The sequence below is a fragment of the Bacillus rossius genome, chromosome 6 (genome assembly GCF_032445375.1).
Source record: "Bacillus rossius redtenbacheri isolate Brsri chromosome 6, Brsri_v3, whole genome shotgun sequence".
NCBI classification, from domain to species: domain Eukaryota; kingdom Metazoa; phylum Arthropoda; class Insecta; order Phasmatodea; family Bacillidae; genus Bacillus; species Bacillus rossius.
This window is the reverse complement of record NC_086334.1, coordinates 69856617-70000795: the sequence shown is the minus strand read 5'-3', so window position 1 is coordinate 70000795 and position 144179 is coordinate 69856617. Positions and strand designations below refer to the sequence as shown.

Genomic DNA, 144179 nt, shown 5'->3' with positions numbered 1-144179 from the left:
TGTCGCATAGACCGCTATGCCTTATCAACATCTCGCAAAGGCGTGTGCACCGAACGCGCTCGTGCGCGCAGCAAAGTGTACTTCGTGTGACGAGGCGAACGCCAGCCAACGAATGCTACGCCGGCGGAAGTATACGGCCGGGTGTGGCATATCCCTCCGCCGCACTACAACAAATTAATTTATTTATATTTTTCCACAGGTTTTTTTAAACATTATTTTTCATCAATTAATATTTCAGTCCTTTCAAAATCATGTTTTACTGTGCGCTTTGTCCCGAACCTGGCCGGTTCAGTTTCCCGCGAAATTCACACGTTTCCGCGGGAGGGCTGACGGGGGAGGGGGGTCGCACGCAGCGATACTGGCAGTGTCCTTCAGAAGCTCCGAGAGGCCGGCAGCCTGCGCGCAACGTGGAACCATCAACCTTTGCTTTCACCGACATGTAGTTTGAATAGTATAATATCTTCTTAATCTCTTACGTACAGTTCCGCGGTCGGCCTCAATCTACCATGAGGTATTTCACTTAATTAAATCAGTGCTCCAAGATGAGTGTTCTACATAATACGTGAGTACTGTGGGGAGTCTACGAGACTTTTCGTCGGCGCTTCACGGCTTCAACTTAGCTTACCGGCTACTTAGTTTTGGCCCGCACGGGGCAGCCAGAAGGCGACACGTGCCACCGAACGTACTAACGAATCAGTCCCTGGGACACATCTAGGTATCACATAGAGTCACCGGAGACACGGGCCTACGTGCCACCAGTGGCATAGCCAGGATTTGTGTATGGGGGGTGTTAAGAAGCATGGCCCTCCCCCCCGTATTAAACTGGGTGGTCCGGGGGTCCTCCCCCGAGAAAATTTGGATTTTAAGGTGTAAAATAGTGCTATTTTAGCAGTTTTCGGTACTTAAATTTAAATATTGTAATGGTAAAAATTTTATTAATTTTAATATGAAATTTTTTTGAGTGATGAATAAGAAATTAATTAAGGATTTGTGTTAAGAGGGGGGGGTTTGAACCCCTAACCCCACCCCCCTGGCTACTCCCCTGCGTGCCACTAGCCCAGTATAAGAAGTGTTATTTAGTAGTGAAATGTTTGCTCATCAAAGTGTAATCTGTCATGTTAGAGTTTAGGTATCACCGCTGCACGGTATCGTGCCACCAAATGTACTAACGTATCAGTCCCTGGGACACATCTAGGTATCACGTAGAGTCGCCGGAGACACGGGCCTACGTGCCACTAGCCCAGTATATTAAGTGTTAGGTAATAGTGAAGTGTTTTGTTCATCAAGATATAATTCGTCATGTTAGAGTGTATTTTGTAACCGCCGCATCACGTGTACAAGTCCGCCCCTCACGCACATTAAAATTGTGAGCCGCCACTGAGGAAGTGAGCTGCGCGTGTGACTAGTTGCGTCGGGAAAACCGTTACGGCCAGAACGGGCAGCACTATTATTATTATTATTATTATTATTATTATTATTATTATTATGTATAGGGCTGTGCCGTAATAAATTCATCAAATATCCTCCAGAAACTTTGTGTTATTCTTCAGGCGTCCCGAGTGGCCATAACAGCTCGGGGGGCCCTACTGCGTTAACCCCTACCTCTAGCCACAAGGCCGAACCTTCCCTGAGATCTCGAACCCAAGCAAAAATCACGTAAAAATCATAGGAGGTAGCATGGAGTTAAGAAGTTAGGGAGTAGGTGTGTGTAATCTCTGCTGTGTTAACAGTTGAAGTCAAAACAAAAAACGACCACGCCCCCTTGTGAGAGCAAAACATCACTGGTTGCAATGCATTTAAATGCAGAATACTGTATTTTGTTAATCCGATTTTAGCTACCAACGGCGTATATGTGCAAGTTTATCTTGTTAAGTGTATGAAATGAAATATAATGTTGTGTTGCAAGACTGTAACGTGTGATTTTTTAGTAGAAATAAGGCAATAAATCCCGATATATGTAATGACGAAATGGGTTATAAAATTAATTTATTGCTTACTTAACAGCATTCAGGTAGGGTGCATTGATGTTATTTAGGCAGTATGTTGTGTCAATAACATTATAGTACCCTTGTTTACATTATTTGTGCTTAAAGAAGGTTTTTTTTCGTCATTTCATTTATCGGACTATTAAAATGTTAAAGATATTAACTTATTACCTACATGTTACTGTAAACGAAATGAACAAATTAACTGATATTTAAATTCTCGTCATAATTATTAGGCCTATGTGTATGGATGGATTAGCTGTCACGAGCCCACTTGCCTATATTAACATGTAAATGCTACAACTTTTGCATTTTATTTATATATTTATTTATTTATTCATTGCAGTGGCCACGCAATAGTAAACATACCAGTAGTTTCTTCAGAGCTAAATTAGTCCTTTGCACGAATATTTCACTTTAGGAGCCAGTACTGTAAAGTAACAGTAATAACAGAGGGCACACATGCCTACCTGCAGCAATGTTGCAGTGATTACATTTGCAACTTTTTTTTTTACTATAGCGATTCCAAGTGTTATATATTTATACTGTCTACGTTTTAATTATTTTTCATCCCACAATTTTAGCCTTGAATGTGTGCCTTAAGCTTCTTTGAGATCAGTGAGGATTATAAAATGCTAGTGAAGATATATTTAACTTGAAAATTATATTTTTGTATTTTTTGTTCTCATAGGGGGCAATATTTACCCACAATTTCCCTAATATTCATATCCATTCAACTATAGATTTGCAAAAATTAGTTCATAGAAATTTTTTCTAGGAAACCTAATTATTTTTGTCAAGATTTTTTCTTGGTTTCCCTTGACTGCAAAAATTCTCATTGACCCTTAAACAAAATTGTCTTCGTAAACATCTTTTAACATAATCACTAGTTTAAATTATATTCTTAGCAAAATAATTGAACCTTATACAAACATACTTATCAGAAACTGCTTTTGTCAAATAAACAATATGATTATTCAATGGGGACATGTCATGCATATGCTGATTCAAAGAGGAAAAAAATGTCTTTTCGTCTTACAAATACTTTGCACGTCCTTAGACGGGTATGTTAGTCCACCTCTATCTTTCTGTGCAATTAATGAATTTTCAGCATTTCCCTCTGACAACTGGTACATCTTAAATTGACAATTCCTGAAAAACACTAAAAATATTTTACAGCATTTTTAACGTAGCTATACTAACCTAACCTACAATCTAGTGTTGTTACTAACCTAGCCTAATCAAACACTATCCACATTTGACTACTTCGAAAGAAATATTTTCGAAATTGATTTTTATTACTTTAATCACGGAAAAGTTACGCCGAGGGAATTTTAGAACAAAATGATACTAAACCACACTGCATAAAACTAAAAGTGAAATGTTTTACAGATTAAATCACTTCTCCTCATCCATTTCCTCACCATATTTTTTTAAGTTAAGTCTTATAATCGTCGACGATAAAATTGGTACATTATTGGGCTTTGGTAAAAGCAATCTGGTAGCACAGTGTTGCAAATTTAAAATAGGGTGAAATTATGCGAAATCAACTACAAAACAAGACGTACTGAAGTAAAAACTATAATTTATTAACAAATAACAAGACATTACATAAATGTATATAATTTGGACAACAAAAATCAATGGAAAATATATTATGGTTTCATGCAGATAACACAATCTATTTTATTTCATTTTTTTTTTCAATCCACCTGCAGATCCCTACATGAGCCAACAGCTCAAGGGATATTGACCTTGTCACATTATAAACAAAAATTAAACATAGTTGAAATTGCAATAAAATAATCAAGTTTACAATTATAATGAATTTTGCTAATCTACACTTTCAACAAATAATCACAAATTTTATAATTTTCACAATTTACACAACACAACAAACAGTACATATTTTTCATTTAATATACTCTGAATATTTGTAGGGTGTCCTATTAATTATATAGCAAATTACATATTATTTATATTGTCATTACAAGGTGTTATTTCACCAGCTAAATAAATATTTTTTTCCTTTGATGTATTCTCTAACAACTTTTTTGAATTCATTAAAATTTTGTAGTAATATAATTTCTTTAGGTAGTTTATTAAATAGTGTTATACCTTGACGCCGACCGCCAATGCTCCTCTGTCGCATAGACCGCTATGCCTCATCAACGTCTCGTAAAAATGTGTGCACCGAACGCGCTCGTGCGCACAGCAAAGTGCAGTGCGTGCGACGAGGCGAACACCATGCAACGAGTGCTGCGCCGGCGGAAGGATCCGGCCGGGTGTGGCATGTCCCTCCGCTGCACTACAACAAATTATTTTAATTATGTTTTCCACAGGTTTTATTAAACATTATTTTCCATTAATTAATAATTAAGTCTTTGCAAAATCATGTTTCACTGTGCGATTTGTCCCGAACCTGGCCGGTTCAGTTTCCCGCGAAATTCACACGTTTCCGCGGGAGGGCTGGCGGGGGAGGGGGGTCGCGCGCGGCGACACAGCCAGTGTCCTTCGAGAGCTCACCCAGGCCGGCAGCCTGCGCGCAACGCGGAACCTTCAACCTTTGCATTCACCGACATGTAGTTTTCAATAGTGTAATTTATTTTCAACCTTTTTGTACAGTTCCGCGGTCGGCCTAAATTTACCATGAGGTACTTAACTTAATTCAATCAGTGCTCCGAGATGAGTGTTCTACGTCATACGTAAGTACTGTGGGGAGATTATGTGGTTTTACGTCGGCGCTTCATGCCCAACCTAGCCTACCGGCTACTTAGTTTTGGCCCGCACGGGGCAGCCAGCAGGCGACACGTGCCATCAAACTTAATAACGATTCAGTCCCTGGGACACACCTAGACACCACGTAGAGTCGCCGGAGACACGGGCCTACGTGCGGCTAGCCCAGTTTATGTAGAGTTAGGGAATAGTGTAGTGTATTGTACGTCAAGAAATCATGTGCCATACCAGAGTGTGTTTTGTAATTATCGCATCACGTGTACGAGTCTGCCCCCCACGTGCATAAAAGTCGTGAGCCGCCACTGAGGAAGTGAGCTGCGCGTGTGACTAGTCGCGTCGGGCAAACCGTTACGGCCAGAACGGGCAGCACCATGTATTGGGCTGTGCTATATTAAATTCACCAACTATCTTCAGAAACTTTGTGTTATTATTCAGGCGTCCCGAGTGGCCATAACAACTCGGGGGGCCCTACTGCGTTGACCCCTACCTCTAGCCACAAGGCCGAACCTTCCCTGAGAACACGAACCGAACAAAAATTACGTCTAAATAATCAGAGGTAGCGGGGACGGCGTCAAATTGGCGCCCGACTAGTGTGGCTTTCATTTTCTAAAAATTAACTTCCAAATTTTGTTTCAAATTTTTCAAATTTTTTCTAAAATTTTTCAAATTTTGTGCTTCAAATTAGTGTACCAGTAAGGGCTCGCGTAGGAAGTCAGGAATCGCGCGGAAACGGACGCGACGCGCAGACAGCCAAAGGAGCGGGCACCTGGCGATAGGCGCGCGTCAAGTTACACGCCAGATGCGCATCAAGTTACGCGCCAGGCGCGATAACGGCTGTGGGAGCGGAAGTCCGCGTGCCTCACACCGGGATCAGGTGGCGCAGCTGCGCAGCTGCTACACGCACGAACATGAGCCGTGACGTAGTGGTAAGCATAGACATGGAAGGGGTATGCCACGCATGCCTTCTGCCAGGGTTGCCAATAAATCATGCCGCGGCAGGGATTTTCGCCACCTGTACCTGCGACACAGAGAGGAAACACAAAACAGACTTTGACGACATAAAACCAGGGCCGACGTCGACAATTAAGTGCGGCGCGAGGGGATGTCATCGGCGGCCCGATGAGGTGGCGTTCTGCCACCAGTGCGGCACCGTGAGGCACCGCGCGTGCACCGAGGCCCGGGAGTTCCTCAACTTCAGGAATGGGCTGTTCATGTGCCGCGCGTGCGAGCTCGCGCTGGACAGACCGTCAGCGATGCCGGCGGCCCCTATTGCACCGCGCCCCGGCGGCACCCTCAAACTGCCGGAGTTGGGAGGGCAGGAGCACGAGGACCCCGCAAAGTTCCTACGGACATGCCGAGACAGGCTGGCACGATACGCGGTTCCTACGGATGAGTGGACGGAGAAGGCGTGCGATCAGCTGAGGGGGTGTGCCCTTGACTGGTGGACCACAGCCGGAGAATACGGCATGGAGTGGGGCGACTTCGCCAACGGACTGGAGGAGCGTTTCAACGACGCCCGTGCCCGGGCCCGGTGTCAACAGTCACTGTTCTGCCGGCCTCAGGAGGCGGGGGAGAGCGCGGAGGCCTTCATCAGGTCTAAGGCGCGGCTCCACCGACGGCTGGCGGAAGGAGAGGACGACAGCAGCATGCTAGGGGTAGTCGTCCAGCTGATGCTGCCCGAACTGCGGCCATTCCTTTGGGGCCGCCACCGACAAGGGACTGGAGACGTTCGTGCGGTTGGCGAACGAGGTGGAGCGCGACGTGCAAGTTGTCCGCCGCAGCCGCGAGCCGTCCACCCGACGGCCAGGAGCGTCGCCACCGATGTTAGCGGCCCCCGGGGACTCCATGGCTCTGGTACCGTACGTGGAGCCAGTGCCGAGGCATAAGGGGGAGCAGCCGTCCCGACGTGCCGCACCCAGGGAAAACACCGGGGCACCAAACCAGGGGGCTCCGCGCTGCAAGTACTGCCGCGAGGAGCGGTACCACTGGCACGACGTCTGTCCCACGCGGGCAGCTGTCTGGCAAGCCCGTGGGGCGGGCGGTCCCACGTCGGGAAACGCCCGCTAGGGGGTAGTGCCATGGCTGGCCACTGTCCCTGGAACCCTAGCCCGGCCTCCACTGACACACCGGCAAGCCCCGTCAGGAAAGACGGGCGCCGCGCACCCGACTCGTCAGCGGCCTGCACCGGGTCGTCGGCGAGCCGCACCGGACACCAGGTGGCCCCGGCGGGTACACGTCGTTTGTCCTAAAATCGTTTGTCCTAAAGCGTTTATCCTAATTTCGTCTGTCCTAAAAATTAGGACAAACGACGTTAGGACAAACGACTTTAGGACAAACGACTTTTAGGACAAACGACGGTTCCAGTATCGATAAATCCTTACTCTGAGTTTTAGGACAAACGACTTTAGGACAAACGACATTAGGACAAACGACTTTAGGACAAACGACATTAGGATAAACGACTTTAGGACAAACGACATTAGGACAAACGACTTTAGGACAAACGACATTAGGACAAACGACTTTAGGACAAACGACTTTAGGACAAACGACTTTTAGGACAAATGATTTTAGGACAAACGACATTATGAAAAACCAAGTTAGGACAAATGACTTTAGGACAAAAAACTTTGAGTCAAACTATTTTATTTAAAAACCACAGAGCATGTGAGAACTTACAGTAAAAGAAAACGTTTGAAAAAATAATGTTATATACTGGGGAAATACTTTACATTCTATGTAAAAAAAATTCAGTGTTTACGATCGTTACAATTTTTAGACATCTAGGAATAAACGACTATGGTTTCAACGACCTAAATCTGTTTTTTTTTTTGCCATATTGGATCCGCCATATTTAAATAGAGTGCCCCACTCATTATGATGAAGTTTTCGTCATGACCGCCATATTGAATTTTTCTGTTCCACTGGAGGCCGCTATCTTGGATGCCGTCGACTTTGTTTCAGTTCTTTGTTCCTAGATAGCGCCAGCAACGCTCTTGATTTTTTTTGTTCTTCTGGAGGCCGCCATCTTGGATACCGTTGACTTTGTTTCTGCTGTTTGTTCCTAGAGAGCGCCAGCCTAGTTCTTTATTTTTTATTTTTTTTGTTCTTCTGGAGGTCACCATCTTGGATACCAAGGACTTTATTACTGCTGTTTGTTCATAGAGAGCGCCTGCGTCGCTCTGATTCATCACATAAGGTCGATGTTCCATTACCTACCATAGCTATTATGGTCCTTATAGACATATTAAATTTAAATTTTTTAACAAAATACATTGGAAGCGCTGTGATTCGAACCATTGCAGCTCTGATATCTAGGTTGGAAAACATACGCCTTTAACCGCACGGCCATCGAGACATTTACCAATCTGAGAATAAAATAAGGCATATATAAAAATAACATGCATATTCGGACTTGTAATTTTTTTGATTTTAAGTAATAATAGCACCACCTGTTCGAGACAGAACCACCATCATGTTTTAAGACGTAACTGTAACAATTATCGTTACGATCACAATCTTGAATATTCGTAATTGTTTTGTTAGAAAATCGGGAAAAAATTTAAAAATAATTAAATAATTAATCAATCGAATTAAATAATAAAAATCTTAAAAAACACCGTTGCACTTTTCGTTACGTCCGCCATCTTGAAAATACAAAATTTTAATGCTAGAGATTCGAGAAAAAAAATTACTTATTAGAATACTGATTAATTAGTTCGATTCCTGTCCTTGCTTCGAAACTATTAGAGCAAAAAAAAAACAAAACAGATCCTTCCTCCACAGAAACCACCTACAGATTGATTTCCGCCACCAATAGCAAGGTATATATATCGTCAGCAAGTATGACGACATGTCCGCCATCTTGTCTTCATCAGCTGGAGAAAACCATCTTGTTTTCGTCTGCTAGAGTGTGCTGATACCATGTTAGTATAATATTATGTTCACCATAAATTTGTCCTCAACTGTTGACATTGAACATTGACCTTGACCTTGAAATTAGACCTTAACCTTGAACTTTGACCTTGACCTTGATATTTGACCTTGAACGTTGAAATTTTGATTTTACCTTAACGACCATCATGGCTCCGCCATTTTGCGTTCAGTACATGCTACCAGGAGCTACCACCAAATATTGTAATAGGATAATATGGGAAACAGACAAAAAAAATGCGAGACATGTTGTTCAGCGAACCTGGCGGCGTGGACTGAACCTACGCTTTGGAAACGGCGGTAAAAGGCATTGAAGTGTGTTTGGTGCAATAAGATGATGGTTCTATTTGCGAATAAATAAACACATTATTATGTGAACAGTAATTCAGAATGGCCGGAAATATTTGTGCGGTGTTTGGCTGCAAAAATTACAACGTTACTAACTGCTCAAAGTCTTTTTTCAGATTTCCAGCGGACCCAACGCAGTAAGTGTTTCGCGTTTCGCGCATTCACAATTTTAACCCCTTTGTTTTAAATTTCTGTCTCTTATTATAAAGTAATTATTTATTATAATTCCTTACCATTCTTGTAACATGATTTGTTTGCAGCAGTTTCTTTCGGTTTAATTAAGGATTTTTTATTTAAAATGCAGTCACATTTTCAGGTGAGAAATTAATTTCATACATACAATTTACTTCCGTTACTAAAACTAGTTGTTCTTGTTTTCTTAAAAATAAAACAGCTGGAAAACCAATTAGATACTACATACTACTTGTTCAGTTATTTTGATAGATTATATTTTGCACATAATTACATATCTATCTTTGACACATACCTTTAAATAAAGCCTGAGAACAGTTCTGTATGAATAATAGCATTAAATTTGTTTGAATTTCTAGTTTTGGTAAAAACAGCACTTAATTGTGTAAACATGTTGCCTTTAATATGCACGTAAAATTGAATTACGCGGGGCTTTCTTCAGTCCACGCCGCTAGAATGCGCTGCAGTCTGGTGTCTCGCGCTTCGCCAATGCTAATTGGCCGGAGTTTCCCATATTATCCTATTACAATATTTGCTACCACCTGCTAGAGGTCATTGCCACCATCTTGTTTTCGTCTGCTGGAGGACACCATCTTGTGCATGTACTCGTCTTATAGAGTACATTACCATCAAACTTGTCTAAGTTTTACCCGCTAGAGTGCAGTAATCATTTATTATTACTGAAGTGCCTGCCATATTGAAATTTGGGCGCCATCTTGGAATCGTGTAATTATTTAGCTAGAAATTCTGGAAAAAATTCCAAAATTCAACAAAAAATTCACTTATTAAAGTAATGATTGATTATATCAATTCCTGTTCTTGGTTCGATCCTTGGATGATGCAAAAAAAAATTGTATGGAAAAAATATTTATTATAATAAATTATTATCAAAGTCCTAAAAAAAATTAATAAAATTAAACAAAAATTACAAAACATACAAAAACTGATTCTGGCTTGGACTTGAACTCTATCTTTGCTCAATAATGAGAATTTCATAAGCTAGCAGAATCAGTTTTTTTATATTTTGTAATTTTTGTTTAATTTTTTTTTTTTTTTTGTAATTTATCAAAGAAAATGTGTGGTGGTTTTCTCAGTGTGCTCCCGATTATCCATGTCAATATTATGATGGTTTTCTCCATGTGCTCCTAATTATTCTTGTCAATATTTTGATGGTTTTTTCCCGTGTGCTTGCGATCATTCCTATGGTTTCTCCAAGTGCTTCTGGTTATTTCTGAGAAACCGATCTCTCCATGAAGGAGTTTTACTTTTAAAAAGACATGTCATTATATTCAAGGTTAAAATTAATTAGTGAATTTCTGCTACTAAATCACCACTTGCAATATTTTTATCAGGTGGAATTTAAAAAAAAAAAATCATTATTCAGTCAAATAATAATATGCCCTGAGAAATCTGAGAAACACTAACTGGATGAACAAACTTCCTTCTCCTTGGAGTCTAGCAAAGCCATCCTTCTTTTGCGATCGTTAGTGAACATCCGCATCCCGCATAAAAGAAATAAATATTATTTACCTGCAGCAACACGTGGCATCATCTGTTGTTGAAAAGCATAACTACTTACAACCAGAACTTTTGCATGAGATAATTTAACTCTCGCTGACGAAATATTTAAAAAATTCTATTTAAATAATGGTTTTAATTTAAAACTCTTAGTTTGCATCTGCCATTAGTCGCAGAATCTAACATGTACCCTGATTCGTTGCCTGTAGCTGTATCAAAACGACATCACTGTAGATATTGCAGCAAAATGTTTACCTTGAGAAAGAATGCTAAACGACATGAGAGAAGGAGTATAATTTGGGTCCTTGTCAAAAACCATATAATTGCAGTCAGTGTCATAAATCCTTTGGTTGAAGATATTACTTGGATAGACATTGCAAGAACTGTATAACTAAGATGAATAAAGATAACGAAGACTGTGCTTCAACATCGTGGAAGAGGAACGAAGGCAGAATATTAGAGGACAATAATGATTATGAAGAATGTAAAAAAGCTAATGCTAAAAATACTGATATATATCAAGACAATAATTTTAAAAAAAAACGAAGACAGTAGAAACCTCATTAGAAATGAAAATATATTTACATTAATATCTAGTCATCTCCATGAAAATGTGAAAGATGGAGAACCACCTGAAGCTGACAAGACCGAAGACTGTGATGAAACATCTGAAGCTGACATTATTGAAGATTGTGGTGACACATCTGAGGCTGACATGATCGATGACTGTGTTGACAAATCTAAGGCTGACATGATTGAGTACTGTGCTGAAGCACCTAAAGCGGTCAAGAGCGAAGACTGTGATGGTGGCCTGAGACAAAAACGATGGAAACGTCGTAATAAAATAAATTATCCTGATCAAGCTTGTGATGCTGACATGAATGAGTACTGTGCTGAAGCACCTAAATCATGCAAGAGCGAAGACTGTGATGGTGGCCTGAGACCAAAACGATGGAAACGACGTAATAAAATTAATTTCCTGATCAAGCTTGTGATGCTGACATAATTGAGTACTGTGCTGAAGCACCTAAAGCGGTCAAGAGCGAAGACAATGATGGTGGCTTGAGATCAAAACGATGGAAATGACGTAATAAAATTGTAACGCCCCTCGTGCCCAAAAAATATATTATTTTAAATTAATTAAAAACACCTTGGAAACTGCTGGGCAAAATATTAAGAAAATTAAAGTTAATTACCAGAGGGGACACGAGGCGGTGAACAAGACAAAATTTACACTCCCTGCACTCTAGTAACTTGGGAGTTCGTGGATCGTTATGTAGAAGAAGGTATATGATAAATAAATACACTATACAAATAATTTGGTCTATAGGTTTTCCTGGTTTATCATTAAAAGGTTTTGTTTTAGCATTATTTCGACATGATAATAAAGATCTTAGTAATTAACAAAGTTAAGGGGGAGCCCCTACATTATTTAAAACAATACATATTACACCTTAACAAACAAATGATTACATTAACAAAATTTCAAGTATAGCACCAAAATTTGATTCTCCCAACGATTACATATATATTAGTTTCCTTGATTTTACATTTTCTTGAGGATAACGTTCTTAAAGCACTGCTCGCTGGTATCTTTTTAATGAATTTAGTTCCTACCATGCAAGCGTAAAATATATATAGCTCATATCACCCGGGTCTTCCCAGGATGACGTCGGACCGAGAGGAAAACTCTTCTAAAGGGGGAAATCAGCTGGGAGTCCCGAAGATCATGCGGGGAGCAATTTAACACAAGTCAAATTCAAATAAATTAGACCTGCTTCCAGACAGTCATACACATTCGGCGCGAAAGGCCAACAAATGGGAATATGGGGAGGGGGAAAAAACGGATTACTCACCAAACAGGGTGTGGAAACAGGGCCTCCGAGGTGTCTCGCGCCGACATCAGGATGACGCGCACCGAGAAATCGCGGATGCGCGTTAGGAAAACAAATTTTTAAAGAATAAAAAAAATAAAAATTTTAATTACACATGACTTTTTCTAAAAACTACATCTGCCTGGCTACTGTACAAATGGGATCACATCCCTTAAGCAACTGACTACATCTTTTATGCAACCGAAAATCGCCGTTCCCGCGAAAAGCCTCTTAGCGCAGAGGACGCCGAGAAGATGTGGTCAGCAGCCGAGGTCAGAATACTGAGTCCTGACGATGACGGTCAAAGCTACTAATTAAATCAGGTGGTCGGCCTTAGGAAAAAAGAAGGGGAAGGTTCGGCTCATGGCCGAAAACATGCGAAGGAGTCCGAGGCGGTCGTGACAAGAACACAGACATGCGCACTCTCTACTGGCAAGTACAGAAGGCAACAAACAATCGACTTCTACTGGCCGCGAGAAGAAACATAGTGCCTTATGGCGCTGCGGTGCTGCTTTCTAGAGGCGTAAAGGGGAACTAATTTAGGCGGTGAGCTGACTTGCCACCAGGTGTCACGAGGGTGAGCTCTGTACGCTGGCGACCAGGCCCGCGGTTACTTTTTCTGCCGCTAGATGTCGTGGACGTCTCTGTAAGACCAGGGAGAAAGTCCTTGAATTAACCCATCGTATTGGCTAAGTTCACATCAGGTCACTGCTCCCGACTTGATTTCTCAGAACAAATGTGAAGTGGAGTGAGAGGAAGGGGGGACAGAAATAGCCACTAAGGTGGGAACACAGGTCCACTGGATACCCATTCGTGACGAGACTTGCTATTCTCAGCAGGCCTCTAAGAAGTAGCAGTTTGCAGCCCAGAAGCCACTCTATGCAATTTTGGTCATGAAGAGAAATAAAATTACAAACTCGGGACGTGACTGCAGGCGAGAGAAATTTCAACTGGGCTGCCCACGTCCACATTTGACAGCAAAATATCAGATAGGCCCCCTGGGAAAGGGGTCTTCGGTCCACTGGCACAAAGTTTAAACACGTGGCGTACAGCGGCCTAACAAAGAGTAAATCACCCCCTTAACAACCAGATAAATTAAAAAAAAAATAAGATTTCCAAAAAAAAATTTAAAATTATAGAAAAATAAAAAAAAAGGTGACGAAATGCCTAATTTCCGGCACAAAATAAATTATCCTAATCAAGCTTGTGATAATCACTGGTCGATGAAGTAAGTGACCTTGTGGTTGGTGTTGAAACAGAAGACACCAGGGATAATCATTTTTATTATAAACATACACAGAAGATGAACGTAGCAGAGAGATTGATTATACCTCATGGGAGGATCCTAACATATTGGTTGACAGGCTAAGACTTCTACATGGTTCGCTTTGTGCAGGAAACTATTCGAGCATCAAAGAAATATCCTTCATACTTAAAGAACTGAAGGAAGCTGGCTACATAAAATAATGGTTTCCATTAATTGCATGTGTACTTGAAGAAAAATTAAGATTTTTTAAAAATGTACTTTATTATTTCTCGAAAGCTCATATCTAAATAAATTTATAACTAGAAGGTGTAAAAAAGTCACCACTGACATCCAAAATGTATATTAATAGAAGTCATGCATGTAATTATGTCAAGTGCGATAAAAAAAAGTAATTGAAATCAGTTGGAGCATTTGGAGCTGTTGGAGCAGATGGAGCATTTGTAGCATTTGGAGAATTTGTAGAATTTGGAGCATTTGGAGCTGTTGGAGCATTTGGAGCATTTGGTGCATTTGGAGCCTTTGTAGCATTTGAAGCTGTTGGAGCATTTGGAGCATTTGGAACCTCTGGAGCTGTTGGAGCTGTTAGAGCATTTGGAGCAGTTGGAGCTGTTGGAGCTAAGAATTAGTTGTTTCACGTCTATGCAGGGCTAAATGTTTAAAAGATTGCTGGCTTTCGCAAGTGATCCTTTAGTAGGATAGAAATAATGTAATAAATATTATGTTTGTAAAAGAACTTGCGGTGTTTTTTTTCTCGAAGCTGACATTTTTCTGGTATTTAAATTAAATTTATTTTCAGCTTCGTTCCTAGATCGAAGAAAGTTTCGATTCAGTATGTAAAATAATGTGTGATTTTTTCGGTGAATTTTGGAATTTTTCCCGAACTAATAAGTCAATAAATACAAATATCTAAAATGGCGGTCTTAATGGTTTAAAGGATGATGGTAATAGATGATTTTAAGTCTCTTTTTTAGGACTTTGATAATAATATATTATAAAAATTATTTTTTCCATAAAATTATTTTTTGCATCATCCAAGGATCAAATCCAAGAACAGGAATTTATATAATCAATCATTACTTTAATGAGTGAATTTTTTGATGAATTTTGTAATTTTATCAAGAATTTCTAGCTAAATAATTACACGATTCCAAGATGGCGCCCAAATTTCAATATGGCAGGCACTTCAGTAATAATAAATGATTACTGCACTCTAGCGGGTAAAAGACAAGTATGATGGTAATGTACTCTATAAGACGAGTACACGCACAAGATGGTGTCCTCCAGCAGACGAAAACAAGATGGTGGCAATGACCTCTGGCATATTGTAGCTCCTGGTAGCATGTACTGAACGAGAAATGGCGGATCCATGATGGTCGTCAAGGTAAAATAATAATTCAAGGTCAAAGTAAAATTTCACTGTCAAGGTCAAATTTCAAGGTCAAAGTCAAAGTTCAATGCCAACAGTTGAGGACAAAGTTATGGTGAACAGAATGGTATCAGCACACTCTAGCAGACGAAAACAAGATGGTGGACTCCAGCGGATGAAGACAAGATGGCGGACATGTCGTCATACCAGATGACGATATATATACCTTGCTATTGGTGGCGGAGATCAGTCTGTAGGTGGCTTCGTGGAGGAAGGATCTGTTTTTTTTTTTGCTCTAATAGTTTCGAAGCAAGGACAGGAATCGAACTAATTAATCAGTATTCTAATAAGTAATTTTTTTTTTCGAATCTCTAGCATTAAAATATGTATTTTCAAGATAGCGATCGTAACGAAAAGTGCAACGGTGTTTTTTAATATTTTTATTATTTAATTCTATTGATTAATTTTTTAATGATTTTTAAATTTTTTCCCGATTTTCTAACAAAACAATTACGGATACTCAAGATTGTGACCGTAACGATAGTTGTTACAGTTACGTCTTAATACATGATGGTGGTTCTGTCTCGAACAGGTGGTGCTATTATTACTTAAAATCAAAAAAATTACAAGTCCGAATATGCATGTTATTTTTATATATACCTTATTTTATTCTCAGATTGGTAAATGTCTCGATGGCCGTGCGGTTAAAGGCGTATGTTTTCCAACCTAGAGATCAGAGCTGCAATGGTTCGAATCACAGCGCTTCCAATGTATTTTGTTAAAAAATTTAAATTTAATATGTCGATAAGGACCATAATAGCTATGGTAGGTAATGGAACATCGACCTTATGTGATGAATCAGAGCGACGCAGGCGCTCTCTATGAACAAACAGCAGTAATAAAGTCCTTGGTATCCAAGATGGTGACCTCCAGAAGAACAAAAAAAATAAAAAATAAAGAACTAGGCTGGTGCTCTCTAGGAACAAACAGCAGAAACAAAGTCAACGGTATCCAAGATGGCGGCCTCCAGAAGAACAAAAAAAATCAAGAGCGTTGCTGGCGCTATCTAGGAACAAAGAACTGAAACAAAGTCGACGGCATCCAAGATGGCGGCCTCCAGTGGAACAGAAAAATTCAATATGGCGGTCATGACGAAAATTTCATCATAATGAGTGGGGCGCTCTATTTAAATATGGCGGATCCAATATGGCAAAAAAAAAAACAGATTTAGGTCATTGAAACCATAGTCGTTTATTCCTAGATGTCTAAAAATTGTAACGATCGTAAACGCTGAATTTTTTTTACATAGAATGTAAAGTATTTCCCCAGTATATAACATTATTTTTTCAAACGTTTTCTTTTACTGTAAGTTCTCACATGCTCTGTGGTTTTTAAATAAAATAGTTTGACTCAAAGTTTTTGTCCTAAAGTCATTTGTCCTAACTTGGTTTTTCATAATGCCGTTTGTCCTAAAATCATTTGTCCTAAAAGTCGTTTGTCCTAAAGTCGTTTGTCCTAAAGTCGTTTGTCCTAATGTCGTTTGTCCTAAAGTCGTTTGTCCTAATGTCGTTTGTCCTAAAGTCGTTTATCCTAATGTCGTTTGTCCTAAAGTCGTTTGTCCTAATGTCATTTGTCCTAAAGTCGTTTGTCCTAAAACTCATAGTAAGGATTTATCGATACTGGAACCGTCGTTTGTCCTAAAAGTCGTTTGTACTAAAGTCGTTTGTCCTAAAGTCGTTTGTCCTAATGTCGTTTGTCCTAAAGTCGTTTGTCCTAAAACTCAGAGTAAAAATATTTTTAAGCTGTTCCATCGTTTGTCCTAAAATTCGTTTGTCCTAAAGTCGTTTGTCCTAACGTCGTTTGTTCTAAAGTCGTTTGTCCTAATTTTTAGGACAAACGAAATTAGGATAAACGCTTTAGGACAAACGATTTTAGGACAAACGCCGCACCCCTGCCCCGGCGACACCGGCAGCACCTGCGGTGTCCGCTGACACATCGACACACCCCGTCAGGACGGACGGGCGCGGCGCACCCGACTCGTCAGCGGCCTGCACCGGGTCGTCGGCGAGCCGCACCGGACACCAGGTGGCCCCGGCGACACCAGCAGCACCTGCCGTGTCCGCTGACACATCGGCACGCCCCGTCAGGACGGACGGGCGCGGCGCACCCGACTCGTCAGCGGCCTCACCGGGTCGTCGGCGAGCCGCACCGGACACCAGGTGGCCCCGGCGACACCGGCAGCACCTGCCTGCAGTGTCCGCTGACACACCGGCACGCCCCGTCAGGACGGACGGGCGCGGCGCACCCGACTCGTCAGCGGCCTGCACCGGGTCGTCGGCGAGCCGCACCGGACACCAGGTGGCCCCGGCGACACCGGCAGCACCTGCGGTGTCCGCTGACACACCGGCACGCCCCGTCAGGACGGACGGGCGCGGCGCACCCGACTCGTCAGCGGCCTGCACCGGGTCGTCGGCGAGCCGCACCGGACACCAGGTGGCCCCGGCGACACCGGCAGCACCCGCGGTGTCCGCTGACACACCGGCACGCCCCGTCAGGATGGACGGGCGCGGCGCACCCGACTCGTCAACGGCCTGCACCGGGTCGTCGGTGAGCCACACCGGACACCAGGTGGCCCCGGCGACACCGGCAGCACCTGCGGTGTCCGCTGACACACCGGCACACCCCGTCAGGACGGACGGGCGCGGCGCACCCGACTCGTCAGCGGCCTGCACCGGGTCGTCGGCGAGCCGCACCGGACACCAGGTTGGCCCATCGACACCGGCAGCACCTGCGATGTCCGCTGACACACCGGCACGTCCCGTCAGGATGGACGGGCGCGGCGCACCCGACTCGTCAGCGGCCTGCACCGGGTCGTCGGCGAGCCGCACCGGACACCAGGTGGCCCCGGCGACACCCGCAGCACCTGCGGTGTCCGCTGACACACCGGCACGCCCCGTCAGGACGGACAGGCGCGGCGCACCCGACTCGTCAGCGGCCCGCACCGGGTCGTCGGCGAGCAGTAACGGACACCAGGTGGCCCCGGCGACACCGGCAGCACCTGCGGACCGCCTGACGGCAGCGGCAGCGCCCCGGGAGCAGTGTGGTGAGTCGTTCCAATTAGGGCATTTGGGACCTGGGGCGGGGCATTTACTCCGGATTCCCGTCAGGATGGATGGACAGCCGGTGCATGCCCTTGTCGACACGGCAGCCAGCCACACGTATGTGTCGGCTCAGTGCTCGAGCGTACGGGACATTGACTCAGGTGCGGAGGAGGTACAGTTAGCGACGCAGGGGGCGACAGCGCGTATTGTCGGTCGCACGAACATCACCCTCTCCATCAGGGACAATGTTAGTCACACAACAGCACTAGTAGTAGAGGGATTATGGGAGACGCTGATTCTAGGACTGCCTTGGCTGGCGCAGGAGGACGCCACTGTGGAGGTCAGGGAGGGGAGATTGCACGTTGGCCACCACGAGCGGCACACAGTTTACAGCCTGGGATATCGGCCACCTGCCGAGCAGGGGACACCCATCACGCTCGCGGACTTGAGGAATGGTGTGCCCGCTGCCCATATAGAGCTCATAAACAATGTCTTGTCTCAACAGCCACAGGTGTTTGCGGCCACAGATATGCTCCGCCGTACCACAACCACGGAACACACCATCCCCACATGACCTCACCAATCCCAGTTCGTAAAACCATACGGGTTCGGACCCACTGAAAGGCACGTCATCCAGACCCAGATCACGGAAATGTTACGCGATGGAGTCATCGAACCCAGTGAGTCGCCATACAACTGCCAGATTGTCATGGCGAACAAGAAAGATGGCTCCATGCATTTTTGTGTGAATTTCAAACCAGTCAATTCAGTAACCATACCCGCCCCACCACCGCTCATCAACATAACAGACGCTTTGGCAGGGCTGGGCGACGCCCGCATCTTCACGTCCCTGGACCTCAAGTCCGGGTACTGGCAGGTGCCCGTACGTCCAGAGGACCGCCCAAAGACCGCGTTCACTGCCCCTGATGGCCGACGTTTCCAGTTCTGTGCCATGCCGTTCGGGCTGATGGACGCCCCCGCGACCTTCCAGGCCATGATGGTGCGTGTGTTAGACGGGTACGCGGGCGAGTTCGCCGCCGCGTACTTGGATGACGTAATTATCTGGTCACGGTCGTGGGAGGACCACGCCCGGCACCTCGGCCTGGTCCTTGAGCGGCTGGCCAGACACGGCCTCACGTGCGCCCCCCAGAAATGCCATGTAGGCGCGGCTGAACTGGAGTACCTAGGGCACATGGTGGACGCGGAGGGTTGCCGCCCTCTGCCAAAGCACCTGAACCTTATTGAGTCCAAACCCGCCCCACTAACCCGCAAGCAGCTGCAGAAGTTGATGGGCCTTCTCAACTGGCTGCGCTCGTTCATTCCGCATTTTGCCAGCGTCACGGCCCCAATGAAGGACTTGCTGTCACCCAAGCTCCGGTTTCAGTGGACCAGCGAAGCGGACGCCGCCCTGGATGCGGTGAAACGGCAGTTCCGCGAGTGCCACCAGCTCGCCCGTCTGCAGCATGACCTTCCCCTGTTCCTTCAGACAGACGCCAGTCAGGAGGGGATGGGGGCCGTCCTATACCAGGTGGGGGACAAAGGCGTGCGCCGGGTGGTGGAGAACGCCAGCGCCAAGTTCGGCCAGCCCGAACGGCGGTACCATGTGAATGAGCAGTAGTGCATGGCCGTCGTTTGGGCTATGCGCCGCTACCGCCACCATCTGGAGGGCCGCCGGTTCACGCTGCGGACGGACAGCCAGTGTCTCCGCTGGCTGGACTCCGCCCAGGGCCGCAAGTCGAAGTTCACGAGGTGGGCGCTGATGCTCCAGAACTTCGACTTCGCGGTCGAGCACATCCCTGGACTGGACAACCAGTTCGCTGACGAGTTGTCGCGCCATCCCGACCCACACAACACGTTTCAGGATGACCAGGACTGGGAGGGGCTGTTGCCGCCAGAGGGAGTCGCGCCGCCGGTCACTCCGGGGGAGGCGGCGGCATTTTTATTTCACATCCCAAGGGCCCCCGATCATCCCGCCGTCTTGCCTGTGGAGATCCTGAGCGAATTAGTGGAATTCGTGAAACAGGCCCAGCAGACAGACGACCCCACACAGGCCGAGGTGCGGTCATGTGGGGAGCAGGTTCACCCCTACCACAGGTGCGTAGACGGGGTGTTGGAGACCCGGGTACCAGGGTGTAACGCCCCTCGTGCCTCAAAATTAGATTATTTTAAATTAATTAAAAGGAGCCTTGGAAACTGCTGGGCAAAAAAAAAAAGAAAAATTAAGTTATTGACCAGAGGTGGCACGAGGTGGAGAACAAGATAATTTGGATCTCCCTGACACAAGCAACTGGGGAGCTGGTGGATCTTTTAAGGGAACAAGGTATATCATAAATAAATTAACACTACACAAGTAGCTTGGTCTATAGGTTCCCTGTTTTATTATGAAGGAATTTTGTTTTCTTATTATTTAAACCTGACAATAAAAATCTTAGTAAATAACAAAGTTAAAGGGGGCGCCCCAGGAGTAATTAAAACAGTACATGTTACACCTTAGCAAAAATTATTACATAATTAAAATTTAAAAATTGCACCAAATTTGAATGTCCCAACAATTACATCGCTGATTAGTTTTATTGATTCTACATATTCTTGAGGAAAGCACTGTTCGCTGGTAGGCTATTCATTCGATTAATGTAGTTCGTAGCTAGAAAGTGGGGGGGGGGGGGGTGGGATGTTGATTTCACATTACCACCCGGGTCTTCAAAAAATAACGTCGGGTCGCGGAAACCTCTCTTCTAACGTGACCCGCAGTGGAGGTGCAGGACCACGAGCTGGGAGCGATTTGTCTCTCCAGCCCTTCGACCCTGTCAACCAGGGTGTAGAGTTCGGAGCTCACTAGGTGTCTCACGCCGACATCAGGATGCCGCGGACCGAGAGTTCAGGATGCGCGGACGAAACCGGAAATTTTAGAATTAAATAAGAAGAAATAAAAATTTAACTACGCTTGACTTTTCTAAAAACTACCTCTGCCTGGCTACTGTACAAACGGGATCACATCCCTTAAGCAAACTGACTACATTCTCGTGCACGCGAAAATCACCGTTCCCGCAAAAAGCCTCTTAGCGCAGAGGACGTAGATGAGACGAGGTCAGTAGCCGAGGTCAGAGGGCTAAGTCCCCGCAATCGGCCAAAACCCCTAATTAAATCGGGCGGTAAGGCCCCGGGTCAAAGGAGGGGGTAGGTTCGGTTCTAAGCCGAAAATTTCCGAAGGAGTCCGAGGCGGTCGTGGCAACAACACGACATGCGCGCTCTCTACCGGACCGAAACGAAAACAAAGAACAATCGACTTCTCCGGGCCGCGAGAGGAAAGCATAGTGCCTTATGGCACTGCGACGCTGCCTTCTAGCGGCGTAAGGGGGAACTACTTGAGGTGGTGAGCAGACTTGCCACCAGGTGTCATGAGGGTAAGCTCTGCACGCTGGCGACCAGGCCCGCGGTTACTTTTTTTTGCCGCTAGATGTCAGGGATGTGTCTGTCGGACCCGGGAGAAGGTTTTTGCATCAGGTCATCGTCCCGTCCGGTCACTGCTCTTAGCTTAATTTCTCAGAACTAAAGTGAGGAGGAGAGAGAGGAAGGGGGGGCAGAAATAGCCACTAAGGTGGGAACGCAGCTCCACTGGAGACTGCTTCGTGACGAGACATGCTTTTCTCAGCAGGCCTCTACAAGGTAGCAGCTTGCAGCCCAGGAGCTGCTCAAAGCAGTTTTGGTCATGCAGGGAATTAAAATTACAAACTCGGGGCGTGACTGCAGGCGAAAGAAATTTCAACCGGGCTGACCATGTCCACATTAGACAGCAAAATATCAGATTGGCCCCCTGGGAAGGGGCTTCGGTCCACTGGCACAAAGTTTAAATCCGTGGCGTATACCGGCCTAACAAAAAGTAAATCACCCCCATTAACAACCAGATAAATTTTAAAAAAATAGAAACCCTGAAAAATTTTAAAATTATAGAAAAAATTAAAAAAAAGTGACGTAATGCCTAATTTCCGGCACAAGGGGACATGGACGCCTGGCGTCTTCATGTGCCGCTCGGTGCCCGCGAGCAGGTCATGGGCTTCCACCACACGCACGAGCTGGCGGGACACCCAGGTGCGCACCAAACCCAGTTAGACATCCGTAAGACCTTCCATTGGCTGGGGGTGACGCGGGACGTACGGGACCTGGTGCGGCGCTGCCAGCAGTGCCAGCAGAGGAAGACGAGGCGGTCTGACGGGGTGGAGCAGCAGCGCCCCCGACGGCCCCGCGACCCGTTTCACACCCTGGTCCTGGACATAATGGGGCCCTACCCGCGGACCACCCGGGGAAAGAGGTTCTTGGTCGTCATCACCGACATTTTCACCCGGTGGGTCGAGGCCTTCCCGGTGTCCAACGTGCTTGCCGGAACCATAGTCGCCCTGCTGGACCACGAGATATTCCCGCGGTATGGTTTCGCGCGCGTGCTGTTGACGGACAACGGCTGTCAGTTCAGCGGGAGGCGCTGGAGAGCTGACTGTCGCCGATGGGGTCTCGACCACCACACCACCCCCATTTACCATCCCCAGGCCAACCCCACTGAGAGGCGGAACCAGAAGGTCAAGGCGCAGCTGCGGCTGAGGTTGGGGGACGACCACTCCAAGTGGGACGTCCACCTGCCGAAGCTGTTGTATTGCCTCCGGCGCCGCACCAACGCAGTCACCGGTCATTCCCCTGCCGAGCTCCTGTACGGGAAGAACTTGGCGTTGCCCGGGGAAAGCAGGGTGGCCGATGTCGCCATGGGCACGGTGGCGCGCCCCAATCATGAGGAGGGGAGAGAGCACGCCAGACAACGGCAGGCCCAATTCCTGGCGGCCCACAGGCCCTAGAGTAGTCACCCCCCACCCCCCATCCAGCCAGGTCAGCTGGTATATGTCAGGCAGCACCACTTGTCTTCCGGGGCGCATAACTTTTGTACGGGGTTGGCGATCCGATGGAAGGAGCCATTGGAGGTCCTGTGGAGGACGGGCCCCTCATCCTATGCGGTCCGGACGCCAAGGGGGCGGCCCGCTAAAGTGCACCGGGACGACCTGCGCGTAGTCGCGCACGGGGTTAGATTGGCCCAACGACCCCCTCTTCACCATCCCCCACACTCCAGGAAGCCACAGATACGCCGCGGGAAGGAGCAGCACCTGAACCCACCACCCGGGGGGACATGCACACGGGCGACACAGACGTGGGTAGCCCCGATCAGGCACATGAGTGCACCCAACCCGACCTCCGGGACACCCCAAGCAGGTCCCCGGTGCCGCTGGCCACAGTTCCGCACGTCCCCGAGGAGGTCTGGTTTCCTGACGAGGAGGGGGAGGAGGTCTGTGAGGAGGAGGACGACGAGCCACTGTGGCCGCTGGACCTCAGCCTGGCGGACGCCACGTTCCGGGTGTCCGTGGACGAGCCCGAGGATGGGGAGGAGGAGCCAGACCCTAGGGATAGGCGCCCCACCTGCAGACGTCGGGCCCCGGTCAGGACGTGCTGCGCGGACGACAGCGAGCCGGTGGAGTTCGCTCCTGTCCCCGCCGTGGAGGCGAGTTGCCCGACCACCCAACCGGACACGGGGGAACCTACCACACTCTGCCCAGTGGAGACCCCTACCAGCAGAGTCCCCACCACACGACCACAGAGGGCCTGCCGAACCCCGGCCTACCTGGCGGAGTACGAGTGGTCTAGGTCCCCGTCGAGATACTCCACCCGGGCGCGGCCCGTAAGGGGCGATCCAGGGGTGCCAACACTCGTGGCCGGACCCCTATCATTCCCCCCGCCCCCGTCATCCATTCCACCACCCTGCCACACCCCGAAAACACTGACCCCCCCACCCACTTGTCACCATATTGAGTTAGAAGAGGCGCACGTCACTGCCCAGTCCCAGGGGGGGAAAGGACACGGGTCAGGGCGTAACCCCTTAGCATTCATTGAGTGGGAGAGGTATTCAGGGCAGAATATTTGCATCACAACACACCACCACTCCACCACGTAGTGTAGGGCTCGCAGTGCGGCGAACGTCAGTGAAGTGCTCAGCGTGTGAAGCGAGGCGTTGATGTACATAGCGGTCTCAGAGAAGGGGGGGCATTTGATGCCGACCGCCAATGCTCCTCTGTCGCATAGACCGCTATGCCTCATCAACGTCTTGTAAAAACGTGTGCACCGAACGCGCTCGTGCGCGCAGCAAAGTGCAGTGCGTGTGACGAGGCGAACACCATGCAACGAGTGCTGCGCCGGCGGAAGGATCCGGCCGGGTGTGGCATGTCCCTCCGCCGCACTACAACAAATTATTTTAATTATGTTTTCCACAGGTTTTATTAAACATTATTTTCCATTAATTAATAATTAAGTCTTTGCAAAATCATGTTTCACTGTGCGATTTGTCCCGAACCTGGCCGGTTCAGTTTCCCGCGAAATTCACACGTTTCCGCGGGAGGGCTGGCGGGGGAGGGGGGTCGCGCGCGGCGACACAGCCAGTGTCCTTCGAGAGCTCACCCAGGCCGGCAGCCTGCGCGCAACGCGGAACCTTCAACCTTTGCATTCACCGACATGTAGTTTTCAATAGTGTAATTTATTTTCAACCTTTTTGTACAGTTCCGCGGTCGGCCTAAATTTACCATGAGGTACTTAACTTAATTCAATCAGTGCTCCGAGATGAGTGTTCTACGTCATACGTAAGTACTGTGGGGAGATTATGTGGTTTTACGTCGGCGCTTCATGCCCAACCTAGCCTACCGGCTACTTAGTTTTGGCCCGCACGGGGCAGCCAGCAGGCGACACGTGCCATCAAACTTAATAACGATTCAGTCCCTGGGACACACCTAGACACCACGTAGAGTCGCCGGAGACACGGGCCTACGTGCGGCTAGCCCAGTTTATGTAGAGTTAGGGAATAGTGTAGTGTATTGTACGTCAAGAAATCATGTGCCATACCAGAGTGTGTTTTGTAATTATCGCATCACGTGTACGAGTCTGCCCCCCACGTGCATAAAAGTCGTGAGCCGCCACTGAGGAAGTGAGCTGCGCGTGTGACTAGTCGCGTCGGGCAAACCGTTACGGCCAGAACGGGCAGCACCATGTATTGGGCTGTGCTATATTAAATTCACCAACTATCTTCAGAAACTTTGTGTTATTATTCAGGCGTCCCGAGTGGCCATAACAACTCGGGGGGCCCTACTGCGTTGACCCCTACCTCTAGCCACAAGGCCGAACCTTCCCTGAGAACACGAACCGAACAAAAATTACGTCTAAATAATCAGAGGTAGCGGGGACGGCGTCAATCTCTTAAGTGTGGAATTTTGGTTTCAGTTTATAGTTATATCTTGTGATATATGGTCCAGTATGTTCAGATTCTACAAAATTATTTACAATTTTACAAATAAGAGCAACCTATAAATATATTACGAAAAAAAAAAGGAATATATTCAACTCAGTAAATAAAGGTTTACATGAGGCTCTTGTATCAGCTAAACATATAATACATATGGCTTTTTTTTTTTTTGCAATCTAAAAATTTTAATACTATTACTACACTTACCTCATATTTCAATTACATATACCATGTGTGTGTGAAAAAGTGCAATGTATGCAGTTCGTAGAGAATTTCTGTCTATAATTTGGCTAAGAATTCTGAGGGCGTAGCAAGCTTTACTTAATTTATGAATAGTTTGATTGATATGTTCATTCCATTTTAATTTATCATCAATATGTAAGCCCAAGAATTTAGTTGATTCAGTTTGACTTACCTATCGCTTGATTCTGAAATTCAGATAATACTTGATCGAGCAGTCTTTTATTACCAAATTTAATAAATTTTGTTTTATTTATATTAAGTTTTAAATTATTTGCATCAAACCACTTATTCAAGTTAATTATTTCAAATTCAGTTTTATTTTTTAATTCCAATATTTTTCTGCAGTTATAAGGAGATTTCTGTCATCAGCAAAAGATACCTACTCGTACAAAATTGTACTTACTACAGAGTCAGAATTTTTTCATTAGTTTTCCTTATCCCTATATTTACACATGAGTTATCCATCAAGTCAAATCTGTGTGGGATTGTACATACCGCCACTTTTGTGTTACATAATGAAGGTAATACATATTTCAAACTGAGATACACAATTTTTGATTGTTTGTTTAACACGTAATTTCCACCTGCTACTTTAACTATCTCATCTTCTTTCTTGAGACATGTCTTGTCTTCTCTTATTCCTCTCACCACTTCAATTATAGAAGCTCCTGGATTGATATAAACTTACTTGTGAAATGTAATTCCCGTCTGCTTTTTCGCTAGCCTATTTGTACAACCATAAGCACAACACGAATTTTTTTATTCTTTCTTGAACACATAATTTCCACCTGCTACTATAACTATTTCATCTTTCTTGAGGCATGTCTTGTCTTTTCTTATTCATCTCACCACTTCAATAATAGAAGCTCTTGGTTTGATATAAACTTACTTGTGAAATGTAATTCCCGTCTGCTTTTTCGCTAGCCTATTCGTACAACCATAAGCACAACACGACATTGTTTTATTTCTTAAAAAACACCATTTCAAACTTGTATTCGCCGTTTGTTTTGGTCGCATTAGTGGGCTTGTCCCAAAAAGCAAAATGACTTCAGCATCCACGCCAAACAACCACTCCCTAACTTCTTACCTCCATGGGAGGTAGCGGGGACGGCATCAGTGTTTTCTATGATATATATGCTGTCCTTGTATGCTGTAAGTATTCTATCGTATTATATAGTTCTACGGTCATCGTGGCATGTTTACATTTTTAGTTTTTTTTTGTGAAAATCTTCTGTGAGGCATGTGCAAGCTGTCATTTTAGGTTAACTCTGAGTGGGAAAGTATTGGACGTAAAAGTTGTGATATTAAAGCTTATAATGGTGCTAGATTTGGATTTGTTTCGCCCCGAGAAAGGCGGTGATCCAGAGAAGATTCGCTTAAACCAACGAAAACGATTTAAAGACGAAGGTCTTGTTGATACTGTAATAGAGAAAGATGTTTTGTGGAGACAGTGTAAGAGCTTCCGTTATACTATTCATTCAAACATTTTAATTCCGAAGGATTTTATTATGGTTTCTATATGCATTTTATTTGTTTTATTTTATATTCTGAAGAAGAAGAAAAAACTTTGTATTTATGTTAGTAACTCTTCTTTGGGGCAGAGGTCTGGTAAATACAGAAAACATGGTAGAGAGAAAGAATTTTTAACTGGTCAGGGAAACGTGTAAATTTCAAGGGAAACAATCTATGTTCAATGTTGGTTGAAAATTAGAATTAAGTAAATAATTTTGTTGATAAAAAATTACCATGGGTGTCTTAATGGTTTTTTATGAGAGGATAGACACTTAACGAGTTGCAATGAGGAAGCTTAGAAGGTGAGAGAACTCTAGGAAGGTCTTTAAGGAGTGAAGAAGGATAGAAACGGGAATGAATTTTACGGTTGTGGGCTGCCCATTTGCAGCAGAAATAATAACTACAACAACAAAAATTCATACTACAGGATAGTTCAAAAAATATTTCAACCAAATTAGCTTAGAACAGCTGTATTGGTATTTTGGTGTGACTATGAGAGTGATTGCCACTGGTACAGATTACTTGTACAGTTACTGCAGGGGTAATGTTTACAGTCTTAAGATATATATTTTTTGAATTGTGGGGTTTGAAAATTGTGTTCCTACTAAGTAATGGGGAGGGGCCCAACCAAATTATTTGCCCCGGACACTTGGTTTCAACTGATGATCCTGGATGCTGCCATGAACTGGTGGTTTCCTCAGCGTACTCCCATTTCTCCCACCTGTTCATTCCATTTCATTCTATTACCATCTCATTACTGCTCATTGTTAATGACCCTGATGTTAATGACATGGTTTCAAATTAAATTCATTCCTTAACTCATTGAATGTTGTGGTGCGTATGCTATCTTTTTTTTCTCTTATAACTTATTTTAAATGATAAATGAAAGTGTTTCGAGGTGTTAATTGTGAATTTAGTGGCTTTTATAAAAAAGGACAATTATGGGAAATGTTATTTTGAGGACATGTCAGGAGTCTACACAAGGGGGGTATATATACCCTCCCCCCTTCCAAAATCTTAAAAAAAATTTGTAACTCCCTCCGACCAAATTAAAGCATTTGAAGGCAAACGGCATGCAAAGAGGTTATATTCTCCCCCCCTTCCCCCTTCCTTTGCCCCAGTAATGAAATTCTGCATATGAATTGGTCTAATGTTGCTTATCTCACAAAGGCATAATTTTGTAATCTGACTAAATTCAAATTATTTGTGGGGGGGGGGGGGGGGTGACTATGAAGACCAGGTGAATTAAGGTTTTAGGGTCATTCCATATGAAATCAACCAGAGGCCTTAACCTCTACACCTTAGATTTTCATGTTTTATTGTATATTGGTAATATCAACTAAATACATTATAAATCTATTTTTTCTAAATTTTTTTCGAGTAGTTTTTTTTTGTATCAATTTTTGAAAATTGCAAAAATAGCTTATTTTTGCAATGTTTTGGATCACTCAAATACTTGTAGGTTTCCAACCAATGGTGCTAGAAGGATGTTTGATAGCTAATTTTAAAGGTCATTGAATGGGCTTTAATTTGATATGTAACATGGCCAACTTCAGAAAAAAATATATTTTTTTATTGTTTTCAAATTTTTTAATACTGAATTTCTAAAAAAAAACACCATGGTTTATAATTTTTTTTTTTTAAAGTATGTTATTCCTACATATATTGGTTAGATTTGTGCCAAATTTCAAGTTGGAGAATCGACGGGATCATGAGTAAATAAAAATGAGAAGTTTAGTAGATGCTTAAGGGGGCATGGTAGATAAATAAATTCTTTAAGCGTCACTTGGACGTTATAGGTTTTTGGAAGACAACATTGAAAAACTGCAAAACAACAATCCTACATAATGTTATTTGCCGACTTTATTAGCAGACGTCCCAAAATGACAATTCTCGAGCGTTGTTTCTTCCGCAGCAATTAAAGGTTCGAAATTACCAAGGCAGACGTTTTGGCTTCAAGTAGGCCTAACCTTCAGTTTTTAATTAATGCATTTAGCTCTGGTTTAGATACCATGCCGCCTTAAGAAATAGTTGCAGCAAGGAAAGGGAGTATAATTTTACATCAAATTTTGACTTAAAGTATTCAAATTTTATTGTTATAGACTCAAAATTTTTTACAAATTATAAAACACGGATAACAAATCTTACCTTACATTCATCCAGTGTTCTTTGATTAAACATTTGATCAATATGATAATACAAAGCCCGTGATCTTGCTGAACAGATGTAGCCTAAGTTATAACTGACAAAACATGTTACTGTGAAATATGATAACTTTTGATGGCTTGCATGTATATTGGCAAAAAATAATGAGAATAATGAATTTAAAGTCAGTTTTTTACATCCCAAAGGACCTGCTGCTTCCTTTTTATTATCCAACACCAAGAGCCGATATACTAGACATTAGAACTGAAGATCTTCTTAAAAAGGTTGAACCTTGTACAGCAACTGGGAGAACTTATACACTCACTAAAGAAGAGATTGTAGACACATCACGCCTGCTTGAACGAAGTCTGCCACAACCGAAGTGAAAACTGTAAATAATTAAATATATACTAAACAAATTTTTTCCATGAGCAATTATATTTTTTGTCAGTTATAACTTAAGCTACATCTTTTCAGGAAGATCATGTGCTTTAACTTAGGCTACATCTGTTCAGCAAGATCACGGGCTTTGTATTATCATATTGATCAAATGTTTAATCAAAGAACACTGGATGAATGTAAGGTAAGATTTGTTATCCGTGTTTTATAATTTGTAAAAACATTTTAGTCTTTAACAATAAAATTTGAATAATTTAAGTCAAAATTTGATGTAAAATTATACTCCCTTTCCTTGCTGCAACTATTTCTTAAGGCGGCATGGTATCTAAACCAGAGCTAAATGCATTAATTAAAAACTGAAGGTTACTTGAAGCCAAAACTTCTGCCTTGGTAATTTCGAACCATTAATTGCTGCGGAAGAAACAACGCTCGAGAATTGTCATTTTGGGACGTCTGCTAATAAAGTTGGCAAATAACATTATGTAGGATTGTTGTTTTGCAGTTTTTCAATGTTGTCTTCCAAAAACCTATAACGTCCAAGTGACGCTTCCCTTAAGCATATACTAAACTTCTCATATTTATATACTCATGATCCGATCGATTCTCCAACTTGAAATTTGGCACAAATCTAACCAATATATGTAGGAATAACATACCCTTTTTTTAAAAAAAAAAAAAAAAATCGAAAATGGTGTTTTTTTTAGAAATTCAATATTAAAAATTTTGAAAACAATTAAAAATATTTTTTTTTCTGAAGTTGGTAAAGTTACATATCAAAATGAAGCCCATTCAATGACATTTAAAATGAGCTGTCTAACAGCCTTCTAGCACCATTGGTTGGAAACCTACTAGTATTTGAGTGATCCAAAACATTGCTAAAATTGGCTAGTTTGGTATTTTTTCAAAAATTTAATACAAAAAACTACTCAAGATATAAATTTTAAAAAAAATAATTGATTTATAATGTATTAAGTTCTTATTATCAAAATACAAAAAAAAATTATATAAATCTGAAACATGAAGTTTCTAAATTAATTTTTCATTGGTTGATTTGATATGGAATTACTCTTTAGTTAAGTTTATTGCAGGCATTTGATCTTTTGTGTGCGTACAAGTTTGCACAAAGATACTGGACAAGTCATTTTATGAAAACATGCAATGATACAATCTATATAAAAAATAATTTGTAAGGAAAAAAACAGATGAAAAAATTGATAAAATCACAGCCTATTTACAATGACAACCCTCTCTCTACACAGTAAAATAAGTTATGAAAGGGAAAGAATCCAAAATACCTAGGTAATCTAAATGAGATACTAAGTATGTACACTATCAGTGTATAATCTGTTCAATACTTCTTTTGAGAGTTCTAAGATAAAAAAAACATGGAGGGCACACATTTCTACCTGCAGCCTTGACACGTTTGTTTAATTATTAAAAGAGACAAACAAGATGTAAATTCGTGAAGGTGGGAAAGTGTAGAGACCGTACTAGCTCCCATTGCATCTTTGGAAGCAAAGTGACATAGATAACGTTGCAGTTATTGTACTCTTATTTCTCCTTAAAATTGTAACCTTCAAACTTATATCCCTGCTTCAGTCCTTACAGAAGGTTTTAATCATAGCAATTTTAATTGTTTTTCCACGTGTGATTGTCTGAATAAGGGTGCATGTCTCACTGACACGGAGATCGTCAGCGGCATAAGGGTGAAGCAGTGGAGGGCGTGTAGTGGGTGGACCGCGAGCAGGGTGAGAATATCCCTCATTGGGATGTAAACCCAGATACCTTGTCGGGCGGCAAGTGGTCTGGCCTCACAACTCTGTGTATCCAATAACTCGGTCTGTCTCTTCATAGCCCTGCCCATTTAGCGGGTGTTTCAGAATCCAGACTGGATTAAGAATGCACTTTCTGGAAACTGAATAATTTAATAATACTTGTAACTAATTTTTAAGTAAATATGCAGAAGCTGTTACCTGTGATTAAATGGGGGAACAGCTTAACTGAAGCCTAGTGCTCCTTGGGCTTTGCCAAGAATGACAGTGCAAGCATAGGCAATGCAAAGAAAAGGATACGTACAGAATTTAACAGGAACACAAGAAAAAGACACACGCCAAAACTTCCCTGTTTCAGAGGTGGATAAAATTCTTAAACAGTGAGAAGGAAATGATACAGATTATGGCTTCTTCGGAAACTTAACGACAATGTATGAACTAAACGAAATGTAGATTCACGCTGTAACAACTGACAAAAACCATAACCGAATGCACATCAAACTGCTCACCGAATACTTCTGCTCGTTCACAACCAAATTAAGCTTTTATTAACTATTGATTCATAAAGCTGTGTTTCATCGTACATTTGAGTTCACCCAAACAGTCCATTAACGAGAGCAACTTTGAACTAACCATTCATGTTGAATTTCCAAATTATGTTACATTGTATTGAAGAGTGGGAGGAAGGCAGTTCGTTCAGTGAGAAATAAGGAACAAGTGTGTATGAATTTCCAGGAATCTGAATTGAGTGATACCAATCATAAGAAATGTATTAAGTTACTTGTGAATTACAAAAACATTTACAGGTAAATTGAACTATCATTTATGGGCTGCAAGGAAATAACTAATTCTTATCTGTGGATACAAACAAATATTGGTTAATTTACTCTATTTCACAAAAGCCACAAATCTTCACAAATACTGTATGTATTGATAAACTGTTTATTATATTATCGTTCAAATATTGGGTTTATTTTGAATTTTCTTGTTATTTTAAAGGTCATACAATTCTTCATTTGCTTTTCTGAGCATTTTGAATTTACTTTGTCTTATCTAGTTTGACTTCACCATTACTTTATTCTCATGAGAAGTGAATCTATGGCATCACCATAATACTGTTTGAGTTAGCTTACTTAATAAAGAATGACTGGCCACTTTGGACAGTGATGCTACGCTTGGACAAGCCTCCACCACATCTGGCCGTAGCTAACCCACCATGCGACTTGTAACGTAGCCTCTAACGGTTGAATGGATCAGTTCGATCACTGCCTTGGGTCCCGTGGTCGAGGTGTGTAGTGTGACTTGTGTTTTCTTTCCAGTGCGCTTCAAAGCAGACAACTGGAACAAACTCAAAAATGTCTGCAGCAAGGCAGTTGGTGAAAAAATGAAGGTAGGCTGTGGTATTGTATGTGAAAAAAGTTTGTATTATCCTATTTCCACACGTGCACATTATATAAACTTTTTAAAGTCAGGGGTATATTCAAGGGGTGGCACATCCCAAATTGAATTAGAAATTCATGTTGGTTCCACATCAAACAGAAACAAACTAAGAATTTTTCACTTTTTTTAATTTTAAATTTTATATAAGTAACATAGTAGACAATAAAATGCAGTGAAATAAATATTTCAATGTTGAAGCAACCTTCAAAAATGAGTATCCAGGTAGTTGGATCAATAGTATTTATAGCTCAGTAAATATTGAGAAGCAAATAGTTACATGAACATTGTGCCCCACCCTGCAATGAGACTCACACATGCCCTGCCTTAAGGACTTGTTTAGAGCATGCACCATCTTGCAAACTTAATTTCAGATTGTGGGGGAATTGGGTTAGTAAGGGATAGCCCAATTAAGTTTTATTAATTACTAATATTTACATTACTAATAAATATTTTGTACTTAAAGTGTGATCCCCAATCACTTGGAGGGACAAGAACGGCTGTGATGTGTCGCCCCAAACACCCAGAGCAGCGATGCTTATTCCCGCCACTCCTCGCTGCGGTCTCTGTAAGCCTGGAATTCCCAGGCCGCTGAAGGTGACAATAGCGGTGCGCGGGGAGCGGAGGGGGTGAGTAGCGAGGACCCTCGTAAACCGGCCAGGCACGCGTGGCATGCCCTACGGCAATGGATGGCACGTGACATCAGTGGCCGTGCGGGGCTGCCAGCCAGCACCGAACCTGGCCCGCGTCACGGTCCTGATTGTATTCGTAACACTGCACCCTTCTTAAACCTGCTTGAAGCTTAGGGCACCTTCCTTTCCTTCGTTGCAGGTTGTACAGCCACACCAAATCGCCCTCCTGAAATCCGGTTTATATAGCCTTCAGGTTGTACCTCATCTTCATTTGATTCGTCGCCAATCAAAGATTTTTGTGGGCTTCTTCATGTATAAGCGCCTTTCACTACCCTGGACGATCCACATAATCAGTGGTGCTGGTCAGCTCCCTGCAAGGACGGCTGAACTGAACATCACATGGCAGCCTCAACTCCTGTCCGAACACAATATTTGCAGGGGTCTGCCCAGTGGAGTAATGGATGTCAGACCTATATGCCATCAGGAACAACTGGATGTGTTGATCTCAATTCTGTTGATTCTCCGCCACAACCTTGGCAAGGTGTTCCTCTAGAGTTCTATTGAACCTCTCCACCTGCCATCGGACTGAGGATGTAGGGCTGTAGTCATGGAGTCATGGTTTTATTTATTCCCAGCAACCGAAACACCTCCTGTAATATTGTCGACTCCATTGGTACCCTAAATCTGCAAATGAAGTTGTTGACTATTGCATCCACAATGGTAGTGGTTTCATGGTTAAAATGCATAAGCCTCTGGCCACTTACTGAAGTATCCATTGCTACCAGAATATACCGTTTACCATCTTTAGACTTGGGAAATGGTCCAGCGATGTCGATGGCTATCCTCTCAAAGGGGGCCACTACATTTTTCCACAATTCCAGTGTTTTGGTCCTTATTTAGCCGAGCATGCTTCACATTGTTTACACCAAGCCTACACACCCTGGCAACACGTCAGACAATAGTAGCATTGACGGATCTTGGCTAGAGTTTTGTTCGCCCCTAGATGACCACCAGAGATTTCTTTCAACACCTCTGCCACTAGACTCTTTGGAAGGAGTAGTTGCATGAAAGTTCTTTTCCATTTGGACTCTCCCATTCCCTCATTAGTAGCCCATTCACCATCCTCAAGGAATCCCACTGTGCCCAGTAAGCTTTCACAGCCCTTCGGTCACTGTAGATCTCATGCCATGATGGATGTCCAGTACCGTTCTCTAGCCAGCTTATAATGGATGCCAGGTCAGGATCTTGCCGCTGCACTGATTTCAAGCTGGCATTATCCCGTATACCTTCCCTGTTAGTTATCGTTGTTTGCCGAACATCTTCGATTCCCACTTTTTTTCTGCCCTATTGCAATGATTACAGTCTACCTTGCAATGTCTTCTTGAGAGGGCATCGGTATTGCTCTGAATTCGGCCTCTCTTATGTTCTATCCAAGAATCATATTGCTGTATCTGTTCAATTAGTCTAGCAAGTTGTTCCTCTGGATTCTTGAACTGTGGTAGCCACTTAAGTGCGGCATGGTTAGTGCGTAAGAGGAATTTTCTCCCATATAAATATTTGTGGGAATGTTGAAAAGACTTCACTACAGCCAAGAGTTCTTGTCTTGTGATGCAATAGTTGCGTTCAGGCGTAGACAAATCTTTGCTTAGTATGCAATTACTCTTTTATTTCAATCTTGAACCTGGAAAAGTACATCACCCACCCCATCTCCGCTGGCATCTGTGTTGAGGATATACTCTCCATGTCGACTGGGGTAGGCAAGTATGGAGCTAATGCACAAGGATTCCTTGAGATCTTGAAAGGCAGTCTCACATGCTGAAGTCCAAATAAATTGTCTCTTGTCCTTGGTCAGCTGATGCAATGTTTTTGCGACTGTCAAGAACCCAGGCACAAACCACCCATAGTAGGAACAGAGTCCCAAGAAACTCCTTACTTCATGCTTATCTTTAGGTTGAGGCCACTCCTTAACAGACCGGATCTTCTCAGGATCTGTTTGCACTCCATCCTGTGATACAAAATGTCTCAGGAATATTACCTCATGCTGGAACAAGAAGCACTTCTTAAGACTTAACTTAAGTTGGGCATGGCGAAGCCTGTTGGATAGGTTCATTAGATTTTGCAAATGTTCCTTCACTGTATACCCTACTACAATAATGTCATCCAGGTATAATAGGCATATTTTCCAAGTCAAGCTATGCAGGATAAGTTGCATCAATCTCTCAAAAGTTGCAGGAGCATTACATAACCCAATGGTAACACAGTAAACTGGAACAGCCTACTACCCGTCGTAAAACCAGTCGTCTCCTTATCATCGGGGTGCAGCTCCACTTCCCAATAACCACTCTTCAGGTCCAGTATAGAGGACCATCTGGTGCCAGAGAGTGTATCAAGTGTGTCATCAATACGTGGGAGGGAGTAGCTGTCCTTTTTTGGTGATGTCATTTAGCTTCCGGTAGTCCACACAAAACCTCAGTTGGCCATCCTTCTTCGCCACTAAAACAACTGAGGAAACCCAAGGGCTCGCTGATGGTTCTATTACACCACCCTCCATCATACCCGCAATCCACTTCTCTGTTTCTTTCTGTTTTGCTAGAGGCATCCACTGTGGTGCTTGTCGGATTAGCTCTGCATCACCTGTGTTGATGCAATGGTAGGCCAGGCTTGTTCTTCTAAGGAAAATACATCCTGGATTTCTTACCAGAAAAGGTGTGATATCTTCTATTTCATCATCTGTTAGATTATTGTGTTATCGCCTTATTGGAAGTTCTAGATTTGTGTTCAGTGGTTGCGCGTCTGGTATAATAGGTGAGGAACACTCACACTGGCCTACCCAAGAGATTGGTTTGCAGCTAGCTATTGGGTCTCCCTTTTTAAGAACCCTTTTTCGAGAATGGAGGTTGGCCACCCTGACTGGTACAACCTCGCTGAACCTTGCAATGATTCGGGCGACCAGAAGTGTCTTCAATCCTAATAACATATCTGGCTCTATCAGGTAGCTCATGTTGCCCCTAGGGTCTCCCATAATACTAGCTGCTATTATCTTCTCATGGTTTGATGAAATTGAAACAGATTATCTAACTGCCATTTGCATTACAGGAACTTCCAATTGGTCGGCGGTAAACAAGGCCACCTCTTCATCATTAATACACAGTACCTGTCCTTCCATGTCAACAAGGAATTGGTATTGATTCATGAAGTCCACTCCTAGAATTACCTGATGGGTGATATCAGCAACAAGAAAGGTCTGCAATAATGTCCAAGTTCCATTCTTTACCTCCAAATCCAGCTGTCCATGCACAAGTGAAGTATCTCCGGTGGTTTGTTTCGAGTCTATATAGGATGGGTGTTTTCTTCAGCTTTTCCCTACTTACCATCTCTGTGCGAACTATAGATGCTGATGCCCCTGTGTCAACAGTAAGTAAATACTATCTGCCATTGATCCATCCATTAAACAACAAACTGGCATGGCCTCTACGAAGTATGGATACAGGAAAAACCCTAGGGGCTACCATTTCCTGTAGAGCTGTTTCTCTTCCTGCTGCGATGTCTTCCTGCGTGTCGGACAGTCCCACTAGATGTGTCCTGGTTCATTGCAGACAAAGCACGAAGCTCTACTGATCTGATTACCTGGAGTGTCATTCAGCAGCTTCTTCATTGCCTTGAGAATATCTACTTCATTACAGGTGTTGCTGCCATTTGCTGCATTGTAGGGCTCCAGTCCAGCTTTCTTTGTGCTGATGCTTGTTTTTCTTTAGGCACTGCATGCTGTCTCAATTTCCAGGGCATAGTCCAGACCTCACAGCTCTTCTTGGGCCACGCCAAACTAAGAGTTTGCTGAACCTCCGCATCTCTGAGTCCGTCTATAAAAGCACTGGTGGTTAGCTGCTGGCAGAACTCTGGTGGTGCTTCTGGGTAGGCGAGGTGCACAAGTCGCTCGATGTCGGCTTCGAATTCTTGAAAGGTTTCTGAAGATTTCTGATGACATGTCTTGATAGCCGTTCTATACACCTCGCCCATATGTCGGTCGCCATACCTCAGCTCAAGTGCCTCTACTAATACCCCATATTCTTTCTGGTCTGGAACTGGTATGGTCTGCAGCAGCTCGAGTGGAGGTCCTCGCAGGGCCAAGACGAGTGCCGTAGCTTTTTTTCCTTCCCCCAATTGCAGCTGCCTAGAACTGTCTTCTGTACACTGTCCACAAAGACTGACCATTGGAGGTGGGTGGCTTGAATTTTCAGTTGCCGCTGGCAGTGCCATCCACCTTAACATCCTCGGTGTTACTCTTCTGGTTTGTAGCAGATGTAGCTTCCTTAATCATCCGACGGCACTCCTTTGTCACAGCATCTGCATGCCATTCAGTTGGCTATTCAAGTTGAATTAACTGTTGTTCCTGTCAGGTAAGTTGCTGTTCTTGTTGTGCAAGGTGCTGCTCCAAACTCTGCACTTTGCCTTCCAACTGTATGCTGGTTTCATTGATCTTCATTTTTTCTTGGTTCTTGATGTCCTCTTGTCTCGGTCTTCATAGCATTCTTCACCTCTTCTTGGCAGTTCTTCATTTCACTCTTCATTTCTTCTTGGCTATTATCAATTTTATTCTTCAGCTCTTCTTTACCATTCTTCATTTCATTCTTCATTTTCTCAATTTTATTATTCATTTGGGCCAAGAAAGCCATTATGATTTTAATTTAGTCACCTGCTATATTTTGGGTTCACATACATTACCAGCCTATCACACTGTATTATGGATATACTGTAATTTCCCCTACGAGCTCACTTAAACCTGTACTAAAAAAATAACACTAACTTTACTACTACTACTACTACTACTACTACTACTACTACTACTACTACTACTACTACTTCTACTTCTACTACTACTACTGCTGCTGCTACTACATTCAAAACTAACTACAGTTGTTAAACCATCTCAATTCTCCAATAACTAAATTTATAAAAATGTTTTATTTTAATTTTATTTAATAATAACTATACATTAAATCTATTAATTAGGGCAATACCACTTCTGACACCAAAATGTTACGAGTATAATGTGGGGGAACTGGGTTCGTAAGGGATGGCCCAATTAAGTTTTATTACAGTTTTATTAATTTTTAATATTTACTTTACTAATAAATAATTGTACTTAAAAAAAAATGTCTGATCACCAATCACTTTCACTTAAAAATGTTCATTTGTAAGTCACTCAATGTGTGACAAGTTCCACAGTTTACACTCCTCACTGGAGCTAGGCTCAACATTTATTGGCCCCTTACCCCGCGCCTGTCCTCACACACAGTCGCGCGCCGCTCTGTCGCTCCTCGTCGTGCCGCTCTCGAGGGAGGGTCTCTCACCCTCTTCGCCGATTTCGCACTTGCCTTCACTCGCGGAACTCTCCGAACTCTTGGAACTTCCGTGAAGGCCAGTGTCGTCGCTTATATACCCGTGGCGTCCTTCTCGAAAGGACAAGAGTGGCTGTGACGTGTCTCACGTCATCCTGGGCCGACCTGATGCCCGAAACATCAAGAATGGCGACATTTATTCACGCCATGCCACACGGCTGCTACTGTAAGCCCAGAATTCCCAGGCCACTAAAGGCGTCAATAGCCCAAGGGGGGACGGTGCGTGAGGAGCGGAGGGGGGAGGGAGGTAGCGAGGACCCTTGTAATCCGGCCAGGCACGCGTGGCCGTGCGGGGCCTGGCGCACGTCGCGGTACTGTCTGTGTTCATAACAATATATTATGTGGAAAACTTATCTAGAAAAATTTTTCCGTTTTTTATTTTGATAACTCTTGTCAAACTTTAGTTGTACTTAATTTTTATTTTTTATTTATTTTTTTTATTTTTTTAAAAATCTCGGAGGGTTTGGATGTTTAGCCGTTAAGAGGATATCACCGTATGAGAAGGGCACTCAGACCTGGCTGAGACTCCTCCCAGGGTTGATGTCGCCTGTGGAGACGAGATTCGACCTTCCTTGGGTTATAGTGGTCTGGGTGTTGACTTGGAGCCACGCTGGACGTGGGCTTGAACCATCGTCATGGCGAGCGAGGTGCCTCCGAGAGCAGCAGAAGAGGCCAGAGAGGAACTGCCCTGACCTGTGAGCTGGCCGCAGGCAATAGTCACAAATATTCTTTCACAACTCATTACGAAAATTTTTCACTATCTTCTTCCCTCCCTTTTTCTTTTGTAAACCTGAAGACAGCCGGAATGGGATTAACGTTACGGCTGTATATTAGCTACAGCATTCTTCCTACATTAAGGGGAAGATGTTTTAAATTTTAATAGATTTTTCACCAAAAGTGTCAAACAAGCTGTAGATAATTGTGAATGGCTTGTATGCTACCACACTGCAGAAATTATGGAGGTTGGTTTTCACAAAATTGATGATGATGATGATGATGATGATGAGGATGAGGATGATAAGGGACATGGTCTAAACTCGCGCTCGGGGACTGACATGTGGCGTGAAGGCTGACGTGAGAGCGAGACTCTTGTCAACCATCCCCGCCATGCTAGCCAGAGCTGGGTGGAGCGGCACTGCTTCACTACTCCCTCCTACCACACTTGGAAAACAAACATTACAACATCGCACATTTCTGCTGCTCTTGTGTAGCCGTTTGTTAGGTTTCTAGCAGTGTGTTCGTTGATGTTTGAATTGTTTGGATTCTGTTTCCTGGCTGGGTTTGCAGACTATGTACCACAGATGTGGAGAAATGTGTCAATTCTACAGCAGTATGATCAGTTCTTTGTGAAACTCATCATCTATTATCAATTGTGTTTTTTATGTGTGGTTGGTTCCAGTGTTATCACAAACACTTTTGCATAACTCTACTAAAATGTTCACATGAAATTATTTTCTTGTTCCCAAGTTATAACAATGTTCAAACAGTGAATTGATTGTGTTTGTCTCCTTGGGTGGTTTATGTCACTTTCTTTGCTACTGCACATGCATACGTCCAATATGTAGGCCTATTTAGTACTGTAAACATAGGTACACAGAACTTCCATCTCAAACACATTTCCAAGTGCCTGTTTCTTCTGTTCAGACAAAAAAAAATTATTTTCCTTGGGTTTTTTTATTTTGGTTTTTGACTCTATTTTCGTTAACACTAATTTAGTGTTATACTCTAAAAAGGCATGCGTGTTTCTGATTGGTTTGTCGGTTCAGTACTGTCCGTGCATGTTGTGACGTGTGCTTGCTTGTGGTGGAGACGCCGTGCCGGTGACTGTACTTGTAGAGGGGAGCGTGCGAGAGCGTGGCGACGGAGGAGGGTCTGCGGTCCCTGGACGAGCACCTGGCGGACAGGAGCTACGTGGAGGGCCCGCTCCCCTCGAGCGAGGACGCCCGACTGTGGCGCGCCCTGGCCTCTCGGCCGGCCCCCGTGGCCCACCCGCACGTCTCGCGCTGGCTGCGGCACGTGGGGAGCTTCGGCGAGGCCAGGACGGGGTGGGCCCAGGTGAGGGCCTGGTGCGAGCGTCTAGGGGTCTGCGAGTATTCCAATTCAAAAAATTATTTGCGAATAATTTATTATTCAATTCGAGATCTCGAATCGAATCGTTTCTGAAAAAAATCCATATACTTGTTACTTTTTATCTTGCACATTTTCGATTGTCCGATATTCGTAGGACGTAAATATTAAAATCCCGTTAATATAACAATAAGAATTTGGTTACATCTATTATGAGCCGCGTTTTTAACTTTCGACGCACGCAGCCAAAACGAAAATAAGCATAAAATTACGTATTGTTTGTTTACTTCATTCATAAGTCGATTCTGCCAATGGTCGAAAATGATTATCGAACGTGCGATTGTCACACACGAATCGACTTAAAATGACATCACGCATGCTTCACAAAATATTTAAAAACAGTGTGTAAATATTGTGTTTTATTTGGGAATTCTCCAAATTTAGCATATTTTTAGTGAGCTAAAATGGCAGACAAAGCAAAATGTAAACAAGTGGTTTGTGATTATATTTTGAGCAAGGTGATGGCGAAGCAATTTGTTTGAACTGCAACAAACAGTTAAAAACGCCGACAGGTTCATTAGGCCAGCGTATATTGGTGTTAAATAATGCGTCAATGTACTCAGGTCGTGTCCTAAATATCAGATTTTACAAACAAAATTATTATGTGATGCGAACTTGTGTACAGATTTATGTCATGCTGTGCTGTATTTATCAATTCGTACTTCCAGTTTTGTATGTAGTGGATTTTTTTTTTTTTGGGGGGGGGGAAGTAAACCACGCCATGTTGTTAACCTTCAAAAAAAACATGTACGGCGGTAAAATAAACGTGTTCAGGAGTAAACCGTTGTTTGTCTTGTTCTTAAGACTTGATAATAATTATGTGTTGTAATAACTTGTATAACATGTTGTTATTATTTTCTTAAAAATTATTGCGGTCAATGTATCATTTTCAAATGTAATGTAGACATTTTTGGATTCAGGGGTCAAATTATTATTATTATAATTAGTGCTACGAATAGTGCTGAAAAGTAGGGATGGGGAATATTTACTGTCACGGTGACTTTGTCGCGGCGACTGCACTGTCACGTGTCACGGTGGTGACTTTAGCTATTAGTAACAGGGCCACTGTCACGTCTCTTCGTGCTTCCTTGCAATGCGGTTGGCGTGTCTTGGCACGGATCGCATGTCGCTGCAGAGCGTGTCACTGGCGTGAGTCGCTGCGGTGCGAGTCGCTGCAGCGTGGGTCGCAGGTCGCTAAGAGTAACGGCGCCGGGATATTACTGGTGACTTGCCGCAGCAGCGACACGTGACACACGAGTACTTTCCCTGCGAGGTATGCGACACTGCTATGTCCAGTTACTCTGTTCAGAATCATTTGTGAATCTGAACTAAATGTTATTGTCCAAATTGAAAAAAAAAAAAGCCAAACAAAAACTGTTAATTCTGTGAAGTAGGATATTGCCCAGTTTTCGTGTGTTGAGTATTATTAAAAAATGTGATGATTAATGTTTTTTTAATAAAAATATTTTATTTAAAAATATTTATAAATAATATAGAAGATATTTATTTCATTTGTAAAAATGCATAGTTAATAATTCCATTAAACTATGAACTAATTTGGTTTATCAATGATAACATGTTGTTTGTCACATATATTTTTAATTTATTTATAAATTGTAACATGCCAACTAACAGGACAAAGCCTTTAATGGTAGGCACACAATTAGACACAAATACACTCACAAAAATAAACATAAATGAAAAACACAAAACAATACAATATAAAAACAAAACACACATAACAAAGACAATAAAACAAAATTCAAATGTTACAATTTAGACAACATAGAAATAAAACACACATGATCATTAAGAACTAAGGAAAAAAATTAAAGTCTTTATCAAATTTATTAAAGTTGGTTATTAGCCTAAAGATAAGATCATTGTTTCTGTTAACTGTACATAAAGTGGAAGTTAAACGACTATTAAAAGGAGGTACTCTTAAACCGGTGTTGTCAAGTATATATTTACAGTTCAATTTGTTAGTATAACAGTTTTAAATGAAAATAGAGTCAAGTAATATTCTCTTTGACTTGAGAGAGATATCTATTAGGTAGAGGAAGATGTTTTTAATTAATAATATTTATTACTTTATTCTGTATGTTATCGATTTTAATATTATCACACATATTGATGTTGTTCCAAATTACTGAGCAGTATTCTAGTTTTGACCTAATTAATGCTAAATAAAGATAGAGGATAGAATCAGTTTTTGTAGCATAATATGTGACATATTTAATTAAAGCTAATGTTCTTCGGGAACTAGAAATTAAATGTTCAACATGTTTGTGAAAGAACAATTTAGAATCTAGAATGATACTTAAATCTTTAAGACAAGAGGATTTCTGAATTAAGGTGTTGCCTAATTTATAATCATATTTGATAGGCAGGTATTTTCTAGTAAAGGATATAAAAATATACAATTATTAGGAGATTATGTTACACTATAATTATTAATAAAATTTCAATTATTAATTACAAATAATAATGTCAAAGTTAAACAAGTTTTAAGTTAAATTAAGGTCATGATTCTTTCAATTCCATGTCGGAACTTATACATTTGAATAAATTATTTCTAAAATCTCTACCTACTTTACAAACATTGCTTTGTTTTAATCTGCAAAACATAAAACAACACATATATTGCACCTTTAGATATACACATACATAAATTAAACTATAATATTTCAAATACTAGGTACAAATGTGCAATTAATACAATTAAACTAACAAGCAACAACAAGTAGCACTTCTAACTGTTGCTTAACACACTAATATTTGTGTTTACGAACATAATTTCGCTTACTCTTCTTGTGGAAAGGCGCGTACGACTATCTTGTAAAAGATATCCAGCTTTCAAAAACAGTCTTTCACAAGGCACACTTGTCGCTGGAATACAAAAATTTTCTTTTACGATAACTGCCAAGTTTGGGTAGACAAATTGATTTTCACGCCACCACAACAAAGAGGTACAATTTCTTGTAATAACTGGCTCTTTAAGATAGCATCGCATTTCAATAAGTGCTTTTGAAGTTGGTGTACCTGTTGGTCTCACTGCTGACACTGTTGTCAAATGACGTCCAGATGGAAAATTCATTCACCGCCCTTCACTTTGCTGAATATTTGTTGATGTATTGTCCACATTTTGTTTTTCAATCTTATTTTGTACCAGTATGTTGGTTACAATCTTCTTTGCATTTTCAACTGCCGCTTCTTGTGAAAACCCATAAATTTTTAGCCGGGGATCTAAAATAGTACAAACTGCCAGAGTATTACTATTTTCATAATTGGCGAATCTGATCTTTATGCCACTTTGAAGTTTTGACACTACATTACTTCAGCGTGGAAGTTTTGCTTTAAAAGTGTATCACAAACATCAAGTAGTCCTTTAATCATTACAATTACAAGGGAGGCTGTAACATAACTCTCACCACTCATTGTTTTCGTGGCATCCTCGAAAGGCTTGAGAGCAATGGAGATCTCGCTAACAGTTTTCCACTCTTCAATTGTCAGAGATAAAGTTCCTTGTCGAGGTTTGCCACAGTGCTCCTCAGTGCTTCTTGAAGCTCAACAAACCTCTGGAGCATGTGGAATGTTGAGTTCCATCTTGTAGGAACATCCTGGATGACATTTTTAGGCACTTGTCCTGAGTTTTCTTGGTAGGCAGTTAACTTTGATTTTGCTGCAGAACTTCGCCTGAAGTGAGCAACCACTGTTTATATTTTTTCAATAATATGGGAAACAGTTTTCAATGAATCTTCAACAATTAAATTCAATTTGTGTCTAAAGCAGGGAAAATGCTTCCAGCCTAAATCATCTTTCACTGCTTTTTAAATGTTAGCTGCATTGTCAGAAATTACCAGTAGCACCTTGCCCTCAATGTTCCATTCTCTTACGATTCTTTTAATTTCTTCTGCCAGATTTTTGCTAGTATGTGGCATGCTGAGAGCACAGCATTTCAAAAGAACAGACTTTTGGCAAAAAGTCTCATCAATAAAATGCCCTGTGATGGCAAGGAAACTGTCGTTATTAACAGAAGTCCAACAGTCGGTAGTCAAAGCGATCGCTTTAACATTTTGCATGAGTTCTTTCACCTGGAAAATACATTTCTCGTACTGTGTGGGTATTATAGTATGAGGAATGGTGTGCCTGTCAGGCAAACTGTATGAGGGATTAAACTTTTTAACAAAATCTCAGAAGCCCTTGTCTTCCACAATTGAAAATGGTTGGAAATCTAGCGTAAAAAGTTTTAGTACATTTTTGTCTATCTTTTTCTTTGATGAGACTGGAAGCTTTGATCGAATAAAGCCAGAGAGATTTCCTTGAATACTTTTTCCTGGCAAATTTTCATGTCTTGACACTGGCACAGTCAATGATTTATTTGTGGAATCAATACTAGATGTTCCAGGAAGCGAAATTTGAGTAGCTGCATGTGTTATACACGATGGCAAATACTTGTTGATTTCATAATTTTTTGGTATGCTGCTCGAGGAATGTTCCATTTGAAGCTAGGTGGAAGTGGGAGATCGATGTAACTTCAACAGGTTAAGTGGGAACCAATGGTGTACCATTCCAGTATGATACAACAGCAGTTGTAAAAATGTTGTTATATTAGAAAAAAAATGAAAGTAGACAAAAAATATATTTTATTCATTAAACAAAAATGATAATGTATTAAGGTACAAATAGATATAACAAATGTGCAGACAACACCCATTAATCGTTATGGTTTTTACAAACATGAGTATAAAACAGATGCTTGAAAAAAAGAGCATCATGAACAATTTGCGCAATGAAAATGTGCCTGACGTAACACGTATTTAAGTACTGCGCGTAAGGAAAATTCTTTTAATTAATGTACATTTAAAAGACCTTAGCAAGCAGACAAAAATCATATAAAAGTCTCACGCAGAGCAAATTCGTTATCAAGCAATTAAGTATAAATATTAAGGCTTTAAATTATGCATTAAGTTTACACGCAACATAAGTTTTCATGGCAAATTTAAATGGGAATCGCAAACCCCAGCTAAAAGACATTAAAACAAAAAAATATTACGACAGGGAGGAAGCCCAAAGCGCAAAACAAATAATCAAGCAAACACTCATGTAAATTAAGGTCGGTGATAAATGGAACATCCAACAAAATTAGGTACAAGACCCATCTAGACCACTCAATCAAGAACAGAAGGCTCGTAAGAAAGAAGTTAAACTTGAGCAAACAGACCATTAATGCCCGCGGAAATTACAAGGCAGAGATCCATAGTGGATTTAAAGCGAAGCTTCTAACATAACTAATCAACCATGAGCATAAGTAGCGCGGCCTCCTCCCAGCGGACTGCCTACGAGCGAGAGTGACTGAAGACAGTGCCGGCCTAAGCAAACTCGCGGCCTTATATACAGGCGAACTGTCTTTCGAGAACAATAGAGAAAAGCGGCGGAGGGGAAGGTTCGAGAAACGAGGAGAAGGGAAGACGGGAAGCCTCGGGAAAGGAGGGGAAGTGCGGAGGGGAAGGCTGGGGCAAGGTGGAGAGGGGGGGAAAGGATGGAGGGGAAGGGAGCGCTCTGCTAGCCCGGGAGGCGGCAACTGCTGCACATTGATACAGGGTCGTCTAATGTGGTGCTGATTTATTACAAAAAGAATTTGTTGATAGTCACAATATTTAAACTATGTTTAAATGAAATTAAAATTATGTGTTTAAATAAGAGGTTGGACCACTGTACATGCTTTAATGTTACTACAATTGGAGTTACATATATACAGTACAAATGTAGGTGTTACAAATCTGTACACAATTAATACCGCAAAAGTACTACGCCTCCAGAAAATATTATACTCGTTCGCCCATCCTCGTATTTAATAAAATAAAGATTTTTTTTATTTGAATTGCTTACCTCCAATGGCACATTTATTACAGGTTTTTTAGATGGTTTCGGATCTTTGTTGCAATCAATCGAAGGATGTCTTCTGGACATGTGTTTTTTTTCAAATTGCTGGTTGTCATTTTAAAAGAAAGTTCATGCTTACACAAGTCACATTTTGCAATAGATTTTTCATTATTTACAACAGAGAAAAATATCCACATGGGACTAAGTTTTTTTTCTCTTAGCACTCGTTTGATCCATTTACGAAATATCATTTGTCACTAATAAAGCAGAGTTATTTACGTCTATACTATTGATTGCCGTAAAAATTAAAAATAAATATCAACCATTCACACGTAACTGTCACAAGTTAAATAGATTTCTTAGTACAGTACACTCCCGATTATCCGCAAAATTAAGTGGCAGGGCCACCGCGGATAGTGAAAATCGCGGATAAACCGCAAAAGAGCCGAACATGGGAAACAAAAAAGGAAACATTAATTTCAACTTAAAAATCTAAACATTTATGTACAGTAAAAGTTATAATTAACAGTAAAAAAATTTTAATGTTGCTAAAATTTTAGTATTTTACTGAATAATTAACATACAATACATTTCAGTAATGTAAACATAAAAGTGCTCAACCATACGACTAGAAACAAAGTGCGACAGAGACAAAAATAGCAACGCATGCCAACCTACTGCGTGAGTTCCGTGAAGGCCTGTGCGTGTTACTGTATACTGCACACAATACACTCGTCAGTATAGTTCAAATTTGTTCACTTGTAATAAAATACAGATTTACATATGTGTTGTATTTTTTCGTTGCATGCGCTGATAATCGGGAGTTTATTGTACGAACTATGAAAATGACAAGCCTCTGAGATAATTACAATAGCAACTGCGACAACATATCGCAAATAGGTTATTTTATACTTTTCGGGGATCCCTGCACGCGTTTGTAAAACTCCAGGTTTACAAATAAGCAACAAGGTCACTAACAGTGACAATGTCACGGTGACTTGACCCTGTGACTTTCATGTCACTGGTCACGGCATGTCACACGAACAAAATTTGTCACTGCTCCCATCACTACTAAAAAGTGATTGTCAAAATACGTCCACATTAAAAAAAATACATAAATCCCGTGTTTTACGCATAATTGTCACACATTTTATACTAAAATCAAGTTTGTAAAGTAGAGGTGTGACTTTTGTGTGGAAAAAAAAAAGTTTGTTGGGTAAAGTTATTCATAAAACGTATTCACGTAAATTACGTTCATTTAAAAATTAGAGTATACAAACTCATGCTAAACAATTTAAATTAATAAGTTGTGCAACCAAAACATTTTGTTCAACTTTAAATAGAAAAACGAAAACCGTGAGCAGCAACGAACGCTAAACTTTTGTCGTAGTATGCACGGACCAAGAGTGTAGAATGTATTTAACTCGGCACTCAACAGAGCGCGCGCGTTGCATGCATTCGGCGAGCTATCGATATCGATCTTCGACTAGTGCGTGCACTCTATACGGGAATCAACATAACTAAACATGAATTACGCCAACTAGCGTTGACTGCATTATAAGCATGGGGGAGAAACTCTTAATTACCGAGACTAAGACCTAGTTTTTTGAAGTAGTTATGGGCCCGTCCGCTAGATAGTAGTTTTCATAATATATTCCTGACATAACTACATGAATTTATTAGGAGAAGTAATGTATAAGCTATTATCAGGCAAACAATCCAGTGAAAATTCACTCTATTTAGGTAGCCACTAATTTTGTGGTGGGTAATACAATGAGTTTTTGCACCTCCTACTACCTTATTTATTACATGACGGTTTATTACAAAACAGCATTAAGTATTTTCGCATTGATTAAATTAGTTTTGGGCCATCAAGGAGATAACTCTTAATATAACCAAAAATACGTATTAACTAAAAAAAATTTTGAATGAGAACCTCTATTCCAATTTTTTATTTGAGCATTTGAGGGTAGTTATGGGCCCGCCCAACAGATAGTGACACATGTTGCGTGAAACATAGTTTCAGTTTCCACTGTAAGAGTCGCACTTCTTTATTTCCCTCCTTGTTCTGTGATTATAAGCGGTACCCAGCTGCGAAGAAGACGGAACACACAAAGTGCATAACTTTTGAACACGTATTTTACGTTTTTAAAAGAAAATTTACACGTCAGACAACTTCGTATTTCTATTAATTCAATTAGTAAGCGGTAATATCCGAATTAATATTAAATTTAAACTTTAAAATACATGGTTTTAGACGAGAAACCTACCTACACAAAGCGCTCGGAATCTAACAGTGGGACCAAAAACATTATGCGACGTTTATGCGAGAATTTTTTTTCTCCACATTTTGATGGGCTAATATTTGTCAGCAGCTCGTTTACCGAGGACCACCAATCCATTTGAATGGCGGAAAAAAAAACAAAGATCATCCACATTTGTCTGCTGTAGCCAGATATTACTTACATATTCCAGCTACACAAGTGGCAAGTGAGAGAGTGTTTTCCACTGCAGGGAACATAGTCATATATCGTGAAATGCTTCTGCTGCAGCATGTTGAGCATATCACATTTCTCCATGATAATTTGAAATGAAATCACAAAAATTTATCTAGGGCTTGTTTCAGTTTGTTTTGTTTTAAGATATGGATGGCATAAAAATTATTATGTATTTTATGCCTATCATTTAATTACATTTTACTTTCTGTAATTTTTTTAAAATATTTTGATAGTTATGTGAATTCTTATTAACTTATCAGCAAATAACATTTGTATGGATCTGAAAATCAGTATGCTTAATGTCGTCACGGTTTCACAATTCATTGCTTCTGTACATAAATGTGTGTTGTGTTAAGCTTCAAATAAAGCTTCCTTGCACTAGTTAGGTTGTATGTATATAAGGTCATACATGTTAAATTTATTAGGTACTGACTATTTACCTAAATAAATAATGTCACATGTCTAAAAATAATTGAATTTTGCTAACAGTGTGGGATTAGTAATCCTAGGTCAAGAAAATATTTTATCTACAATATTTAATATAATATTCAATTGAATTGTTGAAATGCTGGGAGTGTGGCGACGGGGGACCTGGTGGCGAGGCTGGACGCCCTGGGGCCGGGGGACCTGCGGGGCCTGGTGGAGGGGAGCGTGCGAGAGTGTGGCGACGGGGGACCTGGTGGCGAGGCTGGACGCCCTGGGGCCGGGGGACCTGCGGGGCCTGGTGGAGGGGAGCGTGCGAGAGTGTGGCGACGGGGGACCTGGTGGCGAGGCTGGACGCCCTGGGGCCGGGGGACCTGCGGGGCCTGGTGGAGGGGAGCGTGCGAGAGTGTGGCGACGGGGGACCTGGTGGCGAGGCTGGACGCCCTGGGGCCGGGGGACCTTCGGGGCCTGGTGGAGGGGAGCCTGCGGGAGTGTGGCGACGGGGGACCTGGTGGCGAGGCTGGACGCCCTGGGGCCGGGGGACCTGCGGGGCCTGGTGGAGGGGAGCGTGCGAGAGTGTGGCGACGGGGGACCTGGTGGCGAGGCTGGACGCCCTGGGGCCGGGGGACCTGCGGGGCCTGGTGGAGGGGAGCGTGCGAGAGTGTGGCGACGGGGGACCTGGTGGCGAGGCTGGACGCCCTGGGGCCGGGGAACTTGCGGGGCCTGGTGGAGGGGAGCGTGCGAGAGTGTGGCGACGGGGGACCTGGTGGCGAGGCTGGACGCCCTGGGGCCGGGGGACCTGCGGGGCCTGGTGGAGGGGAGCGTGCGAGAGTGTGGCGACGGGGGACCTGGTGGCGAGGCTGGACGCCCTGGGGCCGGGGGACCTGCGGGGCCTGGTGGAGGGGAGCGTGCGAGAGTGTGGCGACGGGGGACCTGGTGGCGAGGCTGGACGCCCTGGGGCCGGGGGACCTGCGGGGCCTGGTGGAGGGGAGCGTGCGAGAGTGTGGCGACGGGGGACCTGGTGGCGAGGCTGGACGCCCTGGGGCCGGGGGACCTGCGGGGCCTGGTGGAGGGGAGCGTGCGAGAGTGTGGCGACGGGGGACCTGGTGGCGAGGCTGGACGCCCTGGGGCCGGGGGACCTGCGGGGCCTGGTGGAGGGGAGCGTGCGAGAGTGTGGCGACGGGGGACCTGGTGGCGAGGCTGGACGCCCTGGGGCCGGGGGACCTTCGGGGCCTGGTGGAGGGGAGCGTGCGGGAGTGTGGCGACGGGGGACCTGTGGCGAGGCTGGACGCCCTGGGGCCGGGGGACCTTCGGGGCCTGGTGGAGGGGAGCGTGCGGGAGTGTGGCGACGGGGGACCTGGTGGCGAGGCTGGACGCCCTGGGGCCGGGGAACCTGCGGGGCCTGGTGGAGGGGAGCGTGCGAGAGTGTGGCGACGGGGGACCTGGTGGCGAGGCTGGACGCCCTGGGGCCGGGGGACCTTCGGGGCCTGGTGGAGGGGAGCGTGCGAGAGTGTGGCGACGGGGGACCTGGTGGCGAGGCTGGACGCGCCTGGTGGAGGGGAGCGTGCGAGAGTGTGGTGACGGGGGACCTGGTGGCGAGGCTGGACGCCCTGGGGCCGGGGGACCTGCGGGTCCTGGTGGAGGGGAGCGTGCGAGAGTGTGGCGACGGGGGACCTGGTGGCGAGGCTGGACGCCCTGTGGCCGGGGGACCTGCGGGGCCTGGTGGAGGGGAGCGTGCGAGAGTTTGGCGACGGGGGACCTGGTGGCGAGGCTGGACGCCCTGGGGCCGGGGGACCTGCGGGGCCTGGTGGAGAATAGCGTGCGAGAGTGTGGCGACGGGGGACCTGGTGGCGAGGCTGGACGCCCTGGGGCCAGGGGACCTGCGGGGCCTGGTGGAGGGGAGCGTGCGAGAGTGTGGCGACGGGGGACCTGGTGGCGAGGCTGGACGCCCTGGGGCCAGGGGACCTGCGGGGCCTGGTGGAGGGGAGCGTGCGAGAGTGTGGCGACGGGGGACCTGGTGGCGAGGCTGGACGCCCTGGGGCCAGGGGACCTGCGGGGCCTGGTGGAGGGGAGCGTGCGAGAGTGTGGCGACGGGGGACCTGGTGGCGAGGCTGGACGCCCTGGGGCCAGGGGACCTGCGGGGCCTGGTGGAGGGGAGCGTGCGAGAGTGTGGCGACAGGGGGGCTGGTTGCAGGGGAAGGAGCCGGGCTCCGGGGAGTAGCGCGTGCCGGATGACCTGGTGGCGAGGCTGGACGCCCTGGGGCCAGGGGACCTGCGGGGCCTGGTGGAGGGGAGCGTGCGAGAGTGTGGCGACGGGGGGCTGGTTGCAGAGGAAGGAGCCGAGCTCCGGGGAGCAGCGCGTGCCGGAGGACCTGGTTGCGAGGCTGGACGCGCTGGGGCCAGGGGACCTGCGGGGCCTGGTGGATGGTAGCGTGCGAGAGTGTGGCGACGGGGGGGCTGGTTGCAGGGGAAGGAGCCGGGCTCCGGGGAGCAGCGCGTGCCGGAGGACCTGGTGGCGAGGCTGGACGCCCTGGGGCCAGGGGACCTGCGGGGCCTGGTGGAGGGGAGCGTGCGAGAGTTCGGCGACAGGGGGGCTGGTTGCAGGGGAAGGAGCCGGGCTCCGGGGAGTAGCGCGTGCCGGATGACCTGGTGGCGAGGCTGGACGCCCTGGGGCCAGGGGACCTGCGGGGCCTGGTGGAGGGGAGCGTGCGAGAGTGTGGCGACAGGGGGGCTGGTTGCAGGGGAAGGAGCCGGGCTCCGGGGAGTAGCGCGTGCCGGATGACCTGGTGGCGAGGCTGGACGCCCTGGGGCCAGGGGACCTGCGGGGCCTGGTGGAGGGGAGCGTGCGAGAGTGTGGCGACAGGGGGGCTGGTTGCAGGGGAAGGAGCCGGGCTCCGGGGAGTAGCGCGTGCCGGATGACCTGGTGGCGAGGCTGGACGCCCTGGGGCCAGGGGACCTGCGGGGCCTGGTGGAGGGTAGCGTGCGAGAGTGTGGCGACGGGGGGGCTGGTTGCAGGGGAAGGAGCCGGGCTCCGGGGAGCAGCGCGTGCCGGAGGACCTGGTGGCGAGGCTGGACGCGCTGGGGCTGGAGGACCTGCGCGGCCTGGCGGTGGGGCAGATCAAGGCTCTGCGCGGCCTGGTGGAGGAGGCCCTGCAGCGCAACGAGGCGTCCCTGAGGCGGGCGGAGCAGGAGCGCAGCAGCGCCCTCAGGGAGGTGGGCAACCTGCTGCACCCCTCCGTGCCGCTCAGCGACGACGAGGTGGGCAGCTCCATGAGCGTTGTGTCTGTCCTTGAACCAGTCAGTTGCTCCCAATTATTTATTACTCGCCAATAGATGTCAGAGAGAGTCATTTATGTTTAAGTTGATTATCCATAAAGTTGATTATTGAAAACACTGATAAAATGACATTTTCTAAAAATGAATCCTAGCTACATCGATTTATCGCCATCGTTGGAGCCATTTCCGAGATTCAGATTTTATGTGTATGTATATAAATATACATATGAGCAATTCTTGTGCGTGTTTATGTCTATATATATATACACAGTAAACCCTCGATAAGTCAGACTAAAAGGGGGGAGAAGTTGTCCGAGTTATGATTTGTCCGAGTTATCCAGTGGATTATTTTAGGTTATACCCGAAGATAACTACATACCAGTGTTATGAAATAAAAGTATACAAAGTGGTATCAGTTTAAAGACAGTTGAAATGTAATACATAATTTATTATTCAGTGTCTTTTAAGTAAAGCACGGCAAACATTCTGCAGTGAAACATAAGTCCGTAGCTGCGCATGGCCGCTAGCAAGGTCAACTGTGAGCAGCGAGCACGAGACGGCCAGGCAAGGTCGCGCGCAAGGTCACAGTAGTCTGCTGGCGCGCTGTGTGTATCTATCAACTCAGCTGTTGCTGCGTTGCCGCCGCACGTACCTCGTACACAACACCGGGCATAAAAAATTTAAAGTTTTTCCAATTTTGAAGGCTCAAAATATCGGCGCTGCTTATACATACCAATATACGGTATAAAAACTGTGAATTTTAGGCTACCACAAACTTTTGGACCTTCATTTAATAAGAGTAGCAATTTAATCATTGTCGGAATCAGAAACACTTTTCGGGATCGGAAACACTACACTTACCTTAGGCCTACTGTATGAACATGATGGAAACTCCAGACTGAAGTTTTTTTTATCAGTTTTAATTTTTCAGCAACAGTCAAAGTCACACACTTTCTTTTAGACCCCATTGTGAAATGTGAAAGTTCATAACACAAAATAATCGCGGCGTGCGAAACTGGGAAGTGTAACGAGTGTTAACAATAAGCTAGCCGCATACTGACATGTACACCTGCTGTTTAACAGCACGTGACACACAGTAGTCCGTGCACATGCCGCCAAGAGGGGAAGAGAAGGACGTGTTCTAGCTAGCGGCCGGCCGGCTATGACGCCACGTCTCCACCGGCAAGGGAGCGTTGTCAAGTCTCTGACATCTGAATTGCCACTTTTTTCCCCTTCAAAGAATTGTCCCATACCACGCTGTACATACTTTGTTTTTTTGCAAATTATTGAACACCGCCATTGCTATTGTGGTGTCTTATACGTTAAAGAAATTAATATTGTCTGTTGCAAATTTTTTAAATTTATTTATTTATTTTTAATGGTTGTCCGACTTATCCGATGTCCGGAACATTGAGGTCCGACTAATCGAGGGTTAACTCTGTGTGTGTGTGTGTGTGTGGACTTAGGATATCATCCGAGGACTTGCGCATGATATTTCAGCGTGGATCCGAGGACCTTTGGCAATCCGAGGACCTCCCCCAGGTCCTCGGATTAAAAGACCTCGGATTCACGCTGTTCTGTCAACCTAGTGTGTGAAAACATGATTTTTAAATTTTTTTTTGAGGTCCTCGGATAGACCGTAGAGAATCAAGTATGTAGTGTGTGTGTGTTACCACCACGTCGCACTAGTATCGTTGTCACTTACACTCCTTTACACACGGTGTGTATCCCATGTTTCTCAACGCTCCAAACGAGGACATTTCGCTCGAGTTTACACACATCTATTACACATCTCCGTAGTGTCTAACGCTGGTTGCGAGGACGTGGTGGACGTCTCTCATTTCACACATTACGAAGCCACAGACGCATGATCCGAGGACCTTAACTGGGTGCCATTTCAGGTGTATACATGTAAGCTGTGCTACATGAACAATTAATTCTTTATCACGCGTTACTTTACAGCCTTTATCTTACATTCAATTCATAAACTTCTTAGTAGGAATATGTAGGAATATGTATTATTAGAAATATGTATTTTTAATTTTATTTGGAAGTCATAATTACCCTAAGCCTTCGAACATGAACATTAAAACATAAAAATAATATTTTAAAAAAACCGAACGGACCTAAAAAAACACAACAAAATACTGTAGGTACTAGAAATCGAAAAATAAATAATTACAATTATAATATTTTATTAAAATTATAGGTAATATGTTTGGATACAAATTTTCACATTGTAATTGTATAAACAATAAAATTGTATAAACAATACAATAAATTTCAATGTGACAGTTCTTGTCCAAACATAATTATTACCTATAATTTTAATAAAATATTATAATTGGTAGGTGCTACCTACTAATCGGTTTAAAGTCGGTGCCAAACCAAATATTTATATATATGTATATATGTATATTTATATATGTATATATATATATATAAATATATATATATAAATATATATATATATATATGTACCCATGTGAAATGCGGACCTATAACTTCAAACACACAAAGGCATTTACACTGTAATCAGAAGACCTTGCATTTTCTGGTGTTAAACGAAGAACTTGTAAGTATAGTGTGTTAGATGATATAAATGTACCCATATGAAGAGGACCTATGGCTTCAAACACACGTTGGTATTTAAACTGCAATCAGAAGACCTTGCATATTCTGGTGTTAAACGAGGACTTGTAGGCACAGTGTGTTAATATGATATAAATATACCCATATGAAGTGCGGACCTATGGCTTCAAACACACGTTGGTATTTACACTGCAATCGGAGGACCTTGCATATTCTGGTGTTAAACGAGGACTTGTAGGCACAGTGTGTTAATATGATATAAATATACCCATATGAAGTGCGGACCTATAGCTTCACACACACGTTGGTATTTACACTGCTATCAGAGGGCCTTGCATTTTCTGGTGGTAAACGAGGACTTGTACGTTGTACGAACAGTGATTTTATATGTTATACATATATATATATATATGTGTGTGTGTGTGTGTGTGTGTGTGTGTACGTATATATACACCCAAATGGTGTGTGGACGTTTTAAGCTTGTTCAATTTAGCCTACTGGATGCGGTTAAACATAAAAGTTGCAACCATTTGAATACAAGAGCTGAAATTTGCGTTTTCCTGGAATGTATAAAACGCTGTTAAACGAATTTTGCCTTCTTAGTTGTTATTTCAGATTCGTGTAGTGCAGTCCATACACGAATATTTTCGGACATTCACTGCAACCGTCTATACACGTTTACTTTATCGCCGATGTCAGTAAGTAAAAAGTCAGGGGCATCAAATAAAGTCAATTTTTATGCTTCTGAACGCTTTGACTTAACCAATGTTTTTTTAATACTTCTGGCAATTTGCTTCCTCCCCCCCTCCTCCATCATACTGCTCATCCCTAGAAAATAAATAAAAATAATTTACGTAACCTACGTTGTTTCGTTAAACAAATATATTTTTTGGGAAAAAAGTTTATTATTGAACAACATATTTCTTAAGATTAATTTACCGCCCCGAAAATATTTTACTGTGTGTTTAATTACGTTCATGGGAATTTGATTATAAATATGTATTTTTACGAGAAAACGTACAACATTACCAGTGGCGTCTCGTCAGGGCAAGCAAGGCAAGCAGTGCTTGCCCAGGCAGTTTCCAGACATTGTATTTTTTAAATAAATATTTTATTCAGAATAGTATTTTACTTTGGCTCGTGCAGTTAGGTGTATGTATTTTTTACACTATCTTCTTGGGACCCAATACTGTGCGCTGTGCGCTATAAAAAAAAAGAACTCGTTGACACAAAAACATGCTGTTTTAGAAGCGTTGCTAGGTTTAGAAGCGCTGGTAGGATCGCTTTCAGCAGGAAGGCTGCCGCAGTAGTTTCCTTTCGGAAGGGGGGTGGCATGGTACAAAGGTTCAGGGAGGGGATTGGCTGGAAAAATACGCGGTAGAAGCTACGAAGGTAACGCTTTCTTGCCGAACTGGAGCGAACATGGCCGAAGCAGAAGGTGGAATTTTTCCGCCGACTGCTTCGGCTATGTCCGCCACAGTTCGGCAGGGCAGGTGGCGATGTCGCGTTTCAGTCGGCGGTCGTCTCTCGGGGCGCGCGCATCTCTCCCGTGGGCTGTTGGCTGGCAGTGCGTGGGGGATTTGTGGGCGTACGATGATACTACACTCCCACTTAGTATATAAGTAATGTAGAGTAGGTATTTTACTATCAGAATAATGTAAGTCAATCATTATTTTTAAAAAATAATGTATTTAAAAAAAATGTCAATTTTTCTACCTGTGGAATAGTCAATGTTCAGTTAAGAAAACTACTTAAATAGCACCATTTTGTACCTTGAAATCCATATTTTCCCGGCGGAGGGCCCCCAGACCCCCCCCCCCCCCCCCCCCAACCTCATCATGTTTAGGTGTGAACGGAGTAATTGCTTCCCCTCATGTAAACCTCACGCCTCGCCACTGAACACTACTTGCAATAGTTTTATAATGATGACAAATTATAATTTTTATGAAACTTGCAAATGGTATTTCAGTGAATATTGTTGCTATCGTTTCTCACAGTGATGTTCAAACGCAGTCTGTTTTATCACGGCTCGGGAACACCGTAAGGATCACAAAGTATTCTTCCGCCTTAGCGTTGTGTCACAAGTGGCCATACGTAGCGAAAACACAATATGGCCGCCTTTGAGATAATTAATGTATATGTAAGGATAAATAAACAGTTATTCAGATATTCTTGAGAAATTCTCACTTTCACGCCTTGGTAAAATAAACAGAATAACTTTGACATAGACAACGCTGTGTAGTTCTGCAAAATTACACCTATAGATATTTGTGTTTGTGTATCATAATAATATGAACTCAAATATTTAACTAAGTAACTTCCATGAACGTTTGTAGGACTTGAACTAAACACATTTTTGCCGGCCTCTTTACGTATTTTATAGCAAAAGACCATTCGGGAGATGGTTTGTGACGTACTTGACGTAAGTTAGATGAGATCAGTTTTTAAAACGTTCCCATTTTATGTTCCCGGCATCAAGTGGTGAAGTGATTGATATCAACAATTGTATTAACTTTGGTTTTAACAGAACAGCACGTGTATTAAAGTAGGTTATTTATTTTGAGATATGTAGTATTTAATCACATAAAGTAACTCTTTAAAGGAGATAATAATTAATGGCTTTATGGTTATTTCAACTGTCAATAATGACACCGCATGGCTAACATCATCACTGCTTTCAGCCTGTGGCTGGGTCCAGAAAACATGGATGCCAATCCTAAAATATAATGTTTAACAGCTCCCGCACTAGACGGCCAAGTTGCCGTGGCCAGTTCGCCGCGACCTGATAGTGCGTGGCAACTACTGAGAGAGCACACACTTGTCCGCGGCGGCCAGGCTCAGGCGTGTCGCTACGACTTGAAGGTGGATGCAGACCATGTCATTTGTGTGATTAGTCGCCTAGTGTGCGGGAGCTGTAAGGATGAATGACGAGAATATAAAAACAAATAACTTACCCGTGCGAATAAAACATTTTATCTTGATCAGACATCGAATGGTAATATAATAATGGGGTAGTATGTAAATGCAAGTATTTATTAATGCAAAGTATTGAAAATATAGTACCAACAGATTTTGGCCGTATCGAATATTTATTTTTACACTTCTTACAGTTAAAATCTTCTTCAATAACAATGTTAGAAGTTATAATGTGATAATCGTTTACTTTTTGGCTGTATGTGCCTGATACAAACATAAATAGGCCTACCATTGAATATACGAACTCGTGAAAAAACCATGTGGTAAAGAGGTTCTGGGAAATATAAACCTGCCCTTTAAAGCGTCTGACCTTGTGCTTTATTAATGGTCATTGTTATGCCTACTTTTCTTGGGAATTATTTCCTCATCATTTGTAAATACATTCCTCATCATTTGGAAATACAAAGTTGTATAATAAATTGTGAGTATAATGCGGAGTCTATGAGCAAAGTTGCTGTGTAAATGCAAATCATTCATTTTGATGAAGTACAATGGGAGATTTAGCGTAACGGCAAAGAAACACCCATGAGAAATAATATATAGCCTAACAGCAGACAGAATATCAGTGTTATTGGGTTTTAGATAAATATAAAGTAACATTGCAAACTCTATATAAATAAGTAATGAAAAAATTAAATAAGTTATGTTACAAATTAAGTTATAAAAGTATGTGGAACTTACTTCGGTTAATTCGCTTCAACAGCTGTCATGCATGTAAGATTATTTATATAGCTATGGCAATCTCAAAAATGGCGTAGACTTGTGACCATAATAAGGCTTTTATAAACATGTTTTTATAATAATTTAATTCAAAACATTAATTTTTGTAAATTGTCTATATACGTTATTAAATCATTAATTTTGAAGTTGTAAGGAAGGTATGGCGAACTGACCAAAAACATCTTTGAGAAACTATCTATCTATCTATCTATCTTATCTATCTACCTATCTATCTATATATATAATCTGGGCGACTAGATCTTTTCATTATGGAGACCTGGATTTCCTGAAATAATAGAGTTTATTGTTATTTTTAGTCGAATTTTTTTAAAATAAAATAATGGCTTGTGAAACCCTAGAAAAAAATACAATCTATGAAATAAACATAACTGTAAAATTATTGAAATCATAAAAGAAAAAGCAATATAATTACTAAATATTTTAACAAAATAATAATTTTAAATTATTTTCACATTAATTTAAAAATTGAAAACGAAAATAGTTATGAATTTCTTTCTTTTATTTGGTTATTGTAGAGGTTTAACTTGACTGATTTTTATAACTTTACAATCAATTTTTTTTCCATATAATTTTATTTTAAAGCCCATTTTTTATGAAGAAAGTTAAAAATTTTAAAACTAAATATTGTCTTTTTTTACTTTCTCTGTACTTCAGGTCACCATAATGAAAATATTTAGACGACATAACAAACCCCGTTGTATTCTTTGAGGTCGCTCAAATTCTATTTTTGTATTTATATTTTCGTGAGTCATGCACGTTGCTACTTTTCCTATCCTCTTAAGAAGATTTCGAAGTCGCATGGTTGAATCATTCGAATCCAGACCGGCTGCCGGACAGGTATCCATATGCAAAATAAATCTTCGCACCGTTATCACCATTGTGATTAAAAAAACTGAGAGTTTCAAGAGCTTTGTAGAGGAATGGCGTAAATATTTATTTTATATTTAAAAATGAAGAATTTCCAAATAGTATAGGTTCCAGACTAGTCATTTAATCAACTTAACAGTCAAAACACAGAATAAACACAGCAAGCACATATCTAATGGAGACATAGAGGGCCCGAGGCTCCAGCACGCGTCTGGGCGCAGTCTCAGCAGGAGAGGAGGCGTAGGCAGGCTGCGTTGCTAATTCCTTCCTGGAAGGTTACCAACCCTTTCGCAAGGTCATCCTCTCACGTCTTCTTCTCACGCGTTGCGCGCTTGGTGCATAACTAAGACTTTCCGAATAACATGCATGTTTGAGAAATGTGTTTCACTTACACATTTAAATTTTATGCTGTAGTTCTAAGGAATGTATTTTAAAATTATTATTTACCTCTCTTTAAGTTATTTTATTAATAATAATTGTTTAAAAACAAATTTTAATTCATAACATGATAATGGAATGTTGTCTATAAATTACTTATTTGTTATTATAATCGCTCTTGTTTATAGCCAGCAAAGGCACACGAAATATACCAATCGTAAATAATGTAAGAAACTTATCTACTTAAAAGCCATTAAAAAATTTAAACCACTAAACCTATTTGTTGTTGAAATTTATGTTTTTAACTTCTCACTAGATAATGTTGTGGTACACGGACGTGTTAATACGGTTAACTGTTGGAAACAAAACTTGCATAACCTTTTGGTTTTCTAAAACTAGCCCCTAAAAAATAATTTTATAATGAATAGTATTTATTACACTCGCGCTATAAAAAATTGGACTAAAACGTGTACTAGAAAATAAGTATATTACTGAAATAAATACAGTGCATTTAAATAACTTAGCAACTGTATTGATCTGTTAAGTTGCGTTGACATATTCACCCCCGCTTATCATAAAATTATTTACTTTAATTTAGTAATACTAACTTTAGGTATGTTTAATAACACTTTTATAGTAATATTTAAAAAAACGTGCTTTTAATTACTCGCATTTGTTTTATAGTTAAACTGTTAAAAAATCAGATTCGAAATACAAGAGGTACGCACAATGTACCATTCGTTACTTAACCACAGTGATTTTAATTAGGAAGGCCGGTATTTCTGTTAATTTCCACTTCGCATAAACGAAGGAAACGAGTAATTTAACCGACTGTTCCCTATAGATTTGATCATTTACAAAGGTAAGTAAAATAATATACAGGACCAAGGAAAATTTTGGAAGTAAAAAATAAAATTTTCAAAGAGAAGATAAATCAAGGATCATGATTGTGAAACGAAAGAAAATATTTATTACATGTGTTGATATTATCTATAATAGGTAATATTTTCCTAAGCCATATTAATTATTTTTATTTTTTATTTGTAATGTATGACTGTTATTATATTCTTCTTTATATGTAGGAAGCTGAGATACCATGGAGAAAATCTCATTTAGTAACCAACCTATGTAAGTGTTTTATTGTTGGAGACTATTGCTGGTGTATTCAAGGAAATTTTGCTTCGTTGACATAAGTATGTCTATTAATAGAGAAAGGATTTAAGATCATGGATATATGTGCCGTTAGTGGAATGAAGAAGAACTTATGCTATCCAGTATGAGTAAGAATTCAAAAAAACTTCGGCTGAAGGTTTATCACGAAAAAATAACCCATAAATGTACAACTGATGGTTATTAGTGCTTTCCAAATATGATATACGCCTTTAAGTTGGAGATGAACAAATCGTTAATTGCAAATGATAGATCAAGTATTAAGGATAAATGCGTTTATTGTCTGCATAAAGTTTAATTTCAAAAATTCTGCAGTCATAACAAAACTCGTCGCTGTCAACAGGACGTATTCATAAAGGTATCTTCATAACTAAATGCTGGTCTCTTATTACAGATGCCAGGTTAATTTAAAGTAGAATCCCGGCGGACTCGCAGAAAAACTAATCTAATTTCTCCGACTAAGCACCTGGGGATTGGTCATTAAATGTAAAGATCAAGGCTTGCTGCGTCCTACAGCGCAAATCAAGTGCACAGCCGAAGATTTCGTGGCGCTTCTGCCGCGTGCCGTATCTAATTGCTGTTGGTTCGGCCGGTCGCACAGTCGGGAGCGTTGTAAAACCACGGCTAGACTATGTGTGCCTATCTTGCTACTGGGTAGGTAGCTGGTGACAGCTTACAAACCTCTCCACTCGCCTCCCCCACCCAACACAATAAACTTATATTACAGAAAAACAACAGGACCCGTCTTAACTCCACAACCTGTGACCTTGAAGCCAAGCCGAGCCCGGCCTGCGTTTGTTGATGACTTCATTTTTACGACATTTCTCTACTATAAATGCTATTTCTGTAAATTTTATCTTTAGAACTCTCTTGCATTTGTAGTTCTCCTACAACAAAATTAATGTAGACAGTTGCGAAACTGCTAATAATTAACACTTACGCAACATTTTACGCCCGTTATATTACACTTTATAAATATCAGTTACACATATCTGTGACAGAACAACACACGCAAAATAAATATTATATTCAATTAGTAGTACTACCATTCAATGGTACTACCTATTAACCAATACTTATTGAGAGAAAATGAAAAATAAGCAAGGGGGGGGGGGGATGGGGAAGAATTAATATAGCGTGTAAGCCTGAGCCTGGCGATAGTGGGCTTTGAATCACTTGTGTGACTTGTGTGCCGACTCGGTGCTGTGAGGAGTGAAGTCTCTCTTAGGGGATCGGCTCGAGCATCGCAAGCCAGAACATCACCAGTGACTTGTGCAATCTGTGGTGTGTTCACCATGGAATGCAGTTGTTTTGATCCGCGGGAGGAAAAGAAGGGTGGGCATGAGAGCGACAGATTGTTTTTCTGGAAGTCCCTCGTGAAAGCCGCGTAGTGCTTGCTGTATGTAATAAATAGCGACAAAAGTTTTATTATCTTTTTAAAATATAGTTTCCTCAAGGGTTGATCAAACACGAGAGAGCCCCAAGTAAACCCACCGAGCGTCGGCTACATTCACCACATTTCTTAGTTAGGAAAATTAATAATTTTTATCCAGTCCGTGCTTCATCAAACCAAATTTTTTTTTAATACTAAAACCTGTGAAATGAAATGCAAGTACATGGGTTGGACGAATGTTAACTTTAATTTTATACTAGGTCTATAATGTACACGGACGCAAATGAATAATTTTGCTGTTAGTCTGTAATACATTGTGAGTGGGAATCGCAAACACATATTTTACCCCGTTGAAGGAAAGCCCTAGATCCGTCCTGGGCATGGGTTGGATTCCTCGTCAATAGAGTGGGATTTTGTATTATGCCTCTGTTTAAATAGGTTGGGATGAATTATGGATTATAGCTATTAATTTGTAAGGGATTGTGTGTAATCTTTGAAGCACAAAAATCAAACTTTCTTTTTCAAGTTTTTCACATAAATTTCACGACGTTATGTGACAGTGTCACATGAAAACGCTCTTATCTTTGTGTTAATATATATGAAAGTTTGCAAGTCATCTAAAAATATAATATAAGTTACATTTTAAGAATTTTTCATTATTTAAAATTTTTTTAGCGACTCTGATTTTTATGAACTTCGTAAGTAACTGTCACCAAAACTACGTAGCACACGCGTTATATGTAGGTATTTAGTTAAATTTGTAAATAAAATAAATATTATTTACGAGTTTTTATTTTACGTAACAATATAAAATAAATAAACAAATGAAAATTGTAAACTATTCATACTGTGCAGTTTAAATTGGTTGAAATAAAATGAACAAAATATTCTTGGTGTTATAAATTACTTCCAAAATCTGTTACAATAAATTGAAAGAATTCCAATACTATTCATGTTACTGTGGACGAAGTGTGCGTATGTGTGTTATGTATGTAGTGTTATGTAGTGTGTTATGTTTTGTATGTACAGACGGTTGGAAAAAGCTAAATTATTAGTCATGCAATAGACCTTTTGTAATATTTGAAGTTTAAGAATATACTTAACAAAATTATGAAACATGTATTCTATGAAAAGGCTCCATTGCTTAGCATATTATTATTTTTTCCATGTTACAATGGTAGTGTTATTCTGCAGCTGTCACTAAAATAGTTTTATTTTTATATGATAATTTAGTCCTAGTTTCAAATCTAAGTAAACTATCTGATGATAATTTATTTATTATTTAGACTTATGTTATTGTTACTGGAAAATTGTTGGATATGTTTATTATTAGATTATTTTTAAACATGACTTGGTTAAAACGTCAAACAGAATTTTTCACAGCGTGTGAATTTTACAACCAGTAACAAGTTGACTTTTATCTAAACAAATGTTTTTCATGTACAATCTTCAGGTCATAGAAAATAGGAATGAGATAAGCTCATAATAATAAAACAACACTTATTTATTTTAAAGCAGACGGAAAGCTAGTTTTGTTAAGTTAACTATCGACTGACTTCAGTCAAAAATGAAACTAAGGCCGGCTACATTTTTATCTCACGCGTAGGTATAAATTTTGTGTGACCTATTTCTCAAAGGGGCTGAAATTATTTGTAGTGAATTCTTTCAAACCCATTGTCTATACATTTAAAAAATCAAGTATTGTATAAAATATATTTTTATAAAAATGTTGAACTTTTTAATTGGCAAATATTTTTTTCTAAAGATAGCTATGAACTGTATTATCGAGCGAGCCTGCTTTTCAGTCTAAATGCCATGTATTTAATTATTAGATGCAAGCTTGGTTATGTAGCTGTGGCAGTAGGCCCTAATATATACTTAGCACTGGAAATTAGAACTTCTATGGCAATAAAGGTTAATGAAAATTTTAAATAAATACTATCCTTGCATTTACTGTAAACTAAAGAAGCTTATCTAATATGAGTAGTATCATTAAAAATGATTATTAATTTCAAAATTTTATTCTCAATGATAACTAAGAAATAATATCATATACCTGAAACTGATTTGAAACTTCACGTTTAAAGTGTTTAAGAAGGCGTTGGTGATGCTTAGGTATTTAACCATTTTTGTCAAAAAAATAATTTATATCGGCATGAAGGTTGGAAAATCTAAAGCGAAAGGTTTTAAGTTTTTTTAAAATAATTCGTTAAATAAAGGTAGAACAAAAAAAGTGTCCTGGAGCACAAGTCAGAATCGCAGAAAGTCTCCATCTAACACCGTGTGGGCCGCGCCAAGGGCGTTAGGGCCATAACTGCCCCGGCGCGGCGGAGTAACGGGAACATGGTTGGAAGTCGTGACGTCACGGGGAAGCCCAGGGGGTCGTCACAAGATAGGTCTCACGATGTGCTTATTTAACACTAACGATTCGTCTGTACTAATATCAAAATGCCATTCACATTCAGAGTTAAATTATATATATATTACACCCAAGAAAATAAAGTTTACTATTCAAGCTTTAAGGAAACCATTTAACAAATGGTTTTAAATAAAAAAAAGTAAATCAACAAATGTTACACGGTCAGGGTGAAGTCCTTGTATTTTTTTTAATCGAGCTCAAGAAAATATTGTTTTATTTGGCAAACGTCTGGCTTATGAATTAAATAAAAAATAAACAGGATGCATAGATGTTAAATAATGGGAATTGCATCAAATATAAATGAGCAGCGTTACCTCGACAAAAGTTTGTATTTCAATACAGACATGTATATTAATATTTTTGTGCCCATGTGTATATTAATGTAACAATCGAGTGTTTGAAGGCACTAATTTTAAATTCCTATTTGCATTTTTACGATATTTAAAACAACTTCTGTCAATAATGTATTTCAATATATGGGAATTTATGTAAATTAATAAAGTTATTTTAGAACCCAAAGATGTTAATGGAGTGTGAATCAAGTATTTTATAATCTAAACACATTTAATCTGTAATAAAACATTAAACAAAGACTTAACTTTTTTGACATGAATATCAAGACAAGGAAATACAACGTAAGACTTTTTTATTTAAACGTATATGTGTATTAAAATACCAAATCCTGTACTGGATGAATTCCGAAGAAAACCTAGAATTTAATATATTTTGGGTCAAAATTAAATAATTTGGTTTTATGCTGTGTTAGTAGCGTCAGAATCATTTATAGCCGATAGTAGCAGAAGGAGGAGGGGGGGGGGACAGAAATCATGTTTATTCTAAGGGTGAAATCTCTGTCTACTTTTATATTCCTTGGGCTGGTTTTTAGCAACATGCGGTCAGACAACACGTGCCTTCCTGCTAAATTACTTTTGTTTTGGAAATCTTTGAGTTTTTATAGAAGCTTTAGTAAAATAATTATTTTACCGTTAGCAGCTGCTCTCTTGAGAGATTTTGTGTTTTCAATTGCTATAGTGTCAACAAGAGAGCGCTTTACAGTTCTCTCGTTGGATGAAACAAAAGGTGATGCTAGAATGTGTTACAATCGAAAGGAAGACAAAGCAAGTAATAGGCACAATTACAAACTCCGGATTTGAAAATTTAAAGAGAATGGAAAAATCTGGGTTCCAAGTCTGATGTTGTGTTAGGGCAGTGGTTCCCAACCAGTGGTCCGCGGACCATCAGTGGTCCGCGAGAGCTAAAATATGGTCCGTGAAAGATTTCATACTTTGAATGAACGCGCGTCGGTGAACAAAAGCGAGCGCGGCGCGCAGGCGACCGGGGGAAGGGCAAGCAACTGACTAAACATTATGACGCAATCCGGTCAGTCAATCGCACGTTTTCTTTTGTTTTGCTCAGCAGTGTTGTGTTAGTGATTCTGTTTAGCTGTTTAGTGGGTCAACTACTGTAACTCCTCAATATTATTATCGATATTTTGATAAAATATGAACAGGGTAAGTAGGCTACGAATTTTTCTCTGTTAAACTTTTTTTAATAAAAACATGGAATTACAAAACAGAATGTGGACGTTAGTTTACGTATGATTCTTGTGTTTGTGTATTACAAATGTTCACAACAGTTAGGTACAGTTAGTTGAAAATGAAAACCTAATTTTATATAAAATAAAGCGATATGAAATTAAAAATTAAGATAGTAAAAGAACACTGGCTTCACAAATTAAAAAGTGGAGCCAGCTACAAAAATTCTTAAAAATATGCCATCATTAAATGGTTGAATTGTTATTATGCTGTTTTAGGTTTTTCATAACGAAATAAAAACACCGTTAACTCTTTTAATGCCACAGTCGGATAAATCGCTTTTGAGGAGGATCGAAAAATTGGCCTGAATATTTTTTTTTCTTTCAAAGACGCATTTACGACACTTGCAGCGCACTATACCGTTGTCGGTTTGACTCACCCTACTATTGAGTTGCTTTTTCTCAAAATAGAGAGCAGAGCAGTCAAATTCTGTATTCCTTCCCTGATAGAGAGCAGGGTTCTCATGCTGTTTTCGAACAGCATGTGAAACAGATAGGTACTGCATTTGTGCGCATTTCTTCGTTTTGAATTTAACTTTCCGTTGTGAGAAATTCAACTTTAAATTTAAAAAAAAATATCTTTTGATTCTTTTGTAAATATTAAGTATTAATTATTTTCTACATATGTATGTATTCCTGCTTATAAAAATTTATTTTGCAAATATTTACAAAAATTATATATTTCTGGCAAACAAATTATTAAGTTGCTTTATCAAAAAATAATAAGCATTTTCGTGGATATTATAAATTGCCAGTTATTCTTTATTGTTGTTTATTGTGCGTTGAAAATCATTTTTGTAATAGTTGTAGTGATTATATTTTCCCACGAAATTCTTAGTTCCAAGAATATTACTTTTATAACCATGCCCTACTCGCACGCCAATCCATTAAAAATAATATAACTTTTTTCACGAGAACTTTAAAATAAAATAAATAAAAAATGAATTATATGTTTTTATTTAATCTTAAAAAATGACAAAGAATTATTTATTTTTAAGATGTAAACAATTTATACTTCCATACTTAAGGGTAAAACATATTAAAGGTAAAAAAGTAATTAAAGGTAAAAGGTTATTGAAGGTAAAAAAGTTATTAATATTTAACTCCAGATATGTAATTCATTTAAAAATGACTTGGCACTTTCAGTCTAACCGTCATAGAATGAGACAATTTGAGGCTGGCACCAAGAGGGTTAAGGGAAATTTAAGGTACCTACCAAGAACCTCGTTTTTAACGATTAGACAACATTATTTTTTAAATTGTTAAGTAAAGATTTAAGTTTGTAAAAAAAATGATAGCGAGGTTAGAATTTTTTGGAAGCCAGTTTATATTTATTTATTTAATGATTTACTTTATGAATTATGAAAAAAATTAGCTATATTATTTTTTATCCTTTTACTTGGCATAAAACATAATATAAGCATAACAGTGTACATTCTATTGCATTTTGGTTTTGTTTTCAGAAAATGCCGCCTAAGAGACAATATTATAATAGTTACATTAAATTTGGATTTACTTCGATAGAAAGTAATGGAGAAATAAAACCACAATGTGTTATATGCGCAACTGTTCTCGCGAAGGAAGCCTTGAAGCCAGCGAAATTAAAACGTCACCTATAAACGATTCATCCAATGTCATGTCAAATGATATCGAGGAGCAACTTGTTTCAAGAATTAAAATGTCGCCATTCTTCGCTTTGCAGTGCGATTAATCCACTGACATTTCTAATTGTGCTCAGTTACTTGTTTTTGTCCGCTTTTTAGACGACGACAACATAATCAAAGAAGAACTGTTGTTTTCTCAGGAACTGGAAATTACATCAAGAGGTATCGACGTCATGAATATAATTGGATATTTCCAGAAATATGGCATTATGTGGGAAAAGCTAGTCGGTTTCTGTACGGATGGTGCTCCTGCGATGTTAGGATCACATTCCGGTCTAGCATTTTAATCAAACAGAGGAATCCGCCAACATTAACATCGCATTGTATCCTTCATCGCCAGGTGTTAGCTTCCAAGACTCTTCTTAAATGCCTTAATGATACAATGAAATTGGCCATAAAAGTAGTAAATGTCATTAAAAGCCGTGTGTTAAATTCACGCCTTTTTAAAAAAAAATGTGTACTGAAATGGACTCCAACCATGAGAACCTCCTCTTTCACACAGAGGTTCGTTGGTTGTCGAAAGGCAATATGCTGGAAAGATTATATGAGCTGAGAGGAGAGATTGAGTTTTTTCTAGGTGAGAAAATAATGGAAGACTTACTAGTACAGTTTTCTGATTTGACATCCCAGATGCATTTGGCATATCTTGTGAATATTTTTACACACTTAAATAAGTTGAACTTGCAAATGCAAGGTTCAGGAAACAGACAATTAGAAGGCTTTGCAAATATTTTTAATTTTGAAGATAAACTTCGTGCTTTTATTTGCAAACTTAAGTTATGGATTAGTCAAGTTGGCTAGGGCAATTATAGTCCGTTTGCAACATTGAAGGCACTCCTTGACGACAAAAAGTATGTCATTTTTAGGGAAAGCATACAAAAAAACATCAAATTTCTTTTGCAAATTTTGGTTGATGAATTCAACCGTTTCTTCCCAGAATGTAACAATACAGAAGCTAGTGTGGACCAAAAACTGATACGCAACCATTTGGCACTAAGGCTAGAAAAGTTTCAGAAGAAATCCAAGAAGATCTTATTGAATTACAAAATGACAGGAACTGTAAGGACGATTTTGAATATGATTCTTTGGAGACGTTTTGGCGTAAGAAAGAAATTTCATATACTAAAATTCGAGAAATCGCTTTGCGCTATATAAAGCTTTTCTCAACAACTTATTTATGCGAACAAGGATTTTCTGCATTACTGATAATTAAAAACAAATCCAGGAATCGACTGAAAGTAAGTGATGATATGCGTGTAGCTTTGAGCAAAAATATTACCCAAAGAATTCAGGATCTTGTACAGAAGATGCAAGCTCAAAAATCTCATTGATGCAAACTGAATTGTGTACTAAAAATATATGTTTTCAATCATAACACTGTTAATTATTGTTTATTTTGTTTTTTTTAGATTGCTTATGTTAAACGTTTCGATTAACATTGAACGATTAGGCTTAAAGTTTGTTTCTATATTGATACAGATTATTTTTTAACCTTGTGGTCCCTGCTAATAATAATGAAATTAAAGTGGTCCCTGATCAAAAAAAGGTTGGGAACCACTGTGTTAGGGGATGATGACATCAAAGATAGTGGAAAAACCGTAAAAATTTATCCACAGTAACCTTAACACTTTAGCAGACAAACATCGTGTGATTAGAAAAAAGTGTACCTAAAACATACATAATGTTTTTGAAAGTATATATATTTACACCAATTTAGATATTCGTGGCGGAGTGAAAGAGTGTGTTAGGTCATGGCTTAGTAACTTAAACCAATCACGTTTTGTAAGTTGAAATCTATCTTAATTCAATATTTATTTGTTTCCAACTTACACAGATTTAATTTTTATTCTAACATTTACAGACTAAACATATTTTTTAAGTAAAACCTAATTATTTAATAGTCACCCTCGGGACCGGTCCTATGACGGATAATTTAATAGACGGACAATAGAAATTCAATTTCAAACGTGAACAGTTACATTTAAATATAAGTAAATAAGTAGTACGAGATTTTAAATTATTTGGGGGAAAAAGTAAGCCATTTTTAATTAGATAACATATATAGTAGTTTTATTTACCAATTTAGTATAACATAGTTTAATGTGCAATGTTGTACAATGTGTACATATGTACGGACTTTGGAGAATTTCTTTAAGTTAAATTGTTTACATCCTAATAAAAAGAAGTCATTTTCTTCTGTTTATTTGCAGCTCGAGCTTTATTCAAGCAATGTTCTGTTGTTTTTTTTACGGAAACAGCATGAATAACTTTTCATAAAAAATCGCATACAAGTAGTGACGGATAACAGAGATAGTTGGTTAAAGTAGTTTTACTTATTTAGAATTGTTAAATTTTAACCTTGCCTTGCTTTATAAACATACCTACATAAATATTTTTAGTGATATAATTTTCGTACTTAATATTCAATTAATATTTTAAAAACATACATTATTAAATATTATTTGTTATTTTTAAATGTACTAAAAATAAGGGCCGAGTTGGCATCCATTTGGTTAGGATTCCACTCTAATAATTATGTTGCAATTCCTGCTGTCATCAACACTATAATAAGATAACCGTGCAACTAAAGTATTATTTAAGGGAATTTTCTTGATAATGTATAGCCTGCTAATTTAAATTATGCACGTCTTTTTACGTATAAATATTTTGTATAATTATTTTTTTGTAATATCAATAAATTATTAGATATAACTTTATGCGAAGATATGGGAATTGGTTTTGCACAAGTTCTCGTAGTCAATATCATGTAAGTAACGATAATAAAAACTGGATAGGGTAGATTTTTTTATGAAAATTAGTTCTCACAAAGTGAATTTGTGTCATCGAAACCAAACTTGCGCCCATATGCAAATGCAAGTTATTGCGTTCTTACATATGTACATGATATTATCTACTTAAGTCTTTAACATGCAGTTTTAAAACGATAATCGCAAAAGGTAGGTATCGCAATTAAATTTTAATGCACTTTTACAGACAACTGTTAAGTCATTTCTGTAGACATATATCAAAAATATAATAAAATATCATCTCTAGTTACCTGTACTATGAAAAATACCATATTCCAGTTCTACTATCAGTTTTTCTTTCATTCGATGCCATTTTCTGTGACTATAAATAAATGCTGGTTTTAAGAATTGACCATTCTGTCGGGAAAATAGAATTTGAGTTGTGAATTAACACTTTTACAAGTTGGGGTTTTCGAGGTAGTTTGTTTTATATTTGTTGAGCTTTACTCAGAGTCATCCATTTCGGTACCTGGGTAAGTAAATAAATACAAAAGTGTTTGAAAAAACATTTTTGATTTTAATGCGTAGATGTGCGTTTCTTTATGAATCTATAAATACGAACAAACATATTATTTATTTATCGCTATCATGTTTTCACGCGTCGTATGTCATGTTCATTCCAACTCTTCATTATAGATGTATTAAAACAAGGGGAACAAAATTAATTATCATTGCGAGTAAACAGTATTTTAGTAACAGTTAATCTTTTTTCCCTTTCTAATTTCTCTTACTTTCCAAGCTCACATACAAGATATCTCTTCTGTTGTTGGTGTGTGTATTGATACCAGTTTCAGGCAACGTTGGAAAAATGCAAGTGAGCTATCCCACACACAGCTACTGTGCTAATTTGGCAACGTTGCACTTGGTTAAGAATGGGTTGAGAGTACCTCATTACCTCCCTCCCTGCCTGCCTGCCTGCCTCCCTCCCTCCCACTCTCCCAACCTCCCACCCTCCTTCACCCCTTCCACCGTCCTACTCCAACGCTTGAAATGTTTACGCTGTTTCAACACTTCGATTGGACATAAACACGTTTCAAGGAAACTAAATATATATTGTCTCACCTGATATTCATTTTTCCTGACTAGCCACGAAAAATGCTACTTTCATTAAGGGTTCTTGGAAGTAAGAACTTAAAATTTGTTTGTGGTAGGCAGTTTTCACTGATAAACTGAGCGCTTCATGTAAATATTTTTACAGAAATGACATCACAAAATACGTAATTTACCTATATTTACATCATAGGTATTTCAGTATTTAGGATCAGCACTTTTTTTTTTCACTTTTCCGGTGCCGAAAGTTTGCCCGATTTGTACCTTATCTTTTGTTGTAATGCAATATGATAAAATATTTTTTTATCTGTATATAAATAAATAACATTTATACACAATGTTCCACTCACTTCTCCCCAACCCACACAATGTGACAAGCCACCTGAACTAATGCCCCTTTGCCCAACCTCCTTAAATATATCCGGCTATGATATGCAAAACATTTAAACTAACGTTCTCCAACCCCATCTTCATTACTTATTTAAAACAGCGGCATGCTAATCAAATAAGAACACATAAGGGCATACATGGTGATAATCACATAGTTTTTATAAAACTTTATTATTGTTTTTAACACTTTCAAGTTGATATTCTTTATATGTTTCGAATATTTCATTTGTACATTTCACTCCCATAGAATTATACAACTTTCATGAAGTACTATAAAAACATAAAAACCATTATCGGAATGTATCTCGTCCTTAAAAGTTTTCGATCAAAGCAGAAACAAAAGTTATTCGAAGAATAACCTTAGCCTAAACTTACTGTACAGGTGCATTAAAGATGTATAAATACAAAAATTTTCTACTGTATAATCAGTTTCGTAAGTGTTCTCTATATTTAAACATATGAACATACATCTTTCTTTTCAAGACTGAACAGTGTCCAGTTGGTATTGAAGAAATTGACGTATCTATCTATCAATCTCTAGTTTCATCTACATGATAACAGATCTTTTAAAGTGTTGTCTGTGATTTGTTAGTATTTTGTAGGAGAATAGATTATTCTATGGAGTAAATTTAAAAATCGCAGACCATAATTTTTTTCATTTAGGAGATTCAAATGGAAAATGCACAAAAAACCATAACATTCTCAATTAAAAAAATAAAGGTTCAACCTTTTGAAGCAAGAGAAATTTCTAAATTAATAAAATTATGGCGACAAAAATACAATTTGGTATGTGATTATTATAAAAATCTCACATGTAAAAATTTAATTTATGTATGCTGATGACGAGGACTTTGTGTATAAGTACATTTTATTCCAATATTTATTTGGTATTTTTAGAAATTGGTACATTAGGAATCTAGGCATTTCAAAATAGAAAGGTTAGGGGAATGTATGAGTTTTTGTGGTAAGTTGGCGCACATTGGAAGGCCAAGTTTGGAAATAAATATCTGTTCACTGAGATGATTAGGACCAGGTAACGTTTTATGATTTTTCTCTACTTCGCATTGAAAGAAAAAAAACTGTCGAAAAACTGAAGTGTGAAAAAATATAATAGGCTTCCTGCCGCATCTGACCTTTAGAATTTGGTTCAATATTTCAATTTAATACTTTTTAATTTTTTTGTGATACTTGTTTATCTAATTTATGTTTACGTGACGTCATACATGTGTTCAAATAGCCCCTTGAGAAGCTGTTAGTTTTCGAAATTTTCGGACGCACAATTAAAGTAGGAGGTACTGGGTCATCGGTCCCTCCCAATATTTGAAGCTGGATCCGCCACTGAGTGACGAATAAGTTGTCAGCACTGGAGAGAAGACACACGTGTTGAGGTGATTTTGTGTAGAGTCGCACGTTTCCACGAACTGCAAGTTGCGATGGAGCATGTTGACGAGCGGGCAGGGTTGATTGAGGATGGAGGGGTGGAGGGGGACGGGAGTGGCGCCAGAAACACAAAAACACCACCACCCTGGAAACTGAGTAAAGGTCCTTAGATTGAGTGGTACAATACACAGTCCTCGGTTAAGTATTTAGTTTAAACCGGTGTGTAAATTTAACCAAATGGTCGTCTTATTAAACATATAATAGTATATCAAACTGTGTAAAGGTCCTTAGATTGAGTGGTACAATACACAGTCCTTGGTTTAGTATTGAGTTTAAACTGATGTGCAAATATAACCATGCAGTCCTCTTATTAAACATGGAACAGCATATAAACTTTGTAAAAGTCCTTATATTGAGTGATAAACGACAAAATACTCGGTAAAATACTGAGTTTTTACTGGTGTGTAAATATAACCACGCAGTCCTCTTATTAAACATGGAACAGTATATCAAACTGTGTAAAGGTCCTTAGATTGAGTGGTACAATACACAGTCCTTGGTTTAGTATTGAGTTTAAACTGATGTGCAAATATAACCATGCGGTCCTCTTATTAAACATGGAACAGCATATAAACTTTGTAAAGGTCCTTATATTGAGTGATAAAAGACAAAATACTCGGTAAAATACTGAGTTTTTACTGGTGTGTAAATATAACCACGTGGTCCTCTTATTAATCATGGAACAGTATATCAAACTGTGTAAAGGTCCTTAGATTGAGTGGTACAATACACAGTCCTCGGTTAAGTATTGAGTTTAAACTGGTGTGTAAATGACCATGTGGTCCTCTTATTAAACATGGAACAGTATATAAAACTGTGTAACAGTCCTTAGGTTGAGTGGTACAGTACACAGTCCTCGTTTAAGTATTGAGCTTAAACTGATGTGTAAATGACCACGCGGTACTCTTATTTAACATGAAATAGTATATATCAAACTGTGTAAAAGTCCTTTGATTGATTGGTGCAGTACACAGTCTTCGGTTAAGAATTGATTTTAAGCTGGTGTGTAAATATAACCATGCGGTCTAAATATTAAACATGAAACAATATTCTAAATTATTTAATGTCCATTGTTTTTCGTAGAATATAGTTCTTATTTAAAGTTCGTAATTCAGTTTTTTCGTGAAACTAATAACATTCGTTTGGACAAGAATTTCGGAAAGTTTTATTCTCTTACCAAAAACTAATTATACCTTAATTTTTTTAATTTTTATAAAATGTAACTGAATACATTTTTGTAATTGTATCACACTTATTATTGGTTGCACTGTTGTTTAAACATTTCGTTGAGAATTTATTTGTTGATTTTTAAATATTTTATATGTTGAGATTTCTATGTTAATATGTATGAAAATTAAATTTTTCCTTTAATACGATAAGTACGATATAGTTCTGACTTCTTATTCTTAAATCACTAGTTTTATCTAGTTTATTATTTAGGTTGGTTGAAACCTTCGTTCAATACCAGCAGAATTGATGTCTTCAAATAAAACATTAATTATTTTTTTATATCGGAATTGGAACATATAGAACTGAAAAACGGGGTTCTACGGGTTCTCTTACAAATATTGAATTGTAATTCATAGTTCAAAATCTCAATTAATAGAAAAATTAATCATCATAACAATTTTTTCGTGAATAACATTTAAATAAATGAAGTTTTTGGAGCGAAATTTATGTTTTAATTCAGTTAAAAAATATATATATTTTTGTATGTATACACAAATTCGGATAAGTGGTTTTATCAAAAAAAAACTTTTACGGAAATTATAACATATAGGTATTTAGTAACGATGAAGCGAAGTCAAATGTAAATGGAGCAGCAGCGGGATTATAGAGGGAAGAAAACGGAAGAACCCCGAGAATCGACTCCGTATCACCTTAGCAAGGACCACTGGTTCGACTACACGACTACCAGGAACCCTGTCTTGTTGAAACATTTATACTGATTTTGCTAGTCCTGCAGTTAACTGTAAAACTTTACAGTCCTCGGATAAAGCGCCAGACACACTTTGTGTGAAGGTCCTCAGTCTGACAGGTCCTCTGATATGCTTGCTAAAGTAATAGTCCTCGGAAGCTACGTTAGTGTTTGTGTATTCCCGTCCTCTATTTAAGGGTAAAAAATGGGGTCCTCGAATAGGGGCCTAAACACGTATAGGTGTGTGTGTGTGTATGTATACACACACACACACAAGAATTGCTCGTTAAAAGATATAAGATAATAACACTCAATGATAAATTTATCTTTATAAGCCTATCATTGAATCCTTTGTATTATAAATACGACACGGCATAACGGGATATATTATGTACTTATTTTCAGTCGGCTGATTGGCTTGGCCACCCGGGCGTGACCTTCAACTCACATCGCGTATCCTTCCGCTATCCTTCCAAACCATCCTTTACTGACAGTGAAACTGATATTACTGTCCGGATATTTACATTTTAATTTTTCTAAAATTAAAGTACTTACTCATGTATCACCGCTTGGTTCACACCAATCCTGTCAGACCCATGATTTTTTTTATTGCACCATTCATTTAACAAACTTTTCCATGTGAATCATCTGTTCATTTCTATTCCGGTATCTAATGCCAAATATGTTCCCGCTAGTACTACCAACAGCATCAGACTTACATAAACGTTTGATAAAGTCCTTATTTTGTACAATTGTGTGCAAAGTTGACTTGCTTAAAACTCAAGTACAACCAACATAAGTATGGCCTTCATTGACAATCTGCATGCCGTAATACTTGTAGTTTGTATCAAATACTTGAACATGATGCATTACACTCTCACTTGGAAGCCATGACTCTAATATGATTCAAACTGCAGATGCTTTCGCTCGTACAGTTACCGGCAGACTAATGGGCAGATATTACTTTGTGTTGGTGTGTGTGTAAGTTTCCTGCCACTGGGCGTCAACAGTAGGGTCCGGTGGCTTACGCGCGGATGTTAAAACAGTTAGTTCTTTTACACTCAATAGCAGCAGCTGAACTTGTCATAGCTGATGTTTGTACAACAGCCGATAGCGTAGTCAGACCTGCGTGTGCATCTAAGCCCCCTCAAATGGCTACTGTATCCCAAGGCACATCTATTGTTTACCAAGTTGAAGCAGACTTCGTGGCGTCGTGCCTGTGGCGATTTCGTGCTAACTGAAATTTACAGACGTGCTATTCAAGACTGGGGCAGTAAAATTAACGTGCTAAATGAATTTGCATAATTTGAAGACATGCTATGTGAGGAATTGGTGTAGTTCAAGAAAGTTACACTGTTGGTTGCATGTAAACAGTAACCAACTTCCATACAAGTTCCATTTAAGGTAAATGGTCTGGGTTATTCCAGGACTTCGTAGGAAACCCTAGTAGTGCTCACATGAGGAGGAAACTTGCTCGCAAATAGATCCTAGGTTTAACAATAACACGTTTATAGGCGTGCTTCACACTTAATACCATGTAAATTAATACTGACATGAATAAAGGTCATGAACATATTTCTAAAATGAAGATGTTTAAAAATAAATTACTTATTTTTTTTAAATTGTAACAAAAATGCTCATACAAAGACCACGCTGTTTCATATCTTATATATTTTCTTAGTTATGGCATTTTGTGCTGACTAATAATATTAAAAAAATAATAATTTGAGAAAATCAGATTTTCTAAAATAGGTTAATTGGTCTTCAATTATTTATTTGTATGTAAGCAGATTCTACACTGATATTACAATTTTGGAAGGACGAGCAGATAAGAATTTCAATATGGGATTTAATTATGAGCATAGTTTAAAACTTAAAAGGTTTTAAGTTAAACCATAAAAAGTTTTGGGAAAAGTAATGCAATTGTAAAAGAGGCTTCACAGGACAAAAACATGAAATGTGAAACTCGGAGGGGTTGTTCATCCCAGGTCAGTCGGAAGAAAAAAATAGTCACATTAACTTAGAGGTTTTTCCTAAATGTTATAAATAAATTGTATAATTTGTTATTAGGCTACACCTTAATGTTTCATCAGCGAACAAGGCAACCTAAAAATATCATGACTTACCACAGTAAATCCTATTTTATCCAAACATTAGCTTAGCAAAAAATATAACACTCATAAACCTATATCTAAAGCATTAAAGAGCTCATTTGTAGTGTCATGGCTGTTCTGTGCTACATCCTTGTTCTCGTCGTCTGCTTGTGGTCATTCGCTGGGCCTACTTGCAAAATTATGTTGACAATTTCTTGTTCAGTGAACTCCAGTTCGGACTCATCACAGTATACCCATTCATCTATTTCTTCACAACCTGGTATTTTTCAATCAAGCAATGAAGAGTTTCGTCATCATAGTAATTTTTGTTAAGTAAAATCCAGTTGAAAAGTTTATTCCAGTTTTTTTCTAGAGTGGAGGATTTTATTTTCTCCCACTACAATTAAGCTCATCAGTACACCACATGCTTCATGTTGACAGTTGTAAGATTTCATGAATACTGATTGACTTGTTTGTACTATCTTGTAACATAAATTTCAGAAAAAAGCTCAGTAATGGTTTTTTGAAGCAGGCAATAACACCTTGGTGTTAAAGCTGCACCAAACTTGACAAATTCGCTGGTAAACTTCATAAAGATTTTTTTGTCGTTCAGATTTGGAGGGTGATTTTGGGCATTATCAAGTAAGAACACTGCTTTCTAGGAAGATTTTATGATTTCAAAATAGACTGAAATGGGAAGAAATTCATTTTTTAACCATTCATTGAACAACTCAGGTGACATCCAAGAACCTTCCTTAAGTTCCTGTAAAACTCAGGAAGAGTATTTTCGACAATTTTTTCAACGTGCTCTGTTTTTTTAGATTTCTGTATAACCTTAGGCCGCAGTTAATGATTTCCTGAAGCAGTGCTGCAAATCAAAACCGTCGCTATTTGCTTGTTAATTGTCTATTCTGGAGCTCTCTTTTTCACCCTTTGAAGCAAGGCATATTTTGATAGCATTTTAAAATTCCAACCCGTTCCATTTTCATTGAATATTTGTTCATTTGAGTTTCCTGCTAAAAATTTGTCCTCTGCTTTAAAAACCTCCACGGCATCATCATCGTCAGATAACTTTTCCCCACAGACATTTACTTGACTTGCACCTTACCTACTTTTCCACTTTTCAAGCCATCTAGCACTTGCCTTAAATCCTTCACTCATCTCACCTGTCATTTTGAATAGAATTGCAGTCTTTTCCTGGATAGGTTGGGGAAAGCAGTTGCAGCAGGAGGGGTGGTAGGACTGATTGCTAGGATACTGACGGGGACAGCACGGAGACTAAAAGATAAGGTGTGTTCAGAGTTGGTGAGGCCAATGCTTGAATATGCAGCGGCAATTGGGACCCATACCTAGGGATAGAAATTAAGGAACTAGAAAGGGTGTAACATGAAGTGGCTGGATGGGCGATGGGTATGTGGAGAAGATGGGAAGGGGCGAAGGGTGAGACGAATAGGCCATCGGTGATGATGAAGGAGCAGGGGTGGGATGGTAATACTGGGAGACAGGTTGAACAAAGGAGTGTATAGAGGGAGGAGGGATCATGGGTGGAAGATCCAGAGAGAGTGGATAAGAACGGAAAGAGGAAGGCAAGTATTCCTGATGAGGACAGGGCGGGAGTGGAATGGGATTGAGGGAAAGATACTGGCTGTTAGAAGAGGAAAGGACTTGAGGAAGAAGCTTCAGAAATTGGACGAGTTTTGGGGTGGGGGGAGGGGGGGGGGTCTCTGCTACCGGGCAGAAACCCGGAAACCCAGTCACAAGTGTATCAATAAATCAATCAGTCAAAATCAATCAAATTATCAGTCCCATTTGTGTTGCTCCCTTTACCGTTTGTTGCGTAAAAATAAAAACACAACCCCGTTTACTTTTTTAGTTTTGGCACATTCTCATTGTTTTCTTGTTATGCATTTTCAAAGCATGATCTTCAAACTGATTTTTAATTTTGACCCAATCAGAAACAGTAGAAATACCAACACCAAAATCAACTGCAACAGTTTTCAAAATCTTTCCATTTTTTTATTCAATCAATTTCTTCTAATTTTTGTTTGATTATTGTCACGACCCTTTTATGTCTAGTTAACATAACAGTATGCACACTGCACACTGACTGCAAGTTCACTCACTGCACCCACCTCTTACCAGCCCACTCTCTCGGCTTTGTTGTAAGAGCATTTACCGGACATACAACAAACACATTACGCTAGTTTTCAATTTGTTTATTCTCAACATCGGTCGTTTCTGTGGAACGCTATTTTGCTTATAAAGAGGCTTTATTGTACCAACATTACTTAAACATTCCATAACAATATGTTATTTGTATGTTATTACAGAACTATTAATGCTGTAAATATTGTACCCACACTGTCCCCTTTTTAACTCAACCCATGTTCAGGGTAGAAAAAATTTTTAATTTAAAAAAACCTTTATTGTAAAATGCTACAAGCAGGGTGTCTACTGACCCTGGAAAACCTGGAAAACCTGGAAAAATCAGGGAATATTGTAATCAGGGAATAATCAGGGAAAAATCAGGGAATTTGTTCAAAAATCAGGGAATTTTGGTTTGGTAGGTTGTAGTTGGCAATACTTTTTTGTTTATTGATCAGCTTGCATTGGCGTAGCATCAAGTGTATCCCCTCCCATTTTTATTTTTGAATGGCAAATAAAGAACAGTTCCCACGTCCATTTTCTTTTATTTACCATAGGATTCAGAAGTGGCGTTAAATCACGTGATACAAACTGGTTCAAGCTGGTCTGTTCCTGCTGACGTGACGTGCTGCGGCATGTGCTTCCCGCGTTTGGATTACACCGACAGGTGCATTTAATTTTAAGTAATTATGGATGCCCCAACGTAAACTGGGCATTTTTGTTAGCTTTGAAAATACATATCACAGACTTTTTTGGTGAAGATTCGCCATCGTTGCTAGAAATTGGTAGCTGTGGGTTTCATATGGTCCATGGTGCTTTCAAAACTGGAATTTATGCTACACAATGGGACATTGTTAGTTTTTTGAGGCACAGTTACTTTTTGTTTAAGCATGTACCTGCAAGGAGGGCAGATTACATTAGAATAACTAGATCAGAGCTTTTTCCCAAGAAATTTTGTGCAATCAGATGGTTAGAAAATACTGCAGTTGCTGAGCGTGCCATGAAAACGTTACCCCACCTAAAGAAATTTGTTAGTGAAATTTCTATTTCATCTGTCTTTCAATGTAGGTTAGTGGAAAGTGCTCTTGAAGATAATCTTCTAGAAGTAAAATTTACAATTTTCCACTCTTTGGCATCAGAGCTGGAATTGTTTCTTACAATGTTCCAAAGTGAAGCACCCATGGCACCTTTTCTGTATGATTCACTAGTAGACATTTTATTAGCTTTGTCAGGAAAGTTTGTGAAACCAGAGGTACTGAAGAGCTTTAGGGAAAAACGCAATGTATCTCGATTGGATGTAGATAACCAGGAAAATCTATTGACTGCTAACAATATCAAGTTGGGTTATGCAGTATGCCATGCCATCAAGAAAGAGAAAGTACCAGAAAAGTCTGTCCTGTTACTGAAAAATGATGTTAGGACTTGTCCAAAGGTTATGGTAAAAAAAACTTCAAGACAAAAGTCCCCTAAAGTCAAGGGCGCCCATACCCGGGGGCAGGGGGGGGCCGTGGCCCCCCCCTAGCTTTCAGGGAAGGAAAAAAAATAGTGTAGTCAGGTGTTTTACTTTAAAGAAAATTATTTAAATTCAGTATTATGTAGAAGTGGTTCAACACGAAGATATTATTGTATATCGTTTTTTACATGTCTACTTCATTTTTTTATGTTAGTTCAAGCATTAGTTCTGCTGCTGTGATATAAGGTGTTGTGTACAGGGAGAAAACGCTGTTCAAGCGCAACGTCCGTGGCGAGTCATTCCCCTTCGTAATCCTACCCAAGCTCACGCGATAACACAACACAACAGATTTAGAACAGTCAGAGTTTAGACGACGCGACAGTTGACACGTGCTTGTAGACGGCGAAATGTTTTGCTACTTTTTCGTCATAATGTATATGTTCACAAATAACATCTCAAAACAGAGATTTTTCAATAGTCTTTAGGTCTACAGTTTTATGCATCTGGTCTAGATTTAGTTTAGTGTATTCAGTCAGTATAAATAACTTAAGTGTAAATAAATCAGTGAAAGTGTAAAGATAAAAACCTTTGTTATTATGTAGTGTTTCTTAGATTTCCTCATTCGTCACATCCGTTCAGATTATTCACAATTTTTAAGGTAAGCTAACACATTTAAAGTTACTCAAATAAGAATTATTGTCCAGAAAAGTATACAACGTAAAATTTATGTTGGAATTTTGAATTTGAGGAAAACCACTTTTTCCCTTCAAAAGTGTTTAAAGGGATAAGGATTCCGCTACCTTCAGTAGACTCGTAAGCAATTTACACTAGAATCTCGATTTTACGTACGCTCACGGTCGCTTGGATTGCATTCGTAAAATCGTTATCTTCATAAATTTTAAACACCCCACCCCGTGAAGATACATGTTATAATTTATTGAACGGAATATATATAATATTAAATAGTAAAAACAAGACTGCCATCTGCCCTCTGCCCTCCCTTGCGTTCCCCTTATTTTTTTTTAACATTCCACAACTTGCCTCATTGCACGAGTGATATAAAAGTGACATCACAGCGACTAAACACAGTTGCACCACGCATTGCATCATGTTAACTTTTGTGTGGTGACAGTAGGTTGTCCGACATGCCTTTCTTGGATATCTTTCCTTTTCGTAAGACGCGTGCTACTAAAATAAATTTATATTTGAGTTTGCAAACTTGTTCACTCCTTGCCAGAGACAACTGAACACAGACGAGACTTTCCAGGGTTGGGTTGATGAGCTGGAAGAATTCCCTGCCTTGCATTTTTATGGACTTTACCTTATCATATTTATCAGTTAATCTTTAACAGATAGGCTTGAAAAATATTAATGAACGCACTTTTAGTAACATAATCGAGGAGATCAAGCACACAGTTCAGTGTACACCTGTACTGTTTCATAAAAGTGATCATAGGTAGGGACTGAAAAAATTCGCGGTTTCATTGACCACTCGGATAGACTCAACGATTCTCTATGTACTCGGGCAACTATCACCTGGTCATTGGCTACCGACTCGGGACACCTGTTTATTGCGATTCTTATGATTCGATACTTCTTTAGTTGAGTCTTTGCCATTGGCCTAGAGTCCTTCAGGTAAATTGCGGTCCAATCACTGACGCAGCATTAAGCTAAATGAGTTTGGATTCCAGCCTGTCTCGAAAGGAATCCGCGAATTTTTACTGTCTCTAATCATAGGCTTATTTGGTGAAGAAAAACGCTGCTCTGTAACGACAGACATTCATTAAAAACACAGTACATTTTAGTGCGAGAAGCCCTTGAATTTGTGATAGCCACAGGGAATTATTTGTTTGTATAGTAAGTTAAAAAAAAACTTAGTTGAAAATCCGCTCGTCACGTCTACTTGCTGTCACTTACACCAATTTTGAGTGTTTTTTACTGGGAAACCGATGCAGCGAAGGTAATGAATGCGACACATGTCAAGATAATGCCTAATGGCATGGGTTGTTGGATATTAGCGGAAAGGAGAGGAAGTAGCTACTCAATATCGTTTCTTTCTCTCACGCTTCACAAGGTTTCAAGCTCAGTTGCTATGCTCACGAGCTGGAAATGTTGGAATGAGTAAGTAATGTTGAGTATAGTTCATTTGCGGTAAAATATATATTTTTACGGCCTCCACATAATTTTTCAATCGAAGAAATTTCAAACTTTGCGACAAATAAAGTGTACCTAGTCCATTTTTTCTTTTCGATTTTGAGTTTGATGCCGCAATAACTTATACAATATTCACTAACGGTAAATGGCTGTTGTATTAGCTTTAAAATATGAATACGCTGTGCATAAAAAATAAATATTTTTATATGTTTTCATAGTGTTTTTTTAAATTTTTATTAAATATATTTTGGTGTCAAAATTTCCGAATTTTAGATGGTTCCTGAAAAATGTATTCGTAAAAACGCGGCTTCGTTGAGTCCGGGCTCCGTAAAATCGAGGTTCTAATGTATCTTAATTCTGAAGTTAAGTACTGAACATGTTATTTAAGGGTTTATCAGGGCCGTATTTACGCGCAGGCTATCTAGGCTGTAGCCTATGGGCCCGCACCACAAATGAGGGCCCGCACCACACGACACGAAAAAAAATTATACTGCGATGTGGATCTTCTTATATTCTTAAAATACGCGTCGACATATTGTCCAGTTGTTTTGTGTAGATTAATTGCGCTGAACTAAACTCTTCTGTGGAAAGCTGATTATGAGTTATGTCAGCATTTAGAAATTTTCGATTATTTTCATTGGTTTTGGTGTCACTTAATTCCTTAACCTCTAAATACTGTTTGGTTAAATTGTCTAGTTTAATAATAAACTAATTTTTTCTGCGCTTTACTATCACTAAATAAACTTATAGTCCTCGACTACTGAATCCATCTGTGCTAATTTTAAATGATAAGCAATTATGATTCATATCGAAACATAGTAATATTCATTTAATTGTGAAACAATTTTTGACTATAATTATAAGCGTATTTCAGGTGTTACATTTAAAAACAACTGTTTTCTGACTGTAATAACATATTTAAATCGTTTCTCTCCCACAGTTGAATCTTTTGACCAACACGTTTTCAACTTTATAATTATTTTAATTTAATTTGTACGCGACATTTATTTAGGGGTAAAGAGAGCAATTAGTTGAAGGACTGTATTCTTGATATCCGTGTACCCGAGACGCTGTAAAAGTATAAGGACTGTATTCCTGCATTTTTGTTGCTAAAAATTCATTTGTTTCAATAAAATAGTTAATATTTAATTAATAAAGTAGCCAATAAAGATTTTTTTATGGCGAATGAGTACTGTGGTCTAGTATTTTAGTAACAGGACAAAAAATTTTAACAGGGTCAGAACTGGAACTATTTTATGGCTAGTAACAAGCCGCAGTTAAGTCTTCCAAAAGATTAAAAATACTTCATACCCCTAAGTCTGGCCCCCCCCTACAAATTATCATATGGGCGCCCTTGCCTAAAGTACAAACTTACCAAAGGAATTTCCTGCTTATGTCCGTCTATGGCTTTAAATTCGGGTGTGAGGAAACAGCGTGTGAAGTACAGTTTATAATGTTGTCTTCGAAACAGGTGGCTATCAGGAGAAGAAGCTGATAACATTGAGTGATCATATCAGTTGGTATGTTCCTCGCAAGATTCTGAAGCACTGTTCTCGTCTTTTTCTCGAGAAGATGGGCGCCTTGATCACTTGTGGATGCTCATTCTTAAGGCACATACAGTAGTTGCCAAAACAGGCCTTCTAAAGTTTGTGAGGATGATGATGGAAATGCATCATTGGAAAGAGGATTTTCAGTGAATTCTAATCTGCTGGCTGAAAACTTGCAGGAAGAAACACTGATTGCACAAAGACAAGTGTATGACTTTGTTCAACGTTTTGGAGCTGTAGAGCATGTTACAGTATGTAAGAAATGCTAGTTGTAGGCTTAAGGAAGCCCTGCAAACAAAACAAAAAGAAAAGGAAGCTACAGACAAGAAGAAGGCTGAAAAAAGAAGCGTTGAAGAGGAGATCAAGGCATTGCAGTTTAACAAGGCTCGAGTGTTGGATTTGGCTTGTTCTGAAGCAAGTGCTATAGACGCAAAAGTTGAGTCACTGCGAAATTGATGGGAGCTTCCTTTTATTAATGTTTTCTGCAAAAGTGAGTGTGTGAAATATTTGTAGCAGCATGTTTTATTTGCCATCAATTGAGTCACTTTGGCCACGTCTAGAAGAATGTAATATTTTTACTAATTTAAGTAAGTTGAAATACTTTGAAACCCATCAATGTATTGTTATGCAGTTTTTTCAGTTTTGTGGAATGTCGTAATTGTGTTAAAGAAAACCTGGAAAAATTCAGTTTTAGACCTGGAAAACCTGGAAAAATCAGGGAATTTCATTTACTAGATCTGGTAGACACCCTGTACAAGATAAGTAGATAGCTAAATAATGTAAGTAACAACTACTTAAAAAGTATAACATAGTTTTTTTATTATGACTTGAAGGATGCTTGCTATTAAAGTAGTTTGAAATAATGGGAGAGAAAATGAGTCGAATTAAGTACTAGTAGGCACTTAATTTTGAAAGGTCCACTGGCTTTATTAGCAAGGACTGTTGCACATCTATATATAGGTATTGTACATGTCTTTATCTTAAATAAATCAGCTGAAACATTCTGTTCTGAACATAGCCTCAACCACAAACTGTATAGTGTGAAAATACTGAAGCAAGTTAACGCTCAGAAGGAAAACTTCAGTGTTCACATCTAATGTAATGCATTACTGGCATTCATCGTGATCATCCATTCCATGGTGTCTTAGGACTAGGTTGTAGAACAATAAATATTCTTACACATCACATGTCTAGGACAAGTTATCAAAACCCTATTTTGTTAGTTCATGAATAAAACAACCAGTAAATATGAAGTGATCCAAGTTCAATCCTCATTGAGCTCTGTCATAATTGAAAACACTGTTACGTGTTGTTATGATGTGGTTTTATTTTCTGCGTTTCACATTATACAGTGATATCCATATCTGTTCCTGACATCATCAGTGGGTACATCCTTGACCGGTTGAGTGGACTAGTCTCCTGTCTTCACACCGGCTCACGAGAGGTTGGCATTGTCACAGGTGACAGAAGGTTCCCAGCAGTTTGCTTCATGGTTCTGTGAGAGATGTCTGGCACTCACTCTGTCCACATTCACCACGCATTAACCCACATTTTAATTTTGAACGTATATCTGTTACTATCAAACCCGGTTGTCCATTCATTATGAATCATAGCAATTATGATTATGATATCCACACACCATCACTGGTCTCTAAAAACATAAGAGAGTTAAAGTATCTTTTTATAATCATAATAGTAAAGTGGGGGAGCTGAATTGTTGCCCGTTGGATGGGCAGCCCTTCAGGATTTTTCTGGCAATGGTTTGTTTGTACAGCGACTGGAAGGGCAGCCCATCCAATTTCTGAAAACATGTTTCTTGAAGTGTTTAAATAATTCTGAAAACTTGCCCCTTGGAAGGGCAGCCCATCAGGATATTTCTTACAGTAGTGTTTTTGAAAGGTTGTCTGAATTGTTGCCCCTTGGATGGGCAGCCCATCAGGATTTTTCTGACAGTGGTGTTTTGTAAGGTTGTCTGAATTTTTGCCCATTGGATGGGCAGCCCATCAGGATTTTTCTGACAGTGGTGTTTTTGAAAGGTTGTCTGAATTGTTGCCTGTTGGATAGGCAGCCCATCAGGATTTTTCTGACAGTGGTGTTTTTGAAAGGTTGTCTGAATTGTTGCCCCTTGGATGGGCAGCCCTTCAGGATTTTTCTGACAGTGGTTAGGTTAAGTTAGGTTAGGTTAGGTCACTTTACAAACTAACCACTGTCAGAAAAATCCTGAAGGGCTGCCCTGTCAATGGGCAACAATTCAGTTGCCCTGCTAAAGTAAATGTTTGCGCTAATTTCACAATAATATTGAGTGGTGAAAAGGGTAAGTTGAGCTCCCGACCAGCGTGACGAGCAGCACCGTGTTCCCGGGGGCAGCTCAGCGGGACGGGGGGTGTTGCAGGACCACAACAAGGTGGAGAGGACGTTCGGGGACTGTGCGCAGAGGAAGACGTACTCCCACGTGGACCTGATCCACATGATCGGCGGCGTGGACACCGAGAGGGGCGCGGCCGTCTCCGGAGGGCGCGGCTACTACCTCATGGTAACACCTCTCGCTGCTCGTTGCTCTGCAGTTCTGTTGTGTTTCCTTTGTGATCAGTCTGGCCGAGTTTTGTCATCCTTCTGTTGGGAAAGGCTGTATGTATGGGTACAAATATTAAAAAAAACGAGATCAGGAGACGATAGTGAAAACCAAAGCTTGCACAATGGTAAATTACTAGTGTTCAATTACTACAATACAGGTTGTGAAAAAGAGGTAAAATTAATTTTAGTAATAGCAAATAAGTATAGGTACAAAAAACAACTTACAATTTACTGCGTGAAAAAATCTGAACTTTTGGTTTGCTTTAATTGCTGGCTGCTCAGTTCCTCTATTTTTTTGTTTGTATGATTCAATTGGTCAAACAAACTGTCTGGACAGTTGAACCTAGAAAAGTAATTCCTCAAAACAGAAACTGCTTCTAGAGCTTCATGCTTGTGAGGCACCGGGATTTCTTCATCTTCATCTTCATCTTCATCTTCATCTTCATAATCATCACCATAATCATCAGGTTGCTTTTCCTTCATGTGCGAACTGACAATATCATCAAGAGACTGTTCTTCTGTAGTTTGCACATGATTGTCAATGTTGACAAAGTCGCTGAACAAATTGTCTGAATGAATTTTCTTCCATTCTTCTTCCTCTCCGCTGTCACCTGGTTCACTGTCCTCATTTGTGCACACTGTTCCTGAACTTGGAAAGCTGCCTTTCTGAAACAATTTGAAATTGTTGTTGATGTTACTTGTTTCCATGCATAGGCAATTTCATGCACTGCATCCAGAACATTAATTTTTTTTCTTGTGTACTTTTGCCAGCATCCAAGAGATTCAAAATTTTTTTGGACAATCCTTTTCTTGTACTTCAACTTAAAGGCATGAATAATGCCTAAGTTCAAAGGCTGAAGCTCACTGGTGCAGTTGGCAGGGGGGAAAAAACAAGCTTTACATTCCTTAAATTCAAATCCTGAGGGTGAGCTGGGTACTGGTCAAGAAACAGCAAAAATGTTTCTCCCCTTAACACCCATTGCTACATCCAGAGCACGCAGATGCTGTTCAAAGATTTTTGACATCATCCAGGTCTTTTGATTTGCCAAATATTTTGTTGGCAAAGTTTTTATGTTTTTGAAACACCTTGGATTCTGTGCCTTTCCTATCATCAATGGTTGAAGTTTCTCACTGCCATCTGAATTGCTCATTAGCAAAACTGTGAGCATTTGTTTACTAAGTTTATCACCATGACATTGCTCCCCTTTCAAACAAACTGCTGCTCACAAAAAGCATTTCACTGGTGCTTCAGTGCTTAATTTCGCATCTAGGGGCCAGGGCCATGCTGCGATACATTTTAACCTTTTTTCCTGCCAGTTTTGGTTTTAATTATAAATTCAGGCCCCAGACATGTGGCACAGGTCTGGGTGGTTCGTGAGTCCACCGGTACTTAGTTCCTGTGTTTTTCGTACCAAGACGAAAAAGTCACTAGGAATATTATTTCATGAAGGCACAGAGCTGTGAGAAATGATTGGCTAGTAAAGATTTTTTTTTCTTTCAGATACATAACCTAACAACCAATTGAAAAAAAATGCTTTTATCACACATGGCTCTTTCTCAGCCAGTCATAACACTGGGTACTATACATAACGATTCCCATGATTCTCTGAAATGAATTATTTACAAATACGTTGGCTACCAAAATTATATTCTGAGAAACTTTCCACTCCAGATAAATGACAAAAATAAGTCATAGCATGAACATTAAGCTTTTATTATCCAAGCTCCTGAAAGAACACCGGGTAGTGTTCTCACGCTGAATAAATACTTCCATGCAGCTGGCATGAGTTTCCATGTCGCATGTGATGTGAAACATACACAAACTACAATTTAAAACCTCATGCCAGTTCTAAAATAAAGTTGCATTTTTGTAGCAACACATCTTAAACAAAATTGTGTCATAATCACAAACACGGCCACACTTTAACTGTAGCATTTATGAACACACTGAGACATTATTTCATTATCTAGTTCCATTTGCAGAGCTGGGTTACAAAATCACAACCTGTGATTCGGTCGCAGTCTTGTGTGTGACATGACTAGCGCTCCAGCTGAGGTGGCAAATGCAGGAGATGGAAACTGTGGTTGCTCCCGTACCACCAATGGCAGAGCAGCTTCCAGTAAACTGTGACTGCTCTCAAACCACCAATAGCAATGCAGGTAGCTTCAGTTCCCTTGAAACTGTGATTAATTCCAAACAAACTTTTCGTTTAACATCTGGGCTGCTAATAATTTTTATTTACCGGTACTTTATCAATACATCCTAGTGGAAGAACTAAAACTCTAATAGTTCTTGACCAGCCGATAGTGCACAGCTTCTGTTCCCACCACAATAAATACATACTTTTGGTCTCTAATGAGAACGTTATTTTAATTGTAATTTACATTTGTGTGCTGGGTTTAAGTGAACCAAACAATCTTCAAGTCCGGCGCCTTACAAAGTTAAATTTTAGAGAAATGGCCCAGAAAGTGTTCAACTATACTTGGGTTAGAAAATTTTTTTATTATTTTATCATGTTTCCAAAAAAATTGTAGTTTCACAACATTTTATATAACTCGTATGCATACACAAGCTTTTACACATTAAAGTTTATATTAAGACACATCTGTAGGTTATAAATGTAACAACAAATTGTCTCATAAACAAGCACAGACATATAAAGCAATGAAAAGATAATCTTCATACTTTATACGTGTGAGTATTTATCAGGCTCTTAGTCATTATCCTTCATAACTATTGTTCTGAACTTGTGGAGAACCACTTACAAGAATACCAAATTGCGTACAACTTTCAACAGAGACAAAGAACTGTTTTATTATAGTCCAAGTTACACCACAACAGTCAAATATTCACTCACGTGTACATGAATGTTACAAACATGGGCCCCATATGAATTATACATTCTTATATGTAAACACACCAAAATAATAATTCTGAACAGTGAGTAAGCGTGGAGCGTATAAAGGTTTGCTACTGGTGTATCAGCAAACACAATCAATAAACGCGAACATCATTACACATGGCCATAAAACAGCAAACCCAAACCCAAAAACCGAGCGACCGTGACTCGGCACAAGACAAGGGGCTCAACAAGGAAATTAAAGTGCCTTCAAAACGATCAACTGCAGCACTATCAAAAAACATTAGAAGAATTACCAATGACATTGTTTAAACTTGGCAGCCCGAAACAGCAATTTAGAAGAAATGAACCATTAATTTAACAAATTACATTTACTGTATCGGACTGTATCACAGTCAGTCACAATATTAGTCACTGAACTAAATAAACGCCGGCCTCACGCATTGCAGACTAACAGAAGTTAAAGTTAAAGTTACAAACTACATTACTGTGGTAACCAACTAGCAACGCAAACAATCTAACCCAGTGAATTACAAACGATGAATAAGACTGAATCAAGGCTAACGCCAATGTGCATGTGCCGAAACCTGGAGGGGGAAACAAAACTGAAAAGAAATGGGAGGGGAAGAGGAAGGGACGAAGGATAGAAGCCCGCACCTCGCTGGTATGATGTCGCAACAACAAAATCGTTGCACATTACCGTGTTTTCTCGCATAATCGTCGCACATTTTATTCATAAATCAAGTTTGAAAAGTAGGGTTGCAAAGATTATGCGAGAAAAAAATTTTGTTAGATAAAGTTATTTATGAAAACAAAACCCATTCATGGAAAGTACGTTTATTTAAAAAGTAAAGTTTAAAAGAGCACCCCAAACAATTTAAATTAATAAGTCGTGCAACAAAAACCTTTCTTCAACTTTAAATATAAAAACCAAACTGTGACGTGAACGCAAGCCACTTGAATCTGTGACTTGAACTAACGTGTAACTTGTCACGAAAGAGTGCGGGCCGTCAAAGGTAGTTAACTCGGCACCTGACAGAGAGCGCGCGATGCATGCAATCGTCGAGATATCGATATTCGACTACGTGGTGCTCTATATGGGAAGCAACATAACCAAACACGAATGATGCTAACTAGCGCTTGCTACATTATTATAAGCGGTACACCGCGGCGACGCAAACGAACGAGTGTCATTCCATGCGAAATCAACAAATAATACAAAAAAAATTTGCCACGTCATTTTACATTTTGATGAAACTTGGTAGGGCATACGCTCCAATATTCTAGACTCAAAATTAATTTTTATAATATTAAAAAAAAGAAATACTTTTTTTTATATGGCCTACTGTTTGCAGCATGGACCAGTAAAAAATAACATTTCACAGTTATTTTCTAAGATCTGCAGAAATTTTATTAGAATTAGGAACAATGTCTATTATGGCTCATTTGAAAGCTTGAGAAAAGTACATTTTTTTGTATAGTCAAAGTTAGATTTCAGTTAAGCCCAAGCAGAGATTTTTTGACTTACATTTTAGTCAAAAAAGTGATTTTTCGTAAATTTTTAGACTTAAAAAACTTAATGAAGGATTCAAAATAACATGCCCGTAATTTTACCTGTTAAGCTAGTAAGTTAGTAGTAAGTACAGAAAAAAAATTGAACCGTTATTTAAAATCCTTCAACATAAAAAAAATTCGTAACATTTATAAATTTCTTAAAATTTACGTTTTCAGAGCTCAAAAAATGCATGTGGGACAGGTTAAAAAAATGTGAAAATATTACAATACCAAGTCCTTACAGTGTACTTTAAAACAAAAAATAATTAATGTTGTTATTCCCAAGGGTTTGGTTGCCATGAGCTTTTGAATTAGAAGCGTATGATTCACTGGTCTTTGTGCCTTGAGGGGCGGTATGTGAAGAAGAATCCAAGGATGTGCATTTAATCACCTGGTTGGCATGCACTATCATTAGTCATCCACTAATCTACCAGTGATGTGTGGCTGGCTGGTGAATCATCTTGTTGGAATGCGCTGTTATGAGTCATCCAATACATAGCAACAATACTGTTATGACATAGGCCCAGGTCCCCTGCTCAGTTGAGGCTGTGATGCGGAGCATATAGGATGTGTGTGTTTCAGTTTCTATACCATTTTAATTTTGGTTTATCCTTTTAGCTTCAGTTTTAACAAAATATAATGAATGTAAATTTATGCAGTTTAGGGTGAGAATTTTGCAATACACAATTGTAATAGTATTTACAGATTGAATTACAATTGAATGTTCTTGTTCTATTGGTATTCAAACAGAAAGTGTATGTCATAAACTGTCTTACTCTAGGTCTTCTGTATTGCATAATATATCTGAGTTTACTGAAGAGCAGAAAACTTTATTTTTATTGAGAAGTAAGTGTAATGATATCAAAACTGTGTGTACTTTTCATAAAGCTGAATTTCTGGACAGATACTTTCACATTTACGGCAAGTCTTGTTCAGACCCAAACACTGTACACTCAAAAATTGTTAAAAAATCACTGCGGGAAATATCAATAAAACTTTCAGACTGCAATCCTGAATTAAATTTAATCCCAGGCAAAGCATTGTGCACAAAATGCTTACATCAAATTCAAAGGCCAAAAAAAGACATACTTGTCAATAGTGAAGATGAATATTCAGATGTTTACGAACCAGAAACTGTACTTGTTGAGTCTGTTAATGAAGCTTGTTCAGTACTTGGTATTTCTCCTGTCAAGATACAGAAGTTGTCGAATGAAGCTCGACCATCACGGGTAAAGAAGAAAGTTAATGAAATAGCTACCTGTGCTACAGAAAAGCTAAGTACATCTTTTAACTTGAAAAGCTTAAATGACAATGAAAATATGTTAATGACGCAAATGCTGATTTAGGTATTGAGTATAAACAATTGATTCACAAGCTTAAAGGCAAAATGTTGACTGCAAATTCCACTCAAGAAAAGGTCAGTATTTTGAGTTTGCTTCCTAGCAGCTGGAGCATTGCTAAAGTTCAGGGTGAGTTTAATGTCAGTCATTATCTGGTCCGTCTGTCAAGAAGATTGACTGAAAAGGATGGTATTTTACCACAAATAGCGAAGAAACAGGGTAAAAATAAACTTGATGAAGTTTCAATAAAAATTGCTCAAGATTTCTATGAAAATGATGAGTACAGCAGGATGATGCCAGGTAAAAAAGATTGTGTGTCTGTTAGGGGACCTGACGGTGTTAAAGTTAGCATTCAAAAAAGGTTAATCTTATATAACCTAAAGGAACTTTATGCATGTTTTAAAGAAGAAAAAAAAAACACTCATGAAACTAGGGTTTTCTAAGTTTGCAGAACTAAGACCCAAATTCTGTGTGTTAAGTGGTTCGTCAGGCACTCATTCTGTCTGTGTGTGTATCATACATCAAAATGTAAAACTGATGCTTGCAGCTGTGAAAGTCAACATGGACTACAAACATCTCCTGTTGTGTATGGTCTGCAGTACTGATAATGAACTCTGCATGCTGTCAAAATTTTGTGAATGTCCAGGAAGTAATAAGCTGTGTGCAGTACTTCAAGAAGGATGGGATGATTTTGAAAAAATGGAAACAGAATTGAAATTCAATTTATGGGTTTCAACAGACCGTTGTGAGCTATCATCTTGTGTTCTTCCATTTGAAGAGTACTTGGATAAGCTAGTCGAAAGGTTTGAGCAACTTCGAGGTCACCATTTTATTGCAAAGAAACAAACAGAATTCTTGAACATGAAGAAGACTACTTTGCTGGAGGAAGAATGCATACTAATGGGGGATTTTTCTGAAAATTTTTCTTTTATCGTACAAGATGAGGTACAATCGTACCATTGGTCTAGTAATCAGGCCACCATACATCCCTTTGTGATGTACTTCAAAGTAGATGGAGAGTTAAGGAACCGTTGCTTTTGCATTATCAGTGATTCATTGGAACACAACACCACCACCTTCTATGCCTTTCAAAAATTAGTTCTGGTCAGTCTAAAATCTTTCCTCCCTCAAATGAAAAAAATTATTTACTTTTCTGATGGTTCGGCGGCACAGTACAAAAACAAGAAGAACTTTATAAATCTGTGTAACCATGAAGAAGATTTTGGTGTTCAAGCAGAATGGCATTTTTTTGCCACATGCCATGGCAAAGGACCATGTGATGGAATTGGTGGGACAGTTAAAAGAATAGTGAGAAAGGCAAGTCTTCAGACTGTAGAAAACCATATCATCTCTCCTCTAGATATGTTCAAGTTTTGTGTGGACAATATAAAGAACATACATTTTCTGTTCTGCTCAAATCAAGATGTTGAAGAGGTTGAACAACAACTGCAGAAAAGGTTCCAACTCGCCATTCCAATACCTCAAACTAGATCATTACATAGTTTTATTTCAGTCAGCCAAAGTGTTCTTCACGTTGGTGTAACATCCCTTTCAATACAATACAGAACTGTTTCAGTCACTAAGGAAGCTGAAGTTACAAATCATACAAAACTACATCCAAAACTGAGGGATTACGTGTGCTCTGTGTGTGATACAGAGTGGTGGTTAGGTGAAGTTCTTGAAGTGAAGGTTCACGATACTGAAGACGAATATAGGATTCACTTTTTCCATCCTCGAGGCCCTGGCACCTCTTTCAAGAAGTCAGCTTGTGACAACAACACATGGGTCCAGAAAAAGAACATTCTCAGCATTCTCTCCCCCAGAGACTTGTCCATGGCAGCCACTGGCAGATGTCGCAACATCTCACCACAGATGAATGAACACCTGTCAAATCTTCTGAATGAATATAAGGCAATACAATTAATGTAAATGAAATCTGTAAGTAATTCATATTCAAACAATAATTTATATATAAAGACCTAAATGTAGCTCAATTTGATAAATAATTAATGTTATTGTGCTCGTGTACAGTTAGCTATGTAACTCGTGTTACACAGTTTTTCAAAAGCTCATGGTAACTAAACCCTTGGGAATAACAACATTAATTATTTTTTGTTTTAAATTACACTGTAAGGACTTGGTATTGTAATATTTTCACATTATTTTAACCTGTCCCACATGTATTTTTTGAGCTCTGAAAACATAAATTTTAAGAAATGTATAAATTTTATGAATTTTTTTTTATGTTGAAGGATTTTAAATAACGGTTCAATTTTTTTTTCTGCACTTACTACTAACTTACTAGCTTAACAGGTAAAATTACGGGCATGTTATTTTGAATCCTTCATTAAGTTTTTTAAGTCTAAAAATCCACGAAAAATCACTTTTTTGACTAAAATGTAAGTCAAAAAATCTCATGATTGGGCTTAACTGAAATCTAACTTTGACTATACAAAAAAAATGTAATTTTCTCAAGCTTTCAAATGAGCCATAATAGACATTGTTCCTGATTCAAATAAAATTTCTGCAGATTTTAGAAAATTACTGTGAAATGTTATTTTTTACTGGTCCATGCTGCAAACAGTAGGCCATATAAAAAAAAAGTATTTTTTTTTTTTTAAATATTATAAAAATTAATTTTGAGTCTAGAATATTGGAGCGTATGCCCTACCAAGTTTCATCAAAATGTAAAATGACGTGGCAAAACCCATTTGTTGAGTTCATTTGGAATGATCCACATATAAAGGTTATAACGTTAATTAAACTTCTTCAAAAGAAAATTTACACGTCAGACAATTTCGTATTTTCGTTAATTAAATAAGTATGTTGTAATGTCCGAATAAATATAAGATATGTACTTTAAAATACATCGTTTTATACGGAAAAGATACCTACACAAACCGCACGGCATCTAACAACGGGACCAAAAACAACATGCGACATTTACATGAGACCTTTTACCCCAATTTTGACGGCCTAAAATATAGGTTCGATGATTATGCGAGTGTGACGATTATGCGATAAAAGAGGGTATATATTATATTTAATGATTGTTTTTAAAGAGAAGCAAAGGGACGCAAAATTTCAACGTCTTATATTAATAACAGTTTGTCAAAATTATTATTTTAATTTTATTTTTAAATTAATAATTACTAGTAAAACAAATTATAGCTTTGTGATAGTGGTTTTTTCAAAAAATATGTAGCATATTTATTTGCATCTTTAACTAACTTTGGTTTTATTATAGTTTTTTGTAACAAACACTCTTTTTGTTGCTTTTTTTTTATTATATTAGTTACTATGCATTAAATGGTCTCTATGTGTACATGTTTTGAAACTACTTGCAATTGTTAAGTTATGTCATTAGCACATGCTGTTCACTCATTTATTATTTACCATTAGAGCAGACCTAGAAGTGCTTGGACTTGATTGGATCAAATATAGAAATCACAGATATTCAAAAGGAGCAATCTTTGTTTAGACTGTGGTCATCTTAGTAATATGGTCATTATTTTTGTGTTTATTTTTATTTATATTATTTAATTTTGCAAGTCTTATGTTTAGAAAAAAATGTTCCCATATGTTAACAAAGACATTTTTTAGAGGTATAGTCAGTGTAAATGTCAGCTATTTCAGATTCATCAGGCACTAGAACCATTCCACTTGTAATACTTTTATTTTATTTTATTAAAATTTCGGTATTAATTATGCATAAAGTGGTACCTAGATATGTATATGTGAGTGAAGCAAAGTTTCTCCCTTACCCGGGTTGGCAAGTATGGAGTAGGCAGCTAGGAGCTGTAGTTGGTTGCGCGTCAGTGGAGGCCTTCTTTCAACGTAGCAAACAAGCTGGTAAACTTTGGGAAGAGAGAGAACCACTTACACAGTGTTGCCATTGTAGGTAATTTTTTTTTTCAACTGTAGAAATTAAGTATAAAATGGCATATTCCAGTGTCAAACACAATTTTTTTTTAAAATGGGTTGAAAAAATTTCTCTCCACTAAAAGCTGGATATATAGTATAGAAAAAAGTGTAATGTTTTTTGATCATCTATCAAATTAAATGTCTCTAAAGTGACAGCAATACAAATAAAAACTGTGAAAAATGTATAGCGTTTCACATTAAAATACCTGCTTTAAGACTTTGGCAAGATTTGCAACATTTATCTCTGGTTGGTTGGGTGTCATGTGACAGACTCTGCACAAAGATTTAATATATATTAAGCTGGCATCATCATCCTCATCATCATCGTTGTCATCCTCGTCATCCTCATCATCATCATTATCATCATCAACTACTTCCAGCCTGTGACCAGATCAGCAAAGTAAATGCCTCCTTCTTCTGTCCCTCCACCATTCCTTCTGCTTCACTCTGTTCCAGTCTTCTCTTCTCTCCTGTGCTCCTTTAACTATCAGCTCGCGTGGTGGCCTATAGGTGGCAGCTCCACCAGCCTGGTGTAGGATGCAACAGGCCCAGTAGTTGGCGATTGAAATTGAAAATTTACTTGAGTGAGTTGACACACTCCGTAGAGAAAATGCATGTGTAAGCAGCAACATGCAGACGGCCTGCGGATGGCTGTACTCTGACTCTGTGTTCACGTCATTGTACACGTGGTTTCTCTAGTTTCTCTGCGTTCACTCTTTGCCACAGTGTCGGCTTAGCACCCGTAACCGCTCGTGATTGCTACGATTGCTGTGGCAGCTGGTGGGACTGTGGACTGTGGACTGTGGCAGGGCCCCGCGGTGTTCCTGGAGCTGGCCCTCATTCAGCTGGCCCTGCGCAAGCTGCTGGCGAAGGGCTACCAGCCCCTGTACACGCCCTTCTTCATGCGCAAGGACGTGATGCAGCAGGTGGCTCAGCTGTCCCAGTTCGACGAGGAGCTCTACAAGGTGCAAGTCAGCTATTTCTCACATATGTTGATAGACAATTGCTGCTTCTCTTCACGAAGACATGCTTTAGTTAATTTTTTTCATGAAAACTAACTGTTTACAGATTTATGATTTTTTTTATGTAAAAAATGTATTGGCGTGTGCAAAGGCTTTGGAAAGTCAAAGTGTAATCAGAACATAATTTTCTTTGACTACGAGAGATTTAAAAAAAAAACTCCAAAGATTCTGAAGATTTTTACATAGTGCAGAATAAGTGAAAAAGCTGGATTTAACACAGTTGTTTGGGCCACAAATTACATCCACAGTGTCAGCTAGGTGCATTTCGTAGTGGGAGGGAACCTGTCACACTGTCTGCACAGACCCCTCAAACAGATATTTTTATACAATTAACAATATTAACTACTCTGGTGATAATATATTGCTACAGTCTAAAGGTTTGCTGAAGCCCTGTCGAAAAAAGTTACACTTTATCGTGAAAGAGTTAGCTTATTTTTTCTTACCCTCTTTTATCGCATGCAATGCGCAATCTCTATGCGTAACCGGAGTTAACTATATATGATAATCCGCTCACTCATGGTGTTTACTACAGTAGTAACGCGTTCGTTTCGCTTGCATTTGGATCACAGATTTTGTTTTTCTATTTAAAGTTGAAGAAAAGCTTTTTGTTGCATGACTTATTAAATTAAATTGTTTGGCATGCTCTTTTATACTTCACTTTGTAAATAAACGTACTTTCCATGAATGGGTTTGGTTTTTATGAATACTTTATCTAACAAAAAAAAAAATTTCCCCATAATCGTTGCACCCCTACTTTTCAAACTTGATTTTAGAATAAAATGTGCGACGATCATGCAAGAAAACACGGTACATAGAAATTTAATTTAAAAAAAAAAAATAATGCATGTACCGTAATCGCTCGCGTAATGTCCGTAGTAATTTGACCACATTTTTGGCCAAAAAAATAGGGTGCGGACATTATGCGAGGAAAAATACAAAAATACAAAATTTTGTGTTCTATTCAAGTCGTGCGTCTTTGTTCTAATGAGGAATGGCAGGGGAGGCAGCGACGTGGCAAGAGGAAGAGAGAGGCAACGACTCCGCAGGGGGGAGAGGCAGTGCTATGACTGGGGGGGAGAGAGGCAGAGGCAGCGCTGTGGCAGGGGGGGAGAGAGGCAGAGGCGTGGCTTAACCTCCCTCCTGCCAGCTATCCAGCCAACCAGACAAAGGAGTGTTAGAATCCTTGACCCACTTCCCTTCCTCCTTAACTTCCCCTCTTCTTCTCCGACAACACTCCACATCAACACAGCGGCAGCGGGCGCGAGACCCTTTCTTTATCTTTATGTCGTTTGAGATAGGACTAACTGCTTACGTCTGGCATGCCTCACGACGGTCCTACTGAGAACGGACACTTACAAAATCACCTCCCGCCGCTCACAATACATGGCTTGTTGTTTGCTGCATGCCAAGCTGCCCTGCCCTCAGATAAACCCAGAAAAACACGTTTTTTAATTTTTCTCAAAAATGTTTACAAAACAAGGAGGGGGGCTTATACGCGGGCGGGGCCTTTGACCGTGCTTTGTTCAGTTCAACGAATTTCCCCACCCTTTCAGAACAGGAGAAAGGACAGCTCAAGGTCACGGCTTTGTTTACAGACTATGTACTTCGGTAATTCCATGCCGGGAAGAAACCGGTGAAGGTCAAGGAAGAAAGTTTAGTCCAACCAGGCTTGTGGGGCGAAGCTCCGGTCGACGTCAATTTGTAACAAATTTTAAGTCTATATCTTTATTGAGTGTTATGCTCTTATACATTTAACAGTAAAAATTCAGAATTCCTGCCTTAGGCACAGGCCTCCAATGCAATCAAAAAGCCCCTTGCTGAGGGGGCCAGCTTGCACTTGTAACATCCGCTGACAAACACACGCGCACACACACACACACACACACACACACACACACACACACACACTTCTTCCACGGGAATCCTACATATTTTCTTTTCGCCCATGATAGACGTTATGCTCATTGAAATGTTGAAATCATGTGTGCGAATGCTCGGTGGTGGCAGAAGCAGTTCAGCATGGTTGTTAAACCAGCAGTGGTTTCAGCTGTTGCAAGTGTTGGTGATGATGGTTCATCGGCCGAGCGTCAGGATGAGAGGTGGTCGTGTGAAGGTGTAGCACACAGTCACCAGAGGGCGGTTGTGCAGGTTGTGGGTAAAGGCAGCGAGAAAGGAGAGGACAAGGAGCTGGAAGAGAAGTACCTCATAGCGACCTCGGAGCAGCCAATCGCAGCATTCCATCGCGATGAGTGGATCCCGGAGAGCGCCCTGCCCATCCGCTACGCCGGCATCTCGACCTGCTTCCGCCAGGAAGTGGGGTCGCACGGCCGCGACACGCGAGGCATCTTCAGGGTGCACCAGTTTGAGAAGGTCGGTACCACTTACACAGCCAACCAGGTACATGCAAGTTATTTTTAAGTTTACGGTTTCAGTGAACATACAGGAAAGCTTCACTATAAAGAACATGAAGGGACCAAAAAATAATTGAGTTTGTTATACTGAAGTTCTTTATACTGAAACATAAGCTTGTTATAAATATGTATAGCGATATTGTTGATCGCAATTTCAAACCAATAAATACAGAAAACAAACAGCTGTAAAGTACATATACATATGTACATATCAATCCATCCATGAAGGAAAAAACTATTTTTTTTGAAAAATAATCTTCAATCACTTTTTGTTTTTTGAAATTATTGTTCATGTATGTTAACACGTCCTTTTCGATTTCTTGAAGCTTAGGCATATGATGCACAAGTTCATCACATGTCATAAAAAGTCTTTCAAGCACAGATATAGCATTGATTACTTCTTTCTTATCTGGGCGAATAAGCTCGTCCTCTTCAGCCGCTTTAGGTTCATCCACCTCTGATTCACATGTTTCTTCACACGTAGCTTCATCCGATTGGGGTGGGCAGGTTGCGAGATTATCGTCAATCACAGCAAACTCTTCAAAGGTTACCTCTGACAATGTTTGGCCGATTTGTGCCCACAGAGATTCACAGTGGGTCACTTCCACTTCAGTATTTTCAGCACTAGCAGGTGGAGGGCTGCTAGAGCGAAAGCCTGCTTTACAAAAGCAGTTAGCAATAACGGATGGAGAAATGCTGTTCCATGAAAAACAGCACCTGTGCATTGCTTGCAGGATGTTCCATTTTGGGACAACTGATCCACTTTCTTTGTGATCCATCTGCCGCAGAAGGTACTGGACCAGTTGCTTCCTGTAATGGTGTTGTACCTGGCTATGACACCCTGGTCCATGGGCTGCAACTTGCTGGTGCAATTAGGGGGGAAAAATACAACTTTTACATTTTTTAGTTTGGAGGTTTCAACATTGTGTGCTGGGCATCTGTCCAAAAACAACAAAAAAATTCTGTTTTTAAGACCCATACGAGAATCGAGTGAATTTAGCCAGGTCTGAAATATAGACGATTTCATCCAGGAATTAGTATTGTTCCTGTAGGTACAGGACAAGTGTTTAATATTCTTAAAACACCTGGGCTGGGCAAATTTACCAATAACAAGCAAGTCCAGTTTTTGTGTGCCATCACTATTTGCACAGAATAGCACACTTAGCCTGTCCTTACTCTTCTTATCTCCATGGCAAGTCTCACCTTTCACTCCTAATGTCCTGTCAGGCAGAAGATTAAAAAACAAGCCAGCCTCATCAGCATTAAATATGTCTTTTTTATCATAACCCGAAGTAATGTCTGCCAAGCGTTCAATCCAATCATCTTGAATTTTCGGGTCTACTGAACCTTCCTCACCACACACCTTAAGTGTACTAAGGTTCCATCGGGCTTTGAATCTATGCAGCCAACCCCCTGACGCCTGAAAATCTTCAATGCCCATCTTAAGAGCTAACTCGCGAGCTTTTTCTTGTAGAACAATTCCAGAGGCTGGAATATTTGAAGCTCTGGAATGCATAAGCCAGTCGAAAAGATTTTTCTCCAGGCCTTCGTTTGGTGCCGTACAAACTCTCTTCCGGCTATCAGGCAACGCAAGATCTTGGTTTTCATACGTAACCCGCTTTGAAAGAATAGTAGACAGATTTAATTTGCGATTCCAAATTTTTCCGCATTGTCCTTTTTTTTTCACCCCTGTCTACAGCCTGCAGAATCTGTTGTTTTGTTTTCAGGTCTATTGCTTTTCTTTTACGAGCACCAGACAATTTGCTAAGAATACAAAAAAAAAAAATCGAATTTTTAAACTGTACCACGAGCACAAAAGGTTATGAAATAACATAAACGTGTTCTCTCGGAAAACGATACAGCCGGAACTAATACAGTATAACGCTTTTCCAATTATGTATCACACTGCAGCCAACTCACACAAAAATATTCGTCGCTATAAAAATTGTCTACAAGAAAAATTTAGTTTTGCTACAAGTGTAAATTCAACGAACTTTAACTGTAAATTCAATTACATAAAGTTATTCTAGATTGTATGAATTTTAAAACAAAACTAAAAAAATATGTGTCAACTTTCAGATCATAAAGTTTAGTAGTCGGACCTATCAATACACAGCTTCGATAGATACAAACAGTACAGTATCTCAGTCATTAGTCTATGGCCGCTTGAAGAACCTGTTCACATACTCTCTGCTGATGCTTTGTCTATGGTCAGAAAATATGTTGTAGGTTATGTTTTTGTTTACGTACATGCTGTTACATTTGAATAAGAAAATTAAAAATTAAGTACAAGTTTTTGGATTGTAATTTTTTTCAAAATTTGCCTCAAGGTTGTTCGTTCAAGTGAATATTTTTGTTTCAGGAAGAAACAGACCGTCGTAAAATTCGTTAAGATGAAATAAAATTCAAGGTTAATATATACGTGTTTGACGGGACCAAACAATGAGTTCGGTTTAGTGAAGTTTTCGTTTAACTGAAGTTCGTTGTACTGGTGCTTTCCTGTATTATTAATTTTTTATTTACAACAGTTGGCATGAATAGGATCTTGCTTAATAAGGATATCAGTGAACTATTTAATAAAACTCTTAACACTGACTGACAGACAACACACAGCTTAAACCGGTGGATCTAGAAACATGAAATTTTGCATAGGAGTTCCTTATATAACATAGGCAAGCACTAAGAAAGGATTTTTGAAAATTCATCCCCTAAGGGGGTTCAATAGGGGAATAAAGTTGTAGGAAGTTGGTCTTTTTGAAGTTAAAAATATGGAAAATTGATGTTTAGGCTTCTGTTTATAAATAAGTCACCCTCCCCTCTTCCTTTGATTGACCTCTTTTAATTACGGTTCGCTGCCGCCCCAAACGGACTTCGCGCCGCGACAGCAGACTGACCACACCACATTGCCGGCAAGTAACACATCAAGACTTTACTCTGGTCGTCGTTTAAAGATGTGATCAGCTAGACAAGGGATGTAATCCCTACTACTTAGTATTTAAGAATTAGTCAGTCTGCGTACCACGTAGAAGTAGTCATGCTTCGGTAATAATACTTTATAATATTTTCTATTTTTTTTAAACCATGGAAACGTCCATGACAACCGCATGTTCGCAAGCCCCGCACCCTGGCTGACACTAGAAGCCATCTCCTGTATGACAGGGTACAAGGGCTGGATGCGGACCTAAGAACACCACCCTCGAGTCCTTCCTCCAGCAAGCAGGACGACTAAGGCACCCTGATGACTCGTTAGCAGCAACTTCGGCCAGCAATCGTCAAATCTCCAGTCCTTCAGTATTTTTATTTCTTCAGAATAACATTAACTCACTACGTTGAAAATATCAAACGACCAGAAACTTTTCTTTGGGGACTTTAATCGCTCTAAGTGTGCTGGGATTGTTTATAATTAACCTGTTTATTCTGGCTGATTTTGTTTTAATGGTGTCTAAGGATTAGGGGTAATTTTCTAATTAGGGCCGGCCCATTCTTTAGATATTGTAATTTTAAATTGATGTCAATATAAGTTATTTTTTTTTTAAATATATTTGTCAATCAATTTATTAAATATTATTTTAATGTGAAAGTAATTGAAAGTTAAATAAACATAGAGGTACAGTAAGTCCTCTATTTACGTCGTACCGATTTACGTCGTTTCGGATTAACGTCGCTAATGTTTGAGTACTCATGTTTCATTTTAAGTTGTCGCCGATTCACAATAACGTCGTTTACAATGACCATAAATCTTTATTTTAACCAAAACACCGTATATAATTCGTTTATAATTCTTTTTTTCCTTCGGTAGTTAATTTATGCTATGTAGCGTAAGCTACACGTTCACCGCCTTATCTTATCATACATCATGAGGGACGCTTCCTGCTCTCCGCTGCTCTCCGCGCGGTGATGCAATACTACCAGCCCGCCCGCTCGGCCACCCACGTATCTCGCAGGTAGAAGTGTTATCTACTTCCCGCAACGACACAGCATTTTCTCCTACCCCTGTTCGTCCAACTCCTTGGCACTTCAGTAGAGGTGTAAAAGTAACTAAAAGAAGTCTACCCGTATGTATTCGTTACTATAACAATTAGTACTCGTTACTTTCGTATCGTTACTCGTTACTTCTGATACCGCATAACATGCTATGTTATGTAACAGCAACAAATCGAGTCGTATTTCGTACACGTACAGTATGATGTCGCGTAAATAATAATAAATCGAATATAAACAATTAAAAGTATTTGATAATTAACAGCTTTTGTTAACCAAGAAACAATAAAATCTCATTAGAGCAGCTTTATTATAATATCTCTTTTAAGATAAGAACAAAAAACGTGAAAATACGCGATAATAAAAAACAAAAACATACATATTTATAATTTGTAAAAAATACTTTCTTACGTTGTTTCTGTTCCAATCTCAAACTTTGTCTACACACACAATACCTTTAATAAACAGTAAAAAACTTGGACAACGAATTTCCAAATTATACTTTTCTTAATAAACAAACATCATTCTTTGTAACGAATAAGCGCGCGCATGCGTAAACATACGAAAAATGTGAGTAACGAAATGCATTCGTGTGTAACGTTTCGTTACTCGTTACTAGATGCCGCACCCGTTACTCAGTAACAAATACATACGGTTTGCTACAGCTCTACACTTCAGTCGCTATGATATCATTGAGTTGGCCGGAGTTTTAAACGTGCCGTTGTTAACTTTATCGTGATTAAATGCGTTTGTAGTAGGCCTACAGTATCAGCTCACTGCAATTTATGATTTTTTCTTCATAAGATGTCTTCCAAACGACTATATATCTGTTTTTATATTTCAATCAATAAAGGTAATAAAGCAGCGGGTTAAATAACCATTCTATAAAGCGGAGAAGTACTAGTTGGACTTGTTTCCCACGCTGTCGGTTGTAATTTGCTGATAAAATTGCCCGTTGTCACGTCTGTATGCCAGCGCTTCCGGCCAACCTTGGGCCGTGGTCAGCCGGTGGCATGAAACATGGCTCATTTTGCGTCGTTTCTATTTACGTCGCAGTTTTCAGGAACGTAATCCCGACGTAAACCGAGGACTTACTGTACTTATATCTAGACAAAATTAGTTTTTGCCTTTTGAAACTAAAAGATCCACACGTTACACAAGTCATCAAGAGAGAGTGAAGTGTGACAAAATGATAGCAGAGCTTAGGTTTTCTGTTCACTCTGTCATTACTGATGTGTAACACTACCTGGGCCCATATAATGTTCTTGTTGATCATGACTGGTCTGCCATCTACAATTTGTCCAATGTAACTATTGTGGTAGATTATTGAACTTCCACAGTGAACAATTATAGAAACAACTTTATAATAATGATTCCAAGTTTTCGCGGTCATTGTCTGAAGTAGCTTGGCTTCTGGGTTTTAGCCACTTTATATCAAAGTCTAAGAAATCATTACCTAAATATCCTCACTGGTTCTCTAAACAACTTATTCAGTCCTTGAAATAAATTTAAAAAAATCATAAATTATATAAATGCAACATGAACAGATTTTATTATTCTTGATTTTCTTACTATCAAAAGAGTCTATGTTTCTAATCGCTAAAGATGTTGGCTCCTCAATATTAATAACAAAATAAAACAGGATCACAAAAAATTCTGAAATTATGTGAAATGGCTATGGCTATGAGCAAACACCATCTCTAAAGGTTAATAATTCTGTTATTGCCAACTGCTTTGCTAATTACTTTGGTAGTGTTTTTGTAACCTCCAAACCTAAAAATAATCGACCAGTTTCTATATGTACTAATTTTTCTTTTCCTCTGTCCAATATCATAGAGTGGTTCTGTGGGGTATTAAAACCCTAAAGTCAAAACTATCAACAGGTTTGATGGCATTCCAAATTTATTTTTCAAAGGTTGTTCACAACTCCTTGTTCCTCTTCTACACTATATTTTTAATAAAACATAAAAGTAATGATAGTGGCATCCACCCCTGTAAATGAAAGATTGCTAAGGTCATTCCCATACATAAAAAATGTAATAAGCTTACTGTTTCAAATTATAAGCCCATTTCACTTTTGAATGGATTTGCTAAAGTCTTTGATAATATAATATTTAAAAATCTTGAACTCAACCTTAAAAACTGTTTCTCTGAGGCTCAGCATGGTTTTAGAACTGGTAAAACCACAACCACCAATTTAATATCGTTTCTTAGCCCTATTTATTCCAAAGTAATAACACGTAGACATTAGATGTTAGTTATTTTGATTTAGCTAAGGCTTTTGGTACAGTTAAGCACCAAATTTTACTAAATAAATAAGTTAATTTATGTTTAAGTGACAAATATATTGAATGGTCCTGGAGCTATTTAAATGAAACATACCTACTTCTTTGTTTCAGTAAACAATGTTAACTCAATTTTACATTTTTTTAGTTCTGGGGTCCATCAAAGTGGTAGGTACCCTTTCTCTTATACTTTTCATTATCTTCATTGATCGTATAGTAACAGTTCTTAACTACTCTACTGGCACACTGTTTGCTGATATATAGTGGTGTGAAAAAACGCGATAATTGGACTTAAAAACGACATAAAACGAAATTCCTACTAAATGTGAAAAACAATCATTAAAACAAAAAATGTACAATGACGAATACATTCTTTAGGTGCTAAGTTTACTCGATTTAAAAAAAAAATCAATTCACAGTATGAATAAGTTGCAATTTAATTGTAATTACCGTACTTTGAGACCACGAACTAAGCATTCATCAAAACATAACTTTATACATAGTAAATTAGCTATATCGGTGAACTAGTTGTGACGTAAAATTCTATACATATATACATTCTTTTATTTTTATGAATGCACTAATTTATTCACATTTTTAACATTGATAAATGGTTAAATATCACGTTCACTGAGGTAACAACTTAAATATTATTCCGTTTTAACGTTCGCTTTGTTTTAGCAGAATCGCCAACATACGAGAACATATAACTCCATAAACGCGACTTAAAACTAATTTCTAAAAGTTAAATATTAAGTCCATTTCCAACTGATTTCGCACGAGTTAATATACGTTTAGTTTCTTAAAAACGTAACACAATTTCATTGTCATATTATTTTACCAGCACTTCTTTCATACTGGTATTTTTATTACAATTTTGGCTTGGTAACATTGGGTACGCGTAAATACTGGCAGTCCTTTGTCACCTACACACGTTACGTTGCTGCTTCAAAACAATGCCGAAATTAAAGCCTACTGCCGAGTCCCGAGCAACAGAATTTAAATGTGAGGGTTTATATGCTTCTAACAAGATTTTATTTTGCAAGTGGTGCAATTGTAGAGTTGACCACGAGAGGCGCGACACTGTTGTAAAACATGTCAACGGTAAATACCACGTTAAAGTTAGGTTAGGAAGTGCAGCTGGTTCCAGCAGCAAACGTTTAGCCACGATAGAAGAAGTGACTACTGTTGCCAAAAAAATGAGAGAAGACAGAGAAACGTTCATCATGAAAACTACACAGGCGTTTATCTCTGCAAATATACCACTTGAGAAATTGGACAACAAAGAGCTGCGAGAATGGATCAATGAAAATGTTAAAGGAGGAGGGGATATTCCTTCCGCAAATTCGCTTCGCCGATCGTACGTGCCTAAGTTAGCGGAAAAAATAGAAAGTGACCTCACGGAAGAGTTTAAAGATAAGGACATCTGTATACTTTGCAATGAAACCACTGACAAGGGAGGGAGGTGTGTCTTCAACATTTTGTTTAAAAAACTAGAGCCATCGAGTACTCAGACAACAAAACTTGTTGCTTCGATTGTTCTTGACTCTGCAAATCATGCCACTTGTTCTAAAGCGATTTTGGATACACTAAATAAATATAAAGTTGACTTTAGTTCAGTTAAGGCAGTAGTTAGTGACTCAGCACCATATATGACAAAGTGCTTTAGTAATCTTTCTGGCTTGCTAGAGCATGCTGTTCATCTTCAGTGCTGGGCCCATAAGATGCATCTAGTTGGCAACACTTTACAGGTCACATTAAAGCTTCTGAACAAGGAAACATCAAGCATAAAAAAAGCATTTTTGAACACGAGGAAAGAAAAAACCACTACTTGTCTTTTTTATCAGAGAAGTATGAAATGAATAGCGGTAAAGTGACAGTTTTTCCTGAACCTGTGCTCACATGATGGAATTCTTGGTATCGGTCTGTGGTGTACATTAGCACCCATATTGATGATATTTTGGAGTTTTTTAAGGACTCTGATAGTTACTGTGATCTAGAAAATTCTGGCATAAGCTGCCTCACTAGCAGGAGTACTGCTGAACTGACACAAATTAAAATTGAATTTGTTTCAGTTAATGGAAAACCAATTGCAGAGCTGATAACATTTCTTGAAGGCTCTACATATATGACTTAACACATCCTATACTGCAAAATGAATGACTTAGAAACAAAACTGTAGTTGTTAAGTGTAGGTCAGATTGACCAGTTTTGTCCCACTATTGTCCGTTTATTTGAGCAACTATCTACACTAAAGCAAGCTGAGGAACTCACTACACTGAAATCAGCAGCACTGAAGGCTCAGTGTAAACTGCAGGATTTGAAGAAAAGTGATCCTGCTGGAAAATTATTTTCCAGTATTGGTAATTTGTTGAACCCCAGGAACATTGTCAAACCAGTTCCAGAAAACAAACAACTTCAGCATGAAATGAATTAACATTCCATTCATCAAACATGTGGAGTTGCATACGTTTTTGGAAGGTTTTCATATTTTGAGGAAGACTGTCATTGAAGAACTTGGAAAATCAGACTGCTCAGATGTAGACATAGTGGCACTCTTATGTTCCTTGAAGACTGACTACAAAATATTTTCTTCAGAATGTTTGAAAGCTTTGTGGTTGCCTACCAACAATGTTGACAGTGAGAGGTCATTTTAACAGTATTGTCTAGTTGTGAGTGATCGAAGCCGCAAGCTTTTGCCAGCAAATGCAGAGACTCTTACTATCGTTAACTTTAACAGAGATTAAATGCGGATAGTGGTGAAACTATGTAAATTTAATTGACTAGTCATAAAGTTAAAAGTCCATTTAAAACAGTTTAAAGTGTTTCCGATAGCATGAGTGTACAGGGTTACAAATTAAAAATACGTATATTTTTATCCTTATTTTCTGCTGCAAATTCCTATAAAAACACAAAACACCGAAATTGTTGACTTTGGAAACGAAGGTGGCTAAATTATAAAACCATAATTTCACACCCCTACTGATATAAAATATACAGAAAAATTTCATCTCTCCATGATTGTCACTCACTTCAGAGAGACATCTCTTCAATTATTGAATGGTGCAAATCAACTTGCTATAATTTAATAAAGGCAAAACCACTATCATTATTTCAAGCTCTATCCTATTACTTTTGAATACAATATTGATAATCATCCTATTACAAAATCTCATTATGTAAAAGACGTAGGTATTTTACTTGATTCCAAGTATTTTTCCATCTTCATAGGGGTCGTCCATTAATCACGTGATGTTTTTTTAGCAAAATTTTTAACCCCCCCTCCTCCTAGTGATTTGTGGTGAGGTTTTAGACTACACCCCCCCCCCCCCCCCAAATAAATCACGTGTTTTTTTTTACAAAATATTTTTAAAAATTTCAGAATATTATCTTTAAATATAGGTGTAATCTAATTTAATTCTGGAAATTAAGCACAGTGATAAAAATGTCCAGACATACATTAAGGTTGCAGGTATATTCTCACTGGCATAAAAATAATAAAGGAAAGGCTTATATGTGATTTACGCATGTATTCGGCGCCAAAATCACAGTCTTACTGGCGACTGGCAAGCCGAGCCGGGTGGTTCATGTTGCGGCGGGCGGGGATATTGTTGCCTGGCTACGGCGAGTCAAGGTCACGCGTCCCTTTTCGGTTTAGTAGAAATCGGGCGAAAAAATAAATACACGTGATATCTCTCTACACCCCCCCCCCCCCCCCCTCACCCCTTGTTATATTTCGTGATTTTTCCCGACCCCCTCCCCCCCTTTCAAGCCTCACGTGATTAATGGACGATCCCATATCAAATCACTTATATCTACAGTAAAACTACGCTCGTACGGCCCCCGGTTCGTAAATACACCTCGCTCGTACGTACAGATTTTCAGAAACCGTAAAAAATGAGGCAAAAAAAATGAAAAGTGTAAGAAATACGTTAAAGTTTATTAAAATACAGTTGCAACCTGCAGCGTTTATAAAAAATGCGGGCTACATACACATTGCGTCAATAAAAAATTGAAGAAAAAAAAAGCCGCAAATTGATGGAAATTTACCGTAAATAGCGCGCCGTACACGGAGAAAGGTCATTGTTCTCACTCGATCAGCTGCTGTTACGGCGCTGCGTAGCCGCCGGGTGGCTCTCTCTGTTATCTGAGCTGCGCATGCGCAGTATAACTCACTCAACGCTCCGCCCAGACTCGTGACCTTCCATCAGCAGCCAGCCAATAGATGCGAGCTTAGCGGAAAAAATATAAGCTCCACTGCCCGTGTTCCAGTTTTGTCCAGTTCTAATACCAGTTTATTGGTATACGCACCAGTTTTCTCGCTGCCGTGACATGTTCAAGTTTATGTTCATCTTGATGTCTTGATACCAATGATTAATTATTTACAATCCCCAGAAAGAAATAGTTAGTTTAAAAATATGCATTAACTGTGTAATACTTCTTAAATTATAAAATACATATAAAACAGTTAAAAGACTCTGCTCATTTTATTTTGTGAAGATTATGTCTCATACGTACCAGTATTTCGGTATGGCCTTAAAGTGCGACGTAATATTCTGCTGTGTGTAGCGTGTGATACCCATTGCTATGCTTCTTTTACACGCCTAGGCTTAAATTAATAATGTTTAGAAATAAAAGAAACTTTATAAAATATATATTTTTTGTGATTTAAAATGTTTGCTGCAGACTTTAAACGTTATGTTTTTCACGATGTTTTTAGGCCTACTAGCTAATCTTATCTACATTTATAAAGAACCCACTGTATTTTTTTTAACTGAGCAAATATGTTACGTGTTAATTATTATTATTTTATTGATATAAAATATCAAAAATGTAAAAACCGGGCGTACGACACTGCCTTCGTAAGCTGTATATTTGGCCTAGACATAGTGTTGTGTCTTTTTTTATTTTTATGTTTGATTAGCTCAAGTGTTGTTTCTGCATGAATAGGATATCATTTCGATCGAAAATACATCAGCATAATAAACATACATGTAAAAAACCTTACTTGTTTGCCAAAGGCACAAGTCCTTCCCGAGTTTCTAGTTCTGCATTGGCCTATTGCCATGGCATTTTCATTATTGTGGATTCATTATTCTGCTGGTCACTCACCAGTTATTGCTTACCTCGTACTGAGCTCGTTTCTAACATAAATACACGGCTTATGAAGCCAGCTCCTGACATTTTATTCTTTATTTACGTCAATAACATGTGCTTTTCTTGTGTACCTTTTTCGAGGTCTGCTCATTGCCGATTGGCTGCCTGTTTACCTACTTCCTCCCTTTACTTGCTGTCCATCTTCACCTGCTGCTTCACTATCCCTTCTCTTCCTTTCGCTCTGCTGACCTGCTATTTCCTCGACCTCAGCTGTTTGTGAGGTTGTCGCACTGAACCCTGTCCTGTTATCGCTAGCAAACAACTGGGAGCCGTCTCCCCTCGGCCTTCGAAACTGTTTTCAGCTGACTGGCCGAGTCATGGTCAGGTATCTCCCTGGCCGCCTCGTTCCCTAATGCATGAATGACTAAACTATCAAGAACCATTTTAAAAAAAAAATAATAATATAAACTGGGTCTCTTATCTTATGTTATTTATTTGAAATTTTTAGAGCCGTGTCTATATACAGAAGTCAACAAGTTTTGATTATTTAAAGTTTAAGCCCTAAAATATCACCGGAAGGTGTTTTTAGCAAAAATACAAATAGGATTCAATAAATCTTCAAACTTAGTGAATAATTTTGATTTGCTTCAAAATTTTATTCAATCTCAAAAATCATTTGATTCGCAGTTGCCTAGCCGCAACTAGCTGGTGGGAATCCGGCTCGATAAACAAGCACAGTATGCAAAACGCTATATGTATTTGTCGTGGTTTTAGGGATATTTTTCTTTTGAAAATTATTTCAACTTAATTTTAAAGGCAAATCTTAAAAATTATTAACTTAGGCACTGTTTGAACTGCAAGTAAATAGAAAAGAAAATCTTTATCTAATGAATAAGTGATGCAATATTACACTAAACACCTTCAATTTAGATTTAGAAATAAAATAATTACTTTCTTAACATACTTATAACAAATTTTTAAATTATTTATTAATATAGTGTGTCCAGTAATTGTAAATATTGATTGTAGTATCAGGCATCCAGTGGTCGCATAGGCAAACTCAGGGGGTAGTTTTGGGGGTTCAAACCCTCCCCCTGAAATAAAGACAAGAAAATGGTGAACACTCATGTCATTCGAAGCTCATTGTCTGAAGTTTCGCACCGAGCGACGAGCAACATGCCATCACAGAGCAGCCCGATTGGTAAGCAAACGTAAACAAAGTTGAATTGCAGTATTTGGTTCGTGATTGGTCAGTCTCAATTCTCGAATCATGGTGATTGGTCTATGTACTAATGAGTACAATTCAGCGTTGATTATGTTTCAGTTTTGCTTAACAGAATTGGGCATTGGATAGCAGTAGTGATTGCAACACTGCGACTTAATTTGGTACAAAACTTAATAAAACTGTTAAAAAATTAAAAAAAAAAAAGTTTTTTTGATTGTTTTATGAAGTCAGATGCATTCATTTAAATATTGTTTGTATAACATGAAGAAGAAAGCTGGATTATCGCTAGATGCATAGTTTTAAATGACGGTTACAAACATTGAAAAACTGAAACTTTAGTTTCCCGCCTTAGATGAAACTGATCACGTTGAGTGCGACACGGCATGAAGTTGTGTTTGAGCCAGTAGCTCAGCGGCCTCAGCTCAGTGCATAGGTGTTTATATTGTGTAGATCAGTTATCGCTAGGTCATTAAGTGGAGTGTACACATTTTTTAACTCCTACGAGTGGCAGGTTATAAATGTTTGTCCTGGGATCGTAAATACATGTTAAACATACATATTTAACATATTAATACATATTTATATGATAGTACAGTCCAGAGCCTATCTTTGGCTCGCCTCCACTAAAAATAATTATAAATCGCGGCGCATGAAAGACTTATTCTGTTAGTTGTTAACACCCATACAGCCAAATTATATATCATTGTATTATCATGCCAGTCAACTTATTAGGAATAAGTTTGTAAAGTGCCTACTTAGGTCTGTTAGGTTAATTATTTTGACAACAGTAATAATTTTTTTTACTTCTTTTAAGTTTTATTTTATTTTATTAAGGTTGTGCTAGGTATTTGAATATTGTAATGTATACATACTTACGTGAATTGAAATAGTAATTGTGTACAAACTACAAACCTATATAAACCCAGTTTTGAAAAATGAAATTTGATGCTATTCTATTTATTTACTGAAGAAATAAATGAATTCATTGAAATAAATTCAAAGGTTGAAGCGATTTTTCTACTGAATTAAGTTTTATTCAATTTTAATGTTGTTTTTTTTTTTTTTTTGTCGCCTTTATTCATTTTTTTCTTTCCCCCATTCAGCTAGGTCAGCCAAAGGCAGCTTTGAAACTAACCTAACTAAAATATCACACATGTTTCCCAAGTACCTGGTTAACTGAATTTTTAATTTTTAGGTTTGATATTTTTTTTAATTTTTAAGGAGCTATTTGTTGTTTTTATAGGTCACATTGTAGGAAATATATGGGAAAATACGGGAAAAAAGAAAAGTTACTGATGAAAAGTCTATGGTCTTTTATATAGTATAGTAAAAATTATTTTTACAGTCTGTGGAATTTTTCTTAAAAATCTGGACTGAAACACATACACACCCCTCCTTCCCCCTGGAAAAAAATCCTGGGTATGCCTGTGGGTGGTGGTATCAAAGGATACTTCAGAAGTACTTCAGAATTCAGAATTAATTTATATACGGTAAGTTCTACCAAGTTTGAATCATATAATAAGTGCAGCAAAAGTATATTTTCTTTCAAGACAGAAGATTTTATCTTGTAAATATTAATTTATTTTGTAGTCGTATGGTTTAAGATTAAAATTACACATTTTAATGGCATATGCAATCTCCTTCTCCTCCAGAAATAGAATTAAAACCAATTGGTTCCACTGTATTGTTCATGTCAGGAAGGTCAGGGAAATTTGTTGTTTCAGGTCTGGAAAAGGAAAAGTCAGGGTATTTTGGAATTCCAAGCTTGTAGCAACCATGAGACTTTTTTCCTGTACATTAGGTCCAAAGGATTTACCTAAAAATAATTCTCAATAAATAGTTTTAAATTAACTTCATGAAATGTAAAATAGAAAGAAAGAAACTTGAATGAATTTGTGCTGCTCCTATTGCATATATTATAGTTACGTATTGTGATTAAGTATTCATTATCTTAAATATTCAAGATTGGTGTTACCTGGAAAAAAAAATGCAAACTAGTATTGTACAACACACTTTGTGTGCCTAAGTTAATATTTGTGTGTTGTATACACCAATATAGAATTTCTCATCAGTTATATAAATGTTAAAAAATTATCCTTATCCAATTTTTATAGGAGCATTGGTGGTAACCTATGATAATTTATCTGAACATTTATCACACGCATCCAGTTGGTCTTGTTTCTTTACTGATTATTTTTGTTCAGTCGTAATAATGTTTTTACTTAAAAGTTAATTTGACTATAATTTAACCCATATTTACTATTCAGATGAATTTTACAAAATTTGGATTGCCTTTAGTCTTAATTATATCTGAAGCATTGTTATATTTTTAAAAAGTTTTATTCTATAATTTAAACTTTTTAAAGTATTTAGGTATTTTGACAGTTTATCTTAAATAATTAATTACATAATTTAGCAGATGGCTATAAATGGAATAATTTGAGGTCATTGATATTCATTATTTAATAGTTACAGTTTAGGTCTGAATAATCTTTGTATAGTAGAAATTTACGTATTGATAGTATCTTAGGTCAACATTTTATATAACTCGCAGCATAAAAGTTATTTTAAATCACCGGTGTTGGGTTTGAAACATCAATATTCCCACTCATAATGAAGAGAATCCATTTAAATCAGGAACGTAAAAATAAATTGTGTTAGGGAAAAGTAGGCTTGTTACTTTTAACACTGGCTCTATGCTTTTCCTCTCCGTATGCTTCCTAGTCATATTGATGTTTCATTACAGTAATCCATAAGCTATGGTGCCTTGTGGCACCTCTCGCGCGAGATTGCAGTGTGACGCGTGGCAGGTGGAGCAGTTCTGCCTCACGTCGCCGTCGGACGACCAGTCGTGGGAGATGATGGAGGAGATGATCGGCAACGCGGAGGAGTTCTGCCGGGAGCTGGGCATCCCGTACCGCGTGGTGAACATCGTGTCGGGCGCGCTCAACCACGCCGCTGCCAAGAAGCTGGACTTGGAGGCTTGGTTTCCCGGCTCTGGCAAGTCTCCACTCTCGTGGCTAGCTCCCTATTATCCGCGCATGCTACCAAAAAATACAGCACATATGTATTACAAGTGAGCAAATTGTGTGCAGTATACCGTAAAACGCCACAGGCCTTCTCGGAACTCACAATGTAGGCTGGCATGCGTAATTATTTAGTAAAATACTAAAATTTAGCATTATTTAAAAATTTTTACTGTTAATTGTAACTTTTACTGTCCATAAATTTTTAGATTTTTAAGTTGAAATTAATGTTTTCTTTCTTGTTTCCCATTTTCGGCTCTTTTGCGGATTATTCGCGATTTTCACTATCCGCGGTGGCCCTGCCACTTAATTTCGCGGATCATCGGGAGTGTACTGTATTCCACAGATGAATAGTCATTAAGAAATCCTTGAAATTTGACCCTTGTGTACACAAACTTGCATACGGCAGTGAGCATAATGCATTACATATCTCTCTCTCTCTCTCTCTCTCTCTCTCTCTCTCTCTCTCTCTCTCTCTCTCTCTCTCTCTCTCTCTCTCTCTCTCTCTCTCTCTCTCTCTCTCTCTCTCTCTCTCTCTCTCTCTCTCTCTCTCATCTCCCCCCCCCCCCCCCCTCCCTCTGAGATGTGCACGACTAGAACATCACAGTGTGCGGCCAGCTAGAACCAGATGCACTGCAGCACATCAGACTTGGCAGGGTCTGTTGCCAGTGTAGACTTCCGTCTGAATGCAACTAAACTTACTCAGATTATGTTAGTACTATTTATGTTGTTGGACAAAAAATGATTTTTATATATTCAGTAGGGCTGTGCAGTTCTGGTTTTTATTGGTCAGTTCGGTTTTGCTTCAAGAACTTTGGTTCTTGGTTCCGGTTTTGGTTCTTAAATAGCAAAAAAAAAAAAAAAAAAAAAAAAACTTAAGTGCTACACTAAATAAATATGAAGGAGGTTAACTGGGTTATTATTTGTTTATTAAAAACAGTTAAAGAAACCTAGAAAAGAGTCATACACTTTTTGCATTAGCCTAATTTTATTAAGTATTTTAAAACTAATCTCAAACCTTGAAATAGGTAAGCCAAACTTTGCTGGCATCAAAATCCTGACTGCGAAGTTACATTCTAGTTTTCTGGTTCAGCACTATGGGCATTCATTTATACATATATTTTTGTAACAAATCAATTGTTATTTGTTCTTTACAGGCTCTAGTTTTAACTTACGCCCGCTTCTCGAAGTAACGCTCTAATTCGTTCCAGGAAAACAGTGTGCTAATCAAAACAGAGTTAATCAAATACAGTTTTCCCATAAGAGAGTATTTTAATCAAAATAATTTGTTTTGCAATCAGGTAAGTGTGTCTGCTGACAACTATTTTAATCAAGTCATGTGGAATGGCAAACTATAAACGTTGGCTGTACACACAGGCATCATTGGAAATAAATATGTAATGAAGGAAGCAAATAGCTATTAAGGAAATAGCAAAATATTATTTGTTGATTCATCATTTTATTAATTTTTTGCATTCTTTTTAATGCTACATAAGTGCTATTGCCATTATGCGTGCATGGAAATTAAAATTCACGTAAAAGAAAATAGTGCTACTTTGAATATATGACTGCACTACTACAAATCATGCGTTAATTTATTGGCATTGTTACTTCAAAACCACACTAATTGAACAGCATTCATTACTCAGAGGGGCGAGAATAGTGTGTTGTAAAATGCAGAATGATTTGCTTGCATAGTTTATTTATACACCCATCCCTCAAGTCCACTGTTTCACAGATTCAGTTTGATGTATAAACGTAGTGAAAAACCTTATCATTTTTGTGTTTCAATTTGTCTGGGCGCCTTTTGTGTTCGGAAGTTTTTTTTGTTGTGTTTGACTGGTTTGGCAAATAATACGATGCCAAAATGTATGCTGCAAAGAATAAATGGTATTCGCGAAGTCTTTGTGCCAAATATTTTTAAGGAATTTCCGTACATGTTAAAATCTGACGAAGGAAGACACTTTTCTTTCCACTGTGTGTAGATGTGACTTGAACATTGCATGTGGTGGAAAACAGATTTATCAACTCACGTGAAGTCAGTCAAACATTGTAATAATGTGGAAAAATAGATGATAACATAAAAATCTGTATATAGGCGCAATCATTGCAGAAATCACAGAAATGACCAGAGAAGCAATAGTGATAAGTTTGCAAACTGGGCCTTATTTCTTAACTACTGATGACTCAGATGCTAAGACTTATCTCATGTTTGTTTTTTTTATTTCAATCAAAAAGCACACATTTTTCTCTCTTCTGTACACTCATCAGATCTGGGAAGGTGATTCAACAAGGCAAAATATTGGTAAGTTAGTTCTCAGCTAAATGGAGCATATGAATGTACCTGTCACCACATGATATCATTTTCTGCAGACATTGCACTAGTAATGATGGGTAATTAAAATGGAGCTATAGCAGTTTTGAAATAAAAAGGTGAAAATGTATTAGGTATAAGATATGTCTGTTTTAAGCACTTAGGTAGGTAACAATATGCGTTGATGATCACGTTTCTTAGTTGAAATGATTATAATTAAAAATATTAAGATTTATAAAGCTTGAAATGAAACCTAAAAATTTATAATAATAAACCTCTGACATTACAAAAAGAACCTATAAATAAAAACTATTTACTAATTTTAAAATAATTTTTGATCCTTAAAGGTGTCTAGGACCGCTAAGTAAACAAAATGAGGAGTTAAAATTTAATCCATTGAAATGTTACATTTTTTTGGGCTTAGCGTGCGTTTGTCAGAGGACGCAATTTTATTTTTTTTAGATATGAAGGAGGGGTTAGTGTAAAGTTAAATCCAAGTTTGTGGGGTTGCAACTTTTGTCCCACGGCCGCCATCTTGGAAAAGCGGTTCAAATGGTTTTGACGGTTTATCTGCCAAACTATAGATCTCACAAAAAACATTATCTAACATTTTTTGTTGGAAATAAAATTATCTACAACTTTTGTCCAGTAACTTTTAGTCGTAGAACCATAAATAAAAAGGTTATAAGCAAAAATCCATAAAAAATTGAGGGAAAAAAAATATATTTGTCGATATAACTTTTTTCTAATCATTTTACAAAAAAATTATATCAGACCATTTTTAAAGATGGTGTTTTGAGGAACAATTTTTATTATAAACATTTTTTAATTTGATTATTAGTTAAGGTTTTACAGCTCTGCAAAATGAATACTATTCTCAGTATTCATAACTATACATAAATATTAATATTAATTATTTGCCATAATTTTTAATCTTGTTATTTGTTTTATGAACATCTTTTTAATTATTGATAATGCAATATTGTTATTAATTAATTATTGATTTGACACTCCATCACAAAACTTTGGAATTATTGATTTTTAAAATAATTTCAAATCATTGAGAGTGGTATTACCGAGAATAATGCGCAGGTAGAAAATACCCAAGTGACCGTTTGGAATTAAAGGACATCTGCCTGCTATTATTATATTTTGTTGAAGTTGTCCTTCGACTTTCATCTTTTAGTTGTCTACATATTTCGCTACGTGCAGACATATTTTATTGTGTTTTCAATTGTGAAAGACTTTTTTAATTGTGAAAACTATTTTTTTTTTTTTGGACACGATTTTAAGTGAAGTGAACACAGTTTTGAGTTCAGTGAGAAACATCTAGTTAGCAAGTGGAATGGCATTGTTCCTCAACAAGAGAAATGACCCTGCTTTGCTTTATATGGTGGTAATAAAGATGATAATTCTCTTGACAGCCTAAGATATAAACAATTCGCCAAATCAGTGACAAAGAGTACATTTAATTTATCTTCACTTCCTCTAACTCAAGATACAGCTCGCTTTCACATTCCGAGTCTACCATCAGCTCGTCATGGCTTGGTAATTATAACGATCCTGAAGACTGGGGCTGGAACAAATGTGGAAAAATATTGATGTCAGTGCAGAGCTCTAAACCTCCAGCACCCCCTGAGCTTCTAAAATTAATTTTCTGCAGATACAAAGGAAACTGTGGAGCGATGTGTGGATATCGAAAAGCAGGCCTGAAATGCTCTTCAGTGTGCTTCCATTGTTCTGGGGAGACTTGCAGCAACATAATGGAGATCTCGAAATTAATTGAAGAATATTATTTTGAAGATGAACCGCTGACATTGACGCCACTTCCTTCTCCGGTTCTCCCTCAAGCATTTAATATAGAAAAAGCCAACCAGATGCTGAGCCGCAGCCTGGTCCATCAAAAAACCGAGGACAGAGTAGTTGTGATTTATGCCTACTGGGGATACCACGTAAAAAAAAAACGTACCTCCAGACTCTACCTCATAGGTGGTGGTGAAGAGTCAATAATTAATTAATAACAATATTGCATTATTAATAGTTAAAAAGATTATCATAAAACAAATAACAAGATTAAAAATTATGGCAAATCATTAATATTAATATTTATGTATAGTTATGAATACTGAAGAATAGAATTCGTTTCGCAGCACTGTAAAACCTTAACTAATAATCAAATTTAAAAATGTTTATAATAAAAATAGTTCCTTAAAACACCATCTTTAAAAATGGTCTGATATCATTTTTTTGTAAAATGATTATAAAAAAAATCTCGACAAATAGATTTTTTCCCTCAAATTTTTATGGATTTTCTCTTATAACTTTTTTTTTTATGGTTCTACGACTAAACGTTACTGGACAAAAGTTGTAGATAATTTTATTTGCAACAAAAAATGTTAGATAATGTTTTTTGTGAGACCTATAGTTTGGCAGATAAACCATAAAAACCATTAAACCTTTTTTCCAAGATGGCGGCCGTGGGACAAAGGTTGTAACCCCACAAACTTGGATTTAACTTTACACTAACCCCCCCTTCATATCTAAAAAAATTAAATTGCATCCTCTGACAAACGCAACCCCAAATGTAACTTTTCAATGGACTAGCTAACTTCAAAATAAATAGGTAAGTATGTAACAAAACAATAATACAAAATCGTTAAGTAGGTGTCAATCCAGAAAGCTTAGCCGAAGTCTGTAATCAATAAAGTAGTTAATTTACTCCAAAAAATTGTCGTGTATATTTAACTAACATTATAAAAGATTGTAATAGATATATGTATTACAGTTTTTTCCTACATACCAAAATACGTACTTAGTTTAGTATTAATAGTACACTTCAGTAGTGAAGCGAGCCAAGATGGCCCAGTCGTACTATAAAATGCAATGGGCGCGGTGCGGGGGATGTGTCACCGAATTAGCAACCCGAGCGTGAGGGAAGCTGTGCCTATTATGAGAATTTTTTGGAGTAAATTTAATGTTTTATTAAAGACTTGGGCTTTTTGGATTAGCATCTGATTAACAATTTAGTATTGATATTTTGTTACTAACCTAGGTATCGCTGTATTTGTGTTCTCGTGGTGGTCCCAGATACCTTGAAGGAACCAAAATCATTTAAATATTAATAAAAATATTTTTTATTTTTGGAACTTAGTAGAGTTTGTTTAGTTGTGTTGGGAGTTTTTTAATTTTAAAATTTTTGGTTTTATTTTAAAATATTCCCAACATACCTTTTGAGAACATAATATAATTTAAAGTAAGTAACTCAGACTAACACTTATTAACATCAAAATCTTTGAGATTGAAAGACAAACTTATCCACCTGTAGTAAAGGAAAACTTAGAAAGGGTAAAAAAATAGTTTTATAGGAAACATGTTAGTTAGGTGGTTACACTGTGTTCAGGTGCCTTCAGGGAGCTGGTGTCTTGCAGCAACTGCCTGGACTACCAGTCAAGGCGTCTGCTGGTGAGGTTCGGCCAGACCAAGAAGATGAACGCGCAGGTGAACTGTTCTCTCAGCGCTGCAACACTGTCCTTGATCTGTCGTGCTAGAAGCATTCCCCATTCAGAGCAGCTGTCAACTGGCTATAGTGCGAGTTCTGCTTTTATGGATGCTTTTACCTTTCCACCAACAAGGAGGGATTGCATCAGGGTAGCAGCAGCGCTTTTATGGATGCTTTCAGCTTTTCACCGACGAGGGATTGCGGCAGGGTGGCATCGGACTAGTAGGGCTCTGCGAAGAACGCTTCTGAATTGAATGTCAATAGAATATTTGTGATTTTAAAATATTTCATTATTTAAATTTAAAGTTAAGTTCTGTATTCCAATATTTACAATTAAGTTTTAGATTTTTCATCCAATTTATAATATTATATAAAACATAACTCTAATGTTTTTCATCAATCATTACTTTTTATTTATATTTTTTTAGAAAATTTTGAGATCTGGTCAGGGATCTTATTAAATTAGTATATTAATTAAATCAACAGTAACATTTATTGCCAAGTGGAAAATGATGTAACATTAAGTTATTCAAGCTCCACCTACACTCGATTCAGCTGCAACAGCACAGGAAAACATTACTTCGCACACCTAAAACAAGACTGCCACATCTCAAAAAATACAGTTTTGAGATAATCACATTTGAAAATTTTAATTTGCTCCATTATGTACATTTTTGTATGTAATTGCTCAATATTTTTGCCAGGTATATAATATTGCAATGGCTATAAGTACAATAAAAATGGTTTGTGGTGCATTATTGAGAGGATTTATTTTATTGTTGTGGCAGTTAAAGGTATAACAATGCAAGTGCTAAACTACCACATTTGTGATTATGGCACTATTACATTAACATTTTCAAAGTAAGTGTGCCACAATTATAAATATGGCTTTATTGCATTAACACTACATGTCAAGTTTTAATGAAAAGGCGCCAAAATTCAACATATGGCTGTATTGTTTTGGCACTATTGAGGGCGGAGAAGTGCAACAATTTAAAATACGCCATACGGCCATACTGCTGTAGTGTAACATTAAATTTAGTTCTAACTTCTAAACAATTAAAAATATTGATGTATTGTCTTTGTATTTTTCAAGATTGAAAAAGCAATTTCCAATTAACATAATGGAAGTATTACTGCAACAATAAGAACCAGTAATTGGAACTAACAACAGCAACAAATCAAATGAACGAGACAAAAAACATTAACACCAGACAAATTAAAACTACATCATGAATTATGGAAACAAATTAACAATATTAATGCATATCAAATGTTTTGAAGTATGGAGTCCAACTTTCACTGGTACACAACCAAATTAATCAGTTTATGCTATTAAAGAAAAATAAAAGTACAAAATAACATTTGAAGAATAAGTTTAAAAAAATTAGAAAACTCATCAGTAACAATTTACTGACATCACAAAGCATATTATAGTCACAAGCAAATACATAAAACATTCTCATATTGTATAATAGTTCAAAGTTTAACAAGATTCTGAGAATCATAAGGCACAGTAGCATTCTTCCTGGTTTTCAGATGTTCGTAAAACATGTGATAACTCTTTGGAATGAGGTTTGATTTGCACAGTTGCACCGGGTCCTTTTTTTTTTAGCTTCAAGTATTCCAGGACTTTCTGAGAAAGCTTTTTCCAATGTGAGTGTTGATCTTTGCTTGTTCTTGCTCCTTGTTTTTGATGACAGGTTTATTTCCAAGAAATGCTCTTGTTCAAAGGAAGTTTTGTACTGTAGCAAATTGGGTAAGTGTTAAGTCACTTTAATTATTTTAATGTCATGCCACAAAACTTTGCACCCACAGTGTTTACTGTGAAGTTGTCTCCCATATTTTGGGCAAGCTTCTTCACATCCATGAAATCCTCTGATACAAGCTCATTAACCACAAAAGATTTTCCATTCTTTTTGGCATTCTGAATTACTGTAACCCATTGTTGCGGACAGTAAATAGAACCACCCTTCAAAATTCTTTTTTTTTTTTTTTGTTTTTCTATAAGAGAATGCATGGCATCGCCTTCATTCTGTGTATGACCTACAATTAAGACTTTATGAGTAATAGAAGGAATATCCAGGTTAGAAACTGCATAAAGATACAGGCAAGCCATGTACTTATTCTTCTGTTGTCCACTACAATTATCATAGTAGAAAATGGTTTCTTTTCTAATGCAATTAGATTTTAAAAACAAGTAAACACACGTACCAATTTCGTTAGGTCCTCTGTAGGCTTGATCTTCATTCCTCTAATAGCAATGTCCTTCAGAAGTACCCATATTATAAATTGTTAAATTATATGTCGCAAATTTGCGACTATAGTAAAAGTTGGAAACCTGTGCTGAAGGTGTAGTCAAGACAGCCTGTAGGTCATAGGTGGCAACACAAGTTGAATCTTTTGTTATTCTTAGCAATGTCTTTATTATGCTGCTTTTCTTGCCTGGAAAGTTCAGTTTCACGTTTATGAGAATTAAACTCATATTGCATTGCCAATTTCTCGTCCTCATTGCAGTTTTTATATTTTTCGCACAATGTGCACTGGTCCTTCTTCGGAACAAAGAAGCCAATATTAAACTTTTGATTAAAAATGTTTGTGTTATTGCTTAGTTTGCATGGCTTGGTATTATGGTCTGAACAAGCTTTCAGAAACATTCTGTACATTTCTACAAATAGTGAGTTCTCCAGATAAGAATTCCCTTTGGGTATTCTTTCTCAAGTAGTGGGACTCTACATTTGGGAATGAGTTAATATGATCGCACACTCGTTGAACTAAATCTGGATCCAAACATTTATGTTTTCCATGCTTTCCCCTTAGATCTCCCTCAACAGACGGAAGATCTCTGTTTCCTTTTAACAAAGCAGTTCTGATGGTCCGGTCACCAATGTTTAATGTTGCCATGAAGAAGTTTTTACATACTCTCTTCCTAGCCCCACGAATAATGAGGTAATAGGCATTATTGTCTTTTCGAGATGAACCTTCCCGAACATATTCATACCTGGGTGTGATAGCAGTAGTACAATTTACTATGAAAGCACGCTGTAGAGTAATGTCACCCATATTCCAGTAGCTATGAAGTGCTTCTTTGCGTTCTTCTTCGGATATATCTGAAGAGCAATGTTGCTTACATTTGGGACCACATGCTGGCTGTAATTTCTTCTCTTGGACTTCATTTCCTTTAGGAGTGATGTATGCTTCTCCAGTATTATATTTCTTTTTAGTATGTTTCTCTTCCAGGAATCGTAACATATTTTCCTTTTTCTAGACATTCGTTTGACTTCTCCTCTCTCGTGTGTGCCAGCCTCTGTATTTTGTGTTTCTTCTGAATGTTCCATAGTTGTACGTGCCTTTGCTTTCAAGACATTATGTCTTTTTTTTTTCTATAACTGTGTTCTCTTCGCTGTCACAGTCATCAGGTTCTGGGATCCAGTCCTTGTCTGCATTCGAATCATCAAAATCACTTTCACAGAAATCAATTACTTTCTTGAAAACATTTATTCCAGCTACTGAAGTGCTTGGCCCATCATCTATAACTCCAGAGCGTATGTTGAGAGTTGTCACCATGTTGTCTTCTTTCACTGTGTCCGTGTTCTGGATATGATCTTGCTGTACTACATTGGAATTGTCAGTCTGAATCAGCCCATGTTCTTTTCTAACAATTCAGTTTATTACATTTGTACCTAAAACCAAAAGAGAAGGATTGCAATTAATTTAGTAAGATAGGTGAACATAATATAGTATGCACAATTGAACCAGACAGAGAGCACAACCATAATAAAACCAAGAAATAGTTAATGGAAATAGTAAAAGTGATGAGGTAACATTTTGACAAGTGCTCTAACTAAAAAATTAATTTGGATTTAAAAACTACATAGAAAACATTAAACAATGATAATGTTATCATTTACTTCAAATTAACCTGAGCGGTTACTGTATATTCCAAAGTGAAGGTAAAACAATTTTTTATGACTTTTTCTTTACCATTGTGTTGAAGTATTGTGGAAAATGTCCTATCTATAATTATTTTTCCTTTTACAATTAGTATTTAAATGTGGACTTTTTTATTTACTTACTAAATCGATGAAACCACAAAAATCAAATTTATTTTGCACAGTACATTCGTTAGGTACGTCACTTGTTTATTTGTGGACACAAAGAGTTTGATCTTTAAATGTATGTTGCAATGGGTTTGATTGATTAATACAAAAATAATTTTGGATTTTCACCATTGCTTGGAACAACTTGTCTTAGGTTTTCTTGTGTATGTGTTCTTTGAAGGAATGGCGAGTCCAAAATTATTTTTTTTTATTAATTAAACAAGACATGATATTTGATGTTCATGCTTTTCACACTTTTGTCATGAGCCAAGCTTTACAAAAAGCAAAATACAAAATTAAATTGATACAGGCAGTGTCAGAAACTGCAGAATTTGTTGAAAAAATTTCCTAGTGACATAATTTTGTCTACATAAAATAACTACGGTCTTCAGGATTCATAATTTTTGTAGGTACCTAACGAAACTTGTGAAATATAATTAAATTACCAAATTACGAAACGCTGTATTGTTATAACCATCAAAGAAGAATGAATGGACGGTAAATTATACACAAGTCACAAATTAATAAATTCATAATGAGCCGGGGAAAGAAAAAATGTTAATTTTTCATCCGAGATCGCCTTATTCTTGAGATTTTAATTTATTTTCGTGTAAAAATAATTGCAGAATAATATAACAAAACAAGGTTTGCCATTTTTTTTTCATATTGCCTTATAGTAAAAAATAAAAATGTTTGCCAACTGTTACCTATTTAATTGAGATTTTATACACAGATGAGGTCTGAAATATCATTTTATTGTATTACATTTTCACAAGTAGGCTCCTACTATGTAAAAAATTAGTAATATAATAACAATGTTCAATTCAGACACAGCCTCACATTAAAACAACATGGCATGTGCTTCTCTCCACAGCAGTTATGCTAATTAGGGTAGTAGCAATATTGTAATAAAACAAGTTACCTGCATTTTCACAGTTGTTAACATCAGGTAATATCAAGCTCACGTGGTATGTGCCCCGAGACGTCATAATATTCCTATTATTACGTGAAAAAATCTATTTTCATAACATTCACAACAATACAACGATGTACCAAAATAATATACCTACACCATAACAACATAATAAACAGAATACCAACTTCTGAAAAAAAGTCATTCTGAGTATGAAAACACTGATTCAAACAACTGAGTGCTATCTAGCGACTGTGGTACTAACTACTACAAAACGTACTATAAATATCTCAACTGCTTTTCCAAAGATAAGTAAATAATTGAATATAAAATGACATGACATCCAGACAGGAATATTATCTGCAGCAATGCGAAACTGCCACAAGTAGATATGTGGCTTATGATAAAATGTGCACTACAGTGTTAAACTGACGTAACATCAAATGTGGCATGTAGTGAAATTCTCTTCACAGATTAAAACTGCTATATTTAGACATATGGCACACATTTAAATATTTCCATATTGTTAAACTGCCACATCACTAGTTGAGGCATGCTACGATTACAGGAAAAAAAATTAAAACTGCCACATTTCAAAATGTGGCGGTATTGAAGTGTTGAGCAACCTTACTATTACAAAAAGTGTATGTGCAATATAACCATAAAACAAAATGTGGCAGTGTTGGTTAGCAGAACCTACAAAAACACAAGAATTCTAAACTGACACATCTCATCAAACAATGAAATTTGAGCAGATACAGATGTGGCAGTTTTTCACCGGGAAACAGGCCACTTTTCGACACGGAAAACTGGTATAACTCGAAATTGACCATTTTTGAGTTGTGGCGGTATTGTTTTGGGTGTGCGACTTATTTAGCTATCTCAATCTCTAGGATATATGTTATTACGTATTTCCAACTCTTCAATGTTTTAGTATAAAAAATTGTATTGCAGAATTGAGCATGCGGAAAGTAGGACATAGTTTGTGAATAATAAACATATCAAATTTATCGAAATATCATTCCCAAGGGGTTCAAGTGGTGTAATATAGTTTCTATATAGAAAAAAATCACATTTTCGAATCTATCAAAGCAGGTGGTAAAAATTGGCCAAGAACTGTTTTTTTTTTTTTTTTTTTTTTTTAATTCACACTAAAGTACATACAAAATAGATTAACGAGCTTTTTTCATTTCTAAAAATTCCAGCCCTTAAGGGAGTAAAAAGGGAGTAAGTGCGGGAAAGTCATCAACGCCAGGTAAATCCACGACAGGAAAGCTTTAAGCTATAATCATGTATACATACGGAAAAAAAAAGTCTTAGGCAGAAGCTTAATTTTTTAATAATTTAATATAAGAGGAATGAAACACTGTTTTTACTATTGGTTATTAATTAATTCCACTAATCAAATGAAAATTACGTTAGTTTCTTTCAGTAAAATTGTAGATATCTCAGAAAACACTGTATCAGTAGGTAATAGACTGGCTGTGGTATATTATTTCTATGTAATTGAGTTTATTAACCCTCAGAACTTATGCTGTGGAAGGGCAGTGGGGGATGGGTAAGCATACGAACTAAATAGTATTAAATGCTACATCCATGCCTTACCTGGGTTTCAAGCTCAGAGCTCCTCACATGGAACCTACTTGCCAACCTAGTGTGCTACGAAGGTATGCAGTTGCCTCATGTTTTTAACATTTTAAATGAATACATATATTTAACCTCTTTCAGAAATATTATCCCTGTGTTGGTTTTGAAATAAACCAAATAAAACAGACCTGAAATTTCATTGCATCTATTAGTTGATTTAAGGATTTTTTACTTGACCGCATTCCTCGTTTCTTACAATGAGACGACATTGTATTGTTCTGATGATCTGTCTCAGAATTTGCATGAGGGAAGCCGTGTGTTGAAAGCTAGTACTGAGAAATTTTAAATTTTCATTGGAAGTGGATTAAATATACTGTAACATAAAAATAGAACTTGAAATCCAAGATTTGTGTGGAGATGCCAAGAACAACGTGTCGAGACTTATCGACGCACGTAAGTCAAGGCCGTCTTTGAAACCATTGTTGATATCGTCGAGACTTAAATGCAGAGCTTCCAACCAGAAAAATGCCAGTGATCCACTTGTAGGTTCAGCTGTTGCACAGTCGTGCTTTTAGAAGGGACAGAGTTCAGGACATTTGCCATGTTCGGGAATGTACTGTTTCCCGCTACAAGCCATATGTTTTAAAATATTTTGTTTGCACTATTATTGGCATGTTCATAATGAGTTTGTGTATCATTTGGTCTCACCAAAGGTATTTTCCTCATTAAGGATGTTAAAAATTAATGATATTTTACCAGGTTGACCTTCACTTTGCAATACAAACCTTAAATTTTGCTATTAAACCCTAACTTTATTGCTTCAAGTGTGTTGTGTTTAGACGTTGAATCTGTTCTTGAGCTGACTTGGCATTGCTGTTATAGGGAAAAGTTGCATCAGCTGGTAAATGTAACAGTGAAGAGTGTGTGGTGCGCAGGTGGACTTTGTGCACATGCTGAACGCGACCATGTGTGCCACGACGCGCGTCATCTGTGCTCTGCTGGAGGGCAACCAGACGGAGACCGGGATCGCGGTGCCGCCCGCCCTCAGACCGTTCCTGCCGCCGGGTTGGTAGTGTGCTCACTGCAAGTTCCCTGCACTGTCTGGCCAAAGGAAACAATAAACATAAGAAAAACCTCATTGACACAAATCTGGAGTGATTTCGGATTATATAATATGTAAATTTGAACCTCATACAATGCAGTTCGGTGGAAAAAGTGATTAGTCAATGCTAACATTATAAAATACGCACTGACTACAAAATTAAGCTCTGCAACATACAACACTATCTTATTTTTCCAACATAATGTGATAATACATTAGAACCCGTTTTTAAGTACCAATATTTTCCCCTTAATGACCTTGTATTCAAATCCTGTGTATAACGTTTTATAAATTATGTACTTCCCTGTAATATGTTGGTTTTGTAATATTTATAAATTAAAAAAAAAAAAAAAAAATCTAACTATTCTAACACATCCCATTTGTGAAGTTAAACACATTACGCCATATATACTTTTTTTTGTTTAAAATCACTGCTATGCCATAGATGTAAGTTGTTTAAAAGGATTGTATGCAAAACCAAATACAGTACAACCCGGTTATAACATTCCCGTTTGTAACATTTTCCCGCCTATAACACCATAATTTCATGGTCCCGTCATTTCTCCATTTATCACAATGCTTTAATTTCCCACCTGTAACAATATTAAAATTTCTACATTCCCGCCTTTAACGTTCAAATTTGCTTTGATAAGTGCCACAATTTTCAGTATCCCTTCCTTCAAAGTCATAATTTAGAGTGAAATCATAGCTAGAAAATACAGCACACATGTACAAACATCAGATGTTTACATTTGTGTAGTTCACCATAGACGTGGTACACACGCACTCCACAACTTGCACCGGATCGACTATCAATATGGCGTCCTGTTCGCGCTTGTTAGCCTATGTCTTGTTCCGTTATACTTATGATGCGCATTTTGTGCACTGATACATGGTCGGAAACAGTGCTACTGTATTCTATGGTGCTGGTTTTTGTTTCAAAGTTTTAACACCTTGAAATGGTTAAATGTTCTATGGATATATTCAAAGGCTTTTGTTTGTGGTTAACCTTTACCGTAATAATTTTTTTTTAACTTATTGTAGTCACGGTCGTATTTAATTAAAATACGCTCGTATTGAAATTTTATTTAGATTATTGTACGGCTATGATTGCCAATAAATATAAGCGAAAATCATATTCTGTAGCTGAAAAAATTCAGTTTATTAACCAAGTTGACAGGAACCCCAACAAAACATGTGTTGCGATTGCAAAAGAGTTGAATATTTCTGTTTCTACTCTGAACTGTATCGTACAAAACAGCATATTACAGTCAAACCTCATTATTACAAACCTGAAGGGATAATAATTTTAGCACTTTGTAATAACGAGGAATATCATGACAAAAAAATTGATTGAACTTTAAATGCCTATATTTACAACCATAAAGAAAATTATATACACTGTTGGTAGTATAAGCTGGCTTCACTACATGCATAACAATTTGTAAACACTGAAGAAAACAAACACAATGCAACACTTACAGAATAAATCATAGTACAAACTTCAATAAACTTGCATTCATGACACATTTTCTATTCACGCATTTGGTTTAAAAAAAGCATCAATTCTGGTTTGCACTATTTTTTTCTTATAGGCATTGTTTACCACATTACAAAGCTTATCAAAGGCCAGTACTGATCAAGTATTGGTTGAGCAGTCTGTATCCAATCTTTAACTTTGGTCGTATCTACTGCTGCCGACTCCCCACACATAGTTTTGCCAACAAGATTGTTGCGATCCTTAAACCGTTGTAGCCAACCATTGCTGAACTTGAAGTCTCAAATTCCTAATCACAATGCTAGGTAGTCTGCCTACTTCTGAATCATAGGTCCAGAAATAGGCAAGTTTGCTGCACGCATTTCTTCAAACCACTGCAACAAGGTAGCTTCCATTTCTTGATGTTTTGGGCCTCACATTCTTTTTCTTGTTGATAATTTGCACGAACTCGCAAAATCCGATTCAATCTTTTCACGATTTTTTAGTATTGTCGACAACGACGATTGCGGGATGTTAAATTCTCTCGCAATTTCATTTTTCGTTCTCTCTCCATTGTCTACTTCTTCGATAATTTTAACTTTAACTTGCAATGGTTAAAGTTAAAATTATCATTGCGTTTACGTTTCGCAGTCATATTGCAAAACATCTCACACTCAAAATTGAGGTTAAGACACACGTGCGTGAACAATGGAAAATATCAGAACTTTTTTCCATAGATTGTTTAAACTTCTACATATGTACACTTCCGACGGCTAATATTAATAAGGTTCATTTTCCGTTTACAACATGGCATCTTTTCTAGTTTAGTTACTAACATCGCCACTAGAGTTGAACTTTTCATCTTGTTTTTCGACCATTTTGCGCTGTAGGATACATACATCTATCTTTGGAGACACGTTGTTTACATGACGGTTATGAAGACGTGATTTACTTTAGACTTCGGCGGTGAAATTCGTATTAACCGTTTACTTATACACGTTAACAGCTACTTGAGGGATCAAAACAACTTCGTAATTCATATTAACCGTATTTCGTATTAAAAGTACTGAATAACATAGGAAAGCATACCTTATTTTCTGGGACTGTGAAAGTACTTCGCTTAAACGGGAATTTTGTACTAAGCGGATTCGTATAAATGAGGTTTGACTGTATTATGTATTATCTATAAATAAAATTAACTAATTTTCCACTCTATTGCTGTACTTAGTGTATTTCTCCTGTACTTTGTGTTGTTTTACCTATACTCTTTAATTTAATCAATCTACGCGTAATTTATACAAAGTAAAGATGTAATTTTATGATTTCCTGCTTATAACATTTTCCTGCTTATAACATTTTTTTAAGTTGGTCCCTTGGAGAATGTTATAACAGGGTTGTACTGTAGTAAGTGCACCATAACAGTTAGGGCTACGCGTTAGCTTTGACTTACACTGTGTATTTGATGTAGCGAAGGTTCATACAAATCCTTCTGTTCCTTGTCGTTCTGGTGTGTTTTCAGATGTAATACGTAGTTCTACAATATTTTAGTTTGCCATTCAATCCATGATGAAGCAAAAATAACGTAACACATTTTCAATCGCAGATAAATTTGAATTTATTTCATTTGTAGATAGATATCCACAAAAGTCGTGTGACCAGTGGCAGTGGAATAGGACATGGACACTTCCACTCTAAACGCTATCGTCATGAATCGTGAGACAGTTTTATACAGAAATGTTGCAGTGTGTCTGTTAAGACAAAGAAAATAAACTGGAAATTAATGAAAAATTGATGGCTAGGTTTAAGCAAATTGGATCATCGAGGATACCATCAGTGGCAAAATACTGAGAAGGCTTGCTTTGAAGTTACTGATGATTGGTTAATTGATATTTCCTGTGGTCCCCCCCCCCCCCCCCCCCCCTGAAAAAAGTTGTAACTTGGTTCTACTATAGACCGAAAACAATAATATGATCATATGCCAATAGCCACTTTAAAATTCAAAACTGTGCTCAATGAATTCTTGGATATAAGTGAATACTTTTGGAGACACAATGTTAAATATTTTACTGATCTGAATAAACATATCCCAACATGACTCAACTTTATGAGCTGTGTGTTGGTGAGTGGTTGTGGTTTCTTGTAATTGAGGCATACCATGTTTTATCGCATAATCATCGCATTCGCATAATCATCGTCACATTGTTTTTTTAGGGCGTCAAAAATTAGGGAAAAAATTCTCTCATAAAAATTGCATGATGTTTTTGGTTCCGCTGTTAGATTCAGAGCTCTTTGTGTGTGTGGTAAACATGACCTTGCTAAAGATCACATGACAAAGCATCGGAGCAACAGCATTTGGTTTTAAGTTTCTGTCAGGTATTGTGGTATTTATAATGGGAAAATAAAGTAACTAAAAACATTTTTAAGATGTACCCGAACTACCGTGTTTTCTCGTGTAATCGTCGCACATTTTATACTAAAGTCAAGTTTGAAAAGTAGGGGTGCGACAATTATGCAGAAAAATTTTTTTTTGTTAGGTAAGGTTATTTATAAAAACACAACCCATTCATGGAAAGTACTTTCTTTTTTTAAGAAAGGTGGAGTATACAAGAGCACGCCAAACAATTTATATTAATAATTCATGCAAAAAAACCTTTCTTCAATTTTAAATAGAAAAACAAAATCTGTGACCCGAACGCAAGCCACTTGAATATGTGACGTGAACAAACGCGTAACTATTGTCGTAGTACACACTTACCATGAAAGAGTGCGGGCCATCAAATGTAGTTAACTTGGCACTCGACGGAGAGCGCGCGTTGGAGAGATATCGATATTCGACTACGTGTGCTCGCTCTATATGGAAAGCAACATAACCAAACATGAATTATGCCAATTAGCGCTGGCTACAGTTTTATAAGCGATACACAGCGGCGACGCAGACGAACAGATAAAGGTTATAACGTTTAAAAAATTCTTTAAAAGAAAATTTACACATCAGACAACTTTGTATTTCCGTTAATTAAATAAGTAAAATAGTTCATTTCCGAATATATATTAGATTTCTACTTTAAAATACACCGTTTTATACAGAAAAGATACTTACACAAAGCACTCAGAATCTAATAGTGGGACCAAAAACATCATGCGACGTTTATGCGGGAAGTTTTTTTTATCCAAATTGTTACACTCTAAAATATGGGTGCGACAATTATGCGATAAAAGAGGGTATATGATTTCCCTTTCAATATGGTCAAATGTTTCAGTCCCGCCATTTTCTCCATAAGATGTTCATTATTTTTTCCAATGTTGTTGCCCATAAACCTCTTTTCCCGTATAAAACTATGTATTTTAAAGTAGAAATCCACTTGTCGTTAGGAAATTACTGCATATTTAATTAACAGAAAAATTATTATCACCACTGTGTAGCCAGTGCTAATTGCCATTATTCATATTTGGTTACGTTGATGCTTGTATAGAGTGCGCGTACGTAGTCAAATATTGATATTAATAGCTTGCCAAACTACATGGGATAGCCCGCACTCTTTCATTGTTAGTGTGTACTGTGACGAAAGTTATTGGTACACGTTCGGATCACGGTTTTTGATTTTCTATTTTGAATTTAAATGTATATTATATATGTTTTTGTTGCATGACTAATTAATTTAAATGGTTTGGCATCTTTTCTATACTCTACTATTTAATTTAACGTACTTTCCATGCAACTTATTTTGTTTTTTTGAAAAACTTAACCCCAACAAAAATGCTTTTCTCGAATAAAAATTTATCCCCTACTTTTCAAACTTGATTTTATCTTAAAATGTGTGACGATTATGTGATAAAACATGGTATTAATTAATTTATTAAATTTCATGTTTAGTATCTCTATTTGCTCAAAAGATTTTTCACCACCAAGTGACTCCAAGTTATGTTTGTTGCATCTGGAGCATGAAAGTAAGAAAGTCATGATAAATATTTGCAGAAATCATGTAGCGCACTATACTGCAGTGCAGTTTGTGTGCTGAGGCAGCCTGAGGGAAGGGCCGGAGGCATGGCGCCACAGACACAAGTGGCGGTGTGCTTGCAGAGTACCAGGAGGAGATCCCCTTCGTGAAGCCGGCGCCCATAGACGAGGCCGAGACCAGGAAGCACAAGAAACAGAAGGAGGGAATGAAAACTGCCGGTGGCGACAAGTGATGGTTGGAGACGCGCTGCAGGAAATAAAGCACTTCGGCTGGGCACGTTGTTGTTCTCTGTTCTTTCCCTTGAGCTGTGGCACTGAGTATACAAGTACAATATTTAAAGTAATAATATTACAAATTACATTGTGAGAAAATTTTTTCGCAAATTTCACAAAACAAACGAAAGCTTTTTATGCAGTTTATTTATGCGAATGTAGTGTAACAAAATTTAAAAATCATCCCAGTTTATTTGCATTGCTGTTTCTTTCACAGTAATGTCAGCTGCTATGTTTTTCGTAACTATTTTTGCTCAAAACTTATAATTTGTAACTTTGATTAGTCTCTTACTGGCAGGCGCTGTGGAGCTGCCCTTTGAAGTAATGGTTTGAAAGATGTATACTGTACAGGTGTACCTTTCTGCTCTTAAGGCAAAACCACAGCATCGATGTAATGGACAAAACTGCAGTAATCGCTATGATTTTAACCTGGAATTTAAATTATGTGTTCAGGTTCATGAAGTATACTTGGAATAAAATGCAAATTAAATATAGAATACTGTGTGTAATTTTAAAGGGTTTTATAGTACTCCGGTGACAACACACATTTCCACAAAATATAAACAATTTATCTAAGAAACACTACTAATCATAATCATAAACCCTGTTCCTTAATTCTAATTTAAATAGTAACATATAGTCTCGGTTAACACGGGCTCAGTTCTGTCAATACTATGCTAATTCTCTCTATTAGCTATCAAAAAAAACATTGCAAAACATTATTTAATTATTTTCATAATCAAAATGGGATAATCTACATATGATGCATCTATGGTGTTCTGAAAATTTATCAGATTCAAGCTAACATTAATTTTTAATGTAAAACTTATTATTTCAAAGGCTCAAGCTAAGTGTGCTCAGCGGTTCAGCAATTGGTCCACTGGATGAACTCTAATATAAGCACAAAATTTAACTCAACGAGAATTATTATATTTACTCTAGTATTCATAAGGTGAAAACAGACACCATCCGTTTCATTTTTAACGTAGCAACAAAAATTTTGACTCATAATAACAATATTGTCAAGGTACTGTTACGTATGCCGGGCATACGTACATTGATGACGCCAGCGCGGCGCCTAACCGTGAGAGGTTACAGTACAAAAAATATATTAAATCCGTAAATGTTTAGTATGGCGTTAGACTATAACAAGGGGTACGATGTTTCAGGTGTTTGTTTGGGGAGAACAACTCACCTCAGTTAGATGTATACCATACTATGTTGAAGTCGATGACCCTTTTGGAATCGGCCTCCATTCTGCAATGTCGAACTACGATTGCGGATGATGGAAACGTAGGTACTTCCTTTGAGTTTGACAGTTCTGGGTTGACTAAGGCAGATAGAACAGGAATTGGAATTCAACTCAGCAGTGATGTCTTTGTCTGCTATTTCTTGATACTCCACCAATGGAATGACATCCCTCCTTTGGAATGTTGTATTGGCGTATATTCTTCTTAGTTTCTCTTCGTTTGACATTGTAGTAACTGACAACGATTTATCATCTTCTAGGAAGTTTCGTAATATTTATCAATGATGTCTCTTATAATTTGTTGCAATGATAGAAAATCAGAAATATCTATATTGCAGATATTCGTTAATCAATATAATGACGGCTTTCACTGCTTACAATAAATATTTTGAACTTAACCAGAAGTCTTTCACGCAGGAGCTCGTTTTCATGTATCCTTTGAATACGACGATGGAACGATTGCTTTCAAAATGCAAAAATATCTAATTCTTGTCCACAATTCTCAAAGATATGGTATGTTCAAACAAAATATAAATAATTAAACAGCGCAATGCTTAGAGAAATAACTGCCGGCAAAAAATTTTTTTATTGCAGTAAGAAATTATAAAGAACAATTGCGTTTAACACATGTAAGGCAATTATAAAAAAAGAATAAATAAATAATTATTTAGTTTGTAATATAAAACTTCTATGAGAGCGCAACCATTTGCCTCTATAGAATGTTCACAGATTTGGTGGAGGAGGGGGGGGGGATATAACCACTTTTCCTGCTGTTTGTTTTCAATTTCATTCTATTTGTTGTATTAGTTGGTAGGAATTATAGGTTTTTCTTAGGACTTCCAGGGGGGAAGGGTATCTCCCCCATCCCCTCCGCTGCCTGTCCACTGGGCGTTTACTAGCATCGTGCTCTTTCAAGCTCTCTATACAACAGAACTGTGGATTTCATTTTTTTTTGTACCATAGTGGCTTTAGGTTGGAAATAAGTGTTTTCTGTGGCTGTTGCTTTAGTGCAGTCTAGTGTCATCACCAGATAATGTTATTCCAGTAACACTGTACAAAAATCACACTGAAATCAAGCCACAAATTACATTATCAGGAGTTAGGTTATAATGAGTGCAAACATGTCAACTTCTCTTATACTTCTTTTCTTATTGGTTAAAATTCATCTCATTTAGTGTACATAATATGATTGATTTATTTTGGTAAAGGTAATAATAACAAAAGAAAAAACTATTATTCAGGTTTTTTATGTGTGTTTAGATGAATGATGATTTAAAATGTCACTTTAACATGTCAATAAGATTCAGAAGCCATACAATTTTAGTATCAAAAATTGAGGCTATTAATGGGAATAATTTTGTGATACGGTCATCTAGTCACCCAAGGGCAAGTGTCTGGGGATTTCAGTGCCAAACTAACTTTGGTTTACTTTGTATGAAAGACATTTTAGTATAAAATATGTCTTAAATTATAATATTTCTTTAAAAATGACTCAATTGTAGGGAAACATTGAATAGGATATGCTGGACTTCAACAAATTAATTGACCACAGCCGTAAGACATAATAAACTACAATATGTTCTTAGAATGATTCTTGTAATAGGGATGATTGCTTTCAGCTACTGATGGGTCATATCACAAGTTTTGAATTTTTACATTGGCACACGTGTGGGAAAAGAGAAGAGGAGTAAAACATTTGGAGATTTTTGTTTAAGTAATACTAAGAAAACTAAGAATCAACTTGCATCTAATCATAAGTTCAACCATAGTAATGAATGTTTTAGTGTAAACAATGACATAAACTTAGTTAAAATTAAATAGGTGTGTGTTTAATATTTATTTTAAATTGTCTACCTCATGAAATGAAAAGAAGCTAATTGTGATTTCAAAACAGTGAAATATATCCTCGAACACACTAAAAACAGAAGTTTTAAAATCAGATACTTAATCTTTATACTAAAAATTAAGAAGGTTTACGCATAACCACTTTGAAAAAAATATGATTCTTAAATATGGTTTTTGTTATGAATTAAAGCTACTATGCATCTGACAATTTATTGTACCTTTTTCTTTAGTAAAAATGTTTGGATACAGCACATACTTTTCTTTTAATAGTAAGATGTTATAAATTATAAACATACTGTAATTGCATGGGCTAATTAATTAATACTACAGGTTTGTTCTTAACATTGAGAAACACGTATTGCGTATCAGAGGAAAGGTGGTAGCATTTTTCACTCTCAAACAATTAGAAGAGTCTGTGATGCAAGTAATAGTTTTAACTTTCTCGATTTCCCACCACCATTTACAAACAGATAACTTGAGCTTCATTATAGACTATATGACTATAGAACTGGAGAAACTCTTGTTTGCTCGAAGCATTGCTAAGGTTGGCGAGGTTGCACCACTAAGGGTGGCCAACCTCAACTACAGAACAAGGGTTTTGAAGCAGGGAGAGCCAACAACTAATTGTGTGCCAGTCTTTTGAGTGGCAAAAGTGAGTAGTGGTGAGAGAGACTGTTCAGGAACAGAACTCCAATAAGAGAATAAGCTACTGTCAAGTCTTTTCCAGTGACATTTGTAAATAGTACAGTAAATAGTTTAGTTTTCATTTTGAACTTCAGGTCGCCGATAGTACTTCCCAATATCAATCTATCCTGTGAAGGAGAAAACCCAACTCTCAATAATTGTTCTCAAGAAATAGCAGATCAAGAAACAAGTCACAACTTAAAATACTAGTAATGTATCAAAATTGCTAAGGCAGCGTGGCCTAGCAGTTAGAGCAACGCACCCTTCCCTTGTGAGTTATATATTTAAATATTTAGTGTGAGGCAAAGCTGTATCTGGGGCAGGTAGCCAAGGAGGGGCATCTGCCCCCCCCCCCCCCTTCTCCAAACCCTTTTAGTAAAAAAATTAAACAAAAAAATATGAAAAACTATTTCTGAGAAATTCACTAACAGGTTAGTATTGGTATTTTAACACTGATTAAACTACTTAAGAAAGATAAACACTACATTGTCTGTGAGAAGTCATATGAACTACACTCTTAGAATTACTTAAGTTTAGCTTTCAAAGAGGGTGGATTCCGATAAATTACCAATTAAACCCTCCCCCTTATTTCCCCTTCTAACATTTTGAGCTGGGTACATCCTTAGAGTGAAGTAAAGAACGTATTAAATTAGAGACTTGTGTAAATGTTAGTGGATGAGTATACATTGACATAAACAATTAGGCTATCCCAAACTTGACAATTCCCACTCGTTACAATATTATTACTGCTAGTGCCATCGTACATAGTGCTTTTTTGTTTACATTTTATTTATCTGTCCATCTGCACATCGGTGCAAACACATAATTTGTGAAAATTTAAACTTTCTGTCGTGTGCTGTTTGCATAGAAAGGCTGACGGAATAAAAATAACTGGGTTTTGTATTGTTCTGGAAATCTTAATGTTTTAAACTGCCTGGCTTGATAGTTTTTTAGTTTTTACGTGAATACGCTTTCAAATTTCTTCCATAGTGGGAGGTAATTAAAAAAACGAATGATAACAAAATCGGGGGATAATACAATTTTGTGTTGCAGCTACATATCTATCATCTCCGTCCGAAATTTAATTACACCAATGGTTAGCTATAGGATCAAACAATTCGTTACGCTAAGTGAGGACTGCGACGAATCGCGCGCGATCGAGGGGAATCGCCGCCATTTTGAGGTCATTTTGCTGGGTTTCGTGATTTCCTTTTAGTCTAATTTTTGACTCGGAGAAGCTACGATGTTCGTTTCAGTTTCAATTGTCAGTTCTCATAAAAATCTATAGATTGCATATATAAAACATAAGTGTAAAATAGTTACAGTGAATATATATGGTGTTAAAATAAAAAAAATAAAAATATATAATGTCGGCCTATAGGCGTCAAAAAGCCAAATCCAAATTCTGAGATCGTATACGGTTGGAAAGGGCTTCCCAAAAGCAGTCGAATGATACCAATAAAACACCATATGACCGAGTGAAGCAGTGCCGGGAACGTAAAAGAACGAATGCGATCGAGCAGATCAACGACGGTGCCAGTACATCTGCAGCTGGGGCGGTTGAAATCGCTTCTATATCGACGCCAGACTGTGTAGGCATAGATTGTGTACGATCGTCGATTATGAAGACACATTGGGCAGCAGCTAGTGCACGTTTCATACGTTTATCAACAACACACGGCCATATCCATGACACAGCCACACTCCATTTTTTCACGCAGTATGCCACACCCCATTTTTTCACGCAGTATGTCTTTATAAACCCGCACATTAAAAAATAACTAATTTTTGGGGCTCAGCATCCAGGTCCATCATCTTATTTCAGGCGGGAAGAAGTGGACACAAGATGGCCTTAGGACTGTTCCTGCCAGGTAAGTGCCTCGCATGCCAATGTTGTTTAGGACATATACGTGGTAACTACAGTTTTAGGGGACTGTACCAAGATTTTCATGAGCATTGGTTGAAACTGTAGCACTGAAATGAAACTGAATTTTTTTCTTGGCAGAGACTGCAGTATTAAGATAAATACTACAGTAAAATTTGAATATACCTAGTTATTGTGAAAAGCTGATAAACATTATTTTAAACATCATTTTAAGCTAACCATTCTGAATGTCTATGTGAAATTCAAGTGTATGTGTTTAAAAAAAAAAAAAAATTGTATAACAAATGAACACTCTAAATGTTTACATTTATTTTATCGCTTCATCAAGTGTGTCCACTCTTGTAAAATGTCCTTCCACCAACTGCGCGCTAATATTTCTCGGTTATGATGATTTTGCCTCCCTGCATGCCTGCAGTTATAGTTCCACTGAAGAAGTACACGTCATCTCACATGTGCCGCAAACCTGAGGCTTCCACCCCCCCCCCCCCCCCTCCCCACCAATTAATCAACCAATAAAATAAATTTTATTTAACCACATCCACAATTTGATAAAATTAAATAAACAAAATTGTAATGAAAATGGTGCACGTTAATATTTATTACATGACTGTGTACTTGACCCTTCAGTCGGACAGTGAATAGGCGTGGTCGGGAAATCAGGGCTAGCCACAGCTCTATTAGTGAAGCAGGCAGGTGCAATCAGGCGACCTGCTTTTGTCCACGCACGAAGTTACAGCTATCTGCCCGTAACTAAAAGAGACGGAGATATGGAATGGCATGATGTTTTACGTCGCACAGTTAGCCATGCACAGATACAGGCGTAGCCATGTTGGCGGGGGGGGGGGGGGGGGAGTGTTAGGGGTTTTCTAAACCCCCCCCCCCCCCCTTTATCGCCCATTTTTTTCTTATCTGAAAGCAGTTTAACTAAAAGCCTGGGTGTCTTACTGCTATCACCGGCCACTGCACTGGAGGGGAAGAGTAAGCGAGCCCTACCGATTCTCCTTCCCTTCCCCTACCCCTGTCACGAGCAGAAGCTATAAGGTTGTGACGCCGTGACGGGTCCCAAGTTTTCAAATATCTTACACCCATTGTATTTAACCAGCGCGGTAATTATAAGCAGGTGGTGACTGGGTAACTCTTCAAGCTAAAGCTAATTGTTTCCAGGAATAGACCAGTTCTGCCGAAACCCAACCATTTTTATTCTTTTTTTTTTGTACTGTCGAGCTTCGAGCATGATTTATGATTTTGAGTGGACGTGGACAAGGCACTTCGATTGATTAAAATATCTTTAATTAATTTCTTACTTCATCACTCAGACAATTTTTTATTAAAAAATTAATAATATTTTTACCATTACAATATTTAAAGTTAAGTACCGAAAACTGCTCAAATAGCACTATTTTACACCTTAAAATACAAATTTTTCCGGGGGAGGACCCCCGGACCCCCCGCTTTAATAGGGGGGGGACCATGCTTCTTAACCCCCCCCCCCCCATACACAAATCCTGGCTACGCTACTGCGCACAGAAGGTTTATCTGGGATCATGATAGCTTGCAAAACATGCTTGATACCGACTCGTAAGTCTACATAAGTAAAACGCATAGTACAGTAGCATCCCTCTGATTGGTGGGTACGGGGCTGGGTTGATCACCTGCAATGTATGTATGCTTCGTGTTTGTTGGTGCTGACTCCGGCGGTGCACCGGCTGATCAGCCAGTCTTAGTCATCGCGATGCACTTTGACCTTGTGCCCATTGGGTAGTCTGTCCAAGTATGTGGTAGGCCCAAGCCGGGCAATCAGCTTATGCGGAG

At 38.7% G+C, this 144179-nt stretch overlaps 1 protein-coding gene across 2 annotated transcripts; it reads left to right on the top strand.

The window, feature by feature from the left end:
• Window positions 1-26959: 26959 nt before the first annotated feature.
• On the top strand, window positions 26960-136708 carry LOC134533286 (serine--tRNA ligase, cytoplasmic). Of its 2 annotated transcripts, none has more exons than XM_063370742.1 (10): window positions 26960-27036; window positions 33032-33102; window positions 53130-53372; window positions 88574-88714; window positions 99244-99399; window positions 101605-101826; window positions 117266-117455; window positions 123196-123293; window positions 130830-130959; window positions 136555-136708. In XM_063370742.1, exons 1-10 carry the CDS (start codon window positions 26976-26978, stop codon window positions 136662-136664), a joined length of 1422 nt encoding a protein of 473 aa, XP_063226812.1. In that variant the 5' UTR covers window positions 26960-26975; the 3' UTR covers window positions 136665-136708. The 2 variants fall into 2 exon arrangements, with proteins under 2 accessions (XP_063226812.1, XP_063226811.1); XM_063370741.1 differs by having other exon boundaries at window positions 27034-27336.
• Window positions 136709-144179: the final 7471 nt, after the last annotated feature.

Coding starts and splice junctions, on each gene's coding strand:
- LOC134533286 (XM_063370741.1), top strand. CDS start 27,201: ATGGTGCTAGATTTGGATTTGTTTCGCCCCGAGAAAGGCGGTGATCCA. Junction 33,103..53,129: donor CAGTTGGTGAAAAAATGAAG/GTAGGCTGTGGT, acceptor GGCTGGTTGCAG/GGGAAGGAGCCGGGCTCCGG. Junction 99,400..101,604: donor TCGACGAGGAGCTCTACAAG/GTGCAAGTCAGC, acceptor GCGGTTGTGCAG/GTTGTGGGTAAAGGCAGCGA.